The 121,931-nt window shown below is 38.3% G+C and overlaps 3 protein-coding genes across 4 annotated transcripts; 1 reads left to right on the plus strand and 2 right to left on the minus strand.

Moving 5' to 3' along the window:
* Positions 1–1,422: 1,422 nt before the first annotated feature.
* Positions 1,423–31,237, minus strand: NUS1 (NUS1 dehydrodolichyl diphosphate synthase subunit). The gene is made up of 5 exons (XM_046005673.1): positions 30,679–31,237; positions 15,578–15,703; positions 14,499–14,648; positions 7,893–7,992; positions 1,423–4,242 (listed from the first exon to the last, which is right to left on the minus strand). Exons 1-5 carry the CDS (start codon positions 31,091–31,093, stop codon positions 4,152–4,154), a joined length of 882 nt encoding a protein of 293 aa, XP_045861629.1. The 5' UTR covers positions 31,094–31,237; the 3' UTR covers positions 1,423–4,151.
* A 9,999-nt stretch (positions 31,238–41,236) lies between these two features.
* Positions 41,237–61,582, minus strand: LOC123942758 (nephrocan-like). Its single transcript, XM_046006914.1, is given in 4 exon segments — positions 41,237–41,851; positions 50,892–51,350; positions 51,352–51,791; positions 61,394–61,582. Coding segments are annotated over 4 exon segments (1,536 nt in total). The 3' UTR covers positions 41,237–41,403.
* Positions 61,583–70,365: 8,783 nt separating this feature from the next.
* Positions 70,366–108,554, plus strand: GOPC (golgi associated PDZ and coiled-coil motif containing). Of its 2 annotated transcripts, XM_046004384.1 has the most exons (9): positions 70,366–70,854; positions 88,694–88,858; positions 90,390–90,413; positions 93,592–93,767; positions 94,804–94,969; positions 97,745–97,840; positions 99,263–99,427; positions 102,146–102,326; positions 105,704–108,554. In XM_046004384.1, exons 1-9 carry the CDS (start codon positions 70,567–70,569, stop codon positions 105,832–105,834), a joined length of 1,392 nt encoding a protein of 463 aa, XP_045860340.1. In that variant the 5' UTR covers positions 70,366–70,566; the 3' UTR covers positions 105,835–108,554. The 2 variants fall into 2 exon arrangements, with proteins under 2 accessions (XP_045860340.1, XP_045860341.1); XM_046004385.1 differs by lacking the exon at positions 90,390–90,413.
* Positions 108,555–121,931: the final 13,377 nt, after the last annotated feature.

The raw sequence follows: 121,931 nt of genomic DNA on the forward strand, positions 1-121,931 counted from the left end.
CTGAGGAATAATACTGCAAAATACCACATTAAAAAAAGGGGGGGGTTTCATCAATCCAAATCCATAGGATGTCACAGTTGAAGCTAACTTCAGAATGGAAATATCAGATACTCTGTACAAGTGTAACTATGTTGTTAATGACTAATCTACATTCAGATCTTTTCATTAGCTCAGGCTTTCCAAATTCTTTGAGCCAAACAATGTCTTTTTTCCTTGTCCTCATTAAATCAACTTAAATTATTACTATTACTGATGGGAAAGTATAAACATGGTCAGCGGCAGATAACCCAAATAGTCTGATCTGGGAGTACATCTAAATTTTTATTTTTTGCATTCATCAGGATGTATGAATCTGGATGCTAAAATTTATTTTTAGGTCCCGAATCTCTAAGACAAATGGAGGGTAAAAAAGAGGAGTGTAAACAAGAACTTAGACCAAGGCTAAATACTAATTAAGGGTAACTGAATATGGACTTTAATTTCTTCCATTTTTTCATGTGCTCATGTGACTGTTTATTTCCAGACACAATAACTAAATACAAAACAGAAGACTCTCAATTTATAGTTTGTGGCTTAAAAAGAATCTCTTTATTAAGCCTCTTACAGTAGAATTCATTTTTTTCAAATATAAGTACAAAAAATTTCTAGGATTGTCACCAAAAATGTAACCAATGAGTGATGGCATTAGAGATTATTTTCCTTTATTTTTGCTTCTCTGAATTTTCTATTTTTCTACAATTTATGGGTATTTCTAAAACCATATGAAAATTTTTTGTACTCCCTTTTCTCACCAATTTTATCAGTTTATGGCCTACTGAGTAGGATTCTTGGACAACTGGACATTAATCTTGTTTCCTGGGTTTTATTTCAAACTACACTGAACTCCTCCTAATTTTTGTTAAATGCATTTCCTATTAACCAAAGTTAAAATGTACCCTTTGAAAATCCTGACTTCAGATAAAAATTATGCATGAGAAGTGAATATTCATATTTTATAAAATATTATAAAAGAAAATATTATATCTAATATAAAATATAGCAAAGCAAGACAAATCAGGGTTCTTACCGTTCTATTTTCTAGCTTAACAAGGACAGTCAAATTTCTTAAAAGAGTACACATATGTTTTTAATTTGGCATTCCATACTCAATAAAAATCAATTTAGATTTTAATTATTGTGGAATTTTGAGAACTCTAGCAATGGCAAAGCTGAATTTTATCTTGCTGTTATCTAGCAAGCAGCAAATACCATTAAGACTGCAAATGTTTAACCTGGTAAAAAATGTTTAACCTGAGAATACATTTCAATCAAGAACATACCATCCAAAAAAAAAAAAAATGGTATTGCTATCTAGTCATGAGTTTCTCAGTAAATTTCTGCAGGCCCTAAATGTTTAGAATAAATGTAGCATTCACATACTACTATAGTCCATGAAAAGAGTATATTCTTTTATTGTTTTTGTTCATACATGTTAAGTTTCAACTTTCAATAATAAAATTCAATAAATTTGATTCCTCAATCATAAAAACTTGCTTTACACATTATTTACATGTTGCCAAAGTCTACAGTCATACAAAACACCACAAGGATTTGACTCGATGCATGGTACCATCACACAGGAGGAGGGAGCTAATCAAGTAACATACATTCAAAGATTAAATTGTAGATACGCACAGTGTATTTGGCACTGTTCATTAACATTGTAACACCTTCCTCTCAGGGATAGGTATTCTTAAGCCTTAGCCCCAATATGCCAGAATTTTGCTATTCACATCAAAAGCAGCTTTCAAACTTTTTTATAACAGTAATCAGATTTAAGAAACAAAATACAAACAGAATTGGGAATGGAATTCAAACACTCCACGTTTTTGCTATGCTCCAAGCTGCCATCCTTAAAGTCGGTTTAATGTGATTTTTCCATTGTGGGGAGTGTCAAGAAGAAAAATATAAAGACAAAAACTTGAGTACACATAAAGACAAACAACAGTTTTCTTTAAGGTTATCAGTTCTTCTTGGGAGTGCAAAGGGAGCCCTGATGATACATAACTTGTGATGATTTTGGCAGGAATTACAGAATGACCAATGCCATTTAAGTTGTAGAGACTGATATTAAACTCCTTAGGAGAAGGATCTGGAATGCCTGTTATCTGATTCAGAATCTTTAGCAACTTGTTTTAAGGGTCTCTTCCTAGGACTAGAATAGACTCAGGTAACAGGTTATAGGTTTATTGTAATGTGTAATACTAAATACTACACTTATGAAATGGAAAGAGAAAAGTAGAAAGGCTCAACCATTAAACTTTTAGCAGCTTTGGCTATATCCAAGTGGGTAATTTTTTTTTTCTTTTTACTAACTTCATTTTAACAAATATTAAATCTCTTCCCTTCAATCAGGCCCATTAAATTTAATTCATTAAAGCCATACATTTTCCAGAATGTTTATAAAAGACACATATCGTGTTTATAAAGGACATAAATTCAGTCTCAAACTAAGGCAAAAAAGCCTCAACAGAACATGGATCACAGTACAGTGGGACAGAAATCAGAAATTGTCTAGTAAATTTCAGAGACAGGCTATAGTTTCACATAAAACTTTCAGCAATAAATTAAGACTTAAAAAAAAAAGTCTTATAATGTACAAAGGACTATGAAGTGCAAAGTAATGTCACTGGACCAAAATTTAGTTTAATCATTTTATTTCAAGTGTAATTTTTAAAATCATAAATGGGGTTTTGTAATCCAAAGTGGAAACATTTATTCGTCATAGCTTCAGAATATGACAAGCAACTTCAGACCTTGCTTTCCAAACCCAGTCTTCTTTGCTATTTTTCAGACTTCTGAGACCTACTATTTAAGCTGCTCCATTCTAAACGTACAGTTTTAGACAACTATTGTACACTTAAGATTTTTCTGAAAACAGTCCATCAAATATAAAGACTGGTTTCTGTCCAAGGATCAGCAGTGAGGGAAGAAATATTAAACACCTATCAAAAAATCACTTATTCATTTAAAAAATAACAGAACCAGTGCTATTCTCTGTCATGAAAGAGAACATGTAAAATTAATTTAAAATTACTTTTGTGGACTTTGGTAATATTTTATTACCCACACAGACCTCAATCTTACTTAAAGATCTTTTAGGCAAAGTCACCATCAGATTTAGAGTAAAATGAGTAAAAATCCTGGGTACTAACGCAGCCCGAAATATGCTACTATTCCAAAGAGGAACAGGTTACTACTTTTGAAGAAAAGAGCTGCCTTGATAACTTCCCTCAAATGCTTATTTTAAATAAAAATAGTTAATAGAAATATTTTTTAAACCAACTTTGGGCACACATTGCCCACCGAATGAAAAAGGAAATGACTTTCTTCCCTATTTTAGGAAATTTTCCAACTTTAAAGATTATAACTTTTTCAATTTTTGACTTTTTAATACAGTATGTAAATTTTTAAAATTTTGCATTTCAATGTAGAGAGAGTTCTTTTTCAGGTGATCTTCACAACCCAGAACACAGACACCAGAGCAACCCTCAGAAGTCACACTGTTCAACTACAATGAGATGAAGATGGACGGATATCTGAAAATAGGTATGCCCTCTGCTCCAAAGCTGAGCAAGCTTTTAACATATGACCAACACAGAACTCCACTCTTCTGGAGATTCCTCAAGCTCAAAACAGTTCCATTTAATAAGTCAATATATTATTCTTAAAAATTAAGTTTGGTCACTAGGAAAGACTAAACAAAAATTATTCCCCTCCCCTCAACACAACCACCAAATAGCTCTAGTCACCCCCTCTGCTCCCCACAAAAATGGGGAAGTAGTGGAGGCTGAAACCTTTAAATCTGAAATTTCAGCTCCTAAAACACTGTGGCTATTTGCTCAAACTGCAGGTCTACGTCCTTCCTTCTCCAATACTTCCCCCATTTATAAATTTATTTATTTCCACACACACACGCACACGCACACACACACGCACTCATACTCACACATACTCTTACTCTCAAGTAAGACACTTTTTTGTGTTTGTTGATAAATTATGAGGATTATGAACTAGGTGTGTACAGGGTTTCATAGGTACTTTGTAAACATCAGAGTCACTTGGGTCCTTTTCTCCAAAAGCCTGAAATCAAATTACACAACCAGGGATCACTACTTTCCCAGACGCTGTTCACAGGCTGCATATTGACGAAGGGCAGAGAAAAAGTCCTCATAACTGATGTTCAGATGGGAAGGCAAAGAGCTGAAAAGAAAGCACAGGGGGAAAAAAGCAATTAAATGATATACTGTAATTTGGAGGGGGACCCAGAAGGATAATGACCCAAAGGAAGTTAAGGACAGAAGAAAGTAAATTTTAAGTGTAGGGTATGTCAAACCTTTTCTACTAAATGACTGCTAAACTCACTGTGAAACAGTCCAAGTAAAAAACTTTCTCTCCTTCTTTCCAGAAGAAGAGCAACTTATATTTTGAGATAGCGATTCAGAATGTATAGTAAAGCCTAAGTCTAAATTAATGTAAAACTGGAGATCTATTTATAAAGAATCTCACTCAAATTCACTTTAATAACTCCTTCCTGAGGCAACCAGGGTAGTGGCTCAGGTCATGATCCTGGGGTCCTGGGATCAAGCCCCGCACTGAGCCCAGCACTGAACCTGCTCAGCGGGGAGTCTGTTTCTCCTTCTGCCCCTCCCCCTGCTCATGTGCGCTCACATGCTCTCTCTCTCTTTCTCTCAAATAAACAAACACATAAATAAAATCTTAAAAAAAAAAAAAAAAAAAGAAAAAGAACTCCTTTCTGTTAGAGTATAGCCAGTACTACTTGAACAGTTTATGAAAGCCAGGACTAACACTAGCAGAACAGCACAGATCCTTCTATGACTGTATGTTAAAACCATGTGGTGAGCAACCAGTAAGTTTTTATCTCTACCATTTCTAATTGCCCAAGGAGGCAATTAGAGTGTGATGTGAAGACAAACACTTTAAAGGCAGACTGAACGTACAGCCAGAGGGTTCCCCTTTAAGTATTTTAAATACTTAATATAATTTTCAATAATTAACATAAACAATTCTCTAATTTATATAGCTTTATTGTGAGGCTTTGGAAATTCCAAACTGTACCAGAGCCAAACACCGGGTCAGAGACAAGCCACATTCAGAGTTCCAGTCACAGGCACCACTGGGCAAACTACCATGAACGAACTGCGGGCCTGACCATGTGGTGCTCATAGTTATGCTTTCTTCATCCTTCCTTTTTCCTTCCCTGGCTTTACTGAAATACAACTGACTTACAATCTTTTCCCTTCCTTTAACTGCCCAAAATTCTGAGAGAAGTCTCCTTTCCCTCCATTTCCTTATCTCTTAATAATCTCTGCCCTCAGACTTTTATCTTATTCAATCTACTGCAGTAGTAAGCTCACAAGGTTTCCTCAAAAGACAAAGTCAGCGACCCTCCTCTTGCTGAAGCATCCTTCAGACATCCTCCTCAAACAACCCACTTTCCTAAGTCTTTCTCTTTTATCTGCTCTATCAATGGCTTCCTCTCCTATCGCTTCTCAAAAAGCTCTCAGCGCCACTACCCCTCAATGCCTCCAAAGTGGTCTTGCCATTCTCCTCCATCTCCTTCTCCATATTATAATTAAGACATGAAGACATCTCAGTGCTTCCAGTCGGATGGAGAGCAGACCTCAATATAATGTGACACAGAGCAAGGACAGAAATATGTACAAAAATCCATGAGAAAGTTTGTTACATGTTAGGTATCTATATCTGTTATCAGACTTAAATCCTCAACTTCTTATTAAAATACCCATTTGACAAATACAGAGAAGCTTACACAACTATCCAAAGTCATGTTACTGAATTGCATTGCCAAGATTCAAAAGGAGAACCATCTGTTCTACAACACAAGCTTCCCTCCAAACCATGCTCAACTTCACAAGAAATCACTGCTAGCTTTCTTGGAGCCCAACCCAAAGGTACCTGAAATCAAACTCAGAAAACCTCTGGAGAAAAAGAAGTAAGAGAAATAGATACCCATCACAAGGAAACCCAGAGTTTGGAGATGTAGGTTCTAATTCCACTTTATTACAAGCAATAATAAGAGCGATGTCTCTTCCCCCTTTTGCTCACCTATAAAAATAAGAAGGTAGGACCATAAGGTCTTTCTACCTGGCATAGCTCTTTCTACCTGGCATGCTATGCGTTCTTTTCTGCCTTCTGATTCCACAAACCATTTCCCTGTCCTGCCCCTGAACTTGAAGCCTTTCTTAAAAGACCAAAAGATCCCTTGGTACTATGCTCTTCTATATACACTTGAGAAAGTTCCTTTATTCTCACTGATTCAACTACTAACTTCCTAGGTACTGTCAGTCTTCAAATATCCTTTTTTTGCTTTGAGTTCTCATCCATGGACCAATTCTACATCTTCGTCTGCTTTCCTAAGTGTTTCCGCTAAATAGTCTATGGCCTCAAAATCATCTTATCCTTGAATTCAACATTTTCTCTTCAAAAATCAATGTTCCCTTGACTTTCTAGTCTGCCTAGTGGGGAGTCTGCTTCTCCCTCTCCCTGTGCTGCTCCCTCTGCTGTGCACTGGCATTCTCTATCAAATAAATAAATAAAATCTTTAAAACAAAATAAATCAAATCAGGGGTGAGCAAATACAGCCGAAGAGCCTACCATCTGTTTTTGTGAATACTGTTTTACTTCAAGAGTCACACACATTTGTTTATGTACTATCCATGGCTGCTTAGCTATACAACCAATGTTGAGCAGCTGCAACAGAGAGGAGTAGCTCGAGACTGTATGGTGCACATACTTACCTGAAATATTTACCAATTAGTCCTTTATACAAAAAGTTTGGCCAACTCTGTTCTAAACAAGCAGTTTCATTCTCATCACTGGATGATCCCCTAAATCATAGCTATGAACTTCCACTCGTCTCTCTACCTCATTCTTTCCCAAACTGAATCTACTCTAGTACACGGTGCCAAACAAATCTTTTATAATCAGACACTTCCTTGCTATCCACAGGCTCAGGGACTTCCTACTTCCTGTCAAAACTGTTATATCTATTCTTTGTGCTGGTATTTAAAGCCTTCCTAGCATCGATACCCCCAAATTATGTGTTTACACCTTACAGAGCTGACCCCTGACCAACACTTTAAACTGCACAAGTCCACTTACACAAAGGTATTTTTTGATAAATGCAGTATAGTACTATTAATTTATTTTCTCTTCCCTATAACTTAAATAACATTTTCTTTTCTCTAGCTAACTTTATTGTAAGAATACAGTAATTGTATTAATTGGCATTATTCAGTTGGGCTTCCAGTCAAAAATAGGTTATTAATAGTTAAGTTTTTAGGGGGTCAAGTTACATGCAGATTTTTGACTGCATATGGGGGACCCCATAACACTCACAATGTTCAAGGATCAATTATTCTACCATCTAATGCTATAGTGCTAAGTCTCCACTCTGGTACAGCCAGTTCCCTATTTCTTGAAAATGAGATGTTCATTGCTCACCTCCCAGGTTTTCTTCCTTTTCCTACCATCATCCCCTACACTTTTCACCTTTTTTTCTAATTATAGAAATGCTATCCATTTTACATATCTTTTTTTTGTAAAACCAACAACTCTGGCCCACAGAGGTCTCTCTCCCTCCTGGTCTCCTATGACAATGTGTATCAGTACCAAATACTTGCACAAGCATACTCTCTTGTGTCTGAGTCCTCTACGTATGTGTTCATTTCACCACTGATACTGTGAGGTACCTGAGGGAAAGGAGCAGTACTGTCAGTCTCTGGGAATTATCACCATACCTAGTACAGTGCTAGGCTTGAGAAACACTTGCTGGATTGAACCAAAGTCAGCACACTTTAATTACTTACATAATCTCAGTCAATCTGATGTGCCAGGGAAGAAAACCTAACGTGCTGTCCACAGGACCAAACTTCAATACTAAATCAGGATCAGGAAAACCGGTTGAACCTTAAAAAGAAACAGGAATTTAATATGCATGGCTTACAAATAAAATGACTGAAGGCAAAATCTGTTAATCAAATTGGCTTTTTATGCTCTGAGTGTGTTTCCTTCAGAGGGTTTATCCAACACCCGCCACACTGCCCAACATATACTTTAATATCTATGCTATTTCCATATGTCAAAGTTTTCTCTAAAGACCATTTAACTGAACTGATTATCTGATAAGAAGGGGTAACCCCACTCCCATTCTAAACCCTACAGGTAGCCCCCAAATCCCATCCATCTTTCAAATCCCATCCATCTTTCAAAGAGTTCTCTTGGCATTCTGGGAACTACACTGCTTTGGGGGCACAAATGCTTATAGAATCATGTAAGTTCATAGACTCATATAACTTCAGATATGAAAAGGAACTACTATCTTTCCTTCCCCAATAACCATCTTATAGCTAAGGACCCACAAAGATCAGCTCCCAGATATCCAGTATAAATGTTTTCTCCAGAGCCCCTGCCCTGGGAGGGAAACACTATACACCTGCCTCAACAAAGGAATGGCCACTCGGTCTCACAACCCGGTTTCCATACAAGACCTGGTCTGAGAAAAAGAGGGGATAAGGATAGTGCAAGTACTTAAAAAATTAAAGTCGTCACTGGTAGAACAGAAAAGATACTGTAATCCAAGAGACTCAGGCTCTAACAGTTTCTAATAACTTCAGTTTTGTCACTAACTTTTGGTCACATAACCTCCCCAGGGCTTAGTTGTTTCATTTGTTAAATAAGGAGACTAGATGAGACAGGCACATCCAGCAGTAATAAAGAATTACTTCCGTAACAAAGTTTCTTTAAAGTCCATATTAGTAAAGTAAGTGGACTAAGAAGAATATATATTCCTCGGCCTGGTAAAAAGCAAATTCTCTTTAGTTTAAAAAAAAAAAAAAATTAGGGGTGCCTGGGTGGCTCAGTAGGTTAAAGCTTCTGCCTTAGGCTCAGGTCATGATGCCAAGGTCCTGGGATCGAGCCCCCACTACGAATAGTAGTGTAAAGGTGATGAATCCTCCCCCACAAAAAACACATATAAAACTGGACAAAGCCAAACGTTTAAGGGGTCTGGGTACTGACCAGAAGCAGAGAATTATTCTTTTAATAACAAGGAAAAAAAAAATAAAACACCAGCCAGAGCGTCAAGTAAGAGCAGTGCTAAGGGTCCTTGTCTCCTTCCTGGGAATGGTCCTAACTCCCCATGCCTCTACCCTCAGTCAAATGGAGAGCCACATTTTTACCAGCATGGGGCTCAGAGTAAACCTAGCAGATTTGGTGCTTGTAGAGAAAAGGTATACACTCAGTTTGGAACTGGAGATTGCAGGGGGGGATGATGAAAACCTAGGGTTTTGCCAGCTGTAAGTGGCAAACTCAGAAGTGAACAAATAAGGAAAAGCCACAGCCTGTTGGCCTGATGTTGTAGCCCTAGTGAGGGCAAGCAGTATAATGGTCAGAAATTTACCAGGGGGGGCACCTGGGTGGCTCAGTGGGTTAGGCCTCTGCCTTCAGCTCAGGTCATGATCTTAGGGTCCCGGGATCGAGCCCCACCTCGGGCTCTCTGCTCAGCGGGGAGCCTGCTTCCTCCTCTCTCTCTGCCTGCCTCTCTGCTTTCTCGTGATCTAGCTCTGTCAAATAAATAAATAAATCTTCAAAAAAAAAAAAAAAAAAAAAAAGAAATTTACCAGGAAGATCCCAGAAACAAGGGCTCAGATAAGCTCTCCACACACCCACAGGTGATCAGGAAACTGCATACATGCAAAGAAGGAAAGAGGGCGGGGGAAGAGGGCACCAAGAAAGCCCAGTGAAAACAAACAGCCAACAAGACTTGAGAACTGTGGCAACTCTGAATGCACTCTCTCATCACACAGAGATCAGGGAAGCCTTACAAACTTAAGGTGCTTGAGCACAACCAGTGTGCATATCATAATCTGACACATAAAACTAGACAGACACAGGCAGTCAGACTAAAAAATAAAATAAAAAATAGAAAATTTGAGCAGAGATAGCAGTTGGCATCTTTATACATAGACAACATAATCTTGTGTTTAAAAAATCTTTTTTTTTAAATTTTATATATATATTTTTTATTTGTTTATTTTCAGCGTAACAACGTTCATTGTTTTTGCACCACACCCAGTGGTCCATGTAATACGTGCTGTCCCTATTACCCACCACCTGGTTCCTCAACCTCCCACCCTCCACCCCCACCCCCCCGCCCCTTCAAAACCCTCTGGTTGTTTTTCAGAATCCATAGTCTCTCATGGTTCATCTCCCCTTCCAGTTTCCCTCAACTCCCTCTCCTCTCCATCTCCCCATGTCCTCCATGTTGTTTGTTATGCTCCACAAATAAGTGAGACCATATGATAAAAAATCTTAAGACTCTGCAAAATGAACTACCAGAACTATTAAATGAATTTTAGCAAGGTGGCAAGATACAAAATCAATATTTAAAAAGCAACTATATTTCCACATATTACCAACAAACAATCCAAAAACAAATTGAGAAAATAATCCCATTAATAATAGCAACCAAGGGGGTGCCTGGGTGGCTCAGTGGGTTAAAGCCTCTGCCTTCGGCTCAGGTCATGATCCCAGGGTCCTGGGATCGAGCCCCACATTGGGCTCTCTTCTCCGTGAGGAGCCTGCTTCCTCCTCTCTCTCTGCCTGCCTCTCTGCCTATTTGTGATCTCTGTCTGTCAAATAAATAAATAAAATCTTAAAAAAAAAATAGCAACCAAAAGAATAAAATACTTGGGAATAAATTCAACAAAATAAGCACAAACCCAAATCCCGAGATTACAAAACATTGTTTAAAAGAAAAATTAGGACCCAAATAAGTGAAGAGATATGCCATGTTCATGGACTGGGACGCAATGGCAATTCAATCCCTATCAAAACAGGGAATCTCTGGCAATGGCAATTCAATCCCTATCAAAACAGGGAATCTCTGTGAAACTGACAAACCTATTCTAAAATTTACATTAAAATGAAAGGGCCCTGAGTGTAGCCAAAGTTGTTTAACTTTGAAAAAGAAAATCAAAGTTGAAAGACTTACCCTACATGATTTCAAAGTTTACCACAGTAGATGCTACAGTAATCAAGACAGTGTGGCATTTGAAGGACAGACAATACAGAACAATGGAACAGAATAAGAAGTACATAAATAAATTCAAGGATTTATGGTAAACTGTTTCAACAGAGGAGTCACAGTAATTCAAGGAGAAAAAAATGGTGGTAAAAGAACAACTGATTTTGTTTACCCCACACCATTCACAAAAATTAGGTCGAAATGGATTACAGATTTAAATGTAACAGCCAAAGTGATAAAAATCTAGAAAACAAGAACTGTGACTCTGGATTAGGCAAAGATTTCTCTTTTTAAAAATTTTTAATTATTATTAATATATAATGTATTATTTGTTTCAGGGGTACAGGTCTGTGATTCATCAGTCTTACACAACACACAGTGCTCACCACAACACATACCCTCCCAATGTCCATCACCCAACCTCCCCATCCTTCCTACCCTCCTCCACTCCAGCAACCCTCAGTTTGCTTCCTAAGATTAAGAGTTAGGCAAAGATTTCTTAAATATGACACCAAATGTGTAATTCACAAAAGGAAAAAAATGATAAACTGGATTTCTTAAAGAGTAAACACTTTAAAAGAAACTGTTAAGAAAAAAAAGCCATGGACTGTGAGAAAGTTTTATTCATAAATCATACCTTACTACTGAAAAAAGATATGTACCCAAAACATACAGACTTCTGAAAACTCAGTAATAAGACAAACTACCCATTAAAGACAGGCAGAATGTTTTGAATAGATTCCTCACCACGAAGATACAGATGACAAATAAGCACATGAAAAAAGCTCAATGTCAGTAGTCATTAGGAAAATGTGAACTAAAACCATAATGAGATACTACTACACACCCACTAGAACAGCGAAAATTAAACACACACACACACACACAATATTAAGCCTTGGCAAGGCTGTGAAGAATCTACATTGCTGGTGGAATATAAAAATCAGTATAGCCTCTTCAGAAAATAGTTTGGCAGTTTCTTAAAGTTAAACATTCACTCACCATGCAATCCAGCAATTCCACTATTAGCTATGTACCAAGGAAAGGACAACATGTCTGCACAGAGACTGTATGTGAATGGTCACAGCAGCAGCATGCAAACAAACCTAATGTACATCAACTGATGAATGGATCAACAAAATGGACATCCACACAACTGAATACTGTTCAACGAAAAGTAATGAACTATTAATACATGCAACATGGATGAACCTTAATAATATGCCGAGGAAACAAAGCAAGACATTAAAGACTATATATGATTCCATTTATATATAACTTATAGAAAAGACAAAAGTATAGTCAAAAAGCATATACGCAGTTGCCTTGCGTGGGAGTAGGAACGGTGATTAACTGCAGTCACAAGAGAAACTTTTGGGGGTGACAGTATTCAGAGGGTTTGCTTCTGTCCGATCAGTAAGTTAACGTATGGATTGTGTACATTTTCACTTGTTGTGGGTTTACTACCCTGAAGACAGCACATGGGCTCAACACTTCAGCACTTCTCCATAGGCTATCTGAAGGACCACCTTTGGTCCCTGTGTCACTTTCAGGATACTCTCATAAATTACAGAATCCAGGAAACAGTCAACTCTCCAGTAACCTACACTGCGCCCCTGCAACAGTCTACTTTAAGTCTGTTCATTCAGCCTGAATACTGAATACAACAGGCAATGAGAAAAGAACAGGAGAGTAGGGGAAGAGGTGAGTAGTCAGTGTAAGTTGGGACTTAGTGAGGCCACGTGGCCAGAGAGCAACTATGCGCTGGGATGAACATGTGTCAAAGTAGAAGAAAAAACAAGATGCAGAGTCAAACAAATGACTGAGTTAGACAGAAAACGCATGATTAATGAGTAAGGTTAAGTGGAAAGTCTACGTCAATGAACAAAGAAATGTATGTCTGAAATTGTATGGCTATAGAAGCTATCAACGGACATGAACTTGTTAGAAGTGCTGCCTTTATTCAAAAGGATCAAGGATAATGCCAGTAAGCAGAAGAACCATAAAGTTAATGCAAAAAGTTCCTAGGGGGCTCTACAGAGAATTAGCAAATTAAAGGCTTTTTTATAAATAGTTACAGGAAAAAAAAAGTATAATGTTATACTTGGTACAACATGACAAATATAGTAAGTGTATTTGGTATCACATAATAGAAAGTCCTAAAAATAGAGCAATGATTAATGATAAGATTATATTCTTTGGAATGCCTCCTAAATAGCTGTTAAATTCAAACTTATCAGACAGGTCAAACTAAAAAGACACAGTGAGAAGAGTGTGATATTATAATATAATAAAGAATATATATTTGGTCTCTGTCCAGGTTCCTGGAACAGAGCTCCTAAAATCCTTACAATTTCCTGAATGATAGGAGAGGAGTATTTTTTGTTATTTTTAATAAGCACCCTTCCACCATATCTGAGTTTATGTTAATTATGACTCTTGGTGGACCTTTAGACCTCTAGATAACTTTAGGAAGGGAGCTAGTTGCCAAAGAAACTAATCATGTGATTGGAAGGCTGAAACTTTCCGCCTTCCCTTCCAACCTTCAGATATGGAGGGGAAGAGAGGCAGGAGACAGAGTTCAAATCCTAAGAAGCACTGATTTAATTAATCATGCTAACATAAATGAACCACCATTAAAAACCCCAAAAGACAGGGTTCTTAAAGCTTCCAGGTTGGTGAACACAATGAGGTGCTGAGAGGCTGATTCACCCAGAGATGGCACAGAAAATGACCTTGTCCTAGACTTACACTGGGCTGCTCCTGAGTTGTAGCCTTTATAATCAACAGGTAAACAGAAGTGAAGGTCCCACTTAAGTTCTGTGAGCCACTCTAACAAACTAGCAAACCTTAGGCAACAATCACGGGATCTCCCCCATTTATAGGCAGTTGATCAGGTAGCCAGTCCAGGTGGCTGAGAACTGCAACTGGCATCCGAAGTGGGGACAGTCTTGTGTGACTGAGCCTTTAAACCTGGAGAATCAAATACGGACTCCAGGTGGTTAGCATCAGAAGTGAATTGAATTGCTAGACACTCCTGTGGTGTCTGGAGAACTGGAGAACTCACTGTCGGTACTGGAAAACATCCCAGAAGAAGGCTGCTGACAATGTATTCAAGAATATTCAACACTGCCCCCCAAAATCCTCTCATATCCTCTCCTTACCAGTTAGTCCTCATGCAAGTGAGCTGACTACAAATTTCGTTATCTCAAAACCATTTTCACATGTGGGTCTTTAAAACTTCAGAAACACCACAAGTGTAAAAATAACAAAATCAGGCATTAGCATGCAAGTGGAACCTAGATGTTCTCCTTCATACTGTACCCTTTTGGGACAAAACTAAAAACATATATATATATATATATGCATGTATGTATATATGACTTACTAAGTAAACGGTCGAACATGTCTACATCCAAATCTGTGGATCTCTTTTGCTGCTGGGCTACTAACCGGCAAAAGTCCTGAGCAGCTCTCACAATATCTGCTTTTCCATCTTCTGGGGAGAGCACCTTCACTGCCGATTGGCAATTTAAAACTGGAGGAAAAACCAAAGTTATTAAACAAAACATCCTGTTCCAGACATATTTCAAAATCTGTTTCAAGAAATATTAAGTTCACTAAAATAAAAGTACAGTTGTTCTAGTAAACAAGAATCATTTAAGTCCTTCAAATTCAATATCAAAACATACCTATTTACTCTCCTCTAAAAGGACTCAAACATCACATCTGTGTATATGTATTTATATATCGCCTTCCTTTTAGAGTGCTCAGAGACCTTGTATCTCTGAATGACTCCTCTAGAAAACAGGAATTATAGGCTAGTTTACAATCTTCACTCATCTAAAACGTCATCTACAATCACAGTACAGTTAGCAATAACATGAGAGAAGATCAAAATGAAGACTGTAGGGAAAAAAATGTGTTTCAATGGAATAGGTATTGACCACTTTATCAGACTCTGAATCTATTGGACCTATTTTATAATTGATAGGATTCTATCTTATCTATTGATATGTAATTCTTTCTACTGATATGCAAAATTCTTTATTGTCCAGTAAAGTCCAGCAAGGCCAAATTATTATCTATTGACATGCAAATTCTTTCTTGTCCAGTAGAGGATCAATTATCTTCTCTGTAACCCAATAAACAAAAGAGTTTTGCCTCCATTTACATATTCATTTCAGTATTTCTGACCTGTGTGTCCATTCTCTGGACTCTCTTTTGAGCTGGTTACAAAATCTGCCTGGTTCCTGGTTTGTCTATGAATTAAATGAAATCTTTAACATGTATTTATTTTTTAGTATCGATGAAAATCATAATTTTATCTTTTTCTGAAAATTATCTTTGAACAAGATGAAGAAAGAGAAAAGTCTAAATCTGATGATTAAAGATGGTGACAAAAAAGTGACAGAATTTACCTTGAAACGCAAAACACATCTGTGTAAATTTTATACTCATGCTTACCTTGATCATCTTTGTCATTACTATTTGCAAACTCTGGTGAGTATTTTGAACAATCTAAGCCCAGAAGTTCCTGCTGTTGTTTTAAAATTTCATCCATCAATCTGGAATTATTTCTTTTGAAAATACCTTAAAAAGAAAAAAAGTGAGTAAATCCCAACTAGGTTAACTTATCAACAATTAATGAATGTTTGTTGTGAAAACAACACTGCTCCCAGAATTGGACAAATCCCAAATGAAACAGTGACTGACTGAACCTAACCAGAATCTAAAAGAAAAACACAACAAAACTTTGTTAATATGAGTCTAGAGTCAGGCTAATGTTACAAAAAAAAAAAAACCAAGAAAAAAAAAAGACAGGGTGACTACTTAGAGTCAGTATGAATATGATAAAATTAGACTGAGAAAAGCATTTTACTTTTTTAAAAAATATTTTATTTATTATTTGACAGAGAGAGAGAGAGAGATCACAAGTAGGCAGAGAAGCAGGCAGAGAGAGATGGGGAAGCCGACTCCCAACTGAGCAGAGAGCCTGATGCAGGACCCTGAGATCATGACCTGAGCCAAAGGCAGAGGTATAACCCATTGAGCCACCCAGGCACCCCTGAGAAAGATATTTTAAGAGATCATTTACTTGAAACCTTTACTTACAGATTAAGAAACTGAGACACAAAGTCCTTTAGAGACTTGTGCTAGAATTTAAAAACTACAGCAGTGATCTAGAGAGAGCCCTTATCTTCCTGACTCCCAGTCCAATGAACTTTCCTTGCAGATCCACTATGTACACTCAGTACTATTACCTTAATTTGAAAGATTTTTATTTATTTGAGAGAGAGAGCATGAGTGCACTCATGGGGAGGGACAGAGGGAGAAGAAAGAGAGAGAGTCTCAAGCAGGCTCTGGGTAGAGCATGAAGCTCCCGTGGGCTTGATCCCACACCCCTGAGATCGTAACCTGAGTTGAAACCAAGAATCAGATACCCAACCAAATGCACCACCCAGGAGCCCCTTCATTAGTTTTTTGTTTTTTTTTTTTTTAAATAAAGATTTTATTTATTTATTTGACAGAGAGAGAGATCCAAGTAGGCACAGTGGCAGGCAGGGGGAGAGGGAAAAGCAGAGAGCCTCTGAGCCCAATTCAGGGCTCGATCCCAGGACCCTGAGTTCATGACCTGAGCCAAAGGCAGATGCTTAATCAACTAAGCCACCCAGGTGCCCCTTTATTTGTTTTTTTAATGATAAGACGAAATAGTATGAATTATGTAAAAAGCAGAGAGAATACACAAAGTAAGAGAACCAGAATTTAGTAAAGTCAAACAAAGCATGGAAAATATATTACATAAAACTGTGTTTGGGGCACCTGCGTGGCTCAGTGGGTTAAAGCCTTTGCCTTCAGCTCAGGTCATGATCCCAGGGTCCTGGGATCGAGTCCCGCATCAGGCTCTCTGCTCGGCAGGGAGTCTGCTTCCTCCTCTCTCTCTTCCACCTGCCTCTCTGCCTACTTGTGATCTCTCTCCATCAAATAAATAAATAAAATCTTTAAAAACAAACAAACAAAAAAAAACTGTGTTTGATCCTTCAACCATGCACAGAAAAATTAAAACTTTTAATTACTATTAGGTCATTGAGAAGGATGAAGAACTATGTGACGTATGTTTAATATAAAACTAATAAAGAGAGCTCTAAAAACAAGTGACAAGTTTTTAGCTGTTTTCAGAGGGGCAGTTCTCCAATGGCCAGTGGCTTTTTTACCTTATATCTAAAGTGTTCCTACTCTGTACTCTCAGTCAGATTTGACTTTAAAGCACTTCAAAGATTAACTAGGAGAGAGAACACTGTAAATATATATAAAATTACATGGAATCTGCTGTATACACATGTCAACTTGGTGGTGTATGTGTTACAGCAATTCAAAGATAAAAAAGCAGTCTCCTTTATTTAGTAAAGAAAGGGTTTATAAAATAAGCAAGACTTGAGCTAAGCTGACTTGAGAAACTTAAAAAAAATGAGAATACTGTTTTTCAAAACAAACAAACAAACAAAAAAAAAACCTGAATTCAAAGGACAGACAAATGTTGCTGGTGCAAAGGATTTGAGAAAAGGAGACAGACCCAATTTTCACTTCATGATGTCTACCGAACAGGTAACCAACAATTCCTAAGCAATGTGGTAATGGTGAAAATTTAGAACTTCAGGAAAATTAACCTGACAACACTACAGAGAAAGGCAGGCAGGAGAGTACTGTAATAGCCCACTCATAACTTGATGAGGCAATGGAAGGAGTTCATTATAAAAGAAGCACTGACAGAATGAAGAGCGTACTTAATTAGAGGTGAACACAGAAAATTCCATGACTTTAATCCTAGCGAACAGAAAACAGTAACTTTTTTTTAAAGTGGGGAAATTCTAGCAGAGAAGTGGTTTAAAGGAGAATAAGCTTAGTTTTAGAGAGCTGATGACAGAATATTTAGGCAGGGGATACCAAAAAAGTGATTAAAACACATGAGGAAATGACATTCAAAAGACGTCCTCTAAGTACCACGTAGGTAGATCTAGATCTTGACTGTTTTGCTCAACGGGGGCCAGCACAGTGAAGACAACAAATAAATGTATGCTGAAAGAAGACAACAGGTCAGAGACTGGCCGGGGGACTTCAAAAGACCTCTTAAGGGTAAATGACATTTCAACTGGCCCATGAAGAATTAGGAGAATTCTTCAGGGGTACACACAAGAAGTGAGAAATAAGATTTTCAAAGGTAAGGAAATATACTTGAGGGAGAGCAGGGGCTAAGGTTGTGGCCCCTTTATGAAAGCCCACAATCACAAGATCAAAAGCCAGGAAATATAAATGCAAACATTGTGTAGTAGTACCCATACCCAGAGTGAAATTAAACAAAAAAATATAGTCCCAAATACAGCCAAAATTTTTAAAGGTAGGGGATTAATATTAGAAGCTATTTGAAAAACAATGTTTAGTATAATAATACTTGTGCAACAACAGAAATGTGTAGGATATGAACATCTTCAAGTAAATCACAAAATTCACATGTATGACACAAAGGCATATACTTCAAAACAACTACATAATACAGACTTAGTAATGTTATAAGATTTCCAATTATTTATGCAGATAAGAGATAATTTAGACCACAGTTTGGTCTATATCATAGGTATAAATTATGGAAGACATATGAATTTTTTTTAAGATTTTATTTATTTATTTGTCAGAGAGAAAGAGAGGGAGAGAAAGCACACAAGCAGGCAGAGAGGCAGGCAGAGGCGGAGAGAGAAGCAGGCTTCCTGCTGAGCAAGGAGCCCAACTCGGGACACAAACCCAGGACTCTGGGATCTGACCTGAGCCAAAGGCAGCAGCTTAACCCACTGAGCCACCCAGGCGTCCCAGAAGACATATGAATTTTAAAAACAATGCAAAATCTCCACAACACTCCTGCCAGGACATATGGAACTTATTAAAATGTTAACCAAATCTATTTCTCACATGAGCTAAGATTATTCATTTCAACAGTAATCTACCAGTAGGAACTCTTGTTTTTTTCTATTTACACGACACTGATCCCTTTCTTTGATACTCTGAAGATCTATGCTTCAGTTCTCACCAATTCACTCATCTTTGCCTTAGCTTCCAGATGAGAGTGGTAACACGCTACAGAACTCTTGCTCTCTCCAAATCAATGGGTGGTATTCTTTATTACCAAAATATCACCACCTCTTTTCAATCTATACCTTTCCTTCTCAATCTTTCTAAAGTGTTACCATTAATGACTACCCTGCTTCCTTCTCAAAATTCTATCCTTACCCCAGATTGTCTGAATGCCCTTTCTTAGCTCTACTCCCAACCTGCTCCTTGAATGGCCCCTTCTCCCTTTTCACTGCATCTGTTCCCTCTTCCCACCTGTAACTGGAGATTACTCCTAGAATTCCTACCTCCACTTTCTCTTTCTGTCCAAGTGCTTTTTGTTCTCTAAGTCTAGTCACCCATAGGACTTTACAACCACTCAGGACCAGGACAAGGGTAAGATGAGTGAGGCAAGACTTAAGGAGGCACCAAAAAACTCAGTTATTAAGATAAATAATAACTCAATGCAATATCTTTAACAACTTAATGCAAAACATCCACGATGAACAAAACATTAAAATTTTAAGTAAAAACAGGATTAGCATTTGGTTAACAATTCCAATTCTTTCAAATATCTAACTCTACCTAGAAGTTCTGTAAACATCTGAAAATGAACAAACCTAAAACCTGGCAGCTTATCTTTTAAAGCTAGTTCTCAAATACTTCTATCAAGTTTGTTTGTTTCTTTGTTTTAATGGAACAGCACCATGAATGTAAAACTTATATGAACTTAGGGACACGGACTGAAGGGAACAGGCAATGTAAGAACAGTGAATGTATAAGGATGATGGGACAATGGGTGATTTGAAATTGTAACTGTTGTTAAGCTATGTATATAATTAAAAGAAAAAAAAAGCCATAGCCCTTTTTGTTGTTCTGTTTCTAATAAAGGCATCACTACCTACCCAGTTACCCAGGCATCTTCTCTACTCTCTAGTAATTTCACTACCACCTCCAATGCCCTACTAATATGCTAAACCCATATCTCTCCTACAGCAATATTTTCTATATCCATTTCCATTTGTTCCTTGTCCCCAACTATTTCAAGCAATTCTCTTCTTTAAAATATTACAATCACCTTCCAATGGGTTTTCCTGCCCCTTCTAACATGTATTACTAGGTTGGCAACTAGATTAAATGTTGGGTTCATCTTTAACCCTGACATATTTTCCAATTTTATTATCTCCAAAGGCCCCCCAAATGCTTAATGTATTAAGAACATACTGCTCAGGGGCACCTGGGTGGCTCAGTGGGTTAAGCCTCTGCCTTCGGCTCAGGTCATGGTCTCAGGGTTCTGCGATCGAGCCCCGCATTGGGCTCTCTGCTTGGCAGGGAGCCTGCTTCCCCCTCTCTCCCTGCCGATTTGTGATCTCTCTCTCTCTCTCTGTCAAATAAATAAACAAAATCTTAAAAAAAAAAACAAACAAACATACTGCTCAGATCAGCATTAAGTTGTGCCTAGGGACGCCTGGGTGGCTCAGTCAGTTAAGCATCTGCCTTCAGCTCAGGTCATGATCCTGATGTCCTGGGATCAAGTTCTGCATCGGGCTCCTTGCCCACCTGCTGCTCACCATGCTACTGTGCTAACCCTCTCTCTCTGACAAATAAATAAAATCTTAAAAAAAAAAAAAAAGATTGCAGCCGATGTTACCACACATGGTAGGTAGAAATAATTTTATTTATGAAACAAATGACTATTTCTCTGTAGTATGCTACTCCCAGCAAATTAGAATTGCCTTATGCCCCGCCCCAAACATATGATGTAAGTCCAATGTCCATCCTTTGTGACCTTCCCAGCCCCATGCCTACTAAAACTCTTCATAAGCCAGCTAAAATATCACTTACCCTCAAGAAGCCCTTTCCAATTCCCCAGACGGATATGCCCCATTCCTCCTTGGACTCACCCTCAACAAATACACACTTTGTTCAAACTCCGTAATAGAAAATATTCTACTTTTTATTCTAATTATAGCTTAATCCCCCTACTGAATTGCAGTCTTGCTTATGAACTTGTGTCTTATTCATCTCTTTTCCCCTAAGGCACCTTCCACATAGCAGGAGTTCAATGTTTATTTAATAAACTGAATTACCAGTGCACAAAGTACCACCAACAACAAAACCTAACTGGACATGTCTCTGAATGGAATTTTTAAGAAGTTTCCAGGAACCTCTCACAATAAAAGCAGGCACTTCCTTAATGCACATAGGCAGAAATTCTGTTAAAAGGGAAGACTACAGAGGCACAGTTACAAAGTATCTTTTATAAAGACGCTCATAAAGTTATTTTAAACACAACCTTTGTCTTGGCTGATTTGGATGAAGAAATTAAATATACAGGTATTGCTTCTGAGAAGTGCTAAATACAGACAAAGCACAGTATCAGCAAAATGATTTCTGATACCTCATAGCTTGCCCCCTCCAGAAATCCTGATTATATACCACACCCATCTCACTTTCCTATAAGCAATACTATCAACTTAAAATTTACTTCAGGATTCAATGTGTGCCCACACATATTTCACATGATACACAAGAAATGCAACAAGATGTAAGACTGCCTTTGACTAAGACAGGCAATTCCTCTGGAAATATCATAGTATGATATTACGCAAGTATTTATACTTATGGAGTTCTTTGTCTCATATCATAATTCATCTTTTTTGCCTTCACAGGCTCTCAATGGAAGCCAAAATGTTGTGAAATAAGTCAAGCAGAGAAAGTCACTTATCACATGGTTTCAATTATTTGTGGAATATAAGATACAGCATGGAGGACATTGGGAGAAGGAAGGGAAAAATGAAGGGGGAGGGATCAGAGGGGGAAATGAACCATGAGAGACCGTGGACTCCAATAAAAAAATTGAGGGTTTTAGAGAAGGGGGTGGGAGGATGGGTTGGTCCAGTGATGGGTATTAAGAAGGTATGTATTTCATGGAGCACTGGGTGTTACACGCAAACAATGAATCATGCAACACTACATCAAAAACTACTGATGTACTGTATGGTGACTAACAACATAATTTAAAAAAAGAAAAGAAAAGAAGGCCAAAATGTTGTGATAAAAGAAACTATCACAAAAGTCATTTTATGTAAAAGGAAGTTGGGACCATAATCACTCAGAAATACCTTACCTAAGGGAAAAACAACTGCAAATACATTTTTGAGAAAAATCACACTTTATAGAATCATACAGCAATAAAATGAAATAATTGTTTTATCCCATCTTTTTACAGATGAGGAAATAGAACTAAAAAGGTTAAGCAATTGTCCTTTTTTTAGTTAAGAGTCTTTGTTAGTTAAGAGTTTTTAAAATGCTGGCCTGAAATCCAAGTCTCTTGGATTCTACTTACTCAGTTCAGTAACTACTATTTTTTTTTTTTTAACGATTTTATTTATTTGACAGAGAGAGAGATCACAAGTAGGCAGAGAGGCAGGCAGAGAGAGAGGAGGAAGCAGGCTCCCTGCAGAGCAGAGAGCCCGATGCGGGACTCGATCCCAGAACCCTGAGATCATGACCTGAGCCGAAGGCAGCGGCTTAATCCACTGAGCCACCCAGGCGCCCCAGTAACTACTATTTCTAACACTGATAAACACACAATGTTAAACCCACTTTACTAATATACCCATTACATTCTGAATTCCCCTCCCCCAAAGTTGAACTCTATTAAATATATACAATTAGCCTTTTCACAAATAAGCCACATCTTTTGAAAAAACTAGGACTAGAGCTCCTTTTTAAAAGGCTTTTAAGAAGGTTTCACAGGGCTAACAGTTATTTAAATTCTTTAAGAATGATTTAGGAATCTAAAATAAGTTTTTATAATAATAATTTAAAGAATTTTGCATTATGTTTTGTTGCTCTACAAGTATATCTCATGTACTCTCAACTTCCTAAGTGTAAACTACCTGTAAATAGACAGAAAAGATATATGGAAGAACTATTTTTAAAACACATAGATTCACATGTACACATACCCATGAACATTTATAATTTCAATAAGAAATAAAATATTATGCTAAGAAAACTGGACCTCAGTTTTCTCAGGGTAGAAAGGCTACCCTGGTTTTGGTATTTCTTGATAAACATTAGCTGTGCACTTTGGGGGCCAATGTAAACATTTTAATCTTAAGAAATATCTATTTCAAATTCTAGTATTCAAATCTATTTACAATGCTCAAAGTATAAACAACAAGGTAAGGTAATGTTCCCTAACCATCCACCCTAAACTGAATGCCCCCAATCTTACCATCATAACACTTCAAGTTTTTACTATTTCTTAGTCTTTGTTCCCATGCATGTGTAATCCTGGTTTATAGGATCATTCAATTTTTTTTTCACTTGTGTAACATGTATTCTTCCTCGGTGCTAATCTCGTGATTATTATAACAATTGCATTATATAACAAAAAAGTCTTTGCTGATTTTATTCAGCTCTCAAAATACAAAATCAATATTCAAAACTGAGATCATTACCATTATAGCTACTGCATATTCTCTCAGCATTTAGGTTTTCATCATATTCAAGGAAAAGAAAAATGCCAGTACAACTGGTGAACATAGAAATTAAGTGGAACAAAAAACATATGAGATCAGACAGAGATGTAGGCAAAAGGGTCATACAAAAGGGTCTGTGGGCCTTAGTAATGAGCTGAGAAAACATTCCAAGTACAATAGGAAACTGATGGAAGGTTTTATTCAGGTTTCGAATGATGTTAACAAAAAAGATCACCTTGCTGGTGAGTGAAGAATGGATTATATAGGGGCCTGAATATAAACGAAGATCTATCAGGTGGCTACAGCAATAATCTAGGTGAAAAATAATAACTCAAACTGGGGTGGCTGCAATGGACAACCAAAAGTAGTATCCAATTTGAAACATATTCTAGAAGTAAGGCCAAGGAGGCCTGTTGATACATTACAGGTGGAATATAATGTAAGAGATTCACAGAAGACATCTAAGTTTTTAGTTGGGAAATTGGTTGGAAGGTGCTAGTATTTTTAAAGATAAGAAAAACCGAGAGAGAGACAGGTCTGGGGTAGGGGGGAAATTCAAGAGTACTGTTTTGGAAATGTTATGTATCTGAGATGTCAAATAAAAGTGAACCTGTTAGGCAGTGAGTTGGATATAGGAGCTGGAATTACGGGAGAGATCAGGACTGGAGATACAAATCTGGGTATGAGCATTTAAAGGCTATCTGAAGTGATAAGAATGGAGAAACCGTCTGGTATAGGGGTCAACAAGCTACTGCTATGGGAACACAGCCTCAACCACTCACTTATGACTGAGTTTTGGACTCACTGGAAGAATTGAGTAGTTGTAACAGAGACCTCTAACCCACTAAGCCTAAAATATTTACTAGCTGACCCTTTAAGAAAAAGCTGGTTGACCCTTGACCTAGAAGATAACATGAATGAGCGAATGACAAGGCATATATACATATAAGCAGCACAAAACACCTCAACATTTAGAAGTGGAACAAATGAAGAGAAGCCAGAAGGCTCAGAAGGAACAGAGCAAGACAGGAAGAAATCCAAGCATATATGATATCATCGAAGCCAAGACAGAAATATTTCAGAGAGTGGAATTAAGTATGCTCTACATGCTCTACCTGTTAGAGTATATACTATATTCAGGACCCTTCCTGAAGTTTTCCTGAAATCTCTACTATATTAATTAAAATGACATTTTAGAATTATAGATTTCAATATTTAGTCTACACTTTCACTCAAGCATGCATACATTAACTGGGTAATACAACCATGACATACGTACTTTTTTTCAAATTAAGGTAACCAAGTAAGGAATTTTGTTTTTTTTTTAAAGATTTTATTTATGTATTTATGTGACAGAGATCACAAGTAGACAGAGAGGCAGGAAGAGAGAGAGAGGAGGAAGCAGGATCCCCAGGGAGCAGAGAGCCCGATGTAGGGCTCGATCCCAGATCCCTGGGATCATGACGTGAGCCAAAGGCAGAGGCTTTAACCCACTGAGCCATCCAGGCGCCCCTAAGAAGGAGTTTAATTAGACAAGTATTCACTCAGCAAATCTTATATGTATTCCTTAAACACTGCTTCTTTTTTAAAATTTATGTGAAATGAATAATCAATTCCATAAAATGAGACTTTTAAAGCACCTATTTAATGTATCTTCTTTTAAGTCTGAAATTAGAATTTTTACCATGGTTATCCCCTCCCTTCTATAGAAACAGATTTCAAGAAACATCTACAGCAGGTATTTACAGGGCAAGGTCCTGGGATCTAATCGCACATGGGGCTCCCTGCTTGGCTCCCTCTGCTTGTGCTCTGTCAAATAAATAAATAAAATCTTAAAAAAAAAAAAAAAGACAAGGGAAGGGAAGAGAGAAAAGTGGGATAAACACTAAAATAATCTCTCCGAATTATAAAGCATAACCAGCTATGGAATTAATAAGTGTCCATCCTTCAAAGTGGCCTTTTATCCTTTTAAACTAGACACGTAAGTGACCTAGTGGTTACCCTCATTTAATTTCTCTAACAACCCAATTACCCTATCAGAAGCAATCTTCAGAGAAAAAAAACATATACTTATGAAGCAATTGTTAAAATTTTACATGACTAAAGTAGTCATAACAAAATAAATCTTATATGCCATTAAACAATTTTACTTTAAGGGAGAGCCCCAGGATACTTCATTGGAATGAGCACACTGTAGCAAGGGAAGAGACCTGTGACTGCGGCACAGCAAATGTGACAAGTGCTGTGCTTCCCAGCCCAGCTCTTCAGCAGGAGAGATGTGCGCGATTAACAAACCGCACGGGATTTCTCAGCCTCTGGGTGCACATCTGAAAAATGAGAAAAATGTCTTCACATACTCTGCTTACCTGACAAAGAAATAGTTCAACACAGAGCAGAAGTCCCATAAAATTAAATTTGGTTGATTAAGAAAGTATGTCCTATAATTCATAGGATTAACCTCTGTATTAGTGGTATGAAGAAAATTCTATTTGCCTTCAAATACATTACAAATTATTTCTATTATCTGTAGATAAATACCACTTTAATCAAGGCTTTAAGATGACCCAACATAATTAGGAATAATACTAAAACTGACTACATTATAGTCATATTCTCTTACACAGTGGAGGTCAGTATAGCAAAACAGTTAAGTACAAAACCGCTACAAGAAAATCTAGATCAAATTCTAGAGCTGCTCCTTACTAGATATGGGTGCTTGGCTTTCTAAGTGTCAGTTTCTTGATGTGTAAAACTGCTAAGGATTTAATGCACTTCTTTGCATAGTATCTGGTACATAGTAAGAATTCAACAGACACTAATTATTCCTATTAAGTAAAGGTTTATTTTTTTTTTAATTTTATTTATTTGACAGAGATCACAAGAAGGCAGAGAGGCAGGCAGTGAGAGGAGGGGAAGCAGGCTCCCCACTGAGCGAGAGCCCGATGGAGGGCTCAATCCCAGGACCCTGAGACCATGACCTGAGCTGAAGACAGAGGCTTTAACCCACTGAGCCACCCAGGTGCCCCAAGGTTTATTTTCATACACGGGTCCAGTACTGTGGCTAAACAGAAGGGTACTCAAGAGAATGAGGTCATTTCAAAAGTTAACAAAAGCAGAGTAAGGCTTTTCAAAGTCAGCAAAATTGGGGATTGAATAACCAAGACCTTAACTAAAAGTCAACAGAGCTGACATTATAAGGATTGATGGTAGCATTTCACTGGGTACCTAACTTTGTGGCACAAAAAGAGGACATTCCAGGATGCTAAGGTACATGTGAAATTCTGTACAGGACAAAAAGTACACAAAGGTGAAGACTGGGAACAGATGCTCCCATGCATGAGTTTCCCCATGAAGGAAGACAAGCATCCCAGTTTGTACTGCTCATTATAACAAGATATAATCACAATCAATGAATAATGTTATGCTGAAAAGAAAAAAAAAAGATATAATCACAATACAACTGGACTTTCAATACTTCTTCCAACTCTGTATTTCAATACGAGGAGAACAAGAAGTACTTAGTAAAACCATATCACCCAACAGCATCTGTGTCACTGTGCCAAATACAACTCGGGCAAACTATGTTCATTTCCCTCCATTATTTTAGGGGTCCTGGGTATTCATGCTGGGAAACAAATTACATGTACAACGCCAAAGTAGACACTGTAGGAGAAGCAAAAATGAAAAGGATAGATAAATCTGTGGAGCTTACAATCTAGTAAGATGATTCAGGCCCACATACATGACTACTACTTTAGAACAGAAATACCTTTAGAGATGTAAAAAGTTCTGAGGATATCCAAGGATAAAGCAAGATAAAAGAATGGAAGAGTCAAGACAGGCTATGTAAGAGATCATAGTGAGTAAGGATGAACTTACAAGGATCAATGAGAGCCTCTGACTAGTAGACAGCCATTTGTCAGAAAAAGAAGAGCCATTCCAGTGAGAGGGAACATCAAGTAACCTAAACATGGATGCAGCAAAAGGTATGTAAGATAGTGAGAAGCAGGTTGAGGAGGCTGGGAGTACACTGGGCAGGCATTTTTAATGCCAGTGTGAGAAATCTGTACCCAAAATCAATTTCAGATTTCAGTCTGAAATTTCAGTCCCAGATTTACAACTTTACAACTATGGAAGTTAACACCAGAAAGAGCAACACAAAAGAATTCTGTTCTCCTGTTGCTGAATCTTTACATAGAAGACAATGCCTTATTCTGGAACACTCCAATTTTGCTAACTAATATTAAGCCTCTACCCAGACTGCCTCCCTCATGAAAAGGAACATGAAGAATGAATAATCTAAGTAAGATAAGTAGCAGAGTATCCCTCAATTTGTGCTAGCCTCAAACTTCAGTGCACAGAGGCGGTGTATAGACAGTCTGATAAAAACAAAGATGCTCAGGTCCCACTCCCCTAATTCAGTCTGATCTATAACTGTTCAATCTCTATTTTTTAAGATTTTATTTATTTATTTGACAGAAATAGCACAAGTATAGGGGAAGGGCAGGCAGAGGGAGAGAAAGAAGCAGACTTCCCCACCGAACAGGGAGCCTGATGTGGGGCTCCATTCCAGCATGACCTGAGCTGAAGGCAGCCACTTAAACAAACTGAGTCACCCAGGGGCCCCTGAATCTCTCTTTTTTTTTTAAGATTTTATTTATTTATTTGACAGAGAGAGAGAGATCACAAGTAGGCAGAGAGGCAGGTAGAGAGAGAGAGGAGGAAGCAGTCTCCCTGCAGAGCAGAGAGCCCGATGCGGGGCTCGATCCCAGGACCCTGAGATCATGACCTGAGCCGAAGGCAGCGGCTTAATCCACTGAGCCACCCAGGCGCCCCCTGAATCTCTCTTATAAGCATCCCCAATGACTCATTCTCAGACGGTACCTTGGCCACATTTTGAAAAATACTGCCCTACAGCAAGGTCTCCGCATGGCACCAATAGAGCTGGGCAGTAAGAACAGGTCCCATCACTGAAGATAACAATACATACCCGGGTAACGTGGAGTTAAGCATACTTCAAGTGAGACCCAGGCAAGCATAGCACCCAAAAGCCCCTAAACTCCAGTTTTTTTTTTGCCACCCCAATTATGGCCATTTCTTCAGTTATAATCATGGAGACAAGTTAGGCAAATCTCTTTACTCAGGTCCTGTTCCTTGAGCTCTCTGCTCAACCGGGAGTCTGCCTTTCCCTCTCCCTCTGCTCCTCCCCCTGCCAATGCTCTCTGGCTCATTCTCTTTCAAACAAATAAAATCTAAAAACCAAACCAAACCTCCTTTCTGTTTTTTTGTCAATACCTCGTTACCTTGACTTCTTCCTTTTCATTAACAATCATTTTTCTTTTAGCAAATGTAACACAAAATATTTCTGAACCACATCAGCAATTCGTTTTCAGGAACTGCTGGAACAAGGAAGTGTGGCAATATTACAATCTTTGTAGGTACAGTCACCAAGTTAAACTGTTTAGCTATACATCTGCCTTCCCTTCTGGAATATAAAGGTACTTGCTTGAAAAGAATCAACTGTATGTATGGGATTCACTTGTAAGTCAATTCACCACATTGTTTAATGGCTTCAACTAATTTCCATTTCTGCTTCATTTCTTTCCCCTGGGAGTATTTGTGTTGCACTGCTTTAAGCAACGATAGTGTCCCTTCCTAACAGTCTTGTGATTCCTATTGGTCTGCTGACTTCTTTAGAAGTTCCATAAAATGTCAGTCCCCATTAAACTTTATCCTACAGGTTACATCACTTAATGATGATAGGCTGAGTCACCCTATTCCTTGCTGACTGCAAGGAAGGTGCCAGGTTAAAGATAAATACCTTCGAAGAGTTACTGTCTGACCTCACCCTATCTTTCTGACAAAACCCCACAATTGACACCCACCTATCTGAGAAAGATTCTAAGGGGAAAAAATCAAACTGTAGCTTCCGTGGCACATACAAGTAATTTACATTACTGAACAGAGAATAAAATATTAGTTTCCTTTCCGTCATAGCAGTACATCTAAATCATCGTTAGGACACCTGTGTCTCTAAAAAATATTCCACTGCTTTCAAGATCTAACTGAACTCAAGCCTGACATTTAGAGCCTTCATCAACATTATCTCCAACTCATAATGTCCCACTGAAAGCCCATTTCCTCTGCCTGAACATCTCAAGTTCCTCCATTCAAAATTTCTCTCCCCCAATCTCATGGCGTTTACTTACTCTCAACACTTCTTGTTATTAACCCTCACTTAGGTATTTGTCTACTCCCCATAAGCCTGACAGTCCACGGAGTCAAATGCAAAATCACAAGGAATGTGCTAAGCACAGTGCTGAAGGTTTGTCGCTACCCAGTAAGTGTTAAATTCTCGTACTTAAGAAAATCCCCCATGGTGAAATTCATTCCCTTCATCAGAACTTAAGGAAGGGAACTATTCTCTCAAGGTCTGTGTTAACCACTAAGGATCAAGGACTGCACACTATCCCAGAACTCTGAAGACTAAGTGATTAGTTTCATTTTGCCACCCAGTCTCACAGACTTCTCGCAGGCCCAGTTCAACTGCTACCTGGTCCCAACCCCTCAGCTTCCGTCTCCTACCCTTCACAGCCTGACAATGACTTAAGAGCGCTGCAACAAAAGGGCAAGTACGTGGAAAAGTACGGATGCTGGCGATCCTCAGGTCTCTCTTCTGTGAAACAAGGGTATACAAATACCATCTACCTTACCGGGGCACTGTAAAGAACAAGAAATGTTTTTAGATGCATAGAAAACGACTGAATCGAATAGAGAGACTTGGGAGGTGTTAGTAAATCCTCTCTCCCTTCCTCGAAAGCTCTGGCACAGTAATATGCACTTAAGGGCCTCGGGACTTGGCAACTGGAAGAGCCTGGAGCACCGCCGTGAGCGGCACGCCCTGGATACATCTGCCGGATGTGCGGTCCCGGCGGTCGAAGATGCCCCGGTCCCCCTACCCGCGCCGGACCTCACCTTGGTGGTCGTAGACGCTAATGTAGGAGATGCCCACAGCCATACACCACACCACGAGACTCGCGATGTCCGAGAAGCTGGGCTCCTGCTCCTCTTCGGTGACCACCAAGCCCATATGCACTGGCAGCTTCTCCAGGGAACGGCCGTCCGCGCGCCAGCGCAGCCGGGGGTGAGAGGCGGCCGGGCCCGGCCTCCCGCGCGGGTGCGGGTGGTGACGGCGGTTCCTGCCGGCAGCCGGGGGCTTGCGGAGCGTGAAGCCGAGCGGCGCTAGGACCGCGGCGGAGGCGGCGCGATAGCAGCGCCGCCAGATCCAGTTCCAGGTGCCGAACCGAACGCGGAGCCAGGAGGTGAGCGTGCGGTGCAGACAGAACAGAGCGTGCAGCACCCGCCACACCAACTCGTACAGCCCCGTCATACTCTCGTGGCGCCCGGGCGCCCTCACCTCCCTCCCTCCTTACACCCGCGGCGCGACGGCTTTTATCCAGCCCTGCGGCCGGCGCGGGCCATCGCTCCACGTTCCCCCGCCCCCCCACGCCCGAACCCCTTTCTGCTGCCAACACCTCACCTCGCCCCCGCCGCCATCTTCCTCCTGCCTCGGCAGCCCCGCCCCCGCTAGTACATGGACAGTGCTGATTGGCCGGTGCGAAACTGTGACGCGGCCTCTGGGTCCGAGGATGTGGCCTAACCCGGCGCGGCAAGGAAGGGCGAGCGCTTGCGAACTAAGCGGGCCCGAGACCAAAGCACACCCCCTAGAGTGTGGAGGGCGAGATGCAGACGCCGCCAACCTTGCCCGCAGGATCCCAGAAAGGTACACGTCTTAGAGGTTGGAACGGGCGATTTCAGGGACTCCGCGTCCCTGGGGGACTTAGTAGTCTTATACTGCCTACTTTCATGGACAGGTCAGAAACGGTTTCTAAGAAGTAGAAGTGACCCAACTGGATTAGAAATTACAAACGCCAGAAACAATCTAGGAATGGAAGCAAGCCAGCTGTCAGCAGTGCTACATTTCTCTGACTTACTCTAGCCCCAGTGTTTGCAGCTTCAGACAAGATTAAAGCCATCAATCTCATCTCCCCATGGCCAACTCCCAGGTCTGCAGGCACATGTGGGCTACAACTTCTGTACTTCCTTGAGCTGCAAACTTAAGCAAAGGGGTTCTGGCCCCATCTCTGTCTGATAGTACCCACCACGGCCCCCAACATGCAGATCCTGGTTCCTCTCCTCAAGTGTTTGGTTTTTTTTCCCTTCAAGAGTAACCAGAGGTAGGTTAACAGGTCTCCTGGCTTAAAAATGACCAGCCTCCCCGGGTGCTTGGGTGGCTCAGTTGATTAAACATCTGACTCTTGGTTTCAGCTCAGGTCATGATCTCAGGGTCATGGAATCAAGCTCCGCATGGAGCCCCACATTGAGCCCCATACTATCTCTCAACTAAATAAATAAATAAATGTTCAACCTCTACAAGGGAGTAGGGAGGGGGCTCCCACTTTTCTTCTTTGGCATCTTTCAGTGAGGTGGGGATGAAAGCGTCTGGTGGTTGTTCTCAAATTCTGGCTACTTCTCTGTGCTTAGAAGGAGGTAGTTTTCCTGCAGCCCAATGCTTCTAACAGTGATGTCCACAATAGCCGAACTATGGAAAGAGCCCAGATGTGTACTGGCAGATGAATGGATGAAGAAGATGTGGTATATACATACCATGGAATATTATTCAGCCATCAGAAAAATGAAATAACTGTAGGAATACTTAACTGTAGAAAACAAACTGAAGTGGGTGGGGGGATGGGGTAACTGGGTGATGGACATTAAGGAGAGTGTGTGATGTAATGAGCACTGGGTGTAATATGCAACTGATGAATCCCTGAACTCTATCTCTGAAACTAATAATACACTCTATGTTAATTAATTGAATGTAAATAAAATAAAATTTTTTAAAGAGGAGGTAGGTTTGGTGCCTTTTGTTTTCTGCCACAATTCTGGGATAACAGGAAAACATAATAATATCCTGTTAGGTATTGAATATCCATTCAATCCAAATTTTATGCACTTCTCTCTTTTCTAAAGAATTTCTTATTTTGTCATTTTCCAAAAAAGTAGTAAATGTGACACTTCTAGGAGTGTTAGGGGTTTATATAAATATAATACACATTTTGGACTTCTTAAGCGTAATTCCCAACACCCAAGTCCTACCAGGGACAGAAAAATGCTGAAAGAATTTCACAGCCTCAGAAAGATAGTAAGTCCCCAACATTATGGGGACAAAATACTGCGTGATTCCAAGCGTATAACATTCTTGATATGTCATATATCAACATTCCTTGTGTATCAGTCTGGTTCTGATGCCTGCTCTCTGTCTTCAAACTGGTTTTGTTTTGTTCTGTTCATTGGTTTTGTCTTTAAGAATGCACTGTAATTTTTATTTGAGGATTGGACATGATATACTGGGGAAAAGCAACTGCTGTGAACGGTCCTTTAGTAATGTGAATGAGTTGCAGAGGACGGGAAGCAGAAAGGGTTCTGTAATCCTATGATCAGGACTCAAACTCTTAGTGAGGCCATGTCTGTCGTCCGTGAACCCACCAATGTTTTCAGTTCCCTAACCCACTCTCTCTTCTGTGGGCCAGGATGGCTTGACAGGGCTGGAGTTGGGTATGTCCTTTCCCCTAGACTAGATATAAATCTCAATAATGTAGACTGGTGAAATAGTTTCTCTTGCGAGCACACCTTGTTAAGAAGAACAAAATATTGTGACATATTTCAAAATTTCCTATCTGCCATCTGTTGCCAGAAGCATAAGGTGATTTTTGCCTCTAATGTTCACTTGAGAACCTTGTTCCTTCCTTGTTGACTTGTTGAAACTTGACTTCCTAAAGGTAAAAGGTACATAAGTGTGGGAGACCTCACGTCCTTGCCCTTCTCAACCCCACTCCCTAGAGTTTTTAATTCTCAGACTTGTTCGCTTTGAGCCTCCATCAATTTATCAATTACAGTCCGGGGTTTTCTGCCATAGCACTGGTTGCTGCCGAGGTCTCTGCTCCAGACTTTTGGCTCCAGTGAACTGCGATTCTCTGCATTCACCCGTCTCTCTAATGTGGGGAGCAGCAGTCTGCCTTGTGACCTTACTCCTCTTACAGATCAAAAAAGGTTGATTTTTTAGTTTGTTCAGCTTTTTTATTTGCTGTTACAATAGACTGACAACTTCCAAGCTCCTTACATGATGGGTCATAAACCATACACCTGCTACCAGGTTTTAAAACGTTTTATTAGAACACAACCATACCCATTTTTTTTAATGACTTGTCTATGGCAGAGTTGAGTAGTTGTAACAGAGATTTAAGGCCCACGATGTCTCATATATGTACTCTTAGGTCATATAAATTAGAAATTGACCAATCTGGCTTAGATTACAAAATTACTTAAACAAAAGGAACCTTATTCAGATTGGCCTCTAGAGGCTATAAAATTTACGTAGTCTAATCTTCCTTGAATTCCCAGAAAACAAAACAAAACAAAACAACACTATGTACTCGATTCTTAAAGGAAAAAAAAGTCCCTTTCTCGCAGAAGCTGCTAGGTCCAAAATCCAAAAAAAAAAGCACCCAAAATGTTTAGGTAAATCATACTTGTCTGATAGTATGGGTTTTTTTTTTTTTCCATTTTATTTATTTTTTCAGCGTAACAGTATTCATTGTTTTTGCACAACACCCAGTGCTCCATGCAAAACGTGCCCTCCCCATTACCCACCACCTGTTCCCCCAACCTCCCACCCCTGACCCTTCAAAACCCTCAGGTTGTTTTCCAGAGTCCATAGTCTCTTATGGTTCGCCTCCCCTTCTAAATTTTTTTTTTTTAATAAACATATAATGTATTTTTATCCCCAGGGGTACAGGTCTGTGAATCGCCAGGTTTACACACTTCACAGCACTCACGATAGCACATACCCTCCCCAATGTCCATAGCCCCCTCCCCCTCTCCCAATCCCACCTCCCCCCAGCAACCGCCAGCAACTATCCATGGGGGATAGGATAGTATGGGTTTTTTAAAATTCTGTAAGATTATTCCCTAGCATGTCTTCTCATAAAGAGGCTAGTTAACATGAACTTGCTGAGTTCTTACTCTGTGTTATCGATCAGATACATTTACTCCTACATAATGTTTAAAATTAAGAAAAATGCAAAATTATATATTCAACAATTTAGCACTATATAAATTCTGATGAGCTTTGTATGTCAACACTAACTATGATCTGTAGTATGTCATTTTAAAGAGAATTTCCAAGATCCTTTGTTAACTTTTACAGTTGGAAATAATATTAGATCAGGTTACTTGATTAATTGTTATGAGTTACACAGAAAACTTCTAAGTAACATAGAATACTGAAACATATGTCACCAGGTTATATAACTATCCACAGAGTAGATATATATCTTATGTGTATGCTATATATATGCACATATACACATATTGTATAAACACACACATATATACACTAAAATGGATCTTAGTGTATACACATATATATACACATACATATATGTATGTGTGTATATATATATGTATGTGTATATATGAGAGAACATACATATATGTATGTGTATATATATGTGTATATATATGTGTGTATATATATATATATATGCCTTTGGCTCAAGTCATGATCTCAGGATCAAATCCCCACCTGCTCCGCAGCGACTCTGCTTTTCCCTCGGCCCCTCATCCCACTTGTGCTCTCGCTCTCCTGAGTGACCTGAGTTGAAATCTCGCTCTACCTCTCAAATAAATAAAATCTTTAAAAAAGAAGATGAGCCGATTTGACTATCTAAAGGTTAAATTTTTATAAGACCAAAAACATCATAAACCAAGTCAAAACAAAAGCAATGATCCTTGAGAAAATGTTAATAATATATCCGGCAAAATAGAGGTAATATCCCCACTAAATGAAGAAATCCTACAAATTGCTTTTTTGAAAAGACAAAGACCTGAATTTTTTTTAAATGGGTAAAGTGGATGAATAGGTCATTAACAGAAGAGGAAACGCAAAGGCTAACAAACATATAAAACGTGCTCGACCTCCAGTAGTCCATAAAGTGAAAACCAAAACAACGAGATACTGTTTTTTCACTCACCAGACTGGCAAAAAGTAAAGACCAAGGGTAAACTCTGATGACCATGTAGAAATGGGTCTCTACAAACATTGCTGCTGACTTGATACCTTTGGAGGAGGTAATCTTTGTAAAATGATCTGGTAGAATAGATTATGTTTAACAATACACATAGCCTGTAACACAGGGATCCATTTTGAAATTTCGTTACATTTCCAAGTGAACAATGATCATGAGCTACTTTTCATATAATACATAGGCATTTATTGTCTATCAGACAGTGTTGTTTTCAGTGGCATTTGTGAAATCTTTTTTAAAAGGGGAGGGTTGGTAAATTAATACTAAAACAGAAATGAGTACTGTAAATCTGAATAAGAATGACCCAACACGGGGTAGCAGTTTGTGGGTGGTTTGTGTTGCGGAAAGAGAATAGGTGGGAAGGAATAACTATATCCTAGGTATTTTCCCCAAACCGAGATAAATTGGAATAAGAACACTCTAGGGGCAACTGTCAGTGGCTGTTTTAAAAGTTGAATAGTGGCTATTAAATAAAATACTCTGCATTGGATTCTTAAAAGCAGAGTTTTATGAAAGCCTATAGGAATATGAGAACAATATTCACCTTAGAAAAAGATAGGGAAATCCATCATACTAGCTCTTCCCTGTCAAAAACAGATACCATATAGAATAAAGGCAATCTTAGAATTCAGAGACAATCTTAGTAATGTTACTAAATCACACTGCTGAGATAATCCATTATTATTACTAGGATGATACCAGTTCCACAAAGTTCATTCTTTAAAAACTGTGCTTTGGGACACTTTTACCATTCCCTGAAGTTTCAGACTGATAAGCTGGTAAGAATCCAATTTTTAACATTCATTACACCATTATACAATGGAAAATCATTGAATTTCTGGTTGACTTGTAAAGATGGTAGTTTTTCATTCATGAGGACATTCGTTTAAGCACTCTGGGCTAAGAGCAAAATATCTAATTGACTAAATGATGGTGATATAACTGAGCAGTGACCTCTGGTACAGCAGAGCTTTAAAAGAATAATGATATTAAGGGCTGGTGAAAACCATACAGCCTGTATTTAAAAGGCATGAAAGCATTAAATATCAACTGACCTCCCCCTCCCCCAACATGGTTGTTTTATAATGAGGAGACCAGTATTTTTGGTTACAGCCTCAATACCAGCACATTATTTGACGAGGTGAGGGGACATAATGATCAACTGGAGAAAAAGAAGGACTTCCTCTTTTTTTTTTTTAAAGGACTTTTTTAGAGAAAGGAGGGTTCTTGAGCATTAGCCTTAGAGACAACTTTTTCATCTAAAACCAGGGTGTCCTTGAACCACATGAAGTCAGGGAGGAGACTCGGGGATGCAACAAAGCAGAGAATTTGAGACTTGTGAGCCCCTTTGCAAAAACATTAGCAGAAAGCCTACACATCTCAAGAAGGCAAGTCCAGAGTTCCTGCTATTGCATATATTGGATAACAGAAAGTGGGGCACCTGGGTGGCTCAGTGGGTTAAGCCTCTGCCTTTGGCTCAGGGTCCTGGGATTGAGCCCTGCATCGGGCTCTTTGCTCAGCAGGGAGCCTGCTTCCCCTTCTGTCTCTCTGCCTGCCTCTCTGCCTATTTGTGATCCTTCTCTCTCTGTCAAATAAATAAAATCTTTTTTAAAAAGGGGGGAGATAACAGAAAGTTATAAAGTCTGTGAGGGAAAAACTCTTTAAAGTTTATATACATTCTGAACATTTCCAAGCAGAAACTAAGAATCCTCCTGAATGAGACTCTCCACCCTGATAAAAGTAGTACTTTCATGTTTGACTCTGTGTGTGCCAGAAAGGAGCATCTGTGCCTTCTATTCAGATCATTCATTTCAGTTACTCATTCATTTTGGTTATTCTCACTCCCTTTCCCAAGGCAGAGTGGAAGACTAGTCTTTCATCTAAGAAAAATCAAGCCCTTACAGTGGGCAATTTAAAGACTTCAACCAGGATTTGTATCACCAAGGGAGCAGCCACTCCCTTGGCAGTGGTTCAGTTCTGGCTTTTGGCAGGTCTAAGCAGACATGCTTTGAAATGAGAGAAGGAAAGCAGTGAGAGAATAAAAACACTTCCAGAAGAGACACATGCTACCCACTGTGTGGTCCCAGGAGGCGTCATTTACATATGCCACTGCATGATTGGCATCTGGGGTATAGAACAATGAATGTCTCCATTTGGAGAGGGAGGGAGATTTTCAAATTATGGGGGCAATTAAGAAAATGTTTTCCTTTCAGATGGGTTTAATTTGAAAGAATTGGTGCAAGGAGCTAGTACTACAGTCCCCACTTTACAAATAAGGGCATAGTAGCACTAAAAGGTAACACAGGAAAACCTAGTCTCAGGAAGTTTATCTCCTCTTTTCCTTATCTACCACCAACGAATCCCCTTTTTCAGGCATTAAATGGACCCTTGTGCCCAAGATGACGGCCCCTTCTCCTACTCCAGTGACACTCAACCTACACCCGCCTTCTGGGATCACAAAGCATCATCTCAGTCTATAGTTCATCTTTCTTATAAGTTTTACCCGCCTTATAGCTCAACGTTGCCCTCTAGCGGCCTTTTCAGAGTAGTAGCTAAATGCCTGATCTTTAAAAAACTCTTCGTAAGTATAAATGTGTGATAGCGAGGCTTTAAAGTTTCTTAATCGTTTTCTACTTTGTCCGCCCCCAGCTTTACCTTTTTCTTATTTCTTTTTTTGTAGGTTTATCAATAAACTTAATCAAGAACACAAAACTGAGATAATGTAAGTAGGTGGGTAGATACATACATGCATTATATGTACATACGTACATGCACATACTGTTATGGACGGAAATGTGTCCCCCACATTTCCTTATGTTAAGCCCTAACCCCCAATGTGATTGTATTTGGAGATAAGACTTTTAGTGAGGCAATTAACATTAAGTGAGGTCATAAGGGTGGGGTCTTAATCCAATAGGACTGGTATCCTCATAAGAAGAAGAGACACAATGGGGCGCCTGGGTGGCTCAGTGGGTTAAAGCCTCTGCCTTCGGCTCAGATCATGATCCCAGGGTCCTGAGATTGAGCCCCACATTGGGCTGTCTGCTCAGCAGGGAGTCTGCTTCCTTCTCTCTCTGCATGCTTCTCTGCCTACTTATGATCTTGTCTGTCAAATAAATAAATAAGATCTTAAAAAAAAAAGAAGAGACACCATAGATCTCTCTCACTTTTTCTCAGTGTGCACATGCCTACACGCACATGAGGAAAGACCTTGTGAGCAAGAAGGCAGTGGTCTACAAGCCAGGAAGAGGGGCCTCACTAGAAACCAACGCTGATGACATCTTAATCTTAGGCTTCCTAGCCTCTAGAACTGTGAGAAAAATACCAGCCTGTGGTATTTTGTTATGGTCACCAAAGCAGATGAATTCACATATCTAATGGAACATTTTACTATTCTGGACATTGTTTGTAAGTAGAGTGTCCTAAGTGAATCTTAACAGCAAATGCTGTAGTAGGAGTACTGGACGAAATAAAAAACAAAAACAAAAACAAAAAACAGATCCAGTCAAGTACTACTTCTGCCATTTTCTATGTGTAAGAACCTGACCTTGACTTCACCCCTCTGAGACTGCATTCTCACGACTGTAAAAGACTAGATTCTTTCTCAAGGCCCTCATAGCTTGGGAATTCTGATTATTAATACCCAGGCAATGGCAGTGGGCAAAAATTATTATATATCACAAATCATTGGTTTTTCTTAGAATGGTAGGTCTTACACATTACAAGAGTTGAAACCCATACAATAACAAGAAAAGTGATCGATGAGTTCCTTTATTTCTGTATTTCTGGGCTTTATGTAGTTGGGATACCTGTCAGTGTGTCAAGGAATATTAACAGCCACAGTGAAAATCAAGCTCCTTTTCAAGGAATGTCCATTTCATAAAGATTTTGGGAGAAGAAAATGTGGACATAAAGCAATAATACAAATTCTGCATAAAATTTGAAAACATGGGGCACCTGGGTGGCTCAGTGGGTTAAAGCCGCTGCCTTCAGCTCAGGTCATGATCCCAGGGTCCTGGGATCGAGCCCCACATCGGGCTCTCTGCTCAGCAGGGAGTCTGTTTCCTCCTCTCTCTCTGTCTGCCTGCCTCTCTGCCTACTTGTGATCTCTCTGTCAAATAAATAAATAAAATCTTAAAAAAAAAAAAAGTTTTAAAATTTGAAAACATGACACTGTAGAGAAAGTTCAAGTTTCTGGTAGGCCTATTACTCATCCGTTCAATCTCTACTATTTCCGTTCTCTGCCTTTAGGAGCATTTTGGTGGAAAACTCTCAAAAATAAATACAACAGGGGCACCTGGGTGGTTCAGTGGGTTAAGCCTCTGCCTTCAGCTCAGGTCATGATCCCGGGGTCCTGGGATGGAGTCCCACATCGGGCTCTCTGTTCAGTGGGAAGCTTGCTTCCCGCCCCTCTCTGCCTGCCTCTCTGCCTACTTGTGATCTCTGCCTGTCAAATAAATAAATAAAATCTTTAAAAATAAATAAATAAATAAATACAACAGATGACTCTTACCATTTAGAAAAGGAGCCAATTTAGATGGGGTTTCAGATTTATATCCTAATAGATCATATTTATAAGTAGATAGATAGAAAAAAATTATTCTACAGTCACATCTCTATCCCTAGGCAGGCAACTCTCAAAAGATGAAGAGCGGGAGCTCTTCATTCTACACAGAGAACCTGGAAGAAGCTGAGAGCCTCTCCATTACGTCCTTCTGCTTAGGGCCCTGGAGCAGTTCTGATCCCTGTTCTCTCCAGATTATTCAGATTTTCCTTTGATTTTCGGAGCTAGACCCAATCTTTCCAACACTTTCTTTCCTGCTTAACCTGGAGTCTGTTTCTATTGCTTAGTCAAAAGTCTGTAGTGTAGGACCACAAGCACCTGCTTCATACCCAGAAGTCATCACCTTATGTGATAAAATGAACTACTCTATTTGCAGGAAGTTAACCAAATGGCAATTTTATTTGGCGTCATTATTTGTGTAGATTTCAGTATAAAACACAAATGACTTTTTAAGTGGAAGGAATCTCACATGTTTTTACCACTGTCCCTTTCCCTTTCCTCCCCCACCTCAACTTACCTTAACTCTCAGTTCATTTTTAGAAAAAACAAAACAGCAACTTACAAAAAGAGTGTTACATATCTAAATTTATTGACTATTGTTTAAGAGGCTGAATACTATAAAACTTTTCCTGGAATGCAGAGCATTTTTAAAGCAGTGAAACTACTTTGTGTGATAATACAGTGATAGATACATGTCATCATACATTTGTCCAAATTCCCAGAATGCACACCACCAGGAGCGAACCCAGGTGCAAACTATGGACTTTAGGTGATGATGACGTGTCCATGCAGGTTCTTCATTGTAATAAATGTCCTGCTCTGAAGGGGAATGTAGAGATCAGGGAGGTCATGCATGTGTGGAAGTAGGAGGCCTATGGGAAATTTTTATATCTTGCTCTCAGTTTTGCTGTGAACCTAACTAAAACTGCTCTAAAATGAAGTCTATTTTAAGAAAACCTTTTTCTAAACTGTAAACAAAGCTCATACTTAATCTATTTCATAATCATAATCATCATCATCAGTGTTGATTCTGATGCTGGAGTGCTCTTCTGGTTTTGGTTTCTTTTTGGTCTCTTTGTTTTTCTCCGTCAGATGTAAGTGATGCTCGCACTGTCTCATGATCTTCTTGGAGGACATCCAGCTCTCCCCTTGTCGTTCAGCTGGTGCAGCACATTGTCCTCCCCTCACATCTGTGCCCTTGGCCTTCAGGATCTCCCTCGCTCTTACGAGACTGCAGGTGCAATTCCACGGATTTCCATCCAGATACAGGTGTCTGAGGCGAGGCAACCCCTCCAAGACTTTGAGGTCTAAGGAAGAAATCCTGTTGTTCCTAAGGTTTAGAACCTGAAGTTTCTTCAGATCCTTGAGCTCCCTCTCAGCAATATCCTGGATGGCATTGCCTTTTAGGTCCAGCCTGGCTAAGGTCCCTGGAAGCCTGCAAAAGCATGGAAACAGGAGGGGAGAGGAAGCCATGACCACCATTTCATATCTACCAAAGCAACTCAGAATAAGCAACACCAGCCTTTTCTGTACCGTTGTGTCCTGGTGGAAGCTAGAAAACAAGCTACATTTTGAAAAATTAAGTCTTCTGTATAGGTCTTTAACCTTTCTCATAGGTCTTGTCTTCTAACCCTCAGAGTGTTCTTGTTCCTAGCCATAAGACTCTCTCATTTCTTGTCTTGTCAAACAGGATCAGGTAAACAAATCGATAAGAAAAAACTTTGCCAATTTTTATGTGGCAAAGGCCATGAGTCCATAATATATAGGAGAAGTAAAAGTATGGAATAAAAACATGAAAAAGTGGGTTCTTCATGAATACAAAAGGCAATGAAAAAAATGATGCAATGCTTTATGTATGAAATTAGAACATGGTTTTGTTTTTAAATTTTAAAATGTATTGCTCCTGAAGGTGTTGGAGGTAAGAACTTAAACTCTGTTGGTGGGAGTGTAACTTGGTACCACCTTGGAAATAATTTGGTAACATGTATGAAATTTAAATATCATCATGCCTTTCAACCTAGGAAATAGTAGAAGCAAACAAAGAGTTATTTACAAATATGTTTGTCACATATTTAATTATATTTATACCAGAAAAAAGGATAAAGACTAATGCCCACTAATTTGGAAATTAAGAGATAATAGACTATTATGTGACAACAAAAATCATGTATTTAAATAATTTTTAAATCATAATTCTAGGAGAAAGCTTTTCTAACTATGACTTGAAAATCCAGAAGCTATAAAAGATCAGTGAATCAAATGATCTTTTTTTCACACACAAAAAATTGTGTATAGCAAAAGACATAAGAAAAGTCAAAAGATAAATGATAAACTGGGGGAAATATCTGCAACTTATAACCCAAAAAGCTAATCTGCCTAATATGTAAAGGACTCTTAAAAGGTGAGAAGAAGGGCGCCTGGGTGGCTCAGTTGGTTGAGAGACTGCCTTCAGCTCAGGTCATGATCCCAGAGTCCCGGGATCGAGTCCTACATCAGGCTCCCATCTCCATGGGGAAGCTGCTTCTCTCTCTGACCCTCCCCCTTCTCATGTTCTATCTCTCATTCTCTCTCTCAAATAAATAAATAAAATATTTTTTTAAAAAAGATGAGAAGAAAAGGTTTTAAAATGAGACTAAAAAATGGGCAAAAGGCATGAATGGAAGTCCACACAAACAGGAAAGCAAAGCCCTTAAGTCTTCAACCATAAGCAGAATAGAGAAATGAAAAACAAAACCACACAGAGATGCCATTTCTCACCTACCAGATTGGCAAAAAAAAAAATTAAAAAAACCTTAATCCTTAGCAATACATTCTGTGGACAAAGCTGTGAAGAAACAGACATTCTCATACATCACTTGGTCGGACATTAAAATGGCATAGCTCCTATGGAGGAAAATTTAGCAAAACCTAATGAAATAACTTGTGCATTTACCCTACCACCCAACCATTTCACTTTGAAGACTATACTCTGTAGATATGACTCAATAAATATAAAACTGCATATGGGCAATTATTATGGTATTATTTATAATAGCAAAAGACTGGAAACAACCCAGTAGTTAAAAAACTACTATGCAGTCCTAAAAAAGAAAGGGACTCATCCCTAAGAATTATTATAAAATGATTTCCAGAAAGTATTGTTAAAGAGGAAAAAGGTAGGAAGTACAATAGGATATATAGTATATCAGTTTTTGTGTAAGAGGGAAATGAGAATATATGTACATATATTTGCTTATGTTGGGTTAAAAAAAGAATGATAACCCAAAAGTGAATAAAAATGGTTACTTATAGGAAGTGTATGCATATGGTTTTAATTTTGAATCACGTTAATGTTTTACATGTTCACAAAATGAAAAAAGTAAAACAGAATCAAGCCCTAAAATTGAACACAAACAGAAACAAGCATATCTAATTAATCAATCAAATGATGATGTTGGTATACAACCACATAAAAGAAAGAAAAAGTACTCAGACTGAATATCCTTCATGGATATATCTAAGCCTTAGACGTTAAGGACGAAAGGATCTGCAAGGAAATTTCTCTTACCATGTTTATTATTCATACTGCCGTTAGTAATGAAATTTTGAAACCTTTTTTTAATGAAGTAAGTAAATATATTCATATCATTAAGAACCAAGATTTCATTGTAAAAGAAAAGATACAAATATAAAATAAGAAAAACCCTCTAAAGTTAAATATGAACTAGAGATATTAATGTGAATTCATCACTTTAAAAATATATATTTTCTAGTTATGCATACTGGAAGGATCTCATAGTAATATTACACCCTAATATCAATGCTACTTCAATAGCCTAAGCACACTGAGCACCCAGATCTTAATTTCAGAATTCCAGTTCCCACTTAAAAGAAGCAAGGCTTCATAGAGAAATGACTGATTCCATGTCTGGGGCAAGATAAGCCAGAACGTCTGAACCAGAATGCAATAGCATGTTCAAAGATTAATGGGACATCCATCAGGATAGCTGCTATTAAAAATCCAGAAAATAGGGGCACGTGGGTGGCTCAGCGGGTTAAAGCCTCTGCCTTCGGCTCAGGTCATGATCCCAGGCTCCTGGGATCAGCCCCGCATCCGGCTCTCTGCTCGGCAGGGAGCCTGCTTCCTCCTCTCTCTCTCTCTGCCTGCCACTCTGCCTACTTGTGATCTCTGTCTGTCAAATAAATAAATAAAATCTTCAAAAAAAAATCCAGAAAATAAAAAGTGTTGAGGACGATGTGGAGAAATTGGAAGCCTTGTGTGCTGTTAGTGGGAATGTAAAATGGCGCTAGCACTATGGAAAACAATATGAGGTGCTTCCCCCCAAAATTGAATATAGAATTACCACATGATCTAGCGATTCCATTTCTGAGTATATACATAGAAGAACTGGAAGCATAATTGGTCTCAAAGAGCTATTTACATACTAAATAATATTATACAATATTTACGTGTTGTATACCCATATTGAATTCACAAGAGCTGAAATGTGGAAGCAATCTGAGTGTCCACTGATGGATGAATGGATAAGCAAGATACAATATGTACGTACCATGCAATATTTAGCCTTAAAAAGGGAGGAAATTCTGGTACATGCTACAACATGAATAAACCTTGAAGACATTGTGCTAAGTGAAAAAAGCCGTAACAAAAAAAGACAACTACTATAATTCCACTTACATGACATATCTAGAATAGTCAAATTCATAGAAACAGAAAGTGTAATAGTGGTTGTCAGGGGCTGGGGGAGGAGGAAATGAGGAGTTGTTTAATGAGTGTGGAGTTTCAGTTTTGCAAAATGAAAAAGTCCCAGAGAACAACTGCACAACAATATGAAGGGATTTAACAATATGGCATTGCACAGTTAAAAACAGTTAAGTAAATTTTATGCGTAATTTATGACAATTTTTTAAAAAGAGAACTAATAAAATCATGTCTCGTGAACAGAGGGACCAGCTTAGAGGGGCTCTCACTAGACAAATTTGGAATAAAATTGAGAATCAAAAGAGACTAGCAACTTTAAGTGACTGTAACATACTGAATAAAGTAAGATCCTTTGGGTCCATTGTAATACTTGGAAAAAGTGGAAAAGGGAAAGAACAATCCTTTATGGTGTTAAGTAGAAAACAAAACTGAATGATCCCAAGTACATGAAAACAAATTATATCTAGACGTGGGCTGTAGTTGAGCAATTATGGATGCTTTCTCATTTGTCAGCACCCAAAGTTTTCAACCTTGAATAGGCATTGCTTTATAATCAGGAAAAAACTTTTTTTTAACTTGTGGATACCAATTTGAAAAATGTCATGCTAATGCCTACTGATAAAAAGTAAAAAAGAGACACAATTGTGAACCTGAACATTTTTCTGCTACTCAACAACCCCATATTAAGTGCCATTCTGTTTGTGAAGATAAGAAGGGGAAAAGTTTTATAGGAAAAAAAAAAGGCCCTTGAAATACCATTCGGATGCTATTTTCATAGAGTGTGAATGTACTGATGCCTTTCGGCAGTCGGTAAAATTTATTGTTCTGGTCCCAGTCATCTGGTGACTATATACTTCACAGTGTATCCTAAGCTATACACCGCATATACATATATATGTATTTATACTTTTGAGTATTCTTTTTTTAAAGATTTTATTTATTTATTTGACAGACAGAGATCATAAGTAGGCAGAGAGGCAGGCAGAGAGGGGGGGGAGGAAGTAGACTCCCTGCTGAGCAGAGATCCCAGATGTGGGGCTTAATTCCAGGACTCTGGGATCATGACCTGAGCCGAAGGCAGAGACTTAACCCACTGAGTCACCCAGATGCCCCTGTGCTTTTGAGTATTCTATAGTCTTATTTACTTAAAGTGACTTCTCCTTGGTTGGAATAAAATTTACCTTAAAAAGTAGACTAATTTACCAGGGCAAATTACTTCATACATTTTAATAATCTGCTAAATTTAGTTTGAAGTCAGTCCCCAGGAAAATGTAATTTTGTGCACATACCAACAGATAGAAGGTAAATCCCCAAAAGTTATACAGAAAAATCTTACGTAGAGCTTTTTTTTTTTTTTTTTTTCAAGAAAAGATGGACTGTTTACAGATAATGTGGCAGGAAGCAAGATTCTGTCACCCTTGAAAGTACAAGGGAGGACAACGGAGAAAAGATATGGTAAAGTAAATTGAGAGTCAAGTCTACTAATTAAGACTTGAGATCTAACTTTGGCTACGTGACTTCAGGTAAGTTATTTAGCTTAAAGCTTCTGATTGTCCACCTTATAGATGAAGGTGCCCAGTACACAGAAATCACATAATAAACGTTAGCTAATGAAAATGAGAAAGCCAAGTTTCCTTTTAAACAAATATGATGATGAGTTCTAGGCTGCAGAGCCAAAATGTGAACCTGTTCTTCCTTTTTTTTTCTTTTGTGTTTTGATGAGCATTATAACCGAAATGACACTGTAAGCGAAATCACCAATATCCTGGTTTTGGGAAATTAGGGCAGTCATTTATGGCTTTGACATAATTTGTCTTTTAAGTCTGATTTATAGAGAAAGGTATCCCTGATTTTAAGACAAACCTGCTTCTAAAAATGTTATTTATTCTTTGAGTCTGTCGCTTTTTAGTGTAAAAAGAGGTACCCCATGTTACCAGTAGATGGCATGGGAGCGTAAGTAAGATAAAATGTTACGCCTTCGGTAGGTTATAGAAAGCTATTCTGGATTTGAATTATCCAAATTGGGAATAAAGATAAGATGATGTAACTTATTGTTGTTTGCCGAATTGCAGATTAGTAAAATAAGAATGAAACAGCACAAGTGAGACCCAGGTCTTAGGTGTTCTAAGTTTTTAAGTGGGTCTAGTGTATTGTTTATAGCAGAGCACATCTCAGGGGTAGGTGATCATGTAGTGGCTAAAATTCCCTGGCTCTGTTAGTTTCTTTCTTTTTTTTTTTTTAATTTTAGTTTTTCAGTGTTATAAGATTCATTGTTTATGCACCACACCCAGTGCTCCGTGCAATAAGTGCCCTCCTTAATACCCACCACCAGGCTCACCCACACCCCACCCCCCCTCCCCTCCAAAACCCCCAGAGTCCACAGTCTCTCATGCTTGGTCTCCCCCTCTGATTTTCCCCAATTCACTTTTCCTTTCCTTCTGCTAACGTCCTCCACATTATTCCCTATGCTCCACAAGTAAGTGAAACCATATGATAATTGACTGTCTCTGCTTGACTTATTTCACTCAGCATAATCTCCTCCAGCCCATTAGTTTCTTCTAACAATATATGTGTTGCTGGAGTGGAGGGGTGTGGGTGGGATGGGGTGGACATTGGGGAGGGTGTGTGCTATGGGGAGTGCTGTGTATTGTGTAAGACCGGTGAATCACAGACCTGTACCCCTGAAATCAATAATATATTCTACGTTAATAAAAAAGAAATTAATTAATTTTTAAAAATTCCCTGGCTCTGCAATTAAGCTGTTGTGTTTAATCTGGACTTTCCCACTTACTGATGATCTGATTTTGAGAAGTCTCTTGATACCTCCTTGATACTTTAACGTTCTAGTCCATAAAATAATAGTTAAAAAGTGTACCTACTTTCACAGGATGGTTGTAAGAAGTAATGGGGAATAACACACGGATATAAATTCACTGTTGAGTTAGTTAGTACTTAATACTAGGTATTATTTTCTATCTCAATACGTATATTGAGGCAAATGTAGTAGACATTTGAATGTATGTGTACCTACAACCATCTGCTATTATTTCCTTGGTGAAATTTAAACTGGAGGATGGTAGGCAAAAAAAGGGATTTGTGATTTGTGGTAAGATACACAGCAACTAGAAGCAAGTTAGGTAAGCAACTGGCAATGGATAGGTTGCCTGTGTTTATAGTTTCTTAATAGGAAACTGAATTTTAAAGTACAATTTTGTGCATGAATAAGACCCATGCAAATAAGAGTGTATTGTTTTAAGCTCATAAATAAAAGTTTTAGCAATCAAAAATTAAAAAACAGTATTGAGTTTTAATGCTTTATGGGAGGAAAATCAAGGAAAAACTTTTCTGGGCCATTCCCATTTTCTAAGTCAAAGAAAAGCTGGGACGTGGGAGGGGGGGGTTGATGAGGAATTTAAAAATCACTTTCTACAAAGAACACATTGCTCTCATAGCTGGCCAATTTCTTTGACTGAACCGACAGTTGTGTTGCTTAATTTAAGCCTCACAGGAAAAGCCCACACTCATCTCATGTCCCTCGCTCATTGTTCTAGCTCATTACTTCTCCAAACTGGCTGCACATTAAATTCATCCGGGAGCTTTTCAAAAATACTGATGCCTGGGCACAAATCCTGGAGTGTCTGCTTTAATTAGTTTGAAGTGAGGCCTGGGCATAAGTATGCTTTTTTCAGAGTTCTCCAGATAATTGTAACATGGAGTCAGATTTGAGAATCATGGCTAACTCAGGCTTGCAATTCTATTATACAGTCCATTGGGCAAAAGCATTGTGCTTTCTGTAGTCACTTAATAAAACACACAAATGCCCTGGCAGGAGTAAATAATTAAGCTACTTTTCACTCATTAAACTTAGCAGGATTACTCAACCAAATGCTTTCTAAAAGCCATCTGAATAGAGCAGTCCCCTGCCTTCACAATTTTGCCAAGGCTCTCACAGCCCATTGAGAATCCTTGATAACAACAGTCACTTCCCAACCTGTTTTAGGAGTTTTTATTCTATATATGATTTGTTTTTCTTGGAGTAGGGGTATATAGTGATAGAAAATAAGACTTGAAACATAGTGGAGAAATTACTGAAATATCAAGTATTAGAGTCCTAATACATTGCATGTTTTTTGCCTTAGGGTCTTTGTATTGGCTGTTCTGTCTAGAACACTTCCCCTGCCAAACAGCTTCACAGCTAAATCTCTCACCTCCTTCCAGTTTTTGCTCAAAGTTTACATTTTCATGAGAGTTACCATGCTTACCCTATTCAAAATTGCAACCAGCCATGCCCACGCTCCTGAACCTGGTAAGCCTGCCCTTTTTTGTTGTTGCTAACTATAACTCCAAACACCATCTCAATGTTACATACTTATACATTCTGTTTCTTATTACTACTTTCCTGCTGGAATTTAGGCTGTATAGAACAAGAAGTTTTATTTTTTACTGCACTGATGTATCCCAAGGGCCTGGCAAAATACATTATTTGTATGCACATGATTATGCATTAAAAATTGACTAATTTCAAATAACCCTCAATATATGTTTTAAAATACTAATTTCCATTATAAAAATTACTTTCTGTTGTTTTGCATTGGGTTACAGTTACCATGCTGTATAATAAAATATCTTTTTTTTCAACTAGAAAAAATGAACATCTGTGCATAGCAAAGATAATTTTTCCTTTTCTCATTGATAACGAAATGAAAATAAGTAAATTGAGTGCCACAGGACTCTAAAGAAGCCAGAAGTTGGTATGTTACTTATGAGTAATTTGATAATGATAATCAACAGAGCAAGGGGTCTTTTTTTTTCCTATTAAGCACCAAAAGGAAAATGAATCCACTGATAGGCATGTATAATTAACCATATTCTCTTTCTAGGAGAATAATAGGGCTTTCTTCTTCTACCATTTTTTAATTTACCTATTTCATGCACGTAGAACGTGGAATAAAGTTTACCTTAAAAAGGATCAGTTAATGTCAACATGTACATTAATTATCAGTTATGACTGGGTGAGGAAACAGGACAGGAGGTTGGGCACAGAGGGAGGGATATTTGGAAAGAGAAATTAAGGGTCAGAGTACGAGGGCATGTATGTGCACATGTGTTTATGAGAGAGACAACCAAAAACACAGGTGAGACCAACACAAATGGGCTTGCATACCCACAGGCAGACAGAGAAATAAGCAGAGCCATGTTTAAGTCCTTTAAAGAGCTCAGTGCTGAGAAGCATATGAGACCTCCAAATATATAATTCAAAATAAATACAAGATTAGATCATACACTTGTGATTTTTTTTCATAACTGCTATTTCAATGCTGTTAAAAATGTAAATATCTTACTACATTTCCCCTTCATTTCTTTCTCGTAACCTTGTTTTGCTAGTGGCTAAGCACCCAGTCTCCCTGTTGCTGGTCCCAGGCCACATACTTAAGAAGACATATTTAAAAACCAAGATCTTGTATAAGAAAGATCCCCATATTACATGTAATAGCATACTTCGCCAAAGCAGCATTGCCTATTTTCAACATAGATCTCACTTGCTGGTGTCTTATCCAACAAGTAAGATAAATTAAGTGGGTGCAGGATTTAGTTTGAGGGCTGGAGATTCCAATACCCTGTCTACAGTCTCTACCTTTGAGCTCTCGGGCACCCTTGATCAGGTCATTTATGTTTGTCCTAGTTTTTATTTCTTGCTTGTCTAATGTGCTTCATTGCCCCGATCTTCAGAAAACATTCAAAGTAGTCACCATAAATAATAACTCCCACTCACCTCAGAGGTATAGACAACAGCAGGTTCTGCTCCAAGGCCAGGTTGGAGAGCTGGGAACACATCTGCAGGGCTCCAGCTTCGAACAAGCTAACAATGTTGTTGTCCAGAAACAAGTGTTTCAAGTCTCGGAGGTCCTGGAAGTCTTGCGCTGTAACTCTCTGAATCAGATTATTGCTAATGTCGAGTTTTTGTAGTTTCGCTGGTAGTCTGAGGGGCAACATTTGAACCTGATTTTGGGACAGCTCAAGAGTAGTTAAATTGGCAAGTATCTGTGCCCCGTCAATGGAGGAGAGTGAGTTTTCTGACAGATAAAGATGGGAGAGATGCTCCAAGTGTTTCATATCTCGAAAACTTACCACTTTGAGCTGGTTTCTCTCCATTTTTAAAGAGAGCAGCGATTTGGGCAGATTAATAGGAATTTTAGTCAGAAAGTTACCACTGAAGCTGAGAAATTGCAGACTGGAGAGAAGTGAAGAAGTTGGCTGGTATAAGATGGAGTCTGTTATTCTCCATGCTCATGCGTTTTAGGTGGGGAAGTGCCAGCGGTCCAGCTACAGATTCAATATTGTTGTCATCTAACACCAAACTCTGCAAACTGACAAGAGAGGAGACTGTGGTGGGAGACAGAGAAGAGATCATGTTGTTTTTAAGTTCAAGGATTTTTAATTTCTTCAGTCCTTCAAAATCGGATCCATGTAGGACATATATTGAATTATCATTTAGTTTTAACACTTCAAGACTGGCTGGGAGAATCCTGGGGACTTGTCTTAACTTATTTTTCCAGAGTTCCAAGGTCTTCAAGGTACTCAGAGTTTTGAAAGTGTCATTTTCTACTGACTCTGTTCCACTAGCCAGCAGAATAAAATCTTCCAAAGCCAGCATTCGGGTGAAGCTGGACATCTGCAAAAAAGTCAGGGATGGGTCACAAAGAGGAGAAAAGCAGTAAATTAAGATTATTGTGGGGGAAAAACACTCTACACATTATCATTTAATACTAATGATACTTCAGATTTCTCTTCAAGATCTATTTAAAATTATCTCTTAGAAAAGGATGGAAACTCAGGTCCTGACTTTTTAAAGTTTATTTCAGAGAAAGAGAGAGAGATTGAGAGCATGAGCAGGGGAGGAGGCAGTGGGGGAAGAAGAGGGAGAAGCAGATTCCCTGCTGAGCAGGGAGCCTGATACGGGGCTCAATCCTATGATCCTGGGATCATGACCTAAGCTGAAGGCAGCTGCTTAACTGACTGAGCCACCCAGGTGCCCCATGACTATTTTTTTTTAAGATTTTATTTTTAAGTAGTCTCTACACCCAACCTGGGGATTCAACTCACAATCCCGAGATCAAGAGTTGTATGATCCACTGATTGAGCCAGCCTGGTGCCCCAGGTCCCGACTATTTTTTATTTATGATTGCTAACAGTCTAAAATATCAAATATACGTTAGGACATTCACACAGTATTGGTATACATAATATTAGCCAACTTTTGCTATGTAGTCTCTGACCCAGCAAGTTTATTTCTAGCCAGAAGTGCTTACAAGTTGCACAGTGATTTGTACAATAGAATGCTCTTTGTGGCATCATCTTACAATAGCCCAGAATGGGAATGATCTGGAAATTGCTGTCTTCATTTTTCATTGTTTAGATGATTTTTTAATGTTATAAATTACATTTAAAAATTTTTAAGGATTAAAAGTAAAAAATTTAAATGTCCTAGACACTGCTGTCACTAGGATGGGCCTATCTGAGAAATATTTTCAACTATATTATAGTTAGTAAAACTAGCCTAGTCTCCCTCTTCCCTACCCCTCAATTTGCTCTTCACTGATGAAAAAGATCCAGGAAGAAACAAACAGGATACATGTGTCTCCATGTCTGAGAGCAAAGATTCCATTTGGCATATATCCCAGACCTAATCTACTCTTCTTTTAGCTTTTAGAAATGATCAGATCTGATATACTTTCTCCATGGGTTGCAAGTTCAAGCACTCCTATCCTTCCACATATCTGTCAACCTCCTACCTTGCCATCTAGGTCTTCTCCAGGATGACGTAATCCTTGGTATTTAGTTCTTAGAGTAAGAACATCTCTAGGCAGAAAGAGGAATTGTTCCAGGTTTTCTTCAGCTTGATGAAAATTCACAAAATTTTCAGTCTGGTTTAGAATTCAATTGAGCTAAAATTTTCAATGTACAGGGTGCCTGGGTGGCTCAGTCAGTTTAGCATCTGCCTTCAGCTCAGGTCATGATACTAGGATCCTAGGATCCAGCCGTGTTGGGCTCCCTGCTCCCGGGAGACCTTTCTTCTCCCTCTTCCTCTGCCACTCCCCCTGCTTGTGTTCTCTCTCTCTCTCTCTCAAATAAATAAATAAATAAATAAAATCTTTAAACATTTTTTTCCAATGCACAGTTTTATGTCTTACTATCTACAGTTTTTGAATGTTTGACTTAATTATGCAGTTGAGCCCTTCTGCAATACTAATGCATGATTAACACATTCAAGGTGGGTTAATTTTGCACCACATATTTATTAAAGGTACTTATATCCTAGGAGGACATGTGATGTGAATTATGGTATATTTTAAAGCTTCTCCTAATATGATACTCCATTAGAAGAATCTCATGTTAAAATTTCCATACACAGATGTTTTTAATCATAAAAGTTTGGCAGCTGCCTTCGTTTGTACATTGCTGCTAACACCTGATCTTCTCTTAATGATTAGTCAGATGTGTTAGGTAGTCCTAGTCCCAATATTAATAGTATTTTTTCTTGCATTTGTTGACTATCTACAGGTGCCAAGTGCTTTTTGTTAAAAACAACAACAACAACAAAAACCAAAAAAAAAAACCACCTTACACACAAGTCCCAAATGGAGTCATTTGTCCCCACCCATGACAGCAAAGACTTAATTACAGTTTTAACCTCTCTTAAGAATGTGAACTTTAATAGTCAACCTGAAATTTCCTGATCAGCATTAGTGACATAATCATCATTATAAAAAACCTGCCCTTCCCTTATTGTCAAAAGGAACTTGACCTGACCTGAAACCATCCTTACTTACTGTTTTCTCAGTAACTCCCTTGCTCCACCCTAAAATCCTCCCATTTGATACAGCTTCTGGGAGCATAGCTCTGCCTGCTAGAGGAGATGCTGCCTGATTCATGAATCGCTTACTTATTAGATCTTCCAAGGTACTTAGTTGAATTTTGTTTATTAACAGTACACTATCACTAATTCTTCTAATAACCCTGCAGGTTTGCTAACATCAAACTTGAAAGAGTTGAGGATTTCAACAAGGTCTGCTGAACTCTAAACAGACTGAACTCTTAACTCTAAACTCTTTCTTCCTCAACTTACCATTTTCTATTGCATCTGGTCTACAACTAATGTTTTTCAAAAAAGACAAAATCTAGACATAAATCATAGAGGTTTAGAAAAGCAGAAATTTTGGAGATTATCTCATTCAAATCTCCCATTTAAGGGATGAAGAATTTCAGCCTCCCCACCAAAAATGAAAAGACCTGCCCAAGACTCTTCTTTAATACACTTTTCATTTCAAAGTGCCCTTTCTAAGCTTTCTTGTATATAAAGTTAGAAAAGACTCTAGACATAGATCTTCACTTCTTAGATTGCTGATCTTCCATAAGAACTTGATGCTATTAATAGTTCCACTTTTGTCTGAGTGACTACAAACCCTAAAAGATTGCTGAGTATGCAGCAAGTCTCAGGGGTAACATGGATCCAAATGGGCAGTTTATCTGGGGACTGGACAAAGTGTCATATCAGAGCTTCAATTTGTCTTCATTTCTACTCGTCAAGTGTACAGACTGGTGTAAACCATTGACAGAGTTCATGTTCTTAACAGAATTTTCTTTTAGTAAGCATAGAGACCTTTCTTTTTTCTTTCTGTCAGTCAATGCAGATTACTTTGGGTTATTATTAATTAAAATGGTTACCATCTTTTTGGAATACCTGGCTGGCTCAGTTGGAGGAGCATGCGACTCTTGATCTTGGGGTTGTGAGTTGGAGCCCCACATTGGGTGTAGACATTACCTAAAAATAAAATCTTTAAAAAATGGCTACCATTTTCTAAGTATTTACTATGGTTATCTTTATAAAGTCCTGTGTGTAAGCATGATTATTCCTTTTTTGGAAAAGGAAACTGAGGCTTGAGAAGATAAAATATCTGGTCTAAGTATATCTTGCTAGCAAGTGGAAAAATTGAGCCTCCAACCCAGATTTATCTCATGCCAACACACATATTGTTATTTTAACCTCACTCCTATGACATGCATTTAGCAGAAGAATATAGAATTCTGACACCACAAACAGTGGGGAAGATGCTTATTTTCAACTTTTCAGTTGAATTTACAGAGCTGAAAAAGGAAAATAATTCTGCTAGACCGGTTTTTCCATTTCCCTGGACTAAGCTGAACTGTGCTCAGGAGATGTAAAAAAGAGATGCTTTTGCCCTCGAGCTAACCTTGAGGCTATGTGAGTTTTTTCAATGTTGCTTAAAAAGCAAGGCAAGTAGGGCTTGGTGTTAATGATTAAGTGTAGGAAGTTTAACTAAGTATAATTCCTGCCACACATTTTTACAGTTTAGTGAACCTAAGATATATGTAGATAAAAGTTATAATAAAATTCAAAAAATGAAAAAGAAGCAAGAAAAGTGAAACGAGGTAGACCAGGAAAGCAAGGCCTGCTGGCTTCCTCATGAAAGGCTTTGTTTCTAGTTTCTTCTGGGTGGGTCCTGCTGCAAGCATTAGAGGGCCACAAACCTTTCTTGGGTTGCTTCTGGGTTCAATGTCCACATGATAACAAAAATACCCCCATAGTTAGAGGCTCAGACCTGTGTGCACCAAGCCAGTAAGTAAAACAATATTGGAACATTTTTTCTGGTCATCAATATACTTGTTCTCTGTAAATAATTTTAAAATTCTGGCAAGTATGGAGAGAATATAAAAATAGTCCATAATCCTCCCACTTGGTGATCAAGTCTGTTTATGTTTCCTACCCAGGAGGAATCTGAAGTAGCTTCTCCCCTTCCACTGAAGATGTAAAGAACAATCATTTTAATTGACTGCCATCATAAAGGCATTCCTATTTGTCCTCTAAACGTAGGAGCCAAAACTGTAAAACTGTTACAAGAAAATACAGACATAAATTTTCATGACCTTGGGTTTGATAAAAGCTATCTTAGATATGACACCAAAAGCTAAAGTGACATACACAAAGAATAGTCAATGGGACTTACTGGAAATTAAAAACCTGTGCTTCAAAGGACACCATTAAGAAAATGAACAACAGCAGGGGCACCTGGGTGGCTCAGTGGGTTAAAGCCTCTGCCTTCGGCTCGGGTCATGATTCCAGGGTCTTGGGATCGAGCCCCACATCGGGCTCTCTGCTCAGCAAGGAGTCTGCTTCCTCCTCTCTCTCTCTGCCTACTTGTGATCTGTCTGTCAAATAAATAAATAAAATCTTTAAAAAAAAAAAAAAAAGAAAATGAACAACAGCAACAACAAACAACCATAGGATGGGAGAAAATTTTCTCAAATAATAGATCTGATAGGAGATTTGTATTTAGAAAATACAAAGGACTCTTACAACTCAAAAATGAAAAGACAAAGATCCCAATTTCAAAAAAATGGGCAAAGGATTCATAGAGACATTTTCCCCAAAAAAGACATCAAGTGGTGAATTAGTGCGCAAAAAGATGCTCAACATCATTAACCTCTAGTGATAGAAAAGTCAAACCACAGTGAGATTCTAACAGACACTCACTAGAATGGTTATGATCCAAAAAAATGATAATAAGTGTTGGCAGGAATGTGGAGAAATCAGACCCATCATACATTACTCTAGGAATACAAAACAATGGAGCCACTTTGGAAAAACAGTCTGGCAGTTCCTCAGAATGTGAAACAGAGTTACCATATTACCCAGAGATCCCACTCTTAGATATATACTCAAGGCAGATGAAAATATATGTCCACACAAAAACTTGTACATGAATGTTCTTTGGAGCATAATATCCAAAGAGAGGAAACAATCCAAGTGTCCACCAACTGACGAATGGATAAACAAAATGTGGTATATACATTAAGATGGAACATTATTTAGTTTTTAAAAGGAAGGAACTTCTGAAATATGCTACAACTTGGATGAACCTTGAGGGCATTATTTTAAGTGAAAGAAGCCAGCGACAAGAGACCACAGGTTTAGGGGGAAAGATTGACTTCAGTTTGGGGCATGTTATTTTGAGATGATATACATACATGAAGAGGTCCAATAGGGAGCTGGATAAGTCTGAAACATGGGAGGAAGGCATGAATTAGAAATTCAGTTATGGGAGCCATCGTTACTTACATAAAGTGAAGTCACCTAAGTAGACTGTACATAGTAAGAAATGGAATGGCTGAGGACCGAGACTCCCCGGAGAAGCCAAAAACATAAGGGGCAGGGGAAGAAAAGAAACCTACAAAAATGGCAGAAAAGAGCTATCAGAAAGGAATCATAAGGACATAAAAGTGTGGTGCCATGGGAGGCAAAAGAGTAAGAATTTCAAGAAATAGAAGTGACCCAATATCTTAGAAGGAATAGTGGTTTAACTGTTTGGAGTAGGTAGAAACCAGACAGTGGTGAATTAAAGAATAAATAGGAGGGGCGCCTGGGTGGCTCAGTGGGTTAAGCTGCTGCCTTCGGCTCAGGTCATGATCTCAGTCCTGGGATCGAGTCCCGCATCGGGCTCTCTGCTCAACAGGGGGCCTGCTTCCCTCTCTCTCTCTCTGCCTGCCTCTCTGCCTACTTGTGATCTCTTTCTGTCAAGTAAATAAATAAAATCTTTAAAAAAAAAAAGAATAAATAGGAGGTAAACTAGAGACAGTAAGTACAGAGTATCCTTTTACGGAGTTTTGCAAGTAAAGAGAGACAGTAGCAGGAAAAGACAAAGAGAGTTAAAATTATTTTATTTTGTTTTATTTTAAACATTTATTTATTTATTTGAGATTTATTTATTTATTTATTTATTTATTTAAGTGGTGGGGAGAGGGCAAGAGAGAATCTCAAGCAGATTCCCCACTGAATGTGGAGCCAGATGCAAGGCTCAATCCCACAACCCTGAGATCATGACGTGAAATAAAATCAAGAGTCGGACATGCAACCAGCTGAGCCACTCAGATGCCCCCAAATAATTTTATTTTTATTGTAATGAAAGGGGTCTGTCTATTTATAAGCTGGAACAAGGCACTAGTAAGGAAAGTGAAACTGAAGATATGGGTGTGGAGAGAAGGATGGAGCAAGCTTCAGGGAGAGGCAGAGAGGATGGACTCTGGGGATGTGGGACACTGCCTTGAGCAGAAGAAGGGAGATCTCATCCTCTCTGTCTGGAGGAAAGAGTTTGCAGAACTGAATGGAGACAAGTTAGTCCACAGTGAGCAGAAGCTGAGTTTTGTTAGGATTAGTCAATAAAATGGGAAGCCAATCATGGGTGAGAATGAGGATAGTAGAGATTGAGAACATAACCCAAACTGTACTGAAGTTTTGGAAGATATTGGTGGAATGTAGAAAAGCCTGACCAAGCAGAATTGAAAGGACCAATGACACTTAAGACCCAGATGAGGTCAGAGACTTTAAATTTGCAGTATTTCTACAAATTTGTGACTGTTCCAAACCACACACTTATACAGACATATGTGTAGAGAGGTGGTGTGACCCTCTCCAGTGGCATCAGGGTATCTAGGTATAAGAGAAACAAGAGAAAAGGATCACCATTATCTAAGACTAAGTCTTTGCGGGATAGGTGTTGAGATAATTTATTTGGGGGATACAGAAAAAAGGGGAGGCATGGGAAAGAAGATGATAGGAAATAAACTAATGATCTGAGAAAAACGGGTTGATGTAGGGTTAGAAGTCTCGGTGAGGTGACAAGCGAAGTACAGAATATGGCAGCTGAAAGCAAGGAAGATAACGATCAGAGAATGGGGGAATTGGAGATTTCTGAGTGGAGGAGTTTCGGTATAATGATTATGATATCACCAAGTCGGTGGCTGTGGTGAAGTGGAAACGTAGATGGATACTTTATTATCAGGTCAGAGAATTCTTATGAGCTAGGACAATGCACCCTGGCGGCACCAAGGAGATGCAGGGCTCAGGATAGAAAGCAAGACCAGAAGCCAGGAGGGAAGGGGCTGAGGCACAGTATGAAACAAAGGAAGAAGAAACAAGGAGTGCTACAGTCCGATGGCATGCACCTCAAACAAGCAGGCAGCTTTACAGATGAATGGGTAATGAAGGCCCTCATGTCTCAAGGGCAGGAACTGTGAATTTTTCATCTTTTATCCCTAGTCTCAAACACAGCATTCACAGTCCCAAACACAAATTAGCTGAAGAAGTAATAGAAACATTTTAAATTGTGAGGTGTTTGCATGTATATGTGTAGGATATACACGTGCATTCGTATGTGGCGTGTGCATATATGTATATGTGCGTATATATATGTATATGTGTGTGTACCTATGTGTGTAATTTCTATTGCTTTAATCTGAAAATATTCTAAGGTTTATTTCTTGGAATACAGGTACCTGATTCTGTAGAACATACATCATATTCACCAAAGACAGCTAAAAGAGATGTATTATTGCTTAGAGCCTTTTATTTCCTTCCCCAAACAATCCTGTCTTTCATCAACCTCTCTGCTGAAACTGTCCTTCCAAGAGACCATGAACTGGGTTGAAGTCAGGGAAGAGGCAATATTGCCGTTCAGTGAACATAAACCAATGCGCTCATTCGATAACTGAATCTGATCAGAGGTGTAATTTCATCTTCCTGGTTGCAAAGTAATGATGTAGGATCATTACTGGGCTTAGCTCACACTTCAGCTCTGGGCATCTCAGGCCTCCAGAGCAAATATTTAAGCATCTTACTACTGGATTACAGGAGGAGAGTCCACATATCCACTAGGCAATTTTGCTTATTGAGCCTTGAAATCAATACCATTACCACATACTTAAAACTCTCCATGTTTAGGTGCACCTACATTCGAATTTCTTAACCAGACGAAAAGGGATGGTGTCTCTATGTGGAGGGAAATTACAGCCACCTGTGGACTCTCTGCACCTGTCCCACAGAGATGTATTTCCTTCTCTTGGGATTTGGTTCAAGGAGGCAAGAGCAGTGACCAGTAAAGACAAAATCAGATTGACTTTTCCAGGTAAAAAGAGTCCGGGATCACCAATCTAACCCAAATATCTTACTTCACAAAGATAGAAAGTGAGGCCCAGGGATTTTTTTTTTTTTAAGTGTTTGTTTAAGATGATTATATCTCTGGCTAGGGGGAAAGCTAGGATAAGGACACTTGTCTCTCTATAGCTTCAAAATACCAAAGGCCAAAACCAAAATTCCTTTGTATTATAAAAGCCAGACAAATCTATAGCATTTTTTGCACTCTGACTAGCTTGGCATAAATGTAAAAGTCAAAATTAGAAGTTCATAGAACAGGGGCGCCTGGGTGGCTCAGCATCTCCCTTCGGCTCAGGTCATGGTCCCAGGGTCCTGGGATCAAGCCCCATATCTGGCTCCCTGCTCAGTGGTGTGCCTGCTTCTCCCCTGCCTGCTGTTCCCCCTGCTTGCCCTTGCTCTCTGTCTTACTCGCTCTCTCTGTGTCAAATAAATAAATAAAAATCTTTAAAAAAAAAAAAGAAGTTCATAGAACAAGTACTGCAATAACATGCCAAATCAAAAACACGTATTTCCTCCGTAAATGTTTCTACAAAGCCCCTGATGTCTGGCACATATGTAGGGTCTGCTACAAATAATTCTCACATGCTGGGGTTCATCTGGATAGCCTTACAATGCTCTAAGGATCACCTGCTTTCTATGGTACAAACAAAACTCCTTTCTCATCCCCTGAAAGCACTCATTGTCAATTCCAAGGATAGCGGGTAGCCATTGGCTCTCAAGTTCTCTTTGTTAAGAAAGAGCCACTTCTTGGGACGCCTGGGTGGCTCAGTGGGTTAAAGCCTCTGCCTTCGGCTCAGGTCATGATCCCAGAGTCCTGGGATCGAGCCCCACATGGGGCTCTCTGGTCTGCGGGGAGCTTGCTTCCTCTTCTCTCTCTGCCTGCCTCTCTACCTACTTGTGATCTCTGTCAAGTAAGTAAATAAAATCTTAAAAAAAAAAAAAAGAAAAGAAAAAGAAAGAAAGAGCCACTTCTTTACTTCTACTTTGCAACAACGTAATTACATTTTTACAATAGTAGAAACTGAAATAAAACATCATGAATGATAGATTCTGACTGTTTTTGACTGAGTCTCTAAAAAGAAATACCCAGAGGCATATATATCTCTCAGGAGTAAAGGGCAAGCAGATAGTTAGTCCAAAGATCCAAACTTGATAACCATCACTTTTAAGGGCTGATCATTTAAATCAAGCCTCACAGCCCCACCGTCCCCACTCACCCTGCCTCAAAAAATAAGACTGAGGCAACTTGAGCATGGAATGGTTACCTGAAGGTGTGGAATTTTGCTGTGGCTAATGTAGAGCTTCTTGGTGGTGGAAGGAAGAGTGGACGGCACCTCTGTTAGCCTGTAGCATTGCACTGACTGCAGGGAATCACAGCTACATCGGCTGGGACAGGTGGGATGGAAACCATCACTAAGAGAAAGCAAAACAAGGAAAGCATAAAGCAGATGCATCTTCCCAAACGAGGCCTCCCAGGCAGCAGGCGAGTGTTTAGGGGATGTCCCACTCTTTATACTGGGAAATCTGATAATAGAATCTTATGAATGTGTACTCTGTCAATGTAAGAGGACAGGAAAGAAAAAAATTCTCAATTCGCCTGGGTTAAAATGTTAGCAACCATCACAAAGGGCTTAAACATTGATAAGCTGCCTTAATATTTGTAGGTGAGCAAAACCCTCTGTTATTTATGGCTTGGGAGGCTAATCTGCAAACACCTCTACTATCTGTAGTTTCCTTGTTTTGTTAAATGTGACACTAGGGAATTAGTGGGGAAAGACAAAGAGCTGTTTTATAGTGGGCTATAAACCTTTGAATTTTCTGTGACCCTGTATTAAAACCATTTTTGTAGACCTGCAACAGGCAGGTGTTTTCTACTCCCATTAAGCAGTGTGGGGAAATGGGCAGGTATTTTCTTTACTATTGTTGTTCCAGTAACATTTTATTGCTATCTGAAACAATGCACCACCAAGAAGAGAGGGTTAGAGGCACAGAGAACTGGTTCGGCTCATCTATCACTCGACCCACGCAACTATCATATTTGGACAATATTTTTGCCATTCAAAATTCAAATTCAAAAATTTGAATGGCAAAAATATGGTTGACTCAGATGAGAATGAAACATCAAAATGGGACCCTTACCTTCATCTATCTGTTGTAATGGAAGAAAAGGCCTCTAGTTTCTTCAGAGGAACTTGTGTGTTCTGAAGTCCAGCTGCAGAAAGAAGGCTTCATTTGTCCCAGGCATGCCTTTGTTGAGGCTCTTTTACTTGCTGGGCCCATCCCTGCTGAGGAATTTAAAAGCATTTCAAGCAAAAGATTATATAGCAAAGCTTTCTCCTGCCAGGTGGAAGACCTGAATTTCCCCATGCTTTTTGGCCTGAGTGGATTGCTCCAAATTTTCTAATATCAAAAAGCTTTTCTGATGTGCTCTTCAACCCACCTCTCTTTGCTACAGTTTTCATTGTGAAGCCAAAAAGATTCTTTGCTCTAATAATCAGTTCATTCTGTTTCCAGAGTACAGATTTCTGTGTGCTTTTCTCAAAAGACTTGTCTGCTCCTCTTTCCTGATTTTTTTTTTTTTTACTTCTGTTTTCTTTTACTGTCTGAGATAAGGAATGATAAGGGATTTCTTTTCTACCAATATCCTGATTTTCAACAAACTTGATCATTTATTTCTCTTGTCTAGTGACAGAATTTTTTTTTTTAATTTTAGAATCTTCAAATCAGAAAGTCATGCTCAATAAAAGAAAATTTGGGGAAAAAGAAGCAAGGAAGGGGAAAAATAAATAAATGTTAGTCCTGTGCGCCACCATTTTTCCAGTTTCTTTTCTCTGCCTAGACTTTAAAAAAACAAAAAGAGATACTCATGGAAAATCTTTTTTCTTCTGTCTTACTAAAAGAGTGAATTCATGGTTACTTAAAAGGAAATGCCTACCAAACCCTATGCTGTCATCTGCCATCAGCGACGGCTACTTTTTCTGTTTGGTAGCACAGAGATGAGGTCCATTTTGCATTCTCTGTTGGTCACCGCAGGATGACCTTTGCTTTGAATGAGCCCTGAAATTACACTGTATAACATTTTCTTCTTCCATGGTATTTCTATAGCTTTCCTGCAATTCTGGCATCATCTCCGTTACTATTTTACACTGTAAACAGTTTTATTTTATCAGGTTGTAAACATACTCATATACAACTTTATATTCTGCCCTTTCACTATTATATTTTTCATGTGAATTTATAGTTTCTATAAATATAAATTTAAATGCCTAATAGCCCATCAAGAGTATTGTCCCAGTCTGATTAACTACTAAGTGATAGATTTTTAGGTTGTTTCATGATTTGAGCATTACAAATATAAATAATTTGGATCATACAAAGTTTAAAAATGTTTTGAAGAATAAGAGCTCCATTTGTTCCCCCAGACCATGACTATTTATTTAGAGTGAAGCTGAAAATACATTTATTTATTTATTTATTTATTTTCAGGTAGAAGGCAAAGTCTTATTAAGACCACAATCTATGGAGAAAGTAGAGTACAGCCTGGGTGTTTGAAGAATATACCTGTTTTGTTGTACCTGCTCTGGAGGTGACAAGCTCTTCTGCAGTTAGGTTGTGCTAAGAAGCAGCCACAAAACTACCACCCCTGCTCAGCCCCTGGCATGCTTTCTGCAGACTTTCGGAGTCTTCCTGTGCTAATGCAGGGCCACAGGTGTAAAATTCCCTACCTTTAGCTTGTGTTTTTAGGTCTTGGGTTTATGGAACCCTAAGACTAAGTGTGAGGCATACTCATACTGTTTTTTTCTCTGAGAAGATTGAACAACACCTTCTCTGATCATTATTGCTTGTCTTCTCGGGGCAAGGAGAAACCTAATAAAGAAACATGCACGTCTTTCTCAAGAATGGAAACTCAAATGATTCACCTAGCAACTGTTCAGAATATAGTCCAGAATCTAGGTTAAATCTTTCAGCACTAGAAAAATTGCAATCTTAAAGAATTTGGATTGAATTTGAATTTGCGTTTGAATTTGGATTGAATTAGATTTATGTCTTTTGTTTAGATTCTCAAGCTAGGATCCTCCCTCATTTGCTTTCTTATGTTTTTGATCTTTATTACATCTCCTTGACTCCCTTCATTTGTTCCTTTCTAGAACACAAGGGTTCTCAGCCAGGGACAATTTAGCAATGTCTGGAGACTTTTTTTTTTTTTAAATGACAATAAAAGGTGATTGTGATGGGGAGAAGATAGGCAGTATTAGGGGCATCTAGAGAGTAATGGCCAGGGATGATACTAAAGACTCTACAATGTATAGGACAGCCCCACAACCAAGAACTAAGAAGTCCAAAATGTCAGCACCGTTGATAAGAAACCCTGCAATAAATACAATGCAATGGATATTGGCCTTCCTTGGTTTATTAAAAGCAAAGGGCTAGTTCCCATTATAGACAGGAAACTGAATTCCAGAGAAGAAACTGACTAACCCAAATTTTCCGTGACATGGGTCTGTAAGCACTGGCTTGTGATTCCTGTTATAAAACTGATCAACCAAGAGCTAAACAGAAGGCTTTAATTTATGGAAATCTCTGTCTGAGGTAAAAGAAAAGAAATTTTAAAGAATCAAAAATTATGAGCATGATTCTTTTTAAACTTGCTTCCTTCTTGGGGTGCCTGGCTGGCTTGGTCAGTTGAGTGTTCAACTCTTGATTTCATTTCAGGTCATGATCTCAGGTTCCTGAGATCAAGTCCAGCTGTGTTGGTTCTGTGTTCAGCGGGGAGACTGCTTGGGATTCTCTCTCTCTCCCTCTGTCTCCCACCTTTGCTCTGTCTCTCTCAAATAAATAAATAAATCTTAAAATACATAAATAAGCAAGCTTGTTTCCTTCTTGAGAATGTTGCAGAAAAAGTCTGTTTAAGGTAAGATAAAAAATAATTTTTCTACTACTTAACTTCTCTAAATCTCAATTTTTCTTATGTAAGTGAAGATAAAATGAAGGGAAATAATTCCATTTTACAGAAAGGAATAGATTAAATGAGCAAAGGCATGTCAAGGCCATGCATGAAAAGGAAATCTTAGTATAGGAGAGTTGTATTGGTTCAGATTATTAGTTACAAGCAATGAAAAACAGTTCTGGCTAATTTAAGCAGAAGAGGGAATTATTGAAGATTGGGTGACACAGAGAGTTGTGAAAACCTAGGGAACCAGATTTGGAAATGGCAAGAATAAAAGGAAGCCTATATAGCCAGAATCATAGGCAAAAATCACACTTCAGTCTAGTTTCACCAAAGAACATGGATGCCCTGGCCTCCACCACTGAATAAAAAATTGTGTGCCACACTGGCCCCCGAGGCTACTGAAAAAGGATGTTAGTATTTCCAGTCCCATCTCTCCTCCCTACCAAGAACTGTCCCAATCCTTGCCTCACTTGTCTCCAGGGTAAAAATCCCAGGTTGGTTATTTTGGTTTGCTGACTCCAGATCATATGCTTTTGCTCCATAAGCCTTTGCTCACAGAGCCAGAGAGTGTGCTTGTCTGACAATTTCAGTTCATTATGGAAAGAAGACTCTATTTACCATATTTAAGTTACAAAAGGTAAGGAATTCCCTAAACAGAGGAAGGGGTCTCAAACATGGGTGGTCCCCCTCTTATAGTGATGAATATCCACTATAAAATTCTTTTCAACTTTACCCCCTCTGCTTACCATGGCCACAAAAACCAAATGAGTTTTGATTGAGTTACAGCCAACTAAGGCCAAACAAACTCCAGTTCCAACAGCAATTGTTATATGGCTTTTGTATAATTGTTTCCCTCCAGTTTCCTGACAGGTTCATTTGGAAGACTATAAAAATTCTAAGGAGATAATTTAAGATATTCTTGTACTTTTAAATCTAAGTGCAAAGAAAAAAAAGATAACTAATGTTAAACGGTGTTCAGAATGCAATTGTTTGGGGACCCTTGTAGAATTAATCTATAAGAAACATATATGACAGGGGCTGATGAGGGGGAGTCTATGATTGATCTGTAAAGTCTGACAGTCCGAGAAAAAACCAGTGACTTGACAGTGGATGAAAGAGGAAGAATCAATGATGAGTAAACTCTGATACCATTGTTGATAAATGGTGGTTTTAGATAATGCTGAATCAAACCTGGAGTTGTGGGAAATGGTCAATAAAGAATGTAAATCAAGTAACAGGTGGAAAAGCAGTTGAGGTTGGACTTGAGTAAGAAAAAAAACATAGTAATAGAGATTTCGAAAACTGTTTTTGTTATGTTTTGTCTTTAGGTTTGGGTATACAACACAAAAATGTAGTAGTTTGTAAATTTTATCTATGAAATAGGTAAAATAATTCTCAAAGCTTGCATTATACTGGGTGCATTTTTAGTCAAATCAACCAGGTCATTGTTAAATAAACGTTTCTCTTTTGGTTGAGAAAAATGTTCTGTTTTAGAACCTGGAATTCAAGGATTAAGTAACATATAGTTACTGCTGCAAGGAGCTCACAGTCTAAGGGGCTCCAAAAAAATATGATGAGTGTTGTAGCAGGTGTTTGCAGGAAACTAAATGGTGATGTTATCTATAGCTCCACATGAGAAGAAAAAAGAAAGATTTCCTGAAAGAGGTGTCTGAGCTAATCCTAAGCCACTGCACCAAAATTCTCAAGTTTTAAGAATTGGGTGAAGAATTTTTCTATATGTCTATATAAAAGAAATTATCAGAAGGAGAATAAGGCTCAGAAGTCACTTTGGGATACCCAGATTTCTTCTTCACTATGCCTATCTCAAAATTTCATATTGTTAGTAAATGTGAATAAATATAATTTAAATAATATGTATGAACATGATATTTCAAGACTTTATCCACATTGCTCAAGTAAAATGGTAGTGGATTTTCCTTGGCTCGATTCATCATACAACTGTTTATAGTGACCAACATCGTTTACTTTACCTTTTCTTTTTTCCTGGTGGGGTTACTAGAGACTAAATGAAATCTTCGAAGCTTAGGACAAGGCCTGGCACAGAGTAGAGTTTAATAAATGGTAGTCTCCCTTTCCAGTCCAGAGTGGATCTTCTAGGGCCATTCAATACAGTGCCTTTGTGATGGAGGACGCTCAGATACAGGTTTGAACTCCACACTAACCTCACAGCTTAAGCACCAGTACTCACCTAAGAAATCCTTAGCACTTTCTCTTTTTCCCAGTTTCCTCAGTTCCCACCCTATTTATTCTTAGAAATACCTCGTGGCAAAATCCCAGAGAGATAAGTTCCTAAAACAAAACTGTCATATTTAAATTCTATTAGAAAATTTTAATCACATAAGCCTGATTCACAGAACAGTTATTGAAAGTTTCTGCAAATGCAATTGCAAATAGAAGTATGAACATTTTATTATCTCTAGGAAAACAAATCTCACAGGGATTGAGATTACACACAATTTCAAATTCTAGAGTAGGTCAAGATAAGGCAATCAAAAATAAAATAGATAGATAAATAAATTGATCAGTGCGGGGGGAGGGGATGGCAATAAATGTAAGCAGAGCACTCTGACAACAGATGGCAGCACTTGAGTATCAAACCCTGCTTTTCCAAAACTTCCATATTAGGTTGTGACTTGCAGAAATGCACATCCCTGGTAAAGTGGGGCCAAGGATAATGTCTACACAGAGGGCATCTCAGGAACATTTGAACTAGTCACATAGTACCAAGATAGCAAGCACACAGAGATGTGGCAGCTGCTACAGAGTGGGATTATGAGAAGGGACGGCACGAGATAAAGTATTCTGAGACACAGAGAGCGTGATTTGTTGAAAATGTAAAGGTTGTAAACAGAACCAGAACTTGGTTCTACAATCCTGAAAATAGGATTTTCACCGCCCATCAGAGCACTGGAAGCATAAACACTTAAAACGCATTTCAGCCATACCCACACGGTATCATAGGAAGTCGAATGGTATTTCTTTCTAAAGAAATTAATTTATTTCCAAGTATAGGCCATACAAATTAAAGAGAGTGATAATAGAAAATGAGTACTAGAATTATATTTTTGGTAATATTTCTTATATATTAATAGATTTGTATATGTTTATAAGTGGGAATAATTTTTATTTATTTTTATTTTTTATTTTTTTAAGGAAAACTTTTGGACAGGGGCACCTGGGTGACTCAGTTAAGTACCAACTCTTGATTTTGGATCAGGTCATGATCTCCAGGTCCTGGGATCAAGCCCCACTATGGCTCTGTGCTGGGGTGGAGTCTGCTGAAGATTCTCTCCCTTTCTGCTCCTCCCCTTCTCAAAAAAAAAAAAAAAAAATGAGAGAGAGAGAGAAAGAAAGAAAGAAAAGAAAAACTTTTGGACTGATTTGCCAATTTATTATGCTGGTGGTAACTTATACAAAAAGAAATGGATTCCCTCATCCCTCTATATTCCATGGTTAGTAGCTAAGACTTTGGAGAAAGAGACAACTAGATTGAAATCTCACCTCACTTGATTTACCAAGATACTTAAGCTCTCATCTGTTAAATCATCTAATTAGAAAGTGAATAATAGCTACCTCATGTGATTTTGTGTCAAAGAACTAAAGCAAATAACATAATGGTTAGTATGTTTTCAATAACTGAAAGCTGTTCTTAATGTGATTCCATGTATGTTCTCCCCTCCAACTTTAAATAATTTACTTCAAATTCCTGAAAATGCATGGCTAACCATATGTACAGAGAAAGTGGCTGGAACCTTCATAGCTGCAGTAATGATGTTCTCGCAAATATTGCAGATGAAAAGAAAATTAATTTGGGATGGAAAGAGAAAAGATGGATATTTTAGTTTTATATTATTTATTGTGTGTTAAAATCTATGTGAAGGTGCCTGTTTAAGCTCAAGGCAAAGATCTCACAGTTAGTTTCGCTTTGCTAAGTTTGCTGAAGCCAAAGGACTTTATTGACCAGTGCTAACTAGTGTGCCCTGCAATACCCAGAGAGCAAACTAGAGCTATGATTTCTTATACCTCAATGTTATTGCATTGGCGAGAGATACACAACGCAGGCTTTGGTGGTGAGTAACTGGAAGAGTCTGTTCTAGATCACAGGAGTGTATAGTGGGCTAGTACAATATTTTCTTAGGCAATGCAAGAGAGACAGTTCTCACCAGCCTACTTTAAAGTCTGATTTCTCCTTCCCTAAGAATGGACTACTCTTGAAGTGGAAGGGGTTTGACAGTGAATAGGGCTAATGAGCAGTCTGTAAACATTCCAAAGTACTGCAAAATTCAAATAAAGTTGTAGCTGAGTGTTAGACCCACTAGCCTACGAGCTCTGCTTGAGCGAGGTTCATATCTCCCTTGTGTGTCTCCAGTGCCTCAATGGGGCTCTGCATGCAATATATTTATCAATACATGAATCTTCATGGTTTTGTTTTTATGAAATGTCATAACATTTATGAAATGTCATGACAACACTTCAGTTGTTGAAATAAGTACACTTTTAAAAAACAGTTCCTTGGGAAACCTATGACCTGTGGTGTAATATTAAGGAGTACCAAATACTGAAGTTAAGCATTTTACCTTACTACTGAGGGAAGTAAACTTTAGAAACTAAAGCTTTGAGGTTAAAGAATACAACTAAATGGGAACGCTAATATGTGACGGGGTATAAAATTTGAACCCAGGTCTGCCTGACTCCTAATCACAAGACAAAAAAAAGGTCTCGCATGAATTCTGCAAAACCTGGTCGGCTGCTGTCCTTCAACGCGCAGCCCCAGGCAGTTTCCACCGGAATTTAGGGCCTAGTTTGGCAAGAAGAGCCCGTATGTCCAGCCAGCTCACCCTCCACAGGCACTGTAATGGAAAGGTAAAACGTGGCTATTGCGCATGCTCACATCGCCTTTCCTCGCATTCCTTTCCCTGCCCCTGGACTTCGCCGCAGCAACCCTCCTGGAGGACTTTAGAATGGCTCCCGCCCACTGTGAAGTCAAATGGGCGGAAGCCGTTCAGGTCTGCGACGTGGACACCCTTCTCTTCCTCGGGCCTTTACAGCTTGGAATTAAATACGATGCGTTCCCGTTTTTCGGGAATTCAAGCGGGAGCTTGCCAGTTGTTAATATGGCCGCTGACAGGCCGGTTCCAAGCAGAGGCTTTTCATAGGCCAAGGTCGCATCCTAGCCCCGCCCAATTCAGCCCCCTAGGCTGCGTCCGCCTAAATCTTCGCTACGCATGCGCAGCGGGGGCGGGCCGGGAGGTGGGAATGCTCGAGTCTTCCGTGTGCCACCGCCGCCGTCTTTGCTTTGCTGTTTCTGCCACTCTGGGGCTGCATTGCCGGCGTTAGCCGCGCGAGGGGAAGGGAGGGGACCGACGGAGCGTGCGTGCGCGGGGGTCCCCGTAGTCCCAGCAGTTCCTCTCGAGCGGGGTGGGCGGCGGGGGTCAGTAGCAGTCGGGGGAGGCCCTAGACGGCGCCATGTCGGCTGGCGGCCCGTGCCCGGCAGGAGCCGGAGGGGGCCCAGGGGGCGCCTCCTGCGCCGTGGGGGTCTCCCCCGGCGGGGTATCCATGTTCCGATGGCTGGAGGTGCTAGAGAAGGAGTTCGACAAGGCGTTCGTGGATGTGGATCTGCTCCTGGGTGAAATCGATCCGGACCAGGCGGACATCACTTACGAGGGGAGACAGAAGATGACCAGCCTGAGTTCCTGCTTTGCGCAGCTTTGCCATAAAGCCCAGACTGTGTCCCAGATCAACCACAAGCTAGAGGTGAGCTGTGGGCCCCGGAGGAGGCGGCATTCAACCCCAGTTGTCAGATCCCATTTAACGCACCGGTGAAACCACCCTAGAAGATTACCACTGGGGCACCTGAGCTTTAGTGTGACAGGGGAGTGTGTGTGTATATATGTGTAAAGGAAAGGAATGAAAAAGGGATGTAGATGGACCTGTGGGTGTCCCGGCGTCCTGTCATCCACCTTCCTAGTATCTCTGTCAGGAGGAAGCAGGAACTGATTACACCAGCCTCCTGCAAATATAACATTAGCAAACCAGAGATTCTCTGTCCTAAGAATATCTTAGCCCACCTTGCAACATTTGAGTTCTTATATGGATTTCACATTGATAAACTAGGTTTATGTATCATCAGACTGATAGTGTTGATTGTTTTTAACCATTTCCGATCAACGTCTGTTGTTGCACACAGACATACTATTCCTTGCATGCATGAACAATTTAGGGGAATTCTATCAGAGCTCTTAGGAAAATTTAGTGGGATAAACAGCATAGTATCAGTGTTCTTCTCAGTTTACAGTTGGTCTTTAAATTACAGGCAGATAACCACCAGAGTACTCTCCAGTTTTTCAAATGACTTATAACATTGAGGTTTTTCCAAAGTCTGGATTTATTTGGGAGAGTGTGTGAAGAATTGTCATTTGCTTTAGTCTCTAATCTTGGTTGTGTGGGTGGAGTGGTGGTAGTTCCAAAAAAACAAAAAAACAAAACAAAACAAAAACCAAAAAACAACCTACCACATTGTGCAGAAAGTTAAATTAATGCATTATTACAGTATTTAGGAACATGGGAGATTAACGTTATTACATAAAGACCATTTTCTAGTAGATAATTTAAGAGAATGAATCTTTCATGTTAAAGTAGATAAAAATAGGACAATTAGTAATGTGCAAAGCTCTTTGAATATTAGGTGTCCTAAGAAATCATCATTGCTATCAGTTACAATGATTGAGAATACCCATTGGATTCAAATCAGCGTGATTATCAGATAGATCCTCTCTATAATTAATGGTTAGCGTTCTTTCTCTTCCCTGTCAGTTAGCCAAGAAGAAGGTGGTATAATTCATCTGTGATTAGCATAGATGCAAATCAGAGATTTTTGTTGAAAGAACTGTTCATTTCTTCCATACTTTTCGAAAAGGTTGGAATGGAAGTGCTAATAGGAAGCTAATCACTTCTTGTTCTAGCTATATGAAAATGTTTCTTGATTTCTTGTTTAGTGATTATTTCTAGAAGATAGTTTATTTTTTAGGTGGCAAAAATGCGTTTAATGGTGCTTTTTGGAAATAGTAAAAGCTTTAAATAACAGAGCAGGAGTTACTTAAATGCCACATGAGAACTTTCCTATCATTTACAACAAGTATCTACTGAGGATAAATAGCTTTTTAAAAATGAAACAATATCTACCTGATTTTTTTTTAAATGACCGAAGGACACTTTCAACAGTGGTATTTTGATGTCAGATATGAAATCTAATTTTGGAGAAAGGTTTATTCTGTGAGTAGGAGATGGTGCTCGTTTTTTTTTTTTTTTCATGAAATATTTTAAGTGAGTATTCAGAGCTATAATAAATTATGTATATTCTTTTTCTCAGAAATTGTAATTACATATTCTGACTCCACATCCTGGCTTAGAAGGTGGCCTTCTTTCTCAAAATAAGAAATGCTAGTCTGTCATGATGTGAGCATGTTTTTTCAACATGTTTGAAACCCTTGACTTAAAAGATCTTAGAAAATGGGGAGGGGACATTTTGTTTTTGTGTTTTTCCACTTACATTTTACTTGTTTGTGGGGTTAATCTTTCTCCACTTAGCAGGTTTTATAGTCTTCGTGGAATCGGTATGTACTGGTGAGGAGAGAGCCTCATTGTCAGTAGTGTTTTCCAAGGTAGATCTGCTGTTGGATTATCTGCAGATTTTCAGAGGTTGCTTCATATACTGTTATCAATCACCTGAGATCTTGAAATCTTAGAAGAGATTTCCATACATCCTAGCCCTGTTTTATTTTCTTAATAAGTGGGCTGAATTAATTCTATTGTTTTAAGAATATGGACATTAAAATACAACCTTTGAGGCCATTTGTGGCTTGATATAGCAGGTGGGTACTGAATTTCAGTGGTTTTAGAGGTTAATATTTTAAACCATATTACCAGAATTGAATATTTTTATAATCAAAACACAGATGCCTCCAGTATGGGTAACTTATATTTAAATTGGCCTTGAGTATCTTTGGAGATTGTTCCTTCTGCCCATTTATTGTGTCTTTAGGCAACACCATGTTTAGCATTAACATAGTAGTTTAGGAAAATAATTTTAGCTACAAAAAAATCATAGGTTACATTTTAAAATAAAATGTAAATGACGTCTACATGACTGCTGCTTGCTGTAAGTTATATTTGGGGATAGGGCTATTTATAAGGGGAAGGGGAGAGCAGAGAATATCAGAATATATTGAGATAGTGCCATTTCAAATTACTCACGTCTCTCCTATTTACCCTATGTACCTGCTTGAGAATTCCTGCTACGGTAAGCTACTTGGTGACTGTTGTGCTGGAGTCATAGTACTGATTGGGACAGTAGTAAGAGTAGTAGTAGTATTAGTAATATTAGTGTGTTAGAGTAGAACAAAGATTGAGATCCGGTACTTTAGAAAAACCCATCTCTCTGGGACGCCTGGGTGGCTCAGTTGGTTAAGCAGCGGCCTTCGGCTCAGGTCATGATCCCAGTGTCCTGGGATCGAGTCCCATATTGGGATCCTTGCTCGGCAGGGAGCCTGCTTTGCCCTCTGACTCTGCCTGCTACTCCTTCTGCCTGTGCTCACTCTCTCTCTCTCTCTCTAATAAATAAATAAAATCTTTAAAAAAAAAATTAAAAAAAAAAAAAAGAAAAACCCATCTCTCTACCTGGAAATGCAGTTTTCTGCCTCTTTAACCCTTCTTTAAAATAACAGCAGAACAATCCATCTGTCACATCCTCCTTTCTGTCAAAGGAGGATGCTAAATTCAGTTGCTCAATTCAACTCAATGCAGTTGCTGAATCAGTGTATCTTTTTAAGTAATTTACTTTCGCAACCATCAGTGGAGAAACTTAACTTTGGTCTAGAGACATGTTTATAATGAACCAATGAGGTACTATTCTTTACTGCTTTAAAGCTGTCCTGTTTTTAAACAAGCAGTGAAGCAATGTTGTAGTGTTGAACTTGGAGGTTACCATTGGTTCAGTATGTATTTACTGAGCGCTAATTATGTGCCAGTTACTCTATTGGGTCTTTGGGATATAATGGAGATCAAAAATGGACACAGTTGTTTCTCTTTCAAAGCTTGGATTCTGTTGGATAGTTAATTGGGGTAATTATCACATACGTGTGAAATTCCAACTTTGTGGAATGTTATGAAAGTTATGTAGAATAGTGAGAGCCTGTTCTGGGGGATCAGGAAAGCTTCCTTTTGGAAGTGACTATTGAGTTAAGACATAAAGGATAAGTAGGAATTAATTAGGCCACAATCAATAGGAATATCAATCAATCTTACAGTAGAGAGACTAGAAAGTGGAACTCAACTGTGACAGGAAAGTGTGTAATGTACTTGAAGAACTGAAAGAAAGTTGGTATGTGTTGTAAGAGTAAAGGGCCAAAAAAATGAGATGTAAGATAAGTTTGAACAGGTGGGTACAGACATATCTACTTGATTTTATTGGCCATGCGGTAGATTGAGGGGCTGGTATCATAGCAGTGGGAAATGTTTTAAACTGATGGTAACCTTAGGTATGAGATTAGAATAGCTCACTCAAGCTAGGGTAAGGAGAGACTTTGGGACAGTGCACAGAATGAATGCAGGAAATCATTTAGGAGGTTCTTATTCTGATCCATATAAGAGGATAGTGCAGGGTAGGCTAGTGAGATGGAGGTAAGTGTTCAGAACAGGAGAAACTGGAGAGGTAAAAGTAAACAGTTTAGAAATGGATTGGAATGGAGGGATGAGGGAATTCAGGATGACTCCAAGATGTCAGTTGGTTAGATAGATAGATGGATGTGAGTTATTATTAACAATAACTGTATTGCTAACCTTACTGATCAGTTACTAATGGCCAGACTCACTTAGTTTTGCATATATCAATTCATCTAATTCTCATGACAGTCCTGTATGATAGGTCTAGTATTCTTATTATTCCCATTTTTGCCCAGGATTAATTAAGTGGCCCAAGACTCTGAAATTAGAGAAGCCAGTTTCTCCAAAAACACGTGCATTTATGCCTGGTGCGGGGAAGGAGGAGGTGGAGAGAAAAGCAGGTAGTAAGAGTGAATGTGTCTGGTTAGATTGTAGGAAGGAGGAGTGAGGGGTTTCCGGGAGGTACTGTTATAAAAATTAAAAATGTTTATAAGCCAATGAGATGCATCTACTTGAGAGGAAAGCTCAATATTCTAGCAAAAGAGAGGGATAATTAGTATTGATAAGGTTTCTGAATGAAGAGGAGATCCAAGATACATGTAGAGAGAATGGCCTTACATTGAAAGGACAGCTGTTGTACTTTGAGACAGAGGGAGACAGTTTTGAGGGAGAGGGAAGCAGTGAGAGCAGAAGGTGGGAGGTTGAGAGTATTCTGTCTGATGGTTTCTTCTTTGTAAACTTGGAGCCTGGGACAACTGCTGAAAGTGGGTGAGAGAAATAAGAGCTTTGAAATAGTTAGGGAAGAGTGGGAGAGCCAACTAGCCAGAGCAATAGAAGGACTGTCAGGCAACGTTGGGGACTTACTTGGAGCTAGTTACCGTAAATTCATGGTACAACCAGTCTGCCCTGTTGCTTGACTTTCTCCAGCAATGCTTACATGGTTACTAACAGGCTCAGTGATGATAGTAATAATCCAGTGCTGTGGCACAGAGTTTGCTATGTAGACAAGAGTATTACTGAAATGAAAATGGTAACAGGGATGAAGAAAAGGAGATAATCAACTAAAGAAGTAGAAACAGGATTCGATAATTATGTATATGTGGGGGGTGAGGAGGAGGATGCCGCTACAGTTCTGTTTGACAGATGGATTAATTGATAGCTGTTTCATAGTCTCCCCCAAAATTCATGTCTACCCAGAACCTCAGAATGTGACCTTATTTGGAAATAGAGTCTTTGCAGATGTAATTAGTGTAAGGGTAAGAGATAAGATCATAGCCGATTAGACTGGACCCTTAATACAGTGAGATTGTCCTGATAAGAGACACTCAAGACATAGAAAGACCCTGAGAAGAAGGCTATCTGAAGAAAGAATCAGAGATTGGGATGACATTTCTACAGACGGAGAAATGCCAAGGATTACTGTCAACCACCAAACACTGGGAGACAGGCGTGGATTCTGAAGGAGACAGTTTCTCCTTTAGGGTATCAGAAGGAACCAATTCTTGATTTTGAGCTCCTGGCATCCTGAACTGTGAGAGAATAAATTTTTGTTCTTTTAAGCCACCAACTTTGTGGTGATTTGTTATGAGAGCCCTAGGAGACTTAGACCATGTAAGGAATCCAGGGAAAGGAATAGGTCTGGCAGGAAAAATAATGAGTTGAGTTTAGGAGATTGTGCATAGTTAAGGTTCTTACCCTTTCTTGCATATTCCTAACAGTCTCCTAGTTGCTTCTTACCCACTCCAAACCATCCTTTCATTGTCAATGTAATTCTAAAATGTTTCATTTTAATGGTTCATATGAAAAAAAAAGGGCAACTCTGATTCTGGTCGCTCTTCTTTTTATACGTCCCTTTTATTCATTGGCTAAAATTCATACTCTAGCTTGGTGATCAATGCCCACCCAATGTGTCTGTCCTTATTGCTTGTTACCCCTTCGTGGCTGCTGTTGCCTCTCAATAAAACTGGTCTGTGGGCAGTTCTCTAAATAGGCCTTGCTCTTGCATGGCTTTACCACTTTGACATAGGCTTTTGGGTATAATGCCTTCTCTGTCCCCTTTGTCTGCAGTATCGTACACCCACTCATCTTTCAAGGTACCACTTACATCACCATTTCTGAAGGCTATCCTCACTCCATTTATCTCTGCTCTCTGTAGGCAGAGGCTATTAACACCTTTAACTCACTTGGAGTGTTAAGTTGGTTACCTTGTCCTATCATTAGTAGTTGCCACAGCTCTTTACCTCTAGAAGGTAAGCTCTTTGAGGGTCAGGACGATGGCTTAGAAGAAATAATCTCAATATCATATGCTTTGTGAGAGCTGACTTCAGGTGTGAACATTTTCTCTTTGTGAACCCCTTTTGGTTTCTAAGAGTTGGTTGGTGGTTTTTTTCCCTGTAGTGTTTTCAAGCCTTATTGAGTAGTGAGTAATTCCTCTGAGTGTGGTATCTGGTTGACCTACATATGGATTACAGAATTGGTGTTTTGCTGGCCCCTTTTTAAAATTCGCAGTTTGAAACTCACACATTAATTACCAACCTTTCTGACCTATTTACATCCCTATCTTACTTGTGAGGGGTTTTCATTTCTCAGACCTTTCCCTACACCATCCATATATTAGCTGATCTCCATTCAGTACTTGGGTAAATTTCTCCTCTCTGACCCTTTCACTTCTTCTTTTATCTTCTTTTTAAAAAGTTTTTATTGAAATTCCAGTTAGCTGACATACAATATAATATTCATTTCAGGAGTACAATGTAGTGATTCAACACTTGTATACATCACCCAGACTTTCACTTCCTTTTTTTTTTTTTCTGAATTAGTACATCATACATGCCTCTATTATAATAGTGTTTATGATACTCTCCATCTTAATTGGAAATGTCATTTTATCTCTTTACCAGACAGTGAAATTCTGAAGGGCAGAATCCACGTCTTATTCGTCTTTTTGTCTCCAGATCCTGGCACACAGCGTGTACTCAATACATGTTTATTTGAATGAATAAATTATTTGAAAAACTTTTAGTGTTCTCCCATGAATCCTTCCAAGATTACCAATAATCATTTGTAATACGGGTTTCATGAGAGCTGGGCTGGTGTCTTTCTGTTAACATCCATAGTGTCTAACACAGTGTCAACTACACTGTTGAATGACTAAATCTGCAGGTTCATTTATTCTCCTGGTATGTAATTCACAAGGATATGATTTGTGAGTTCATATTTCATGGTATTCCACTTTAAGAAAAATTTGGAACTATGACTAAAATAACATTAAACCTCATTAAATGAGAGTATTATGTATGGATTGTATGCTTGTGACATTTCTAAAATATTGGGTGAGTTGGTTCTCCTCACTCTACGTCCAGTTTGATCATAAAGCAACTGAGTTGTTTAACATTAAAATGGAAACAAACATTTCATGTTTTGGGGGACTTCATTTTGTGGGTTAAGATCAAAGTAATTTAACTGTCAAAAATACATCACGGATTTATCTTCTTGTTTCTGTTTCAAATCCCACCCCCCCATCCTAGTTCATTCAGTTTGTTTCCTGTATTACACACAGCTGCCCTTTTTAAAACATAAATTTGATCGTATCTTTCTGCTTAAAAGTCCTCAATTATACTATGAATAAAATTCAAACTTCTTATTATGGCTGGCAAGCTCTGTATGATTTGACCTGTGCATATGTCTTCGATGACATATCTTATTACTCTTTTCTCTTATTCTGTATGGTCCAGCCACATGGGCCTCTCTTCAGACTCTAAGACAAGAGTTCTCAGACATTTTGGTCTCAGGACCCTTTTACACTGTACAAATTATGAGGTCCCTAAAGAGGTTTTTTCTTAATGTGAGTTATAGCTGTTGGTGTTTACAGTATTAGAAATTAATGTTGAGAAAACTTTAAATATTTATTGCAATAGTAAGCCTATTAGATGTTAATATATCATTTTGAATGAGAAAATAACTATTTTCAAAATAAAGAGCATTGTTTTACATTTAAAAATGATAGTTAAATATCTGGCTTACTAGAAGATAGCTGGATTCTTTCATCTGCTTCTGCATTCAAATAGTTGGGATTTAAGGTTTGGGTTATAGCCTAGGAAGAAAGTTTGATCTCACAGAAATAAATAGTTGGATAAGGGAGAAGTATTTAATAACCTTTTCAGATAGTTGTGGATATTTTCCTATAATATAAAAAGGTAATTTCTTGGGGTATCTGGGTGGCTCAGTTGGTTAAGCGTCCAGCTCTTGATTTTGGCTCAGGGTGGTGAGATCTGGCCCTGAGTTAGGCTCTGTGCTTCGTGGGGAGTCTGCTTGAGATTCTCTCTCCCCCTCTGCACCCCTACTCACGCATGCTCTCTCACAAATAAATAAAATCTTTTAAAGGTTAGTTACAGTGTAAAGTCTAAAGTTCTTATCAGTGAAGTTTTCATCCACTGTTAGAATAAAGTAATGTATAGTCATTGAGTGAATCTTTTACTGAGTCATGATGTTGACCTTATGAATTGTTCATTTTGAAAATACTGGTTTACTGAGTTATGCAGATTTTCTAAATCTGGGCACATCTCATTATACAGTCTTTTTAAAATCACATTTGGGGCCGCTTGGGTGGCACAGTCAGTTAGGCATCTGCCTTGGGCTCCAGTCACGATCAGATGATCCTAGGATTGAACCCCATGTTGGGCTTTCTGCTTAACGGGGAGCCTGCTTCTCCCTCTTTCAGCTGCTCCCCCTGCTTGTATTCTGTCTCTCTCTGTCAAATAAATAAAATCTTTAAAAAAAATAAAAATCACATTTGTACTATTACCAGTCCCAGAAAAATCTTGAAGTGTTTGGAAGCTGTCAAGATCATCCTGATGGATTCAGTTTTTCCAAAATTCTAATTTTCATTTGAAAACACAAATTTTTATCATTGGCAATACATGCTGCCAATTGTTTGCCGTCAGGTAACAGATTCGCTTAATTATTCTCAAGATTATGTCTACCAAATACATTAACCTTAATAACTGTATTTGCTCTTTTTCCAAGTAAAAATGATGTTCCATGAAAAAAATGTTGTGCTTTTTCTTTGGACAACATGGTTTGATATGTAGCATATACACTTTATGCACACTTCCCATTTCATCACACAGAATATTAAAAATACGTACTCAAGGGTTGAGATTTTAAAAATTAGTAATTTTTATTGCTGTGTCATGGGCATTCTTAAACGAACTTTTTTTTTTTTTTAACCATGAGCACATAGTGGTAAAGAGTACACTGCATTGATTTGTACTAAAATGCTATCATTTACTTATCATTGCTTTTGCACCTGTAGTACAAATATCAGCATGGTGAAAAAGCCAAATAATATTTTAGTATTATTAAAATAGTTTTGACCTTGTGGATGCGAAAAGTTCCCACAGACCTGTGAGAACTGCTGCTTTGATAGTAACAGGAACACTTCCCAGAAGAACCATATGCTCCCATTCCACTAATTCCCTTCTTTTTGTTTCTTTTGGACAGCTTATGCTTTGTAATTATATATTATAATACTTGCTTGTAATGACCTTGGACAAATTACCTAACCTCTCTTTGTTCTGCTATGTGGAAGGAGTAGAAGAAAAACCAGGGAATGGTTTTTGCTAGTTTCTTTTCTTCGTTTGATCCTCTCCTGGACTAGAGGTTTTGAGGGGTGCTTAAGGAACTAATTGGCAGTTTTATCCATAAGCCTGTAAAATAAAAACTAGGTTATGTTTAAAAAGAAAAAAGTACAACTGTTGTATATTTTCAGAAGATAACATGGACAGAGGATTAGGGTCTAGACAAAGTGGAGAAATAGGAAACTCAAAATAAAAAATTCCTTTGATTTTGGTGCTACACGGTGGAATCAAGTAGTGATGGGTTATTTTAGAAAGGAATTATCTTGTTGGAAAAGTTTGGGTGTTTGAAAGAGTGTGAGATGAGAAATAGAAAAGTAACAGCTCCATTAAATACAAAAAAGTGGTGATGATAATGCACTAATGTTGTTTAGATAGACTGCTCTGTCTTTTTCTTTTTGGGGAATACTTCATTCCTACTTTGTGAATTACTTGATTTTCATCTGTTTCCACACTCCATCCCACCCGGACCACATGCTGAGAATCACTGCTTTAGAAAATCCCACCAGTGGTTGATTTAATTGCTTGGGTATAGTGAAGGTCATGGTCCGGAGACCCTCCTAGAAGATCATTTTATCCTTACTGTTTACTGAAAGAATGTCTTGATGGTCAGTTTTATTTTATTTTTTCTGTAAATTAATCTTCAAGATCAAATGTAGGAAAGTGAAAAATTTGTTTCCCAGATTAAGACTGTATTTAACACAGTTTTTACTGTTTTGGGTTTTGCTTATTAAAGCATTTTTGGGCTATCGCTTGAAAATTTAAGTTAAAGTTGAAGGTTGAAATCAGCTGTTTCCTTTAAACTTTCATTCTTGTTCTAATGTTGCCAAAGTAAGACAGTCAGGTGAAAAATACTCAGGCTTTTTTATGGTCAGACTGATTCTGAGTCTGTTACTTATTAGGTATGTGATTTTGGGCAAATCATTTAAACTCTGACTTCCAGTTTCCTTAACTACTAAGAAAAATGTTGGAGAGTAAAAATTACAGATAATGTATGGTGTGTATATGCCTGCCATATGGTATATAGATGCTTGCTTAGTGGTAACTGTGAATATTGTTAGTTAAATTAAACATATGTATTGTAGCTATAGAAACACATTTTTTTTTCCTATGGCCAGCTGCTTGATAACACTTCCACTGCCTTGCCCTGTGAGTAATTGGGTTCAAAGTGCTGTTCTACAGCTGACCAGTTGGGTATCCCTGGATAGAAAATCAATTTTGATTGGCCTTGGTTTTATTATGTAAATAGTAACTGTCTTAATCATAGTCTTTATATTCTCTGAGATCTCTTTAAATTCTAAAATTTGGTGATATTAGGAAGTTAACCATTAAATAAAATATGGAAATTTCTAATCTGGACATAAAATTTATCAATGACTGTTTTCTTTGCAGCTAAAATACTTTTATCATTGATAAGAAATGAGTTACTTAAATATTAACTAAATTTAGAGTAAATTTGAAACACTTTTGAAAGTTTGAAAAATAAAATTGGGCTTTGACTTTTATTTTATTCTATTTTTCTGGGTAGATACAATGTAGTTTATTGATGTACATGACAAAGTAGGGCTCCCTAAGCTCTCCTCTTTCTTCAAAGGGTTTAGGATGGAAACTTGTTAAAGGTCGAGATTCTCATTGTATTGGGGGATGATTTGGGGCAAGGATTCTCCAGCAGCTGCGGGCTTCTGTCTTCCTCTTGTGCTCTCACTGGGGCTGGTGGTCCAGGGGGCTCTTATTTCTTAGAGGCCATGTGGACCAGATCTACCACCTGGTAGCTGTAGCCAAATTCATTATCATATCAGGAAATGGGCTTGACACAGTGGTCATTGAGGGCAGTGTCACTCCCAGCACTGAAGGTGGAAGAGTGGGTGCTATTATTATAGTTGCAGTGGACAGCCTGGTCCTCACTGGAACCCAGATGCCTTGAGGGGGTCCTCCAATGCCTGCTTTATCATCTTTTTGATATTATCATAATTGGCAGCTTTCTTTAGGCAATAGGTGAGATCCATGACTGATGCGTTCGGGGTGAGGACATGGAAAGCCTAACCAGGGAGCTTCCCATTCAGCTTCTGGATAACCTTGCCTCCATCCTTGGCTGTAGAAGCAAGGATGATGTTCTGGGCAGCCCCTCAGCCATCATGCCACAGCTTCTCAGTGGCGTCATCCACGGTCTTCTTGTGGCATTGATGGCATAGACTGTGTCATTAGCTTTTCATGTTGCCCAAGTTGTCATGAATGATCTTGGACAGAGGGCCTGGCAGTTTTTGGTACAGGAGGCATTGCTGACAGTCTTGAAGGAGTTGTAATACTTCTCAGGGTTCATGTCCATCACAAACATGGGCCATCATCGGAAGGGGCAGAAGTGATGACCGTCTTGGCCCCACCCCTCAAATGAGCCTGAGCCTTGTAAAGTGGTAGTAAAGATACCAGTGGATTCTGCAACATACTTAGTGTCAGCATCACCCTTTTTGATGTTGGAGGGATTTCCCTCCTGGAAGATGGAGATGGGCTTTCCATTGATGACAGGTTTTCTGTTCTCAGCCTTGACTGTGCCATTGAGTTTGCCATGGATGAAGTCATACTGGAACACACAGACCATGTAGTTGAGGTTAGTAAAAGGGTCATTGATGGTAACACTTTCAACTTTGCCAGAGTTAAAAGCAGTCTTGGTGCCCAGGTGCCCAGGATGGCCAAATCCAAATCCTGTCCGGCACTGCACAAGGGGATGCAGCCATCTGTTGAACAAGGACAGATAGAGAGCCTGGGCTTCAAATATTAATATCTGCATCTTCTCTTTGTAAAGAATTTTTATTTATTTTTTAAGTTGGGCAAGGCTTGAGAAATTATTTGACTTAGGTCCATGTTTGTAATAGGCCACATTCAAAAGGCCCACGTACTACCCTGTTTTCCTTGCCCTTTTATAATCATTTCTGACTTAAATATTAGTCTGCCAAATTAATTAATGAATAACACTTATGCCTCTTTAACTTCATCCTTCCTTCCTTCCTTTCTTTCTTTTTTAAAGATTTTATTTATTTATTTGACAGAGAGACAGTAAGAGAGGGAACACAAGCAGAGGGAGTGGGGGAGGGAGAAACAGGCTTCCTGCTGAGCAGGGAGCCCGATGTAGAGCCTGATCCCAGGACCCCGAGATCTTGACCTGAGCCAAAGGCAGAAGCTTAACGGCTGAGCCACCCAGGTGCTCCTTTAACTTCTTTCTTAATTCTAGAGGTTTTACTCAGTTACTAATAACTCATGAGGTTTTTGGCTTGAAAGATAAATCATATTGGGACTACCAGGCAGTATATGCCTTTTTTTTTTTTTTTTTTTTTAAAGTAAGGATCATAGAGAGAAGGTTTTTTTTGTTGTTGTTGTTTTTTAAATATTTTATTTATTTGACAGAGAGAAATCACAACTAGGCAGAGAGGCAGGCAGAGAGAGAGGAGGAAGCAGGCTTCCCGGGGAGCAGAGAGCCCCATGTGGGTGGGGCTCGATCCCAGGACCCTGGGATCATGACCTGAGCCGAAGGCAGAGGCTTTAACCCACTGAGCCACCCAGGCGCCCCAGTATATGCCTTTTGAAACACAAAGTATACCCCTTATCACAAAGATTTAATTAAGTAAATCTAATTAAACCTTTGAATTTTTTTTTTTTTTTTAATTTGTAAGTTATTGCTACACCTAGCATGGGGCTCAAACTCACACAACCACAAGATCTGGAGTCATATGCTCTACTGACTAAGGAAGCCAGGCACCCTAATTAAACCTTTAGATCTAACTTCCAGTTAACAGATCTACGTACAGGAATATATTCCCAATCTGCATAGAGGAATGTATTAGATAACAGTATAAAGAAATAAGACATGCAGAATGAAAGTCACTGTAATGAAAAAAGAGGTAAAGGTTGTGATAGATTAAATGGCTTATTTTAAACTATTTCTGGGTGTAGGTTCACTTTAGTATAATCTTCATATTGCTCAAAAAGCGTGTATATTTTTCAAATATTTGTTTTCCTTTTCTGATCACTTTGTTTCAAAGACTATAAAAAACATAGGTTTTTGAGTTTTTGATTTTTTTTTTTACTAAGAAGGACTTTTTAGATCAGACATTTTTAAAGATTTTATTTATTTGTTTATTTATTTGAGATAGAGTGTATGAGAGAGAGCACAAGATTAGGGGCAGAGGGAGAAGGAGAAGCAGACTCCCTGCTGAGCAGGGAGCCTGTTGCGGGGCTCGATCCCAAGACCCTGAGATCATGACCTGAGCCGAAGGCAGACGCTTAACTGACTGGGCCACCCAGGCGCCACAAGACTTACTTGTATTTTAAAGGAGCAGTCTTCAAGATGTACTGAACATTGTCTAGTAACAGGTGATTTTAAAGGTTTATAATTATTTTGGTAGGCATATTTTTGTTAAATGGAAGAAGATCTATAAGACATCATACATGTAAGTTTTTTTTTTTTTTTTCTTTTCTAAGTTTTTCAGTTAGGAGTATTTGTGAAAGACTGTGAAAACTGTTACATACCCTTTTAGAAGACAATGGAAATGACATTCTACTTTAATCTCTTGTGTATGTTTATTATATTCAAAGAACAGAGTTAACTGCTAGCATAATTATTTCTTTTAGCATTTAAATCTTTTTTTAAAAACTGAAGGATAGTTGATATAGAATGCGACATTAGTTTCACCTGAACTATATGCTCTGCTCAGCATAGGTGTAGCTACCATCTGTCATACAGCGCTATTATAATACCATTGACTATATTTCCTATGCTGTACCTTTCATCCTGTGATTTACTCATTCTATAACTGAAGGCCTGTACCTTTCATTCCCCTTCACCCCTTTTTGCCCATTCCCCCACTCATAATGGGGTGTGTGTGTGTGTGTGTGTGTGTGTGTGTTTGGAGGGAGGGGGAGAGAGTGTGTGTGCTTGCTAGAAGAAGAAAAAAAATAGATTATCCTGTAGAAAAATAGGCGAGAGACTTGATAGGCACTTCACAAAACAGAATATTCAGATGGCCAGTAAACATATGAAAAAGGTGATTAACCTTATTAGTAATCAAGAAGGTTTAGTTAAAATCATGATGGAATTCTACTGCTTTCCTACCAGAATGGCTAAAAGTAAAAAGATTGACAATACCAAGTGAAGGCAAGGATGTAAAGCTATCAGAGTTCTCATACATGATGGGCATGTCAGTTGCACGATGACTTGGTAAACTGGCCTTATTTACCAAGGTTTAATGTCCTCATACATTGTAAACCAGCATTTTGTTTCCTAGATATATACTGAACAGAACTGTATTCCATATGTACCAAAAGACAGGTTTATACAAATATCAATTTAATAGTCAAAAACTGGAAAACAGCATAAATAATCAAAAAGAATGGTAAATGTTGGTGTTTTCATTTAGTGAATACTATATAGTAGTGAAAATGAATGAGCTGCAGCTATACAAAACATGAATCTCATAAACATAAGCTCAAGGCAGAAGCCAGGCATGAGTGAATGCATACTATATGATTCTCTTTATATAACATTCAAAACCAGGCAAAACTAGTTGTGGTGTTATAATTCAGGGTATTACTCTAATAATTCTGTCTGTGGATGAAAGTGGAGGTAGTGATTAGGAAGGAGCCACAAGGAGAGTCCTCGAGTGCTAATACTGCCCTGTTTCTTTTATCTGGATGGTAGTTCAGTAGATATGCTTATTTGCTGGAATTCATTGTGTGTGTACTTCTCTGATGTAAGTTATACATGAATAAAAATATTACAAGAAGCAATGAGGAAGTTCTTCTGATAGGGAGCAATCTCCAAGAAGTAACACAGGCAAGATGCAGCAGTGTTTACATTATGAAACATTCTGGTTTCTATTTTTTTTTTTCATTTTATTTATTTTTTCAGTGTAACAGTATTCATTCTTTTTGCACAACACCCAGTGCTCCATGCAAAACGTGCCCTCCCCATTACCCACCACCTGTTCCCCCAACCTCCCACCCCTGACCCTTCAAAACCCTCAGGTTGTTTTGGAGGCGTATTCTGGTTTCTATTTATAGCATGCCACCTCTTTGCTTCTACCTCTGGTTGTTACCCAAGCCCCAGTCCTTGGCCATCTGTTTTCCCTCTAATTCAGTCTTAGGATATAAATTCCTATCTCTGCGCTTCTTGTGCAAACCCTAGTCCCAATTTATCACTTTTTTTCCCCCAACATTCTGTGGGATAGTTCCTATTGATTATATCATGGCTAACACAAAAATCAAAACATGTCTAAAACTTATCTGTCTTCCTCCCTCAAGTCTAAATAAGCTACCATCCTGATTTTGCTATTTGTTTCAATGGCTTCAGTATTCTCCAAGCTTGAAGTATTTGTCATTGTTGATCTAATTCTCCACTGGACATCCAGTGTGTGTTGCCAACAATTTCCTTTCAGCATCCTGAAATTCTTTATTTCCATTTCCAATGTTCCCATGATAACATCATTTGAAAAGCTGCAGTAGGGTATTGCTAAAGAGTGAAGTCCCTGTCTTCACTTTTCCTGCAAATAGCATGTTGCTAAAATGGCATTGGAAAACAATATTTCAAAGTTATACAGTGATGATGGTTGCATAACTCTACGAAATATACTAAAAACTGCTCAATCGTATACCTTTAAAGTGCATTTTATGGTACAGCAGTTACATCTCAAGTAAGCTGTGATTGAACCAAAACCAAAAATGTCATTGAGAGCATGTAGTGATTTCCATTGGGAATAAATCTTAGTTTTGGTCTTTCATCCAGAACTAGTCCTTTATCCAGCTTCATGTTCCTATCCAGTCTTGGGCATTCTGTCAGTAGAAAACTTCTTTGAATAATCTCTTCTCCTTGATAATAACATCTTTGTATTGTAGTAAGTGCTTTCATGTATAAGAAAGATTAATAATCTCATGAGAATAGTCAAAGCTATTATCCCTGTTTTAAAATTAGGGAAACCAGTGAGGACAGAGAGATTTATCTGGAAGCACAGGGCTAGTCTTAGCATTCATATCAACTTAAAGATATTTCCTGAACATCTTTTGTGTACTAGGTACTGATTGGTGCAGTCAGGATGCAGAGATGTATTTTAGTCCTTTGGTCGCTGAACCCAGAGAATTCACCAAAGTTGCTTCTGGTTTCTCTCTGCCTCTGCTAGTCTTCTTTCCGTCTCTAGACTGCTTTACTACTACTGTTTTGTCCTTGTTATTTAACTTCCAAGCACTTCTGAACTCTCTTTCCCTCACTAACCCTCTTTAAACCTTCCTTTGCTTTGAATTTCTTGGGATAACCAATTCTAAATATATTTGTAACTTGCCACATTTTTCTCTAGTGGGTTTGCATTTAGATCACCTAAGTTGATAAGAAAGCTTCTCCAAGACATAAATAATTATCTATAATTTTAAAGATATTTCCCACAATTCTTTTCTCATTGAGCCCCTTGATGGTTAGTACAATTATGTTGCATTTAAATAGAAAACTCAGACCTTTCCTTGAGCTTGAATCTGTTGGCCAGTTGGGAAGACCAGACCCACAAGAAACACATCCTGTGTGCAATTGTAAAACACACCAGTTGTGAAAAGTAAAAACTTCAACTTGAATGTATAAGTGGTTCTGAGGAGTTGTTCTGCTATAGCAGAACTGTAGCTTACCCTTAACTCTGATATTTAGGCCCATTGTGACCTCAGTGGCTCCCACCTTAGCACCTGAAGTAATTACTAGATAGTGGGTTGGTTGATGTGGGCTAGTATTCTTTGGGGTGTTCACTTGCCTCTCCTTTACTATACCATTAATGTTAGTGGACCACCGTGGCACACATGGTATCCCTGAAGATGATGAACCATCCCATATCTCTATATTTTCATAAGCTTGTAGGTAAAGGTGAGACAGTGAAAAGCCCTCTTCAAATAAGCAAAGTAAAATGGAAGTAGCATTCTGTGTTATTAGGAGGTATTAGGAGATGGGGGTCCCTGGCTGGCTCAGTTGGAAGAGCATGGGACTCTTGATCTTGGGGTTTTGAAAGTGAGCCCCACATTGGGTATAGAGATTATAAACAAGCTAACAAACTTTGTTTTAAAAAAAGAAGGTACTATTTATGGTAGAGTTGGTTCTCTTGCCACTCAAATATCTTACCTGTGCTATTGAATTTATGACTGTTTAGTTGGATGTCTTACAACTCCGTTCATCTGTTCATTGTAAATGTAGTTTCTCTGTGTCATCTTTAAATAATTATTAGAGTCAAAATACAGAAAATTAGCTTATTTGATGGTTTTTATTGTTGTTCTTTTATAAGGCACAGTTGGTGGATCTGAAATCTGAACTGACAGAGACCCAGGCAGAGAAAGTCGTGTTGGAGAAAGAAGTCCATGATCAGCTTTTACAGCTGCACTCTGTCCAGCTTCAGCTCCATGCTAAGACTGGTCAGAGTGTTGACTCTGGTACCATTAAGGCAAAACTGGTAAGTAGTTTAGAAGGTGACATATATTAACATGTATTTTAGAGGGTGAAGAGGACAGTTTTTAATGAGGCTTTTGAATATAGAGGGTAATATATGCTCATTGTGGGAAATTTAGAAAACGCAGTAGATGTAAAGATCTTTACGATCATCCACAGTCTTATTAGCTAGGGTGAGAAGGGATAATACCAATAAGCAGTTGATACTTAGGATTGTTTTCCTATTTGAAAGTATCTGTGTAAATATATTTTAAAGGTATTTGTGATTATAACCTGTAAACACAATTTTTGCCCTATTGGATCAGTTAGGATTAAGTTCTGCTGCATGTAACAGAAAGCCAAATAACATTGGGATTATTCTCAAGTAGTACAAATTATTTCCTCCCGAGTCTGATATAGGTAGTCTAGAGCTGGTATAATAGCTCTATAGATAACTAGGTATATCCAGGTGCTTTTTGTAGTTTTGTGGTCTGCCATTTTTAGCTCATGGTTTCCATCCTTAGGATTTCTTCATTCCAGGCAGGAAGAAGGATGAATCTAAGGACAAAAGGATGCTTCCAGGCTGCATTAGCCTTCTTGAAAGAACTTTTCATGAAATCCTCCTCAGCGATTTTTGCCCATCCAGTTAGCCATCTCATTGGCAACCCCAGCTTGCATTTCAGCCTCTTAGCTGGTCACATGGCCATCTCCAGTCAATCTGGAGTCCTATTAATAAGGAAGAAGGGGAAAATGGAATTAGGTGCCAACCAGTGGCACATTTTTTTCTGTCACTCTTAATAAGCATTTTTCCTGCCACTGAACATTCTTTAATGTTTGTATAATACTCATTATAGACATTTTCCATAATTAATCTTTGCCCTCTTAATACAGGTTTGTTTAAGTTTGTTTAAATTTGTTTAAGTTTCATTTCAGCTTAATCTCCTATGTATTAAGTGTGTACTATGTGCCAGACACATGTTTGGCCATAGAGGACACAGCAATTAGACAGGTAAAGTTTGGGAGAGCCAGGAGATGAAAATGGTGATGATGATAGTCATACATTTTTAAGTTTTACTTGATTTCCATTAATTTCATTTGATTGGGTTTCTAATATTGATGTTAGAATTTGAGTATGTATTTAAACGTTTTGAATTTAGAAATTCTATGAATCTTAAGTTAGTAACTTTGTTCTCTTTAACTGAAATGAGTCAGATTTCTCACTGCTTCTTTGGGATGTTTGATGGTAACGTTGAGAAACAGTGTACTTTTTCACTGGAAAAGAATTTACTTGAAGTTTTAACATTAGATCTGAAACAGGGTGCTATAATGGAAAGGCACCGAAGCAGATAAGGTGACAAATTTTCATGAAACAAGCAGTTTTAATCTAACACTATGTAGTTACTATTGCTTATGGATTTGCAAGTATATTTGTTCTAATGAACTTTACCCCAATGATATTCAGCATACAGGAATTTTCCTTATAATGATTATACCACTAGATAGATTGATTTGTTTGATATTTTTCTAATTATCAAACTTTTTTCTTATATCTTAAGTCTGTCCCCTCTGTGGAGGAGCTGGTAAGTATGTTGTTTCTGTTTTGCGTTAGTATGTCATGCTGAAGTGTTCTTAGCGTCTTACTTGCATATTACATGTTGTCACTTTGTATTTGGAAATGATATTCATGATGATAGTTTTTTAATCTGCCAGTACCTGAAAAGTTTGCTCTTTTCTCACTACACGTTGTTAAAGATTTTTCTTTTGTTTGGAATTTTTAACCATTATTTGCAGAACCCATTAATAATTGACAACTTCTGAGCCTTGTAACTTGCTCAGACCTCTGCTTCAAAAGAGCAGTTGGTTTTCCCCCGTGAGTGTTTGGAAGTTACATTAAGCAGACCTAGGTTTTTCCTCTTTTTCTATTTGAGTTTATCCCCAGAGAAAGAATGTGCATGTTGGTTTCTTATTCACCCACTGCATGTATTATAACTTTTTAGCAGTCTTGTAATAATGGTGTGGCTTTTGAAACAACTGATTTTTGAAACTCTTTACCAGAACTTATTTTAGAAAATATCAATATATAAATTCTTAATATTTTTCTCACTATCCTAACCTAATCAAGTTCTAGTTTGTCTTATGGCTTTATTTCTTGTGGTTCTCTAAGTAGAAAATGAGCTTCTTGCTTTTTACCTATTAAACAGGTTAACAAAAGATACATATTTTTTCTTTAAAATTAAAAGTGATTAACTTCAGTTTTCTTAGTCCTATTTGTGCTTGCAAATGTTATTTTCAGGCCTGAGAGTTTGTCAGATTCATTAGGGGTTTGAATCATGGAAGCAAAATGGTGACGTATGCGTTTCTTAGATTTCTTTAATACTGTATAAATATCTTATCGAAGTAATTGTAAGTAGATACTTCCAACATAAAGTTTATTTAGTCCATAAACCAAAGAATACTTGCTCTTCTGGACTCTTTTTCTGAAACAAACATTAACTTCAGTAAATTTCATAAAAAAGATTTTTGTTCATGTCATCCAAACTGTGGGTTGTTTTGTTTTTGTTTTTTGTTTTTTTTTTGGAACTGATATTTGCCTTTTAGGAAAATAGGTTCTGAAATAAGTTGCGATTTTAATAATTCCAAGGTTGTTGTATTCTAAATAATTCTAATTCTAAATAATTCCAAGGTTGTTGTATTCTAAATTATTCAAATTCTTGAAAAACAGTATCTAGAAATTATGGTCTAATGGTTATATTTTTTTTACAGAAGTTGAAAAAGCCTGATAATTAGTTTTCCTCTGTTTATAATAACAACAAATTATTTTTAATCAAAGAGGTGATAAATATATCTGCCATTTGGTAATTACTCATTTTAGCTTGTATATTTTTTATGTGTGTTTAAGACTGATACTCACTGCCTTGTATTTGAGTATATCATATATTGAGGCTTAGCTGTATCATTTATTGATATACTGTTGTCAAAAGAGTAGACCAAAGCAGACAGTTAAATTAGCCAAAATATATTCCAGAATTGTTAGAAGTTTGTTTAAATTTGTTTCTCAGCTCCTTAATATCCATAATAAAAAGGGGAATCATTATAATCATCAGTACCCATACAATAGAAACAGTGTCACTTGCCATTTGCTCAAGAGAAACATTTTTTCTGGTGCTGAGCTAGATCTTTATTTAAGTCTCACAAAGGGGACATAGTGAACAGTGTCTTCCACATCTCGTCAACAAATACAGCCACATTTTCCCAAGATTTATAGATTCTCTGTATCAGCGAGTCGGGAAAAGCAGTTCTGTAAGGCAGCGAAAGGATAGAAGTTTACAATGTTTGGATAGTTCTCTTGATCCAAAAATAACACTTAAAATATCTAGCAGGGCCTTTACTCAACTCTCAGAAGAGTTTTGTTTAGCCACAGTTTGTGTGTCTGTTTGAATTTGACTGCCTTTAGGCAGGATTTTGTACCTTCCATTTTCCACTCTACTTTATCTTGTAAGGGCCTCTCTGTTTTGTGCTTGGGCCCTGAAGTCATTTGCATTAGTCACCTCTGATTTATAGGAATAGACATAGGAAGCATTATTTCTCATGTGTAAGGTCGTGATAAAAATTGGGTGGCAAAGATCTTGAGGTTTTATACTCTGGCTAACACCTTTAATTCACATATATGGACTATCCACCAAGTGGAGCATGGGACGGCATCCTTTTATGAGAGCTAAAATTGAATGTCCATCCTACCTCATAGAAGGCAGGTGAGGCCTTGTTTTCCTCTGCAAACGTTCATATTTTAACTTCATTCACTTTGACATATGGACAGATAGATGAATCAGATCCCCAAATTCAGTGATAATCTGTACCATAGATATGCTTAAGTAGAAAAAATTTTTTAATGTGTAAATGTTTCAGTGCATTTGTTACCAGCATTTTTCCATGACCATCAAACATTCTTTAAAAAATTAGAGTGTTCTAATTTAAGCAGTGTAAGTTTCTTATAGTCTTCTAAGGTAAATTAGCTGTAGAATCTATCTGTGTAACAGAAGGATTTTGACTTGTTTATAGAATTACTACATTAGGGATGCCTGGGTGGCTCAGTCTGTTAAGTATCTGCCTTTGACTCATGTCATGATCCTAGGATCCTGGGATCGTGTCCCCATCAGGCTCCTTGCTCAGCAGGAATTGTGCTTCTCCCTCTGCCTACCACTCTTCCTGCTTGTGCTCTCTCCCTAATAAATAAATAAAATCTTTCAAAAATAAAAAAAGTTAAAAAACAACAACAACAAAAACAAAAGCAACAAAAAGAATTGTTGTGTTAAAGTTAATTAAATGTTTGGATGCAACCACCAGAATGATTATTTTTATTTTAGTTTAGTTTCTTGAGGCATTTTTAGAAAGGAAATAGAGAGCAGATGTAATTATTCATTGAAGCCACTCCTATTAGTATATGATGACTTGAGCTTAGAGAAGACTAATTCTCTTAGTATCCTCAGTGTCAAAGTACCCTAAAGCGCAGAATTATCCTATGTGGAAGTGGTACCAACACCTTCTGGTACTAGTTAAAAAGAATTGGATCCAAATCTTTGTTTTTGTGTTCATTTTATAGAAATGAAGTAACTTTTATCACATGCTTTCATTGTTGGTATTGTAGACTGTGTGCGCTTTTATGTATTTTGAGGAACATGGTCTGTTGCCGAAAAGCCTTAAGAGTATTTTCATTACATTGCGGTTTTTTTGTTTTTGTTTTTGTTTTAATGAAAATAGGAGAGAGAGCTTGAAGCGAACAAAAAAGAAAAAATGAAAGAAGCTCAACTTGAAGCTGAGGTGAAGTTGTTGAGAAAAGAGAATGAAGCTCTTCGAAGACACATAGCTGTTCTCCAGGCTGAAGTTTATGGGGCAAGACTGGCTGCTAAGTACTTGGATAAGGAACTGGCAGGAAGGTGTGTAAAAATGAGTACCTTGTACTCTGAGGTAACAAATTGGATATTTAATGAGGTTGATTTTTACCTCTTGTAGTAAATGAAACATTAATCTTTAAGAGTTACTTTACAGTTGGGTATAGCTTATTGTTGTTAATACTGGTAGCATTATATATTGCAGATTTATTTAGCCATACTAAATACATATTTCTGGTTTACACACACACGCATGCACACGTACACACACACACTAATAGGAACTTATTTTGAAATGCTAATAACTCTAAATTTGCACTTTTTAGCCATTTCCTGCCTCGAAACCATAAAAGATGATGCTCACATGTACAGCATGACTTCCATAAGGAATTCTTTCTATGATCATTGAAATGTAATCTTTTTTGAACCTCCAAATACATTGGAATGACAGTGACTTTATCATAATAATACAGAGTTCTGCTTGCATTAATTTCTTTAAAGTTAATTATTCACAGACTTTGGTGATTTATTATTTTTGGTAAATACTTTTTACTCATTGTTTTGATACCACATGAAGAACTGATGTGGAGCAAATAAAAGTAATTTATATGATGTTGAAGTGAACATTTTCTGACTTTTGCCATATTTAAAATAATGATTTTGTAAAATGAAACTGTCATTAAAAGAAATGTTTTTGTACAGTTAGGCTCTTGTAAAGACCTAGTATTCAACAGTATCTGAGTTTATTGACCTACTCTGATTGTGTGCAAGACATGAAACATGGTCATTGACATTAGTCTCAAATTGTTTTGAGATGTATTTGAATGAAGTATATGATTAGAAAATGTATCATTCATTCTTTTTTAAAGAAATTAGTTCTCTCTGGAAGACATCTGTTCTTTTCAGACTTTTGGTATTTTGCAAATCTGAGAGACCTCAGGAGGTTCCTGAAGGGATTAGTTTTATTACTAACAGGTTTATGCAAAAGCTACTTGTGTTCAGTAGTTTTTCTGAATTCCCTCTGTAATAAAAATTATAATAATGAAAAACTAACTGAATTAACTCTTTTCTCAATATAAAGGGTCCAACAAATACAGTTACTAGGACGAGATATGAAGGGACCAGCTCATGATAAGCTTTGGAATCAGCTGGAAGCTGAAATACATTTGCATCGTCACAAAACTGTGATCAGAGCCTGTAGAGGACGTAATGACCTGAAGCGACCAATGCAAGCCCCTCCAGGCCATGTATGTTTGCTTTGTTACTCTTTCTTACTCAGCCTCTTCCTTTTTCCTTTAGTCAGAAGTCCTTACCATGTTTTTTATTCTAGTAGTATTTAAAGCCATTATTTAAAAAGGGAAAGTAGAATTAAACGCATTTAGAATAGATACATAAAGTTCTTGGTTGACTTACCCTGAAATGCCCTGAAAGTGATATTTCTGAAAACTGAACTGCTGCTAGCAAAGACATATTGCTCATGCTTTGGCTCATACTTCAGAATTTTCCTGGATCATGATTATGAATATTTAAATTGTTTTTTAAAGCTTAGCAGAGAACATTAGTAATTTGTTACTAATAATTAATTTTAAATTATTAATTTTAATAAATATTTTAAAATAAGTGATTAGATGAATAGATTGGCAAGTATTTTGGGGGTAGTTCTTAAAGGAAATTTTTGGTAACTAGATTCTACTGTAGTTTTTTCCACCTGTTTGGTCTTGAATTAAGATGGAATTTGAGATCTGTGTCCAACTGTCTGCGTCTGTAGCCACCAGTGTACAAGGGCTTTTCTATCTGAATAAATCTTGATTAAATTTCATTACTACAGCTGTCTGAAAACATAAGCCTTTCCATAATAAAAAAAGAGTATGTCTGACTCCTTCCCAGTTGCTTACATGTCTTAGTACCAGATAAACCATAAACCGTGGCCTTAAACAAGTTCAAGTATTTGTTGCCTCTGTAAAGGTTATTGTGAGAAGAATTGACATGTACATGAAGTTGGTGAGAGAAGAGTGGGGATTACAATAAGCACTTACGCCATTGTCTTCTCTGGGACACTGGGGACCATTAAATTCCAAGCAGTGGCTAGATTGTAAAAGTTATTTCATGCTACCTAAAGGATTTTGAATTTTTACCTGATAATCATGGGATTTTTAATAAAATGTACTCAAGATTTAACATTATTTTGACAAATTACTTTGGCATAGTGAAGATAATATGCTGGAAGAGGGCCTACATGAGAAAGACACAATAGTAACCTGAGGAGAAAGTGATGAATGTAGGGGGAGTATATTTGAGAGGAAGGGTAGCTTTGAGAGAATTAGAATCAAGAAGAGTTGGGGGCACCTGGTTGGCTCAGTCAGTAGAGCATGTGACTCTCAATCTCAGGGTCGTGAATTCAAGCCCCACACTGGGTGTGGAGCCTGCTTAAAAAAAAAAAAAGAATCAAGAAGACTTGGTGATTAACTGCTTTTGGTTATGTGGGTAAATGAGAAGGAAGAGCATAGGTTTTTGGTGCAGGCAGTTGAGTGAGATGATGGCATTTGCTGATAAAGCAAATAGAGGAAAAGGAAGATTTGGGGGAGAAATAGGAGATTTGTTTTAGACATGTAATATTTGAGGTGCCATTGGGACAAACAATATATTCAGTTGGCTATATGACTTTGGAATTTAGGAAAGTCTGAGTTGGAGAAATATTAGGTAAATCATCTATCTGTTATAACCAAACTACGGAATTGATTAAACAACCCAGGGAAGTATATAGAAAATAAAAAGAATAGAAGGCCAGGGATAGAAAGAAACTTCTAGGGAGTGAGGGAAAGACATGGATCACCGAAGAAGCGAGTCTGAAATGGAGCTGTTAGAATAATCCATCTAGTAAAGTAATGTAATAGAAACCAAGGAAAAGAGGGTTTCATGCAGGGGTTAGTGAACTTTCCACAATGTTTAAGTAGGATAGTGACTAAAATTTATACATTGGATATAGTCATGTTGGTTGCCAGTGACTGTAGAGAAGACAGTTTTAATAGAACAGGTGGGCACAAAACCCTAATTATAGTGACTGAAATAATGAATGTGGGAGGCAAGGAGGTAGATACCATAGGGATTAACTTTGTGTGAAGGTTAAGGAAAGATGGAGGGTTAGCTAAAGAAGATAGAAGATAATTAAAGAAGATAGTAGATAATTAAAGGTTTTTATTTTGTTTTATGTTTTCACATGGTCAGTATTCAAAGCTAGAAGAGGCTTAGAATTTGTTTATGTGCTGGACAGGGGAGGAACTTAGCAGAGAAGGAAAAAGTAAAGGTACCAGAGAAAGGTTAATTTATGGAGCAAAGTCCTTTATTTAAGAGGTATAGCCCATGGGTGAAATGCCAGTTTGTTTCCTTATTGTCTGTGGCTGCTTTCATGCTACAAGGGCAGAGCTGAGTAGGTGTGACAGAGACCGTATGGTCTGCAAGACATTCTAGGAAGTCTGCCAACTCTTGATGTGAGGGCCATGGAATATAGTAAGGGCTCAATAAACACCAACAGCTGGAAAAAAAAAAAAAAAAAAAAAAGAGGTAGACTCCAGAGCTCAACAGAATGAAAAGTAATTAATGATTCAATTGGTAATTTGTTTTTTTAATTCTGCAAATTAGTTAAAATGGTATAGATCTTTATGATAATTTCTAGTAAAAATAAACATTTTACTACTTTTATTTTTTGAAGATTGCTTATCAGTTAATTCCTGGCAATAGTTTCCTTCGTAATGTCCTACAGTTTAAGAGGAGATGAATCAATAGTAAAGAAACTAACAAAAGCGTGGGAAAGTCATCCATCCGTTTCACTACATTAACAGAACAGCTATTTTCATTTTACCATTTTATCTGTTAATTTTTTTTCTTAACACTTTAGTGTATCCATTCCAGGAAATTAATGAAGATTTCTAAAAGCAAGTTATATAGCTTGGGTTTACTCTATTTGATATATCATTTAAGTAGTACTAATTTTTCTTTTAATTTTTCTTTTTTCCCCCATTAAGGATCAAGACTCTTTAAAGAAAAGCCAGGGTGTTGGTCCGATTAGAAAAGTTCTTCTCCTTAAGGAAGATCATGAAGGCCTTGGCATTTCAATTACAGTAAGAAGTAGTGCTTCCAGTCTCCTCTTCTGTAGTTAACTAGGATAATTGTGCTCCTGTGTTGGATATCCTTGGGAAGCAAAGTATTCTGGATATATTCTCTAAATAACTAAATTTATTCCCCTGGGCAACACCACTTTTGTGTAAACTTTTTTTTGTATGTAAATCTTCCTAAGGACTATTAAGTATTACCTCGGTAAAATTATTACTTTATTAAGCATAATTTAGCATTTTCATTATGACTTGGGTTATAGTTTTATACAATATACTGTGATTGCCTCTAGGACCTTTGAGAATGGGTATGATTGTTTCCTTCTATGTTAAATGACTCCAGATTATATTGTTCTTTTCTCTAGAGTATGTGTTATCTTTCTCTTGACTCATTTCTTTGTTGTCAGATTTCAGTGGCTGTTGAGTCCAAATATTCTTCCTTTCTAAATTTGGTGCCTTTATAAATAGTTGTCTTGGGCAGCATTTCTGAGATCAGCTATTATAAAGTACATATATTTGGAGTCATTTTGCTGTCCTTAGAGTGCTTTTTTCCAGAAGAATGAATAAGATGGGTTACCCTGTTTTTCATTTGGTAATACTTAGATACTGCCTAAGTTCTTTTGCTTTTTGGTATTGCCCAATACAGAAATTTTTTTTATCATAAGAAGTTTACCTGTCAAGTTTATATACAAGTTATGTATAAGTTTATACCTCGACAGGTATAAACCTGTCAAGTTTATACCAACAAATAGGTATTTATTGAATACCTACCTGTCTTTTTGAATGCACTGCCCTTAAAGAGCATAAATTTTAGAAGAAATAATAACATACATATATACACACACACGCACAATATGTATATATATGTATGTATACAATATTCATATACACACACAAATAATTATAACACAAGCTAAAAAGTGAAAGGTACCAAATAACTGCATTTTATCAATTCTTTGTTGCATATTTTTCACATTTTAATATCTCTGAAATTCAGATTCTTATACTCTTTCAGTGATTTTTGTAGTACTTAAAATAATGCTAAGTCATATAGTGATTTAGATTTGATCAAATCTAATAGTGCTATGGACTATTAATATGTAAAATATTTTTATTTTTGTTTAAAAGAGTTTAGCCAACTGTAGTTTTTTCATTTGGTGTTTGTTTGGGTTTTTTTTTTTTTTGGCTTTGGAATGTGTTTAGAAAATATGTATGTTACCGTTTTATTCAGAGATAACTTTGATACTAGTAATAATATATTTATCATTACCTAAGTGGCAAATAATATTTTAGTCAGTATTTATACAGGATAGATGCTTATTGAAATGTATTTTTAAGATGTTTTATTGTTAGAATAGTAGAATAGTCTGTGACTGTACAAAGAGTAAACTAATTGACTACCTTTCTTTTTTTTTTTTTTTTTTTGGTTAGGGTGGAAAAGAACATGGTGTTCCAATCCTCATTTCTGAGATCCACCCAGGGCAACCTGCTGACAGATGTGGAGGACTGCACGTGGGAGATGCTATTCTGGCTGTTAACGGAGTTAACCTAAGGGATACAAAGCATAAAGAAGCTGTAACCATTCTTTCCCAGCAGGTAAGTTCCTGTTATGCAGTTAAAATTGGATCTATCAATTGGTTCTTCTCAAATTTACTGAATATTTAATACTTCCTATACTTGAGGCTTTTCAAGTAGTAAAGTGTTTTTATATAGACACTAGTTCCCTTTGATTTGGGCCTTTTATAGAAGACATTCAGCCAGATTTACTGAAGATTTTGTTTGCCTTTTTCCATAGCTGTATAACTTTGAGCAAGTTCCTTAAGTCCTCTTCTCTGCTATGGTGTCCTTATCAGAGAACTGTTAGGGTTAAGTATGTTGATTCATATAAAGTGCTCAGAACAGGACCTGGTACTTAGAAAGCAAAACATCTTTAATGACTAAAACACTACAAATAGGAGGTATTATAGAAAACGTAATGCTAGAAGCCAACTGGTTTTACAGACATGAATGTTAGAAGTGAAAGGGTCCTTAGAAATCATTTAGCCCAACCCTCTTATTTAAAATGAGTAAACTGAAGTTCTTAGGGATTAAATGATTTGATCAAGGATGCAGAGAAAATAAATTAGAGTTGGGATTCATACCCACAAGTCTTATTTGTTACCAAGATTTTTTGTTTTGTTTTCCTTTTTTCCTTCAAGAAGGTTGAAGAAATTAGATTTTGATAGTACATTGAGATGTTTGTTGGATCATCAATGTAGAATTGAACCTCAAGAGTTGAAAGTGAACTTACAGCTCATGTGGTTCAACTACACATTGTATAAATCTCTACAGTATCACTAATTAAATATTCATATTAAAGGGGGGACTTGTTGATAAAGTAGTTCATTCTGTTACTGTACATTGCTGATTTTTAGGAAGTTCTTCCTCATATTAAGCCTAAAATCTGTCTGCATGATTGCCACCCACGGACCTAATTCACTTTATGGAAGACTACCGCATTAATCCATCTCTCTCCCCCAAGTGGTATTTGTAAGCATTATCTGCTAAGAGAGATCTCAGAATGCAACTGTAACCTCTTTCAGTTGGTGTTTTCTCAACCCAACTTGGCCAAATCCGGTGGCATAAGAGTGAGATGAATGGCAGCTGTGGTAAAGGAAATACAAACAGGCAGTCACAAACTTTTAAGGAAATGCTAAGTGTGTATTAAAATTTTGAAACATAAGCATCCGGGAAAGCAGCGCACTAAAGATACTGACTTAGCGAGTGACATGAAAAATGGCATGCTTTCTTTGGAGCAAAGGCAGGCCATAATTTTCAGAGTTGCAAATACCAGACTTGTGTGTAGTGACTATAGTCTCTTATTAAATGACTTGGAATGTTTTTTATTTTTACTTTTTTTTTTTAAAGATTTTATTTTTTTATTCGACAGAGAGAGATCACAAGTAGGCAGAGAGGCAAGCAGAGAGAGAGAGAGAGAGAGAGAGTCAGGAGGAAGCAGGCTCCCTGCCAAGTAGAGAGTCCGATGCGGGACTGGATCCCAGGACCCTAAGATCATGACCTGAGCTGAAGGCAGAGGCTTAACCTACTGAGTCACCCAGGTGCCCCTGGAATGTTTTTTAGAATAAAATAATCTGTAACTTTTTACTTGAATATAAGTTCAGGGGCGCCTGGGTGGCTCAGTCAGTTAAATGTCTGACTCTTGGCTTTGGCTCAGGTCATGATCCTCAGGGTTGTAAGATCCAGCCCCACATTAGGCTCTGCACTCAGCGGGGAGTCTGCTTAAGAATCTCTCTCTCCCTCTCCCTCTGTACTTCCCCTTGCCTGCAATTTCTGTCTCTAAAATAAATAAATCTTAAAAAAAAAAAAAAAAAAGAATAGCAGTACAAATACTACATTTATTTATATAAGTACTTAAAAATAAAAATATTTAAGTAACCTCTATCCTCAACATGTACTTGCAACCCTGAGATCAAGCTTCATGTGCTCTTCTGAGCCAGCCAGGCGCCCCCAAATATGATACATGTAGTCCAGTAGAAAGAGCAAGGACTTCGGAGTCAAATTTCTGTTTTTCTGATTTACTTGCTCATTATGTTGGAAGAATTATCTGCTCTTTCCAAAGCTCATTCAGGTTTCTCACTAATGTAAAAGATACTGTACTATAGAGTTATTCTATATATATATATATATATATATATATATATATATATATATATATAAAATAACTATAGGGTTATTCTGAAGATTTAAGGATATAGTTTCACACAATAAATAAAGTAACTATTATAATAATTACTATTAACATTATGTTACTCAGTGAAAGTTAAGTAAAGGCTCAAGACCTATTCAGTAAGAAACAAGAAATCATTGTGTAGAGGTTTCTTGAATTAGTCAAGGAAAAGTTTGTGTGATGCCCTTAAGTGCAACTTTAATATGACTGCTTAAGTGGATTTGCTATGTCAAGTACAAAATGGCAGAATAACTTCTAAACTGAACATTTGTTCTAAAATTTTATAAGTTGAGTAGTTAAGCATTCATTTTTAGTGGTCTGTTAGCAAAAATACTGTGACTGGTACAAAGAGCTACTGTATTATTAAAAGGAAATTAGGATTTGTGGTGTTGGTCTGGACGTGATGGCCTTTGTTTGTTTTCTATCTTTTGAGATTCTAGAATTTCATTATTTGTTATCTTGAAAGGAGCTACATTTGAAGCCTTACTAATACTTCTCATGCCTATTACATATCCCAAAGTATTTGGAAACCATTTTTTGAGTATAATTATAGTAACTTGATTTCCTCTTTTCTTTCTTAACTTTAGAGAGGAGAGATTGAATTTGAAGTAGTTTATGTGGCTCCCGAAGTGGATTCTGATGATGAAAATGTAGAGTATGAAGATGAGAGTGGACATCGCTACCGTTTATATCTTGATGAGTTAGAGGGAGGGAGTAATCCCGGTGCTAGTTGCAAAGACACAAGCGGGGAAATCAAAGTGTTGCAAGGTAAAAATTAATCTAAAAGTTATCAATGTATTTATCATTAGTAAACTTTTAAAGTACAAAATTTTAGATTTCTTCAGTAACAATCTTTTAATGACAGGAAGTCATCATTAACAAATTGAAGCTCTCCTTTGCTTATAGTTTTATTGCATACTGGTCACTGTGCCAAAATGTTACTTACATAGAAGTTCTCTTAGGTTCATCTTGGACTTTAAGACAAGTGTATTACCAGTTACTGAACTACAAATGATCCTTGAAAAATAAAAAAAAAAAATTCAAGTGTTCTAGATTCTGAAATAAAGACTGATAATATATGCCTTTTAGAGTAGATACACATCTTACTGTCATCTTGCTGTGTTAATGCAAATTCTTTCCTAATACAATGATTTGTAGACTAATATGAATATGTTATTAGACCATCGTCTTATGATTATTATGAGAATCAGGATATGTGATCTTGAGGATTTTTGGTTTAGTTCCTTTGCTATTATTTACACATACTGTTCAAAGAAATTCTAGCCCTTTCTTTTACATAGAGCAGTGGTTCTTAAATTGTGATCTGTGAATCTCTGGAGGTCCCTGAAGACCCTTCGAGGGAATTCATGAGATAAAAACTTTATAATAGGGGCATCTGGGTGGCTCATTCCGATAAGCCTCTGCCTTCAGCTCAGGTCCTGATCTTGGTGTCCTGGGATTGAGCCCTTCATTCTGGCTCCCTGTTCAGCAAGGAGTCTGTTTCTCCCTCTCCCTCTAACCCTCCCCCCCCCGCCCCCCAACTCATGTGCATGTGCTCTCTCTCGCTTTCTCTCAAATAGATAAATAACTCCCTCTGCAAAACCGTTCATAATATTGCTAAAATCTTACTTCTGTTTTTTTCCTGAGTTGATATTTGCACTGATGGTTCAAAAGCTGTGGGGATAAATTCCTGTTTGCCTTAGTATGAATCAAGGCAGTGGTGCGACTCTTAAAGTAATCATTGTTTCTTTCTTGCCATCTTCTCAGAGTAAACAAAAAAAGAAAGAAGAATAAAATGCCAGTTTCGTGAAATAGTAAAACTCTTCATTTTATTAAATCTTGACCCTTGAATGCATGTCTTGTTCGTATTGTGTGTTATCAGATGAGAAGTATACGTAAAGCACTGAGTCTGCATGCTGAGTGGAGATGCTGGTCTCAAAGAAAAGCACTCAGGTGGTTAAGTAGCTAGCTAAACTGGCCATTTTTTTCATGGAAGACAATTCTGACTTGAAGAATGACTGACAAATTAGGTTGTTCATACTCTTTGGCAGCCATTCTCTTTAAAAGGAACAAGATGGGGCACCTGGGTGGTTCAGTGGGTTGGGTCTCTGCCTTCGGCTCAGGTCATGATCTCAGGTCCTGGGATCGAGCCTTACATTGGGCTTTGTGCACGGCAGGAGCCTGCTTCCCCCTCTCTCTTTCTGCCTGCCTCTCTGCTTACTTGTGATCTCTGTCAAATAAATAAATAAAATTTAAAAAAATAAATAAATAAAAAATAAAAATAAAAGGAACAAGATGAGTCCATCACTTCAGGGAAACAACTGAGTATTTATTGCCAGTGATTGAATTTCAGCTTTCAAGTGACAATTAGAATTTTGTAAGACATTTATCAATCACCATGAGCTTGACAGCTTTCCAACACTAAACTTATATAATAAGATTGGTGGTGATGTTAATAAATGTGATTTTTTTTTGATACAGTAAAAATGAAACATCTCAACTTTTGGAATTGCTATATAACTCAGTGATCTAATATTTTTCAAATGACCAGTGTATGATGTTACAAAATCCTGCATGGCTAAAAGAGTCATAAAGAGACAAGTGGATTTTAATGTAACAGTGTGAACTGCCCAATTCTGTGGCGAGCAATTTTGGTATAATCAAAGAAGAAATTTGACAGTTACCTGAAAAGTCCATTAAAACTACTCTTCCCTCTTCCAACTATGTATCTTTGTGAGGGTGAGCCTTTTATATACTTGTAATAGATTGAGCAGAGGCAAAAAAAAAAAAAATCCAGCTATCTTCTATAAAGGCAGACTTTATTATTTTTTATTTTTTTAAGAGATTTTGTTTATTTACTTGACAGAGGGAGGGAGAGCGCAAGCAGTGGGGGCAGGAAAGGGAGAAGCAGGCTCCCCGCCAAGCAGGGTGCCTGATGCAGGGCTCAATCCCAGGACCCTGGGACCATGACCCGAGCCGAAGGCAGATACCTAACCAGCTGAGCCACCCAGATGCCCCTAAAGCCAGACTTTAAGGATATTTGCAAAATAAGTCATAATTTTTTTTAGCTATCTCAGAAGTTTTAATTACTAATATGGTAAACATCAGTAACTCACATAACATTAATAAACCACATGAACAAAACTCTTTGGAATCCACAGTACTTATTAAGAATGTGAAGGCATCCTGTAAATGGAAAATGAGAATTTCTGGCATAGAGTTATATAGTGAACTGATGAACTAATGTTTTTGTGGTAAACATGGATTTTATTAATTATCTGCACGTAGACAGCAGTAGCAATTGTGTTCTCCCCGTACATCTTGAACGTAACTATTGTGGCAATATGTCAAAACTTTACACTGTTGGGCTGCTTTCCCTATGATTTCATTGTCCTTCACCCTTTCTGCTATTTTCTGTCTGTATTAGAAGGCTTCTTCCTTTCTTTTTTTTGTAGCTGAGGCTAAAAGACTTCTCTGTCACCTGTGTAAGTTACAGACCACTTAAAATAAGACTCATATAACCACAATGTATGCTTTTATCATTTGTTACTATTAATGGACTTAAATCACAAAAAAATGTATCCATTGGTTACTGTTGAGCACGTGTCCATACTTCATAGCTCACTGAATAGATGACATAATCAACTCTAATTTATTTGCAAGCCCAGTGTCTATTTTTTAGATTAACCAAAATTTGTTTTAGATTGTATCTGGACATTGTCTTGCCAGCAACTCTGATTTTTAGCAGTAAGCTAGTCTTTGCCTCAGTGCACTGCAGTTAAATAATCTGAAAGCAAAATGTAAAAGAAACATATAGTTGATTATTAGATATTTGTGTAAGTAGAACTTAACTGAATTTTATGATTGTGTGTATTCGAAGTTTCATGGAAAGTCTGGTAGGAAATTACATATAATTTTTTGATAGGTCCAGTAGAGAATATGAAAAAATCTGTTCAGTGTTTGCTATCTGCCAGAAGAAGGAAGAAATCCCTTTGTCAGAAATTACTAACTTGATTAATTTAGGGCCCTGTTATTTGCCTCATTGCTATTAATAATTATAGTGGGCATTCCTTTGTCTTTGCTCAATAAAGTTATAAAATTTTTTTTGGACTACAAAGTATCTGCTTTTTTTTTCTTTCCTTCAGGGTTTAATAAGAAGGCAGTAGCTGATGGACATGAAAATGGAGACCTAGGAACTTCAAGTGAAACTCCCGTAGAAGACAGTGCTTCTAAACTAGATGATCTGCACAGTCTGTATCACAAAAAATCATACTAAATTGACTTTATCTCCGGACAAGATTGTTGATCAGACTCTTGAGTTTGGGGCACTAGGGAAACGGTGACAAAGACTATACAAGATCAAGGGAGGCTTGTAGCCTAAATGACAGGCGGGTACCTCAGGGCTTCATGTGAACAATTCTAAATGCATAAAACTCCCGGTTTTCTGTGGTATACCATAATTAGCTACTGCATGTAAAGCGACTTTGATTTTCTTAAAATTGTAAAGCACCAAAGCATGTGTTTCCCAAAGGGATATTACTAGACTCTTAAGTACCAAATGAAGCACTACTGTTTTATTTGGCTCCTTTTCCATTTAGTTGAAGGACCATGCTAAGCAGAATTTTATAAGAAATAGCCTTTAAATACAAGAGAATAAATGAATTCATATTATATATTCCAGAATGTTAAGTGTGGTATTTCAGAGACAGAACTTAACTCAATGAATTGCAGAAATGTAGGCTTGACTTAATTTTTTTTTTAATTAAAAGAATGGTTTTAGTTTTTAAATTTAATTTATTGTGCATCCTGATACCTAAATCAGTTCTTAATGATCATTTATTATAATGGGTTTGCCTTTCATCTTTATTCAATGCAGTACAAAATAGTTTTCTTTAAGCAATCCTTTATCAATCAATGCTGCACTAGAAATACTTTCTCAAAAGTTATTGTACATTGTACTTTCCTGGTTTTTAAAAGAAATGCAGATGAGTGTAAAATATCTGTCCTCAATTATGTTATCTGTGGCATGGTATTGGAGCATTACATTATTAATGTTTGGACTCCACGTTTTTTTTTTTTTTTTCCCCTGGGATCCACAAAAGACAGTTTTATACATTTTGAGTTGTTCATAAAGTTTGTCTTGTGATAGTCTTGGTACTTAACGATACATTCTTCTGGCAGTGAAAGCTTAGATTTGTCAGTGAAATTACATTGCATCTACACAGCAGTTTTCTCTCAAAGTAACTTATTTGCCAATCATTTAAAAAGCCGAGGCACTGGTGGACAAGATAAGGTGAAGATGTTTTGATACAGTAATTGTTCGGGTTGGCTTTTCATCTCAGTGTTTGCTTGATGAAAGTGTTCTCATTCGCAAACTACAGAACTGTTAATTATCTTACCCTGGGATTAAGCCCCAGGGGGAGCCTGCTCTTACTGCTTTGCAGGCCACTGTACCCTCCTGGGTAAAGTGAAAACATTGCATTTAAAGAGGTGATAGTTTTGCCAATATCACTGATTTTTTTTAAAGGATATACATTTAAGGGGATATTAAGTGGGGGACAAGCCTACAAAGGCTTTTAGAGTATTACCAGTATCTTCATGTCTAATATTCAGATGTTATGTGATATAGAACACTTTTGTTTTTTGTTTATCCTAGATGCACTATATATTTGTTCATAGGTAAATCTGTACAATGTATATACTTTCTTTGGTGGTTTTGCTATTTATAAATTTTATGTTTTAACTGTTGCTCATTTATGGTTTGTTTTGGGTGGTTCTGTTCATCTGTATATCACCATGTTAGTTTTTAATAGAAATGCACTTCATAGTGTATATTGTTACTGATATTAAATACGTTGTTAGCGTAACGTTGCCTCCCAGCAAAAGCTAGTTTTTAATTGTACAACCAGATAAGCAAGCTCCATGTTACTGTTTGCTCCTGACAGGCTAGGCCTCTTACAAGAAAAAAGAATTTTTTATGCATTCCCCCTATACCAAACACATACCCCAGGCATGACATGAGAACTGCAAGCTGGAGTTGAGCCAGTTTATTCATTTAGCCAAAAAAATTTCCATTGCAGTGTATCTGAAAACATTTTTGTTGTGACTTGAAACCATGTTCTTGTTTTTTTTAAACGCAGCCTGGGATGGGATGACCATGGCAGTTTTTTTGTTTTTTTTTTTGAGAATATCCTTAATATACTAGACAGAATCCTTAGGACATACTAGCTCGAACTTTCTGATTTTTGAGAACAATCTAAAAGTCCATGAAGAGTATTTTAAGAGCCTTGAATTAGCAGTTTTCTGGAGATGCTGTGTAATATGGATCATATGGGATGGTTATGACATAAACTCCTTTCAAGGGCTGAAGAGCAAGAAGGAAAAATATTCCAGGTAGTTTAAGATTGCCTAAGTCAGTTCCGTTTTCATTCCTGCTTCACCCGGGTTTGCAAAGTCTGTATGAGAACCCTGTTGCTCAGATGCTACTGTGAGCTTCCTGGCAGGTGTTTAGAAAGTGCCCATTTAAAAGTTCATTTTAGAATGGTCTCTAGGGGATGAGCTAAGGATTATAGATGGAATGAGAAGCAGTTTTTACATTTTCACATTTATAGGGAAGAAATTCCTAACACTCAAGTTTCTCGGACAAAGCCAAACAGCAAAGGAGAGAACTGTTGTAAAGCCATCACAGTTCGAAAAAGAAAAATCTGCAAATACACAACGGAAGAGCTGAGGGAAAATGTTCAGCAATGTGAGGGTTGTGTGTATGTGTGTATATTTACATTTTAAAGCCTCTAAAATTCTCTTCTACAGTATCTGTTAGGAATCTGATGGAGCAACAATATTTGGGTTTATGAGGCTTGTTAAAACAGGTTTAAGAGAAAGGAAAGGTTGTGAGTCTTGGTAATTATAACTCAACAGCTGTCAAAAGGTAACAGGGCTTGTTCTTGGTGCTGGTTTTACTCCCTACACAGTGGACTTACTTTGTTTTCACGTTAAGAAACAAAACACATTGATTCATGTGTAAGTCACACATTATCTGATATCTTTATTATGTATTCCACTGTTCAACTTACTCAGTCTTCCACATAGGATTGGCCTCAAATCTATAGGATTTATGACAAATGTATTATATCTAGTTGAGTTTAATATTTTTATATTAGCCTGTAAATAAAGATGGCATCTTCTACATTAAAATGGTATTGAGCTCATTCTCTTTCTTTTTTTTTTTTTAAATTATATTTATTTGAAAGAGACAGCAAGAGGGAGGGAACAAAAGTGGGGGGAGTGGGAGAGGGAGAAGCAGACTCCCACTGAGCAGGGAACCCAATACGGAACTCAATCCCAGGACCCTGGGATCATGACCCGAGCTAAAGGCAGATACTTAACAAATGAGCCACCCAGGTGCCCCTGTATTGATCTTATTAAAAAAAAATAAACATTTTAAGTTCCCATTAAATAGTTTGGTTTACATAAATGACTCTTAATCTCACAAAACAAACTGGGGCTTGCTGCGGGGAGGTGGGATTGGGGGAGGGGGAGCGGGCTATGGACATTGGGGAGGGGAAGCGAACCATAAGAGACTATGGACTCTGAAAAACAACCTGAGGGTTTTGAAGGGTCAGGGGTGGAAGGTTGGGGGAACAGGTGGTGGGTAATGGGGAGGGCACGTTTTGCATGGAGCAGTGGGTGTTGTGCAAAAAGAATGAATACTGTTACGCTGAAAAAATAAATAAAATGAGAAAAAAAAAATAGTTTGGTTTATTTCTGGTAGCTCCTATCATTTGTACTAACAGGCCATCACGTCCACGAAAAGGCTGAAACCTAGTTACTATAGTTGAACAATTTTTTTTTTTTTGGTAGGAATTAACTGTGTGATCATAGGAACTGTTTACTCTGGGTCAGTTAAAAACATGGTGGTTGGAAGGAGCTGTCAGAGCAACTGTGGGGCCAGTGTTTTGTTAGAACTTAGCAGACTCGTCTCCTTGGGTTAGTTTTTTGTGTTACAGATTTTGATATCCGTGTTCTCTTAGAGGTAACTGAAGCAAGTTAAAAAATGTCCTATTAGATACCATGTAAGAGGACATTCTTTGATTTTATCGTCTGAGCCCATATAGTTGTGAAGTTTCCAAAATAGGTGTAAAATAATTTTTAGAAACATATGTAAACATTATTCTGTTTCTTTGCTTCAGAAGTTTTACATATGGTCACTTACGTCAAAGGACTAGGTATAACATGCGTAGGAATGCCTTTGCTTTGCTAAGGGTATTTGAAATCAATCAAGATAAACTTACAAATGGTATTTTACTCTTATTATTGATGAATACAAATCATATTTCAGAAAATTACTTGAGTTACGAACATTCAGAAATACTTTTTGTTATTGATTAACCTTGATTTAGACCTCATACAATATGCTGTCTGTATGGCAGCTTAAGTTCCCAGCCTACCAAGCAGTTTGGAAGTCTTCCCCAGAATTCATCTGCATAGGATGTTGTTCAATCTATGAAATGTAAAAGATTATTTACATTTGGGTTTTTTTGTTGTTGTTGTTTGTTTTTTTACATTTTCGTTTTTAATCAGTGTTCTAGTTTAGGTGGTTTTGTATCTTTTTTAACTAAAAATATTGCAAGTTACCTTGTGCTGTTGGTGCTAAATATTTGTTTGATACTGAATCTTTTTCAGGGGTATATTGAGCACTGGAGCCCCTGTGGTGGTGGCCAGGAGAATGCTCTCCCAGGTCTCCATCAGGAGGAGCACAGTGACTCCGGGCTCGTCCTGCTGCTGCACTCTGAAATCTATCCCAGCTTCTCCAGCCGCTGCCCGCCGTGACTGATCATGACCGGAGTATTATGACCCCTTGCCTTGGGCTTGAGGACTTCCTGATGGTCTGGCCAGACTCCCACAGGATTACGTTCTGATCTGAGTGGCTTCCTCCCCACCTTCCCTCCTTCAGCTGAGCTCATACCTGCATCGGGGTGTGGGTGCTTCCGGCTTCCCACTAAGCCCAGCTTCCTATTTCCTCACCAGCATTGCTCCCAATAAATCTGTTACACAGCATATCCCTTCTTGGTCTTGGTGTCTGCTTCTTGGAGGACCCAGGCTAACACAAGTGGACCAGGAGATGTGAGGAGACAGGTTAATAGATGAGGAACTGGCTTATCTCCCACCCAGAGGCTAAAGAAGATGATCTGATCAGTAAGTGAGTGGCATGAAGTCATGGCTCAGTTTACTAACTATTTCATAGACGGTGTGCCTGAACTGTTGTCCTTAGAAAGGCCTACCTGCAAAGTTCACCTGTGGCTAGTAATGCAGCAGTTTGGAGTTTAGGAGTATCCCCCACCACTCCCATTCCCTTACTGATAAGGGTCTTTTATTGTGCCTCCTAAAGCCTTTGTACAAACAGATTTATGTTGAACACCTGCCTCCCTTCTGGGGATCTGGAATTTTGATACGTGCTAGGCAGAGAGTATCTCCATGCTGCACCCAGTAAAAACCTTGGGGACTCCAGGCTTGCCCAGAGTTGGACAGGCTTCCTTGGTGAACAGTATTTTTATGTTACACATCATTGCTGAAGGAATTCAGTTAATCTTCTGTGACTTAATTAGAAGAGGACTCATGGAGCTTGTGCCTGGTTTCACCTGGACTTCGTTCATATGCCTTTTCCCGTTGCTGATTTTGCTTGGTGTAGTATCTTTCTCTGTAGTATCATAGTTGTGAGTGCAGCTCTGTGTGTCCTGCTAGCACCCCTGCCCCCTCAGACAGTAACTGTCCCCCATCTCCTCTCTTGGTTGCCAGGCCAATAACTAGGCTCAAATCCTAGCACAGCCTGAGTAGGGATGTGCTAGACCTGGTAAGGGAGAAAAGAGATGAGACCTCAAAGTGTAAGAATTAGCTAGCATATACTGGCAGGTGCCAAGAAGTGCTACTAGGATTGGATTTTAAGAGGGCTTGATCAAGGACTAAACTCTCTCATTAAAACAGAATTCAGATGGGAAAAAATAATCCACACCTAAAACATAAGGACAAAGAAAATCGGAAAGTGAAATGATAAGATACACCAGGCATATATTCCCCAAAGGCCAGCTGAGATAATTATTTGTATCAGAGAAACTAAGCTTCCAAAAAAAAAAAAAAAAAAAAGCATTACCAAGGATAGAGAAAGCTACTACAAAATTAAAATAATTCTAACCTTTTATTTACTAATTTGAAATAGCCTCAAATTATATAAAGCAAAAATTAACAGAACCACAAGGAAAGTATAAAAAGCCATCACAGGTTTGGGAGGTTGCAACAAAACTTTCAAAGAATTTGAGAAGGAAGGAAGCTTTGAACAGCAAAGGTAACAAGATTGTTTTAAAGTTCAAGTTAAGATGGAATGTGATTGTAAAAGACTTCTGGCTTATAAATAGGAAGATAGATGAATGGAACTATTCGCAGGAAAACTAGAGCCACAAAATGTAGAATATACAGACTTTTATTAAGAGTCTATGCTTGGTAAATGGAATCGATTCTCTAATTTCCCTTTCTGTATTTTCATTGTTAGTGTATAAGAAAGTCACTGATTTCTGTACATTGACTTTGTATCCTGCCACGTTACTGAATTGCTATATGAGTTCTAGTAGTTTGGGGGTGGAGTCTTTGGGGTTTTCCATATAAAGAATCATGTCATCTGCGAAGAGAGAGAGTTTGACTTCTTCCTTGCCAATTTGGATACCTTTTATTTCTCTTTGTTGTCTGATTGCCGTTGCTAGGACTTCTAATACTATGTTGAACAAGAGTGGTGAGAGTGGGCATCCTTGTCGTGTTCCTGATCTCAACGGGAAGGCTGCAAGCTTTTTCCCATTGAGGATGATATTTGCTGTGGGTCTTTCATAGATAGATTTTATGAAGTTCAGGAATGTTCCCTCTATCCCTATACTTTGAAGCGTTTTCATCAGGAACGGATGCTGGATTTTGTCAAAATCAAACCGTGTGGTTCTTCTCTCTTCTCTTATTGATTTGTTCTATCACATTGATTGATTTGCGAATGTTGAACCAACCTTGCAACCCAGGGATGAATCCCACCTGGTCATGGTGGATAATCTTTTGAATGTGCTGCTGGATCCTGTTTGCTAGGATCTTGTTGAGAATCTTTGCATCCATATTCATCAGTGATATTGGTCTGAAATTCTCCTTTTTGGTAGGGTCTTTGCCTGGTTTGGGGATCAGGGTAATGCTGGCTTCATAAAAAGAGTCTGGAAGTTTTCCTTCTGCTTCAATTTTTTGGAACAGCTTCAGGAGAATTGGTGTTATTTCTTCTTTGAAAGTTTGGTAGAATTCCCCAGGGAATCCCTCAGGTCCTGGGCTCTTGTTTTTTGGGAGGTTTTTGATCACTGCTTCAATCTCGTTACTAGATATCAGTCTATTCAGGTTGTCAGTTTCTTCCTGGTTCAATTTTGGGAGTTTGTAGTTTTCCAGGAATGCATCCATTTCATCTAGGTTGCTTAGCTTATTGGCATATAACTGTTGATAATAATTTCTGATGATTGTTTCTATTTCCTTGGTGTTAGTTGTGATCTCTCCCTTTTCATTCATAATTTTATTAATTTGGGCTTTCTCTCTTTTCTTTTGGATTAGTGTGGCCAATGGTTTATCGATCTTATTGATTCTTTCAAAAAACCAGCTTCTAGTTTCATTGATACATTCTACTGTATCTCTGGTTTCTACCTCATTGATCTCTGCTCTAATCTTGATTATTTCCCTTCTTGCATGTGGAGTTGGTTTGATTTGTTGTTGATTCTCCAGTTCTTTAAGGTGTAGAGACAGCTGGTGCATTCTGGATTTTTCAATTTTTTTGAGGGAGGCTTGGATGGCTATGTATTTCCCCCTTAGAACCGCCTTTGCTGTATCCCATAGGTTTTGGACAGAAGTGTCTTCATTCTCATTGGTTTCCATGAATTGTTTAAGTTCATCTTTGATCTCCTGGTTGATCCAAGCATTCTTAAGCAAGGTGGTCTTTAGCTTCCAGGTGTTTGAGTTCCTTCTGAATTTTTCCTTGTGATTGAGTTCCAGTTTCAAAGCATTGTGATCTGAGAATATGCAGGGAATAATGTCAGTCTTTTGGTATTGGTTGAGTCCTGCTTTGTGACCCAGTATGTGGTCTATTCTGGAGAAGGTTCCATGTGCACTTGAGAAGAATGAGTATTCTGTTGTTTTAGGGTGGAATGTTCTGTATATGTCTATGAGGTCCATCTGGTCCAATGTTTCATTCAATGCTCTTATTGCTTTATTAATTTTCTGCTTCGATGATCTGTCTATTTCTGAGAGAGGCGTATTAAGATCTCCTACTATTATTGTATTCATATCAATATGACTCTTTATCTTGATTAATAGTTTTCTTATGTAATTGGGTGCTCCCATATTGGGGGCATAGATATTCACAATTGTTAGATCATCTTGGCAGATAGTCCCTTTAAGAATTATGTAGTGTCCTTCTGTATCTCTGACTACAGTCTTTAGTTTAAAATCTAATTTATCTGATATGAGAATCGCTACCCCGGCCTTCTTTTGAGGCCCATTGGCATGAAAGAGGCTTCTCCATCCCCTCACTTTCAGTCTGGGTGTATCCTTAGGTTCAAAATGGGTCTCTTGTAGACAACATATGGATGGGTCCTGTCGTTTTTTCCAATCTGCAACCCTGTGTCGTTTTATGGGCGCATTTAGGCCATTCATATTGAGAGTGATTATTGAGAGAGAGGTTTTTATTGACATCGTGTTGCCTTTGAAGTCTTTCTGTCTGTAGATTGTTTCTATATTTCTGTTCAATGATATTCTTAGGATTTTTTCTCTTTTATAGGACCCCCCTTAATATTTCCTGCAGCGTTGGCCTGGTGGTTGCATAGTCTTTTAAGCCTTGCCGGTCTTGGAAACTCTTTATCTCACCATCCATTTTAAATGTCAGAAATTGAAGAAGACACAAAAAGATGGAAGACTGTTCCATGCTCTTGGATTGGAAGAAAAAACATTGTTAAAATGTCTATACTGCCTAGAGCAATCTATACTTTTAATGCCATTCCGATCAAAATTCCACCGGTATTTTTCAAAGAGCTGGAACAAATAATCCTAAAATTTGTATGGAATCAGAAGAGACCCCGAATTGCTAAGGAAATGTTGAAAAACAAAAACAAAACTGGCGGCATCACGTTACCCGATTTCAAGCTTTACTACAAAGCTGTGATCACCAAGACAGTGTGGTACTGGCATAAAAACAGACACATAGACCAGTGGAACAGAGTGGAGAGCCCAGATATGGATCCTCAACTCTATGGTGAAATAATCTTCGACAAAACAGGAAAAAATATTCAATGGAAAAAAGACAGTCTCTTCAATAAATGGTGCTAGGAAAACTGGACAGCGATATGTAGAAGAATGAAACTCGACCATTCTCTTACACCGTACACAAAGATAAACTCGAAATGGATAAAAGACCTCAACGTGAGACAGGAATCTATCAGAATCCTAGAGGAGAACATAGGCAGTAACCTCTTCGATATCAGCCACAGCAACTTCTTTCAAGATATGTCTGCAAAGGCCAAGGAAACAAAAGCAAAAATGAACTTTTGGGACTTCATCAAGATCAAAAGCTTCTGCACAGCAAAGGAAACAGTCAACAAAACAAAAAGGCAACCCACGGAATGGGAGAAGATATTTGCAAATGACAGTACAGACAAAAGGTTGATATCTAGGATCTATAAAGAACTTCTCAAACTCAACACACACAAAACAGATAATCATATCAAAAAATGGGCAGAAGATATGAACAGACACTTCTCCAACGAAGACATACAAATGGCTATCAGACACATGAAAAAATGTTCATCATCACTAGCCATCAGGGAGATTCAAATTAAAACCACATTGAGATACCACCTGACACCAGTTAGAATGGCCAAAATTAGCAAGACAGGAAACAACGTGTGTTGGAGAGGATGTGGAGAAAGGGGAACCCTCTTCCACTGTTGGTGGGAATGCAAGTTAGTGCAGCCACTTTGGAGAACAGTGTGGAGATTCCTGAAGAAATTAAGAATAGAGCTTCCCTATGACCCTGCAATTGCACTGCTGGGTATTTACCCCAAAGATACAGATGTAGTGAAAAGACGGGCCATCTGTACCCCAATGTTTATTGCAGCAATGGCTACGGTCGCCAAACTGTGGAAAGAACCAAGATGCCCTTCAACGGAAGAATGGATAAGGAAGATGTGGTGCATATACACAATGGAGTATTATGCCTCCATCAGAAAGGATGAATACCCAACTTTTGTAGCAACATGGACGGGACTGGAAGAGATTATGCTGAGCGAAATAAGTCAAGCAGAGAGAGTCAAGTATCATATGGTCTCACTTATTTGTGGAGCATAACAAAGAACATGGAGGACATGGGGAGATGGAGAGGAGAGGGAGTTGAGGGAAACTGGAAGGGGAGATGAACCATGAGAGACTATGGACTCTGAAAAACAACCAGAGGGTTTTGAAGGGGCGGGAGGGTGGGAGGTTGAGGAACCAGGTGGTGGGCAATAGGGAGGGCACGTACTGCATGGAGCACTGGGTGTGATGCCAAAACAATGAACACTGTTATGCTGTAAATAAACAAATTAAAAAAAATAATAATATAAGAAAAAAAAGAGTCCGCTTGGGAATGGTAAAACTTGCAATTTATCAAAATGCCAGCAGGGGGCAGCAGATCCCAACTATGGTATTCTACTTCTGCTTACTAGAGCTCGGTTTTATGAAGATTGTCGAATAAAATACTTTTTATTGGGAGAGTGAATAAACTGAGAACTAGAAAGTTATATTCCTTGTCCAGGGTTACAGAGCTAGTAGGTGTCAGACAGGACTCAAATCCCTCCCTTGATTCTACTTTAATAGGCCACAAAGGGGGAAAAGGAAATACAGATGAAACTGTCAGCTTTTCAGTCTTTCTCCCCCAATAACTATTTCTACTTTTTTAATGGTGCAAGGTTTTGTGGGGCCTAGGATAGATTCAGTTTTTATTTTTAAAAATGATAGTTGAGCTGGATTTGAATTTCACTAGAAATTTTCTGCAGTTGGGTGACTGTTGGATTGTGGGTAAGAGCATTTTTACCTCTGCTGAGGGCTGTGACCAATGCATTACTGCTTCTGTAAGCAGAAAAACTGAACTAAAAAAAAAAAAAAAAATCAACTAATTTTCAGGGGAAAAAGACAATAGATGAACTGCTGGCTAAACTAATAATGAAAAAAAAAACAGACAAATGTACAAAAGAAGGAAGAAATAACCATAAAAATAGGGAACTCAGTGGGTGATTAAAAAAAAACTTTTGTTCAATTCTATATGAATAAATTTGAAAACTTTTCTAAGATAATGTAATTTACCCAAACTGGATGAAGTTCTGGGGTGCCTAGGTGGCTTAGTCGGTTGTCTGCCTTTGGCTCAGGTCATGGTCCCATGGTCCTGGGATCAAGTCCAGCATTGGGTTCCCTGCTCAGCGAGTAGTCTGCTTCTCCCTTTCCCTCTGCCACTCCTGCTTGTGTGCTCGCTCTCAAATAAAACTAAAAAACAAAACAAAACAAAACAAAAAAAACAACTGAATGAAGTTTTAAAATCTAAACATATTTCCATGGAAAAAAACTGTCAGTGCTATCTCCTTCTAAAATTACCACAAATACATGTTTTCACAGGCAGTGCTGCCAAATGTTTAAAGAGCAGATCATTTCAATGCCTAGCAAGAGAAGAACCTAAAAGGAGAAAATGAAATTGTTTTTGTCAAGTTAATAAACCTGATGAAGACTGACACAGAAAAAAATGAAAAGACCTGTCTCACAAAAAAAAATTATTGCAAAAACCCTAAATAAAACGTTATTGATGTGAACTCAGCAGTTTAACGGACTCACACACGATAACTAAATGTTTAATATCAGGACATCCAGTGATATAATTAATCGTATGGCTGGGTCTAGAAAGGGGTCCTAGGCAAGAAAATCATTTGCTTTTCTTTTTTTTTTTTAAGACTTAACTTATTTGAGAGAGAGAGTACATGAGCACATGCAGGAGCACATGGAGTGGCTAGGGGTGAAAGGGGGACAGTGGGAGAGAGAAACTTACTCTACACTGAGCCTGGAGCCCAGTTCAGGGCTCGATCCCGTGACCCTGAGATTACAACCTGGGCTGAAACCAAGAGTTGGATGCTTACCTGACTGTACCACCCAGGGACCCCAAAAATCATTTCCTTCTAGTTCCATAGAGGCTGAAAAGTCGTTGGTGAAAATCCAACACTAATTCTTGGTGAGAAAAAAAGGAATGAATGGATGTTTTCTTAATAATATACACCTCAGGGGCGCCTGGGTGGCTCAGTGGGTTAAGCCTCTGCCTTTGGCTCAGGTCATGATCCCAGGGTCCTGGGATCGAGCCCCGCATCGGGCTCTCTGCTCAGCAGTGAGCCTGCTTCCTCCTCTCTCTCTCTGCCTGCCTCTCTGCCTACTTGTGATCTGTCTGTCAAATAAATAAAATCTTTAAAAAAAAATAATATACACCTCAACATAATCTGTTGCTACCTCTAAGCCAGCATCATGCTGGGTAGGGAGATACTAGAAGCATTTAATCTGGTAGGGGAAGTATTGCCAATGGAATTAAATGTACATACAAATATTGTAACGGAGGTTGCAACAGCACTACTGGCAGACATGATCACATTCCCAGAAAAACTAGGAGAATCAACTAAAAACTACTAGAAACAAGGAAATTTAGTAAAGGAATAAAATATAAACAGAAGTCAAAGAGGAAGAAAAAAATATGTTTTAATATTTAAAACTTTTAAATGAAAAAGGTCTAGCTAATACCAACATGGTGCCCACCAGCGGTCAGGCTCTGCTGTAAGGGTTTTACATGTATTAACGCTTGTAATCTTCACTGCAACCCCATGAAGTATAGTCTACCACAGTTCCACTTAGAAATAAGGAAATGGAGTCAGAGAGAGGTAAACCAATACTTTCTTGGTTACACAGGGATAGAATTTGAACAGAGACAGTCCAGTTGCAGGATGTATACTTTTTCCCACGAAGGCCATACTAGTTCTTGATCTGTAAGGGGGGGGGGGTACCATTTCCAATGGCAACAACAAGAAGAAAACAGTTAAGCATAAATTAACCAAAAAATGTGCAGTACTTGTACGAAAACTGTATAAAATGCCGTAAAGGGATGCAAAAGAAGGCTCGAACAAATGGAAAGGTTACTACATTGTGTGTGTAGCCAGTGTATAACCACATGTAACCAAAGATTACATCAGACAAGGATGAGTGGGAGCTGAGGCAAATGGACATGCCAGGTGAGATCACTCTGGGAAGAAAGGGGACACATAAGGAGATGGACTTGTGGTATTAATGGAGAATTCTTTGCACTCGAGAGAGATTTAAACAAAGTTATAAGCCAAGAGGGAGATACCCCTTGAGAGGGAGAGAAGGTGAAGACAAGGGAAAAGGGAATCTCTGGAGCCGAATCTGAAATGAGGGAGAAGCCCACGGGGATTAGGTCCCCGGTGAAGGTTTTGAGCCCCTTTCCCATTGACACAGGAGGGGAGAAAGAAAGGACAAGCGTGGGTGCAGTTTTCTGTGGGAAGAGGGATGGACAGGCAGGTACAGGCAAGGCCTCCAAGTACAGGAAGGGTGCTTTGGAACATTGCTGAGGGGCAATTGACAAAGGTCGGCTTGATAAAGTAGGAGTAATGGGCCCCTGGTAAGTGGGGAAACTGGGAGTTGGTAAGAGCCCCAGTGCGAGAACATAGTTACACCATGTTCTGCTGCCATGGTGGACAGGTGCAGGTGGTAGGCTGAGGGGGGCCACCCCTCCAGCTTTGGGGTTCCTCGAAAGACAGCGGCATGAAAATGCTAAGGCAAAACAGTTCACGTGCTGGGTGCAAAGGAAATGCAACTTAAGTTCACCAACCAGAGGAAAATGATAATATCTGGGCATCAAATATCTTCATGAGGTCAATGTATAAGGAGGATGAAAGGTGAGGAATCCGAAGAATAGGAGGTTTGGAGCAAACAGATTTAGTAAGATCTCTGAGCTGGAGTTCTTGTGGACATCTATGGAGGTAGTTTCAGCGGAGTGGAGGTTCCTGGAGGAGGCGTCAAAAAGTCATGCTGGACACCAAATTCTCCAGTGTGATCACAGGATAAGAATGGAGAAGACCTTGAGCCAGGCGAAAGTCCTCAGTGAATGGGGAACATGGCTTGGGAGACATCAGGTGCACAGTGAGAAGAAAAGGGAGCAGAGCTGGGGGACAGGAGTATCACAGACGAAGAGGATTTTGCAAGAGGGAGAGAAAGAATGGGTGGGAAGTGGGTGCCGGGAGGAAGGTGTGCCTTGCCCCCTGGCCATAGCCAGTGCAACTGTTAAAGAAAAAAGGCCACCTCCTCTTGAAAAGGAAGACAAGTGGTGCTGGAGGACAGTTTTAGACTTCAGATTAGCCTGAAAGGGAAGAGTTAATATTTATTGACCACCTGCTGTATGCAAAAGACAGAAATTATTATAAGCAGTCCTTGTATAATCCTTAATGTTAGGGATTAAGAAGTGGGTTTAGAAATCACCAATGTTGAAACATAAACTGAGGCATTTAAAAAATGTTAACTTTATTTGAGTGTCTATAGATTCTAATCTGATGGTGCCAAACCAGGATTGGTTAGGAGCACTCCACCAAAGGAGGCCAGGGGAAAGAACTCGAGAACATGTGGGAACAAAGAAAGGAAATTATCTGACTGGCTATAGTTTAAATCCTAGTTGGCTGTTGGTCACTGGCTGTCCTTAGCATTCAGTTTTGAAACCTTGAGGCTTCGAGGGGTAGACTCTGGTTTGCTTACACAGGCCGTCTGGGCATTAGAGCCCCCTCAGGCTAGTGGTTCTTGTTTAATTGACTGAACACCAGGGCACCTGGGTGGCTCAGTGGGTTAAAGCTTCTGCCTTCGACTCAGGTCATGATCCTAGGATCCTGGGATCAAGCCCCGCATCTGGCTCACTGCTTGGCGGGGGGGCCTGCCTCTCTGCCTACTTATGATCTCTGTCTGTCAAATAAATAAATAGAATCTTTAAAAAAAATAATTGACTGGGGCACCTGGGTGGCTCAGCGGGTTAAAGCCTCTGCCTTCGGCTCGGGTCATGATCCTAGGGTCCTGGGATCGAGCCCCGCATCGGGCTCTCTGCTCCGCAGGGAGCCTGCTTCCTCCTCTCTCTCTGCCTGCCTCTCTGCCTAGTTGTGATTTCTCTCTGTCAAATAAATAAAATATTAAAAAAAATTGACTGAAGGCCAATAATACATTTTGAAATCACGTAGTTAGATTAAATCCCAGGTTAAATGCGAGTTCTATATGGTTCTAAATCCTGTGCTATTTGTAACAAATATGCTGCCTCCTGCCTGCTGGGATGGCATCATTCCAGCAAGATGAGATACAGACCTGTCTGTAATTTCCTAGGGATGTTAGGTAAAATAAAATCAGAATTCTTTAAAAGGCCCCACTAATCTCAAATACAGGTAAATACCCAGGTATCAGAATTAAAGACGGCACTTTAAATCAGAGTGATGAGCACTGAAGCGAAGCTTGAGCATCCTGGGGGGTGGGGGCTGGGCTACTCAGACGCTGGGTATGTAACCTCCTGGAAAGGACAGGAGACGAAATTTGGGGTTTAGCATGAGGGGGAGTTAGAACAGTGAAAGGGTGACCCTAGAAAAAATCTGCCCAATAAAACAGACAACAAAGGATGAATGGCCCCGAATGATTAGCCAAGGCTCCCCTGACAAATGAAACCAGGGGCTCTGCCTCACACAGCTTCGGATCTAGGAACCACTGATTCAAAAGTTACACCGGGGGTGCCTGGGTGGCTCAGTGTGTAAGTCGCTGCCTTTGGCTCAGGTAATGATCCCAGAGTCCTGGGATCGAATCCCACATCGGGCTCTCCGCTCAGCGGGGAGCCTGCTTCTCCCCCCTCCCTCTCTCTCTGCCTGCCTCTCTGCCTACTTGTGATCTCTGTCAAATAAAAAAAAAAAAAAAAAAAATTTACACAAAAAACTTGTACAGGGCTGACAGATTCCTAGTGTTAGTGTTGCCAGATCGAGCAAATAAAAATACAGGACATGAATGCATATGTCCCAAATATTGTATAGAACCCACTTAAACTAAAAAATTATTTGTTGTTTCTCTGAAATTCAAATTTAACTGGATATCCGGTATTTTGTCTGGCAACCCTACCTGGTGTACGTGACAGATACAAACGCCAAAACCACTCAGGAAGGCCATTACCATGAGGTTTTTCACAAGGAGGGAAAAGCCCTGCTAAGTAGAAGGGCTCATGATTAAACATAGGAA

The sequence above is a fragment of the Meles meles genome, chromosome 5, assembly GCF_922984935.1.
Source record: "Meles meles chromosome 5, mMelMel3.1 paternal haplotype, whole genome shotgun sequence".
In the NCBI taxonomy this organism is placed as follows: Eukaryota; Metazoa; Chordata; class Mammalia; order Carnivora; family Mustelidae; genus Meles; species Meles meles.

What these genes read in the sequence shown, in the direction of transcription:
- NUS1 (XM_046005673.1), bottom strand. Translation starts at nt 31,093, where the DNA reads ATGACGGGGCTGTACGAGTTGGTGTGGCGGGTGCTGCACGCTCTGTTC. An exon ending in TAGCGTCTACGACCACCAAG is followed by an intron (nt 15,704 to 30,678) that starts GTGAGGTCCGGC and finishes TTTCTTTTTAAG; the next exon opens with GTATTTTCAAAAGAAATAAT. An exon ending in CATGTTCGACCGTTTACTTA is followed by an intron (nt 7,993 to 14,498) that starts GTAAGTCATATA and finishes TTTCTTTTTAAG; the next exon opens with GTTCAACCGGTTTTCCTGAT.
- GOPC (XM_046004384.1), top strand. Translation starts at nt 70,567, where the DNA reads ATGTCGGCTGGCGGCCCGTGCCCGGCAGGAGCCGGAGGGGGCCCAGGG. An exon ending in TCCCCTCTGTGGAGGAGCTG is followed by an intron (nt 90,414 to 93,591) that starts GTAAGTATGTTG and finishes TAATGAAAATAG; the next exon opens with GAGAGAGAGCTTGAAGCGAA. An exon ending in TGCAAGCCCCTCCAGGCCAT is followed by an intron (nt 94,970 to 97,744) that starts GTATGTTTGCTT and finishes TCCCCCATTAAG; the next exon opens with GATCAAGACTCTTTAAAGAA.